At 39.5% G+C, this 143673-nt stretch overlaps 7 protein-coding genes across 9 annotated transcripts; 2 read left to right on the top strand and 5 right to left on the bottom strand.

Moving 5' to 3' along the window:
• The first annotated feature begins 30380 nt into the window (after positions 1–30380).
• adam28 (ADAM metallopeptidase domain 28) lies at positions 30381–42841 on the top strand. Its single transcript, XM_041041716.1, has 22 exons — positions 30381–30501; positions 33925–34013; positions 34120–34196; positions 34623–34701; positions 34945–35021; positions 35404–35587; positions 35745–35807; positions 35992–36063; positions 36271–36440; positions 37020–37101; positions 38013–38146; positions 38642–38819; positions 39957–40046; positions 40382–40577; positions 40718–40823; positions 41003–41159; positions 41280–41360; positions 41517–41610; positions 41761–41866; positions 41967–42060; positions 42143–42238; positions 42689–42841. The coding sequence occupies exons 1-22, from the start codon at positions 30444–30446 to the stop codon at positions 42719–42721; spliced, it is 2316 nt and encodes a 771-aa protein (XP_040897650.1). The 5' UTR covers positions 30381–30443; the 3' UTR covers positions 42722–42841.
• A 1387-nt stretch (positions 42842–44228) lies between these two features.
• ppp3cca (protein phosphatase 3, catalytic subunit, gamma isozyme, a) lies at positions 44229–70853 on the bottom strand. The gene is made up of 13 exons (XM_041041717.1): positions 70109–70853; positions 65326–65523; positions 63856–63980; positions 59143–59254; positions 57399–57544; positions 56970–57109; positions 55082–55159; positions 54903–54997; positions 54673–54798; positions 53777–53854; positions 52875–52959; positions 51793–51890; positions 44229–46967 (listed from the first exon to the last, which is right to left on the bottom strand). The coding sequence occupies exons 1-13, from the start codon at positions 70167–70169 to the stop codon at positions 46810–46812; spliced, it is 1500 nt and encodes a 499-aa protein (XP_040897651.1). The 5' UTR covers positions 70170–70853; the 3' UTR covers positions 44229–46809.
• Positions 70854–72246: 1393 nt separating this feature from the next.
• vps37ba (VPS37B subunit of ESCRT-I a) lies at positions 72247–86633 on the bottom strand. Its single transcript, XM_041042349.1, has 4 exons — positions 86477–86633; positions 80734–80905; positions 76258–76340; positions 72247–74951 (listed from the first exon to the last, which is right to left on the bottom strand). Exons 1-4 carry the CDS (start codon positions 86579–86581, stop codon positions 74460–74462), a joined length of 852 nt encoding a protein of 283 aa, XP_040898283.1. The 5' UTR covers positions 86582–86633; the 3' UTR covers positions 72247–74459.
• Positions 86634–87318: 685 nt separating this feature from the next.
• Positions 87319–93878, bottom strand: abcb9 (ATP-binding cassette, sub-family B (MDR/TAP), member 9). The gene is made up of 11 exons (XM_041043073.1): positions 92526–93878; positions 91647–91761; positions 91157–91287; positions 90838–91043; positions 90542–90739; positions 90313–90441; positions 90016–90204; positions 89711–89884; positions 89446–89605; positions 88739–88875; positions 87319–88554 (listed from the first exon to the last, which is right to left on the bottom strand). Exons 1-11 carry the CDS (start codon positions 93211–93213, stop codon positions 88240–88242), a joined length of 2442 nt encoding a protein of 813 aa, XP_040899007.1. The 5' UTR covers positions 93214–93878; the 3' UTR covers positions 87319–88239.
• A 1145-nt stretch (positions 93879–95023) lies between these two features.
• zgc:113436 (uncharacterized protein LOC503528 homolog) lies at positions 95024–100107 on the bottom strand. Its single transcript, XM_041043105.1, has 8 exons — positions 99774–100107; positions 98939–99132; positions 98704–98815; positions 98469–98607; positions 98180–98234; positions 97812–98069; positions 97618–97734; positions 95024–95630 (listed from the first exon to the last, which is right to left on the bottom strand). Exons 1-8 carry the CDS (start codon positions 99940–99942, stop codon positions 95373–95375), a joined length of 1302 nt encoding a protein of 433 aa, XP_040899039.1. The 5' UTR covers positions 99943–100107; the 3' UTR covers positions 95024–95372.
• A 1324-nt stretch (positions 100108–101431) lies between these two features.
• On the top strand, positions 101432–105293 carry ogfod2 (2-oxoglutarate and iron-dependent oxygenase domain containing 2). The gene is made up of 7 exons (XM_041041343.1): positions 101432–101653; positions 101753–101809; positions 102613–102723; positions 102815–102914; positions 103003–103127; positions 103511–103768; positions 103970–105293. The coding sequence occupies exons 1-7, from the start codon at positions 101519–101521 to the stop codon at positions 104234–104236; spliced, it is 1053 nt and encodes a 350-aa protein (XP_040897277.1). The 5' UTR covers positions 101432–101518; the 3' UTR covers positions 104237–105293.
• Positions 105294–106472: 1179 nt separating this feature from the next.
• slc4a5a (solute carrier family 4 member 5a) lies at positions 106473–131331 on the bottom strand. Of its 3 annotated transcripts, none has more exons than XM_041041600.1 (23): positions 131264–131331; positions 130169–130329; positions 128404–128562; positions 127800–127898; positions 126840–126895; positions 124501–124658; positions 124303–124390; positions 122076–122230; positions 121586–121714; positions 120709–120883; positions 118757–118890; positions 117698–117969; positions 115970–116004; positions 115385–115576; positions 113813–113926; positions 112971–113132; positions 112501–112679; positions 112222–112294; positions 111210–111278; positions 110438–110611; positions 109862–110035; positions 109707–109765; positions 106473–106666 (listed from the first exon to the last, which is right to left on the bottom strand). In XM_041041600.1, exons 1-23 carry the CDS (start codon positions 131314–131316, stop codon positions 106501–106503), a joined length of 3036 nt encoding a protein of 1011 aa, XP_040897534.1. In that variant the 5' UTR covers positions 131317–131331; the 3' UTR covers positions 106473–106500. The 3 variants fall into 3 exon arrangements, with proteins under 3 accessions (XP_040897534.1, XP_040897532.1, XP_040897533.1); XM_041041598.1 differs by having other exon boundaries at positions 127800–127910; positions 128410–128562; XM_041041599.1 differs by having other exon boundaries at positions 115970–115998; positions 127800–127889; positions 128410–128562.
• Positions 131332–143673: the final 12342 nt, after the last annotated feature.

Below are 143673 nucleotides of genomic sequence, written 5' to 3'. Positions count from 1 at the left end.
GTCATAAAAAACGTCATAGTATAGTATGCCGTCAAAATCGGCCAAGAAAAGTCAAAAATTTTTTGGGCCTCAAAATGTCATAAAAAACGTCATAGTATAGTATGCCGTCAAAATCGGCCAAGAAAAGTCAAAAATTTTTTGGGCCTCAAAATGTCATAAAAAACGTCATAGTATAGTATGGCGTTTTTTTCGGGCAAAAAAAGTCAACATTTTTTTGGGCCTCAAAATGTCATAAAAAACGTCATAGTATAGTATGCCGTTTTTTTCGGGCAAAAAAAGTCAACATTTTTTTGGGCCTCAAAATGTCATAAAAAACGTCATAGTATTGTATGCCGTCAAAATCGGCCAAGAAAAGTCAAAATTTTTTTGGGCCTCAAAATGTCATAAAAAACGTCATAGTATAGTATGCCGTTATTTTCGGGCAAAAAAAGTCAACATTTTTTTGGGCCTCAAAATGTCATAAAAAACATCATAGTATTGTATGCTGTCAAAATCGGCCAAAAAAAGTCAAAATTTTTTTGGGCCTCAAAATGTCATAAAAAACGTCATAGTATAGTATGCCGTTTTTTTTGGGCAAAAAGAGTCAAAATTTTTTTGGGCCTCAAAATGTCATAAAAAACGTCATAGTATAGTATGCCGTCAAAATCGGCCAAGAAAAGTCAAAATTTTTTTGGGCCTCAAAATGTCATAAAAAACGTCATAGTATAGTATGCCGTCAAAATCGGCCAAGAAAAGTCAAAAATTTTTTTGGGCCTCAAAATGTCATAAAAAACGTCATAGTATAGTATGGCTTTTTTTTCGGGCAAAAAAAGTCAACATTTTTTTGGGCCTCAAAATGTCATAAAAAACGTCATAGTATAGTATGCCGTCAAAATCGGCCAAGAAAAGTCAAAATTTTTTTGGGCCTCAAAATGTCATAAAAAACATCATAGTATAGTATGGCGTTTTTTCGGGCAAAAAAAGTCAACATTTTTTTGGGCCTCAAAATGTCATAAAAAACGTCATAGTATAGTATGCCGTTTTTTTCGGGCAAAAAAAGTCAACATTTTTTTGGGCCTCAAAATGTCATAAAAAACGTCATAGTATAGTATGGCTTTTTTTTCGGGCAAAAAAAGTCAAAATTTTTTTGGGCCTCAAAATGTCATAAAAAACGTCATAGTATAGTATGGCGTTTTTTTCGGGCAAAAAAAGTCAACATTTTTTTGGGCCTCAAAATGTCATAAAAAACGTCATAGTATTGTATGCCGTCAAAATCGGCCAAAAAAAGTCTAAATTTTTTTGGGCCTCAAAAGGTCATAAAAAACGTCATAGTATAGTATGCCGTTTTTTTTGGGCAAAAAGAGTCAAAATTTTTTTGGGCCTCAAAATGTCATAAAAAACGTCATAGTATAGTATGCCGTCAAAATCGGCCAAGAAAAGTCAAAATTTTTTTGGGCCTCAAAATGTCATAAAAAACGTCATAGTATAGTATGGCGTTTTTTTCGGGCAAAAAAGTCAAAATTTTTTTGGGCCTCAAAATGTCATAAAAAACGTCATAGTATAGTATGCCGTCAAAATCGGCCAAGAAAAGTCAAAATTTTTTTGGGCCTCAAAATGTCATAAAAAACGTCATAGTATAGTATGGCATTTTTTTCGGGCAAAATAAGTCAAAATTTTTTGGGCCTCAAAATGTCATAAAAAACGTCATAGTATAGTATGGCGTTTTTTTCGGGCAAAAAAGTCAACATTTTTTTGGGCCTCAAAATGTCATAAAAAACATCATAGTATTGTATGCCGTCAAAATCGGCCAAAAAAAGTCAAAATTTTTTTGGGCCTCAAAATGTCATAAAAAACGTCATAGTATAGTATGGCGTTTTTTTCGGGCAAAAAAAGTCAAAATTTTTTTGGGCCTCAAAATGTCATAAAAAACGTCATAGTATAGTATGGCGTTTTTTTCGGGCAAAAAAAGTCAACATTTTTTTGGGCCTCAAAATGTCATAAAAAACGTCATAGTATAGTATGGCGTTTTTTTCGGGCAAAAAAAGTCAACATTTTTTTGGGCCTCAAAATGTCATAAAAAACGTCATAGTATAGTATGCCGTCAAAATCGGCCAAGAAAAGTCAAAATTTTTTTGGGCCTCAAAATGTCATAAAAAACGTCATAGTATAGTATGGCGTTTTTTTCGGCCAAAAAAAGTCAACATTTTTTTGGGCCTCAAAATGTCATAAAAAACGTCATAGTATAGTATGCCGTCAAAATCGGCCAAGAAAAGTCAAAAATTTTTTGGGCCTCAAAATGTCATAAAAAACGTCATAGTATAGTATGCCGTCAAAATCGGCCAAGAAAAGTCAAAAATTTTTTGGGCCTCAAAATGTCATAAAAAACGTCATAGTATAGTATGCCGTTTTTTTCGGGCAAAAAAAGTCAACATTTTTTTGGGTCTCAAAATGTCATAAAAAACGTCATAGTATAGTATGGCGTTTTTTTCGGGCAAAAAAAGTCAACATTTTTTTGGGCCTCAAAATGTCATAAAAAACGTCATAGTATAGTATGGCTTTTTTTTCGGCCAAAAAAAGTCAAAATTTTTTTGGGCCTCAAAATGTCATAAAAAACGTCATAGTATAGTATGCCGTCAAAATCGGCCAAGAAAAGTCAAAAATTTTTTGGGCCTCAAAATGTCATAAAAAACGTCATAGTATAGTATGCCGTCAAAATCGGCCAAGAAAAGTCAAAAATTTTTTGGGCCTCAAAATGTCATAAAAAACGTCATAGTATAGTATGGCGTTTTTTTCGGGCAAAAAAAGTCAACATTTTTTTGGGCCTCAAAATGTCATAAAAAACGTCATAGTATAGTATGCCGTTTTTTTCGGGCAAAAAAAGTCAACATTTTTTTGGGCCTCAAAATGTCATAAAAAACGTCATAGTATTGTATGCCGTCAAAATCGGCCAAAAAAAGTCAAAATTTTTTTGGGCCTCAAAATGTCATAAAAAACGTCATAGTATAGTATGCCGTTATTTTCGGGCAAAAAAAGTCAACATTTTTTTGGGCCTCAAAATGTCATAAAAAACATCATAGTATTGTATGCTGTCAAAATCGGCCAAAAAAAGTCAAAATTTTTTTGGGCCTCAAAATGTCATAAAAAACGTCATAGTATAGTATGCCGTTTTTTTTGGGCAAAAAGAGTCAAAATTTTTTTGGGCCTCAAAATGTCATAAAAAACGTCATAGTATAGTATGCCGTCAAAATCGGCCAAGAAAAGTCAAAATTTTTTTGGGCCTCAAAATGTCATAAAAAACGTCATAGTATAGTATGCCGTCAAAATCGGCCAAGAAAAGTCAAAAATTTTTTTGGGCCTCAAAATGTCATAAAAAACGTCATAGTATAGTATGGCTTTTTTTTCGGGCAAAAAAAGTCAACATTTTTTTGGGCCTCAAAATGTCATAAAAAACGTCATAGTATAGTATGCCGTCAAAATCGGCCAAGAAAAGTCAAAATTTTTTTGGGCCTCAAAATGTCATAAAAAACATCATAGTATAGTATGGCGTTTTTTCGGGCAAAAAAAGTCAACATTTTTTTGGGCCTCAAAATGTCATAAAAAACGTCATAGTATAGTATGCCGTTTTTTTCGGGCAAAAAAAGTCAACATTTTTTTGGGCCTCAAAATGTCATAAAAAACGTCATAGTATAGTATGGCTTTTTTTTCGGGCAAAAAAAGTCAAAATTTTTTTGGGCCTCAAAATGTCATAAAAAACGTCATAGTATAGTATGGCGTTTTTTTCGGGCAAAAAAAGTCAACATTTTTTTGGGCCTCAAAATGTCATAAAAAACGTCATAGTATTGTATGCCGTCAAAATCGGCCAAAAAAAGTCTAAATTTTTTTGGGCCTCAAAATGTCATAAAAAACGTCATAGTATAGTATGCCGTTTTTTTTGGGCAAAAAGAGTCAAAATTTTTTTGGGCCTCAAAATGTCATAAAAAACGTCATAGTATAGTATGCCGTCAAAATCGGCCAAGAAAAGTCAAAATTTTTTTGGGCCTCAAAATGTCATAAAAAACGTCATAGTATAGTATGGCATTTTTTTCGGGCAAAATAAGTCAAAATTTTTTGGGCCTCAAAATGTCATAAAAAACGTCATAGTATAGTATGGCGTTTTTTTCGGGCAAAAAAAGTCAACATTTTTTTGGGCCTCAAAATGTCATAAAAAACGTCATAGTATAGTATGCCGTCAAAATCGGCCAAGAAAAGTCAAAATTTTTTTGGGCCTCAAAATGTCATAAAAAACGTCATAGTATAGTATGCCGTCAAAATCGGCCAAGAAAAGTCAAAATTTTTTTGGGCCTCAAAATGTCATAAAAAACGTCATAGTATAGTATGCCGTTTTTTTCGGGCAAAAAAAGTCAACATTTTTTTGGGCCTCAAAATGTCATAAAAAACGTCATAGTATAGTATGGCGTTTTTTTCGGGCAAAAAAAGTCAACATTTTTTTGGGCCTCAAAATGTCATAAAAACGTCATAGTATAGTATGGCGTTTTTTTTGGGCAAAAAGAGTCAAAATTTTTTTGGGCCTCAAAATGTCATAAAAAACGTCATAGTATAGTATGCCGTCAAAATCGGCCAAGAAAAGTCAAAATTTTTTTGGGCCTCAAAATGTCATAAAAAACGTCATAGTATAGTATGGCGTTTTTTTCGGGCAAAAAAGTCAACATTTTTTTGGGCCTCAAAATGTCATAAAAAACGTCATAGTATAGTATGCCGTCAAAATCGGCCAAGAAAAGTCAAAAATTTTTTGGGCCTCAAAATGTCATAAAAAACGTCATAGTATAGTATGGCATTTTTTTCGGGCAAAATAAGTCAAAATTTTTTGGGCCTCAAAATGTCATAAAAAACGTCATAGTATAGTATGGCGTTTTTTTCGGGCAAAAAAAGTCAACATTTTTTTGGGCCTCAAAATGTCATAAAAAACATCATAGTATTGTATGCTGTCAAAATCGGCCAAAAAAAGTCAAAATTTTTTTGGGCCTCAAAATGTCATAAAAAACGTCATAGTATAGTATGCCGTTTTTTTTGGGCAAAAAGAGTCAAAATTTTTTTGGGCCTCAAAATGTCATAAAAAACGTCATAGTATAGTATGCCGTCAAAATCGGCCAAGAAAAGTCAAAATTTTTTTGGGCCTCAAAATGTCATAAAAAACGTCATAGTATAGTATGCCGTCAAAATCGGCCAAGAAAAGTCAAAATTTTTTTGGGCCTCAAAATGTCATAAAAAACGTCATAGTATAGTATGCCGTCAAAATCGGCCAAGAAAAGTCAAAATTTTTTTGGGCCTCAAAATGTCATAAAAAACGTCATAGTATAGTATGGCGTTTTTTTCGGGCAAAAAAAGTCAACATTTTTTTGGGCCTCAAAATGTCATAAAAAACGTCATAGTATAGTATGGCGTTTTTTTCGGGCAAAAAAAGTCAAACTTTTTTTGGGCCTCAAAATGTCATAAAAAACGTCATAGTATAGTATGCCGTTTTTTTCGGGCAAAAAAAGTCAAAATTTTTTTGGGCCTCAAAATGTCATAAAAAACGTCATAGTATAGTATGCCGTCAAAATCGGCCAAGAAAAGTCAAAAATTTTTTGGGCCTCAAAATGTCATAAAAAACGTCATAGTATAGTATGCCGTCAAAATCGGCCAAGAAAAGTCAAAAATTTTTTGGGCCTCAAAATGTCATAAAAAACGTCATAGTATAGTATGGCGTTTTTTTCGGGCAAAAAAAGTCAACATTTTTTTGGGCCTCAAAATGTCATAAAAAACGTCATAGTATAGTATGCCGTTTTTTTCGGGCAAAAAAAGTCAACATTTTTTTGGGCCTCAAAATGTCATAAAAAACGTCATAGTATTGTATGCCGTCAAAATCGGCCAAAAAAAGTCAAAATTTTTTTGGGCCTCAAAATGTCATAAAAAACGTCATAGTATAGTATGGCTTTTTTTTCGGGCAAAAAAAGTCAACATTTTTTTGGGCCTCAAAATGTCATAAAAAACGTCATAGTATAGTATGGCTTTTTTTTCGGCCAAAAAAAGTCAAAATTTTTTTGGGCCTCAAAATGTCATAAAAAACGTCATAGTATAGTATGCCGTCAAAATCGGCCAAGAAAAGTCAAAAATTTTTTGGGCCTCAAAATGTCATAAAAAACGTCATAGTATAGTATGCCGTCAAAATCGGCCAAGAAAAGTCAAAAATTTTTTGGGCCTCAAAATGTCATAAAAAACGTCATAGTATAGTATGGCGTTTTTTTCGGGCAAAAAAAGTCAACATTTTTTTGGGCCTCAAAATGTCATAAAAAACGTCATAGTATAGTATGGCATTTTTTTCAGGCAAAATAAGTCAAATTTTTTGGGGCCTCAAAATGTCATAAAAAACGTCATAGTATAGTATGGCGTTTTTTTCGGGCAAAAAAAGTCAAAATTTTTTTGGGCCTCAAAATGTCATAAAAAACATCATAGTATTGTATGCTGTCAAAATCGGCCAAAAAAAGTCAAAATTTTTTTGGGCCTCAAAATGTCATAAAAAACGTCATAGTATAGTATGCTGTTTTTTTTGGGCAAAAAGAGTCAAAATTTTTTTGGGCCTCAAAATGTCATAAAAAACGTCATAGTATAGTATGCCGTCAAAATCGGCCAAGAAAAGTCAAAATTTTTTTGGGCCTCAAAATGTCATAAAAAACGTCATAGTATAGTATGGCGTTTTTTTCGGGCAAAAAAAGTCAACATTTTTTTGGGCCTCAAAATGTCATAAAAAACGTCATAGTATAGTATGGCGTTTTTTTCGGGCAAAAAAAGTCAACATTTTTTTGGGCCTCAAAATGTCATAAAAAACGTCATAGTATTGTATGCCGTCAAAATCGGCCAAAAAAAGTCTAAATTTTTTTGGGCCTCAAAATGTCATAAAAAACGTCATAGTATAGTATGCCGTTTTTTTGGGCAAAAAGAGTCAAAATTTTTTTGGGCCTCAAAATGTCATAAAAAACGTCATAGTATAGTATGGCATTTTTTTCGGGCAAAATAAGTCAAAATTTTTTGGGCCTCAAAATGTCATAAAAAACGTCATAGTATAGTATGGCGTTTTTTTCAGGCAAAAAAAGTCAACATTTTTTTGGGCCTCAAAATGTCATAAAAAACGTCATAGTATAGTATGCCGTCAAAATCGGCCAAGAAAAGTCAAAATTTTTTTGGGCCTCAAAATGTCATAAAAAACGTCATAGTATAGTATGGCGTTTTTTTCGGGCAAAAAAAGTCAACATTTTTTTGGGCCTCAAAATGTCATAAAAAACGTCATAGTATAGTATGGCGTTTTTTTCGGGCAAAAAAAGTCAAACTTTTTTTGGGCCTCAAAATGTCATAAAAAACGTCATAGTATAGTATGCCGTTTTTTTCGGGCAAAAAAAGTCAAAATTTTTTTGGGCCTCAAAATGTCATAAAAAACGTCATAGTATAGTATGCCGTCAAAATCGGCCAAGATAAGTCAAAATTTTTTTGGGCCTCAAAATGTCATAAAAAACGTCATAGTATAGTATGCCGTCAAAATCGGCCAAGAAAAGTCAAAAATTTTTTGGGCCTCAAAATGTCATAAAAAACGTCATAGTATAGTATGGCGTTTTTTTCGGGCAAAAAAAGTCAACATTTTTTTGGGCCTCAAAATGTCATAAAAAACGTCATAGTATAGTATGCCGTTTTTTTCGGGCAAAAAAAGTCAACATTTTTTTGGGCCTCAAAATGTCATAAAAAACGTCATAGTATTGTATGCCGTCAAAATCGGCCAAAAAAAGTCAAAATTTTTTTGGGCCTCAAAATGTCATAAAAAACGTCATAGTATAGTATGGCTTTTTTTTCGGGCAAAAAAAGTCAACATTTTTTTGGGCCTCAAAATGTCATAAAAAACGTCATAGTATAGTATGGCTTTTTTTTCGGCCAAAAAAAGTCAAAATTTTTTTGGGCCTCAAAATGTCATAAAAAACGTCATAGTATAGTATGCCGTCAAAATCGGCCAAGAAAAGTCAAAAATTTTTTGGGCCTCAAAATGTCATAAAAAACGTCATAGTATAGTATGCCGTCAAAATCGGCCAAGAAAAGTCAAAAATTTTTTGGGCCTCAAAATGTCATAAAAAACGTCATAGTATAGTATGGCGTTTTTTTCGGCCAAAAAAAGTCAACATTTTTTTGGTCCTCAAAATGTCATAAAAAACGTCATAGTATAGTATGCCGTCAAAATCGGCCAAGAAAAGTCAAAATTTTTTTGGGCCTCAAAATGTCATAAAAAACGTCATAGTATAGTATGGCATTTTTTTCGGGCAAAATAAGTCAAATTTTTTTGGGCCTCAAAATGTCATAAAAAACGTCATAGTATAGTATGGCGTTTTTTTCGGGCAAAAAAAGTCAACATTTTTTTGGGCCTCAAAATGTCATAAAAAACATCATAGTATTGTATGCTGTCAAAATCGGCCAAAAAAAGTCAAAATTTTTTTGGGCCTCAAAATGTCATAAAAAACGTCATAGTATAGTATGCTGTTTTTTTTGGGCAAAAAGAGTCAAAATTTTTTTGGGCCTCAAAATGTCATAAAAAACGTCATAGTATAGTATGCCGTCAAAATCGGCCAAGAAAAGTCAAAATTTTTTTGGGCCTCAAAATGTCATAAAAAACGTCATAGTATAGTATGCCGTCAAAATCGGCCAAGAAAAGTCAAAATTTTTTTGGGCCTCAAAATGTCATAAAAAACGTCATAGTATAGTATGGCGTTTTTTTCGGGCAAAAAAAGTCAACATTTTTTTGGGCCTCAAAATGTCATAAAAAACGTCATAGTATAGTATGGCGTTTTTTTCGGGCAAAAAAAGTCAAACTTTTTTTGGGCCTCAAAATGTCATAAAAAACGTCATAGTATAGTATGCCGTTTTTTTCGGGCAAAAAAAGTCAACATTTTTTTGGGCCTCAAAATGTCATAAAAAACGTCATAGTATAGTATGCCGTCAAAATCGGCCAAGAAAAGTCAAAAATTTTTTGGGCCTCAAAATGTCATAAAAAACGTCATAGTATAGTATGGCGTTTTTTTCGGGCAAAAAAAGTCAACATTTTTTTGGGCCTCAAAATGTCATAAAAAACGTCATAGTATAGTATGCCGTTTTTTTCGGGCAAAAAAAGTCAACATTTTTTTGGGCCTCAAAATGTCATAAAAAACGTCATAGTATTGTATGCCGTCAAAATCGGCCAAGAAAAGTCAAAAATTTTTTGGGCCTCAAAATGTCATAAAAAACGTCATAGTATAGTATGGCTTTTTTTTCGGGCAAAAAAAGTCAACATTTTTTTGGGCCTCAAAATGTCATAAAAAACGTCATAGTATAGTATGCCGTTTTTTTCGGGCAAAAAAAGTCAAAATTTTTTTGGGCCTCAAAATGTCATAAAAAACGTCATAGTATAGTATGCCGTCAAAATCGGCCAAGAAAAGTCAAAAATTTTTTGGGCCTCAAAATGTCATAAAAAACGTCATAGTATAGTATGCCGTCAAAATCGGCCAAGAAAAGTCAAAAATTTTTTGGGCCTCAAAATGTCATAAAAAACGTCATAGTATAGTATGGCGTTTTTTTCGGGCAAAAAAAGTCAACATTTTTTTGGGCCTCAAAATGTCATAAAAAACGTCATAGTATAGTATGCCGTTTTTTTCGGGCAAAAAAAGTCAACATTTTTTTGGGCCTCAAAATGTCATAAAAAACGTCATAGTATTGTATGCCGTCAAAATCGGCCAAAAAAAGTCAAAATTTTTTTGGGCCTCAAAATGTCATAAAAAACGTCATAGTATAGTATGGCTTTTTTTTCGGGCAAAAAAAGTCAACATTTTTTTGGGCCTCAAAATGTCATAAAAAACGTCATAGTATAGTATGGCTTTTTTTTCGGCCAAAAAAAGTCAAAATTTTTTTGGGCCTCAAAATGTCATAAAAAACGTCATAGTATAGTATGCCGTCAAAATCGGCCAAGAAAAGTCAAAAATTTTTTGGGCCTCAAAATGTCATAAAAAACGTCATAGTATAGTATGCCGTCAAAATCGGCCAAGAAAAGTCAAAAATTTTTTGGGCCTCAAAATGTCATAAAAAACGTCATAGTATAGTATGGCGTTTTTTTCGGGCAAAAAAAGTCAACATTTTTTTGGGCCTCAAAATGTCATAAAAAACGTCATAGTATAGTATGGCATTTTTTTCAGGCAAAATAAGTCAAATTTTTTGGGGCCTCAAAATGTCATAAAAAACGTCATAGTATAGTATGGCGTTTTTTTCGGGCAAAAAAAGTCAAAATTTTTTTGGGCCTCAAAATGTCATAAAAAACATCATAGTATTGTATGCTGTCAAAATCGGCCAAAAAAAGTCAAAATTTTTTTGGGCCTCAAAATGTCATAAAAAACGTCATAGTATAGTATGCTGTTTTTTTTGGGCAAAAAGAGTCAAAATTTTTTTGGGCCTCAAAATGTCATAAAAAACGTCATAGTATAGTATGGCATTTTTTTCGGGCAAAATAAGTCAACATTTTTTTGGGCCTCAAAATGTCATAAAAAACGTCATAGTATTGTATGCCGTCAAAATCGGCCAAAAAAAGTCAAAATTTTTTTGGGCCTCAAAATGTCATAAAAAACGTCATAGTATAGTATGGCTTTTTTTTCGGCCAAAAAAAGTCACAATTTTTTTGGGCCTCAAAATGTCATAAAAAAACGTCATAGTATAGTATGCCGTCAAAATCGGCCAAGAAAAGTCAAAAATTTTTTGGGCCTCAAAATGTCATAAAAAACGTCATAGTATAGTATGGCTTTTTTTTCGGGCAAAAAAAGTCAACATTTTTTTGGGCCTCAAAATGTCATAAAAAACGTCATAGTATAGTATGGCGTTTTTTTCGGGCAAAAAAAGTCAAACTTTTTTTGGGCCTCAAAATGTCATAAAAAACATCATAGTATAGTATGCCGTCAAAATCGGCCAAAAAAAGTCAAAATTTTTTGGGGCCTCAAAATGTCATAAAAAACGTCATAGTATAGTATGGCGTTTTTTTCGGGCAAAAAAAGTCAACATTTTTTGGGGCCTCAAAATGTCATAAAAAACGTCATAGTATAGTATGGCTTTTTTTTCAGGCCAAAAAAAGTCAAAATTTTTTTGGGCCTCAAAATGTCATAAAAAACGTCATAGTATAGTATGGCTTTTTTTTCAGGCCAAAAAAAGTCAAAATTTTTTTGGGCCTCAAAATGTCATAAAAAACGTCATAGTATAGTATGCCGTCAAAATCGGCAGAGAAAAGTCAAAAATTTTTTGGGCGTCAAAATGTCATAAAAAACGTCATAGTATAGTATGGCGTTTTTTTCGGGCAAAAAAAGTCAAAATTTTTTGGGGCCTCAAAATGTCATAAAAAACGTCATAGTATAGTATGCCGTTTTTTTCGGGCAAAAAAAGTCAACATTTTTTTGGGCCTCAAAATGTCATAAAAAACGTCATAGTATAGTATGCCGTCAAAATCGGCCAAGAAAAGTCAAAATTTTTTTGGGCCTCAAAATGTCATAAAAAACGTCATAGTATAGTATGGCGTTTTTTTCGGGCAAAAAAAGTCAAAATTTTTTTGGGCCTCAAAATGTCATAAAAAACGTCATAGTATAGTATGCCGTTTTTTTCGGGCAAAAAAAGTCAACATTTTTTTGGGCCTCAAAATGTCATAAAAAACGTCATAGTAAAGTATGCCGTTTTTTTCGGGCAAAAAAAGTCAACATTTTTTTGGGCCTCAAAATGTCATAAAAAACGTCATAGTATTGTATGCCGTCAAAATCGGCCAAAAAAAGTCAAAATTTTTTGGGGCCTCAAAATGTCATAAAAAACGTCATAGTATAGTATGGCGTTTTTTTCGGGCAAAAAAAGTCAACATTTTTTGGGGCCTCAAAATGTCATAAAAAACGTCATAGTATAGTATGGCTTTTTTTTCAGGCCAAAAAAAGTCAAAATTTTTTTGGGCCTCAAAATGTCATAAAAAACGTCATAGTATAGTATGCCGTCAAAATCGGCCAAGATAAGTCAAAATTTTTTTGGGCCTCAAAATGTCATAAAAAACGTCATAGTATAGTATGGCTTTTTTTTCGGGCAAAAAAAGTCAAAATTTTTTTGGGCCTCAAAATGTCATAAAAAACGTCATAGTATAGTATGCCGTTTTTTTCGGGCAAAAAAAGTCAACATTTTTTTGGGCCTCAAAATGTCATAAAAAACGTCATAGTATTGTATGCCATCAAAATCGGCCAAAAAAAGTCAAAATTTTTTGGGGCCTCAAAATGTCATAAAAAACGTCATAGTATAGTATGGCTTTTTTTTCGGGCAAAAAAAGTCAAAATTTTTTTGGGCCTCAAAATGTCATAAAAAACGTCATAGTATAGTATGCCGTCAAAATCGGCCAGGAAAAGTCAAAATTTTTTTGGGCCTCAAAATGTCATAAAAAACGTCATAGTATAGTATGCCGTCAAAATCGGCCAGGAAAAGTCAAAATTTTTTTGGGCCTCAAAATGTCATAAAAAACGTCATAGTATAGTATGCCGTTTTTTTTTGGGCAAAAAGAGTCAAAATTTTTTGGGCCTCAAAATGTCATAAAAAACGTCATAGTATAGTATGGCGTTTTTTTCGGGCAAAAAAAGTCAAAATTTTTTTGGGCCTCAAAATGTCATAAAAAACGTCATAGTATAGTATGGCTTTTTTTTCGGGCAAAAAAAGTCAACATTTTTTTGGGCCTCAAAATGTCATAAAAAACGTCATAGTATAGTATGGCGTTTTTTTTCGGGCAAAAAAAGTCAAACTTTTTTTGGGCCTCAAAATGTCATAAAAAACATCATAGTATAGTATGCCGTCAAAATCGGCCAAAAAAAGTCAAAATTTTTTGGGGCCTCAAAATGTCATAAAAAACGTCATAGTATAGTATGGCTTTTTTTTTCAGGCCAAAAAAAGTCAAAATTTTTTTGGGCCTCAAAATGTCATAAAAAACGTCATAGTATAGTATGCCGTCAAAATCGGCCAAGAAAAGTCAAAAATTTTTTGGGCCTCAAAATGTCATAAAAAACGTCATAGTACAGTATGGCGTTTTTTTCGGGCAAAAAAAGTCAACATTTTTTTGGGCCTCAAAATGTCATAAAAAACGTCATAGTATAGTATGCCGTCAAAATCGGCAGAGAAAAGTCAAAATTTTTTTGGGCCTCAAAATGTCATAAAAAACGTCATAGTATAGTATGGCGTTTTTTTCGGCCAAAAAAAGTCAAAATTTTTTTGGGCCTCAAAATGTCATAAAAAACGTCATAGTATAGTATGCCGTCAAAATCGGCCAAGAAAAGTCAAAATTTTTTTGGGCCTCAAAATGTCATAAAAAACGTCATAGTATAGTATGGCATTTTTTTCGGGCAAAATAAGTCAAATTTTTTTGGGCCTCAAAATGTCATAAAAAACGTCATAGTATAGTATGGCGTTTTTATCGGGCAAAAAAAGTCAACATTTTTTTGGGCCTCAAAATGTCATAAAAAACATCATAGTATTGTATGCTGTCAAAATCGGCCAAAAAAAGTCAAAATTTTTTTGGGCCTCAAAATGTCATAAAAAACGTCATAGTATAGTATGCTGTTTTTTTTGGGCAAAAAGAGTCAAAATTTTTTTGGGCCTCAAAATGTCATAAAAAACGTCATAGTATAGTATGCCGTCAAAATCGGCCAAGAAAAGTCAAAATTTTTTTGGGCCTCAAAATGTCATAAAAAACGTCATAGTATAGTATGCCGTCAAAATCGGCCAAGAAAAGTCAAAAATTTTTTGGGCCTCAAAATGTCATAAAAAACGTCATAGTACAGTATGGCGTTTTTTTCGGGCAAAAAAAGTCAACATTTTTTTGGGCCTCAAAATGTCATAAAAAACGTCATAGTATAGTATGCCGTCAAAATCGGCAGAGAAAAGTCAAAATTTTTTTGGGCCTCAAAATGTCATAAAAAACGTCATAGTATAGTATGGCGTTTTTTTCGGCCAAAAAAAGTCAAAATTTTTTTGGGCCTCAAAATGTCATAAAAAACGTCATAGTATAGTATGCCGTCAAAATCGGCCAAGAAAAGTCAAAATTTTTTTGGGCCTCAAAATGTCATAAAAAACGTCATAGTATAGTATGGCATTTTTTTCGGGCAAAATAAGTCAAATTTTTTTGGGCCTCAAAATGTCATAAAAAACGTCATAGTATAGTATGGCGTTTTTATCGGGCAAAAAAAGTCAACATTTTTTTGGGCCTCAAAATGTCATAAAAAACATCATAGTATTGTATGCTGTCAAAATCGGCCAAAAAAAGTCAAAATTTTTTTGGGCCTCAAAATGTCATAAAAAACGTCATAGTATAGTATGCTGTTTTTTTTGGGCAAAAAGAGTCAAAATTTTTTTGGGCCTCAAAATGTCATAAAAAACGTCATAGTATAGTATGCCGTCAAAATCGGCCAAGAAAAGTCAAAATTTTTTTGGGCCTCAAAATGTCATAAAAAACGTCATAGTATAGTATGGCTTTTTTTTCGGGCAAAAAAAGTCAACATTTTTTTGGGCCTCAAAATGTCATAAAAAACGTCATAGTATAGTATGGCGTTTTTTTTCGGGCAAAAAAAGTCAAACTTTTTTTGGGCCTCAAAATGTCATAAAAAACATCATAGTATAGTATGCCGTCAAAATCGGCCAAAAAAAGTCAAAATTTTTTGGGGCCTCAAAATGTCATAAAAAACGTCATAGTATAGTATGGCTTTTTTTTTCAGGCCAAAAAAAGTCAAAATTTTTTTGGGCCTCAAAATGTCATAAAAAACGTCATAGTATAGTATGCCGTCAAAATCGGCCAAGAAAAGTCAAAAATTTTTTGGGCCTCAAAATGTCATAAAAAACGTCATAGTACAGTATGGCGTTTTTTTCGGGCAAAAAAAGTCAACATTTTTTTGGGCCTCAAAATGTCATAAAAAACGTCATAGTATAGTATGCCGTCAAAATCGGCAGAGAAAAGTCAAAATTTTTTTGGGCCTCAAAATGTCATAAAAAACGTCATAGTATAGTATGGCGTTTTTTTCGGCCAAAAAAAGTCAAAATTTTTTTGGGCCTCAAAATGTCATAAAAAACGTCATAGTATAGTATGCCGTCAAAATCGGCCAAGAAAAGTCAAAATTTTTTTGGGCCTCAAAATGTCATAAAAAACGTCATAGTATAGTATGGCATTTTTTTCGGGCAAAATAAGTCAAATTTTTTTGGGCCTCAAAATGTCATAAAAAACGTCATAGTATAGTATGGCGTTTTTATCGGGCAAAAAAAGTCAACATTTTTTTGGGCCTCAAAATGTCATAAAAAACATCATAGTATTGTATGCTGTCAAAATCGGCCAAAAAAAGTCAAAATTTTTTTGGGCCTCAAAATGTCATAAAAAACGTCATAGTATAGTATGCTGTTTTTTTTGGGCAAAAAGAGTCAAAATTTTTTTGGGCCTCAAAATGTCATAAAAAACGTCATAGTATAGTATGCCGTCAAAATCGGCCAAGAAAAGTCAAAATTTTTTTGGGCCTCAAAATGTCATAAAAAACGTCATAGTATAGTATGCCGTCAAAATCGGCCAAGAAAAGTCAAAATTTTTTTGGGCCTCAAAATGTCATAAAAAACGTCATAGTATAGTATGGCGTTTTTTTCGGGCAAAAAAAGTCAACATTTTTTTGGGCCTCAAAATGTCATAAAAAACGTCATAGTATAGTATGGCGTTTTTTTCGGGCAAAAAAAGTCAAACTTTTTTTGGGCCTCAAAATGTCATAAAAAACGTCATAGTATAGTATGCCGTTTTTTTCGGGCAAAAAAAGTCAAAATTTTTTTGGGCCTCAAAATGTCATAAAAAACGTCATAGTATAGTATGCCGTCAAAATCGGCCAAGAAAAGTCAAAAATTTTTTGGGCCTCAAAATGTCATAAAAAACGTCATAGTATAGTATGCCGTCAAAATCGGCCAAGAAAAGTCAAAAATTTTTTGGGCCTCAAAATGTCATAAAAAACGTCATAGTATAGTATGGCGTTTTTTTCGGGCAAAAAAAGTCAACATTTTTTTGGGCCTCAAAATGTCATAAAAAACGTCATAGTATAGTATGCCGTTTTTTTCGGGCAAAAAAAGTCAACATTTTTTTGGGCCTCAAAATGTCATAAAAAACGTCATAGTATTGTATGCCGTCAAAATCGGCCAAAAAAAGTCAAAATTTTTTTGGGCCTCAAAATGTCATAAAAAACGTCATAGTATAGTATGGCTTTTTTTTCGGGCAAAAAAAGTCAACATTTTTTTGGGCCTCAAAATGTCATAAAAAACGTCATAGTATAGTATGGCTTTTTTTTCGGCCAAAAAAAGTCAAAATTTTTTTGGGCCTCAAAATGTCATAAAAAACGTCATAGTATAGTATGCCGTCAAAATCGGCCAAGAAAAGTCAAAAATTTTTTGGGCCTCAAAATGTCATAAAAAACGTCATAGTATAGTATGCCGTCAAAATCGGCCAAGAAAAGTCAAAAATTTTTTGGGCCTCAAAATGTCATAAAAAACGTCATAGTATAGTATGGCGTTTTTTTCGGGCAAAAAAAGTCAACATTTTTTTGGGCCTCAAAATGTCATAAAAAACGTCATAGTATAGTATGGCGTTTTTTTCGGGCAAAAAAAGTCAACATTTTTTTGGGCCTCAAAATGTCATAAAAAACGTCATAGTATAGTATGGCGTTTTTTTCGGGCAAAAAAAGTCAACATTTTTTTGGGCCTCAAAATGTCATAAAAAACGTCATAGTATAGTATGCCGTCAAAATCGGCCAAGATAAGTCAAAATTTTTTTGGGCCTCAAAATGTCATAAAAAACGTCATAGTATAGTATGGCATTTTTTTCGGGCAAAATAAGTCAAATTTTTTTGGGCCTCAAAATGTCATAAAAAACGTCATAGTATAGTATGGCGTTTTTTTCGGGCAAAAAAAGTCAACATTTTTTTGGGCCTCAAAATGTCATAAAAAACGTCATAGTATTGTATGCCGTCAAAATCGGCCAAAAAAAGTCAAAATTTTTTTGGGCCTCAAAATGTCATAAAAAACGTCATAGTATAGTATGGCTTTTTTTTCGGCCAAAAAAAGTCACAATTTTTTTGGGCCTCAAAATGTCATAAAAAACGTCATAGTATAGTATGCCGTCAAAATCGGCCAAGAAAAGTCAAAAATTTTTTGGGCCTCAAAATGTCATAAAAAACGTCATAGTATAGTATGGCTTTTTTTTCGGGCAAAAAAAGTCAACATTTTTTTGGGCCTCAAAATGTCATAAAAAACGTCATAGTATTGTATGCCGTCAAAATCGGCCAAAAAAAGTCAAAATTTTTTTGGGCCTCAAAATGTCATAAAAAACGTCATAGTATAGTATGGCTTTTTTTTCGGGCAAAAAAAGTCAACATTTTTTTGGGCCTCAAAATGTCATAAAAAACGTCATAGTATAGTATGGCTTTTTTTTCGGCCAAAAAAAGTCAAAATTTTTTTGGGCCTCAAAATGTCATAAAAAACGTCATAGTATAGTATGCCGTCAAAATCGGCCAAGAAAAGTCAAAAATTTTTTGGGCCTCAAAATGTCATAAAAAACGTCATAGTATAGTATGCCGTCAAAATCGGCCAAGAAAAGTCAAAATTTTTTTTGGCCTCAAAATGTCATAAAAAACGTCATAGTATAGTATGGCGTTTTTTTCGGGCAAAATAAGTCAAAATTTTTTGGGCCTCAAAATGTCATAAAAAACGTCATAGTATTGTATGCCATCAAAATCGGCCAAAAAAAGTCAAAATTTTTTGGGGCCTCAAAATGTCATAAAAAACGTCATAGTATAGTATGGCTTTTTTTTCGGGCAAAAAAAGTCAACATTTTTTTGGGCCTCAAAATGTCATAAAAAACGTCATAGTATAGTATGCCGTCAAAATCGGCCAGGAAAAGTCAAAATTTTTTTGGGCCTCAAAATGTCATAAAAAACGTCATAGTATAGTATGCCGTCAAAATCGGCCAGGAAAAGTCAAAATTTTTTTGGGCCTCAAAATGTCATAAAAAACGTCATAGTATAGTATGCCGTTTTTTTTGGGCAAAAAGAGTCAAAATTTTTTGGGCCTCAAAATGTCATAAAAAACGTCATAGTATAGTATGGCGTTTTTTTCGGGCAAAAAAAGTCAAAATTTTTTTGGGCCTCAAAATGTCATAAAAAACGTCATAGTATAGTATGGCTTTTTTTTCGGGCAAAAAAAGTCAACATTTTTTTGGGCCTCAAAATGTCATAAAAAACGTCATAGTATAGTATGGCGTTTTTTTTCGGGCAAAAAAAGTCAAACTTTTTTTGGGCCTCAAAATGTCATAAAAAACATCATAGTATAGTATGCCGTCAAAATCGGCCAAAAAAAGTCAAAATTTTTTGGGGCCTCAAAATGTCATAAAAAACGTCATAGTATAGTATGGCGTTTTTTTCGGGCAAAAAAAGTCAACATTTTTTGGGGCCTCAAAATGTCATAAAAAACGTCATAGTATAGTATGGCTTTTTTTTTCAGGCCAAAAAAAGTCAAAATTTTTTTGGGCCTCAAAATGTCATAAAAAACGTCATAGTATAGTATGCCGTCAAAATCGGCCAAGAAAAGTCAAAAATTTTTTGGGCCTCAAAATGTCATAAAAAACGTCATAGTACAGTATGGCGTTTTTTTCGGGCAAAAAAAGTCAACATTTTTTTGGGCCTCAAAATGTCATAAAAAACGTCATAGTATAGTATGCCGTCAAAATCGGCAGAGAAAAGTCAAAATTTTTTTGGGCCTCAAAATGTCATAAAAAACGTCATAGTATAGTATGGCGTTTTTTTCGGCCAAAAAAAGTCAAAATTTTTTTGGGCCTCAAAATGTCATAAAAAACGTCATAGTATAGTATGCCGTCAAAATCGGCCAAGAAAAGTCAAAATTTTTTTGGGCCTCAAAATGTCATAAAAAACGTCATAGTATAGTATGGCTTTTTTTTCGGGCAAAAAAAGTCAAAATTTTTTTGGGCCTCAAAATGTCATAAAAAACGTCATAGTATAGTATGGCTTTTTTTTCAGGCAAAAAAAGTCAAAATTTTTTTGGGCCTCAAAATGTCATAAAAAACGTCATAGTATAGTATGCCGTCAAAATCGGCGAAGAAAAGTCAAAATTTTTTTGGGCCTCAAAATGTCATAAAAAACGTCATAGTATAGTATGCCGTCAAAATCGGCCAAGAAAAGTCAAAAATTTTTTGGGCCTCAAAATGTCATAAAAAACGTCATAGTATAGTATGCCGTTTTTTTTCGGGCAAAAAAAGTCCAAATTTTTTTTGGCCTCAAAATGTCATAAAAAACGTCATAGTATAGTATGGCGTTTTTTTCGGGCAAAAAAAGTCAACATTTTTTTGGGCCTCAAAATGTCATAAAAAACGTCATCGTATAGTATACCGTCAAAATCGGCCAAGAAAAGTCAAAATTTTTTTGGGCCTCAAAATGTCATAAAAAACGTCATAGTATAGTATGGCTTTTTTTTCAGGCAAAAAAAGTCAAAATTTTTTTGGGCCTCAAAATGTCACAAAAACGTCATAGTATAGTATGCCGTCAAAATCGGCCAAAAAAAGTCAAAATTATTTTGGGCCTCAAAATGTCATAAAAAACGTCATAGTATAGTATGCCGTCAAAATCGGCCAAGAAAAGTCAAAATTTTTTTGGGCCTCAAAATGTCATAAAAAACGTCATAGTATACTATGGCATTTTTTTCGGCCAAAAAAAGTCAAAATTTTTTTGGGCCTCAAAATGTCATAAAAAACGTCATAGTATAGTATGGCTTTTTTTTCGGGCAAAAAAAGTCAAAATTTTTTTGGGCCTCAGTCATAAAAAACGTCATAGTATAGTATGCCGTCAAAATCGGCCAAAAAAAGTCAAAATTTTTTTGGGCCTCAAAAAGTCATAAAAAACATCATAGTATAGTATGGCGTCAAAATCGGCCAAAAAAACTCATACTTTAATATGTCCTCAAAAAGTCATAAAAAACATCATAATATAGTATGGCGTCAAAATCGGCCAAAAAAACTCATACTTTAGTATGGCCTCAAAATGTGACAAAATACGTCATAGTATAGTATGGAGTCAAAATCGGCCAAAAAAACTCATACTTTAATATGGCCTCAAAAAGTCATAAAATCATCATAGTATAGTACGGCGTCAAAATCGGCCAAAAAACGTCGTAGTATAGTATGGCGTCAAAATCGGCCAAAAAAACTCATACTTTAGTATGGCCTCAAAAAGTCATAAAAAACATCATAGTATAGTACGGCGTCAAAATCAGCCAAAAAAACTCATACTTTAGTATGTCCTCAAAAAGTCATAAAAAACGTCATAGTATATAGTATGGCGTCAAAATCGGCCAAAAAAACTCATACTTTAGTATGGCCTCAAAAAGTCATAAAAAACGTCATAGTATAGTATGGTGTCAAAATCAGCCAAAAAAACTCATACTTTAGTATGGCCTCAAAAAGTCATAAAAAACGTCATAGTATATAGTATGGCGTCAAAATCGGCCAAAAAAACTCATACTTTAGTATGGCCTCAAAATGTGCCAAAAAACGTCATAATATAGTATGGCGTCAAAATCGGCCAAAAAAACTCATACTTTAGTATGGCCTCAAAATGTGCCAAAAAACGTCATAGTATAGTATGGCGTCAAAATCGGCCAAAAAAATTCATACTTTAGTATGGCCTCAAAATGTGCCAAAAAACGTCATAGTATAGTATGGCGTCAAAATCGGCCAAAAAAACTCATACTTTAGTATGGCCTCAAAATGTGCCAAAAAACGTCATAATATAGTATGGCGTCAAAATCGGCCAAAAAAACTCATACTTTAGTATGGCCTCAAAATGTGCCAAAAAACGTCATAGTATAGTATGGCGTCAAAATCGGCCAAAAAAATTCATACTTTAGTATGGCCTCAAAATGTGCCAAAAAACGTCATAGTATAGTATGGCGTCAAAATCGGCCAAAAAAACTCATACTTTAGTATGGCCTCAAAAAGTCATAAAAAATGTCATAGCATAGTAAGGCTTCAAAATAGGCCAAAAAAAGTCATGCTTTAGTATGTCCTCAATATATGCCAAAGAACGTCATAGTATAGTAAGGCTTCAAAATCGGCCAAAAACACTCATACTTTAGTATGGCCTCAAAATGTGCCAAAAAACGTCATAGTATATAGTATGGCGTCAAAATCGGCCAAAAAAACTCATACTTTAGTATGGCCTCAAAATGTGCCAAAAAACGTCATAATATAGTATGGCGTCAAAATCGGCCAAAAAAACTCATACTTTAGTATGGCCTCAAAATGTGCCAAAAAACGTCATAGTATAGTATGGCGTCAAAATCGGCCAAAAAAATTCATACTTTAGTATGGCCTCAAAAAGTCATAAAAAACGTCATAGTATAGTATGGCGTCAAAATATCAGGAAAAACGTCATAGTATAGTAATGCTTCAAAATAGGCCAAAAAAAGTCATACTTTAGTATTACCTCAAAATATGCCAAAAAACATCATAGTATAGTAAGGCTTCAAAATAGGCCAAAAAAAGTCATGCTTTAGTATGTCCTCAATATATGCCAAAGAACGTCATAGTAAGGCTTCAAAATCGGCCAAAAACACTCATACTTTAGTATGGCCTCAAAATGTGCCAAAAAACGTCATAGTATATAGTATGGCGTCAAAATCGGCCAAAAAAACTCATACTTTAGTATGGCCTCAAAATGTGCCAAAAAACGTCATAATATAGTATGGCGTCAAAATCGGCCAAAAAAACTCATACTTTAGTATGGCCTCAAAATGTGCCAAAAAACGTCATAGTATAGTATGGCGTCAAAATCGGCCAAAAAAATTCATACTTTAGTATGGCCTCAAAATGTGCCAAAAAACGTCATAGTATAGTATGGCGTCAAAATCGGCCAAAAAAACTCATACTTTAGTATGGCCTCAAAAAGTCATAAAAAATGTCATAGTATAGTATGGCGTCAAAATCGGCCAAAAACACTCATACTTTAGTATGGCCTCAAAATGTGCCAAAAAACGTCATAGTATAGTATGGCGTCAAAATCGGCCAAAAAAGGTCATACTTTAATATGGCCTCAAAAAGTCATAAAAAACGTCATAGTATAGTATGGCTTCAAAATCGGCCAAAAAAACTCATACTTTAGTATGGCCTCAAAATGTGTCAAAAAACGTCATAATATAGTATGGCGTCAAAATCGGCCAAAAAAACTCATACTTTAATATGGCCTCAAAATGTGCCAAAAAACGTCATAGTATAGTATGGCGTCAAAATCGGCCAAAAAAACTCATACTTTAGTATGGCCTCAAAAAGTCATAAAAAACGTCATAGTATAGTATGGCGTCAAAATATCAGGAAAAACGTCATAGTATAGTAATGCTTCAAAATAGGCCAAAAAAACTCATACTTTAGTATGACCTCAAAATATGCCAAAAAACATCATAGTATAGTAAGGCTTCAAAATAGGCCAAAAAAAGTCATACTTTAGTATGACCTCAAAATATCATAAAAAATGTCATAGCATAGTAAGGCTTCAAAATAGGCCAAAAAAAGTCATGCTTTAGTATGTCCTCAATATATGCCAAAGAACGTCATAGTATAGTAAGGCTTCAAAATGGGCCAAAAACAGTCATACTCAATTATGACCTCAAAATATGATTAAAAAAAAAAGTCATACTTAGTGAGACCTCAAAATAGGCCAAAAAAAAGTCATACTTTAGTATGACCTCAAAATGTCATAGCATAGTAAGGCTTCAAAATAGGCCAAAAAAGTCATACTTTAGTATGACCTCAAAATGTCATAGCATAGTAAGGCTTCAAAATAGGCCAAAAAAGTCATACTTTAGTATGACCTCAAAATGTGCCAAAAAACGTCACAGTATAGTAAGGCTTCAAAATAGGCCAAAAAAAAATCATACTTTAGTATGACTTCAAAATATCATAATAAACATCATAGTATAGTATGGCGTCAAAATAGGCCAAAAAAAGTCATACTTTAGTATGACCTCAAAATATGCCAAAAAATGTCATAGTATAGTAAGGCTTCAAAATAGGCCAAAAAAAAGTCATACTTTAGTATGACTTCAAAATAGGCCAAAAAAAAGTCATACTTTAGTATGACTTCAAAATATGCCAAAAAACGTCATGGTGTAGTAAGGCTTTTTTTCTTCAATTTCCCGGGGAACAATTTTGGGCAAAGTTTGGTGACTTTTTGAGCACGTTCAGGGGGTCAAATTAGCCGACAAAGCAGCAGAAGAAAAATAAAAGGAGAATAATAATAATCCCTTCAGTTACAATAGGGCTTCACACGAATTTCGTGCTTGGGCCCTAATGAAGCTGGGATGTGGTCTGTATATGTACAGCGTGGTGGTGGTACCTATTCTCCTACCTACCTATTCAGCACTAATGCTCTTGCAATGAAGATCAAATTACTGTAAATGCCATTAGAGTAAAGTGAGAACAAGTTATGAGTCTCTGAAGCTGTTAAGTTTGAAAATGGATTTGAACTGGTTCCACAGCAGTGACGAGATATGGATCTTGGCCTGCAGGGATATTGGAAAATCTTGCATCCTGATTCATCATCAAAGTCAGACCAGCAGAGTGTCCCTGGAAGGACTCTATCAGCAACACAGTTTACATTGTCATACTTTCTCCATGTGCAATCAATAAAGTCGTTTTTTTCCACAGAGACCAAGGTCACGCAAGCTAGCTCTCCTCCCACCGCCCAGGCAGAGCAAATACTGTACACAAAACCCATCTCTGGTGGTCATATTGTCTACTTTTAAGATTTTGCAAAAAAAACCTGTCCAATATGGAGAGCACATAAACCGTCTGTAGTCACTCACCTACTGATACTGGTGGAGTGACTTTATGTAATTCAATATATTTAGACTGCTTCAACAAAATTGTTATTTCCAGTATGAAATTAATATTTTTTAACATGACTTTAACTCACTTCATCTGACCAGAGGACTCGCTGTGATGGACTTGATGTTTGTGCATCATATGAGAGCCCACTGCAGGCAGTCCAGGTTCACTGCAGCTGGGTGGTAGTGAAAGGAAGATATTGCTCTCTGGTGGCGATGTTGTAAAGTGCAAACCAGAGATCATGAAAAAAGAACAATGATTCATTTGTGGACACTGACTCTGAGTCAAGAGACCAGGTCATGACCCTAATCAAATACTTACTGTCAAGCTGAATTAAATCACAACCAGATTGTCAGATGAATAATCCCTCCATGATGCAATGTTACTGAAATGTGAGTGGGAAAGAAAATTACACAGGAAGATGCATTAGCTGAGATCTCACTTTCATTCATAATGTAATACACATTCTTATTATAGTCGATCTCTGTAGAAAGATGTTGGGTATATTTTTTTGATGGCTGCACCCACAGCTCCACCAGCACTTTAGAATTTTTTTAGAAAAAATCCTTTCCACTCACCCTCACTTTGACTCATTTAGGTTTACAGTTATAGACAGTGGTGGAAGAAGTACTCTTTCTTAAGTTGTATGTAGGATCATCACAGTGTAATATTCTGTTACAAGTAAAAGTTTCAACATTCAAAATTTTCCCAAAGTAAAAATACACTGAATATTAGCACCAAAATGTACTTAGTGTTGTGATCAGCCCCTAAAAGGGCTACTTTACAAACTCTGTTTTGGGTCTTTTGATTAAACTGTTAGGGAGTGAGTTCGGACTTGTCATGATGATCAGCTCAGGGTGAGTTTTGGGTTCTTTCTGGTTTTTGTTAAACTCTTTTTGGACTGTTTGTGGGCTCTCGTTTTTGAGTTTCTTCTTTAGGTTGGGTCTGTAACTCCTGGGTTAGAGTTTGTTTTTGGTTCTTGAGTTTGTTCTGTATTTCTGGTTTCAGTTGGATATCCTACTCTTGTGTACCTGTTCTTGGTTTTTGTGAGTACTTCCTGCTTTATTTTGAAACCCTGAACCTAGTGTATCTGTCATTGGTCAACTTCCTGTCTTTGTCCTGGCTCCCTCCTTAGTGATTGTCTGCCCCGCCCTGATTGGATTCACCTGTTGCCCATTACCCTGTGCATTAAAGTGTCATTGCTCCTCTTTTCCTTTGTCAGTTTGTCTGTATCTCTGCTTGTGTTTGCACCTGCACGTCTGTTCCTGCTGTTCTTATGCCCACGTCTGTATCTGTTCTTGTCTCATGTGCGTTTACCTGGTTGCTTCCTAGTTCCTGGTACTTCTGTGGACCCTGTGACTGCTCTTTGGCAACCAAGAGCCTTTTTATGTTGAGCTTTTCCTACAAGGGCATCTTCAGTTTTGTTTTTCAGAACTATAACATAAAGAACCAAAAGTAAAAATACTCATGATGCAGAATTCTTTTAGAATAATGTAAATTCATTATTAGATTATAACTAGTACCGCCCGGTTAGCTCAGTCAGTAGAGCACAAGACTCAGTCTCTCAGGGTTGTGGGTTTGAGCCCCACTCTGGGCGGCACTGCATCCCATGGGCCCACCACCTGTGGGAGGTGCCATAGGACTTTGGTGCATTGTGAACTGGCCGACAGTCGTCCCCGCGATCTGGCCCTGTACCCAGATAAGTGGCAGATGATGACATGACATGATAATAACTATGATTGCATTAGTGTTGGTTGTATTATGTATTAATAATGTTAATCTGCAAAGTAACTGAAATCAAATAAATACAGCTGCGCCTCTCTCCTCTCCAGCTTCCAGGCCCCACAGCCTCCTCACTTTTATCCTGGTGGACTGCACCTTCTCCAGAAATCAATATCAATTATCTCTTCCAGCACACTTACAATAATCACAATATCAAATAACATAGAAAACAGAAGTTCACTTACTGGTCATTTCACCACAAAAGACCACACTTGGTTTCTTCCTCTGTGAACCCCCCTATTTAACCAAATGGACCGCTCCAGCCCAGGTTTTGCTGTTCCTGCTCTGACAGAGGAATAAAGTTTAGAACAAGAATAAAGTTTATTTTGCCATTTGCACAGATACATTGCAGTACATGTACATTGGAACTCTTGTGCATCCCCACCGAGTCAAGCTTACTAAAAGTTTAAGGGATAAAATAAGGAAAAGGTGCAACAAAGGAGAAAGGTGAACACAATTTAAATTCAATAAATCAAATACACAATCACAATGTGTCTTCTCTCCTTCACCCCCATCTCCATATGTTTATACCACATACATCACCACCACCAGTTCACACCAGGATCAACATTCTGATAAAATCTACCTGAGAAAGAGTGTGTAGTGCATTTACCTTACTTCAGGGCACAGGGTCTCCCCATAACACAGAGGCTTCCTATTTGTCGCTCCCTTTGGATTATGCTTTGATGTATCTCAGTTTTTTAAAAGTTTTTTAAAAGCTTTTAAAAGTGATATGACTGCATGATTTTGTCCTTTTGGGTGCATTAACATTATTTATTGCTACTGATGACTCTCTTCATCATCATCATCATCATGGTAAACAAACAATAATGGTCAGTGATTAATTCATGGCTAACCTGGTTAAAATACCCTGTGTGCCAGTGGAGCTGGTGTGAGTTTGGTCCACTTAAAGGTGAAATGTTGGCTCAAAAACAGAACGGCTGTTTATTGGTGAAAACAGAATCAAAGGTAGGCGAAACATGATGGAGTAGTTGAAATGCTGACTGCTCAGCACATAGCACATCAGAAACTTTGCTGTTTAATTTTTAAAAAAATGTGCTAAGAGCAGGTGTATTGGCTGGGGGGGTACTCTTAGTGAGAGTTGAGAGTTATGAGGTCTGAGAGTTTAATGTTTTTACATCTGGATATTTCTGTTATTGAAGAATTCTGTCGTATGTGACATTTAGATTTGTTTTTTATACAAGGTTTGAAAAGGCTTAATTAGTAACCAACCTTCACAGAAAACAACAGAGTGAAATGAAAAGCATTTTACCCCTGTGAATGTTGACAATGTGAATGACACTAATTCACTTCCTTTTTCACAGCCTACATCACTCATTAATAAATGAACAGAGGTTAACTCAAAGGAGTAGGAGTAGAGGTAGAAAATGTAGCATGTTTCTGTTGTGGCCAAAGAGTCAAGCTAAATGCAGGTTATACACCCACCATCAAATGACGTAAGCAATTTCACACATGTTGCATACATGCACTTTTCACACGTCTTTCTGGACTTCTTAGTACTCTACCACACAGAAGGACCACAGATAAATAAAGACTATGGGAAATGAATTACGATTCTAAATAACAGGAAGCTGTGAAATTAAGTCCATGTATGGACTTAAATTCACATCTATGGTTATGGTTGGACTGTGACTGTGTTACTGTGGTTACTTATTCTCACCTCACTGTCTTGCCAGTGTTGCATACAGAGAACAAAATCACAGTTACTTTGGTCTGTAAAAAAAAAAAAAACGAATGAATAAATGTCCCTATCTGTTTACAAGCCAATGTGCAAAATTATGCTTCTATATGTTTTCAAAGATATGAATTTCAGCAGGAAGCAATGGACTTGGGTCTGAGTGCCACGACAGGGTAGGGAAGCTGAAAAACAGACTGACTATACTTCACTGTTGTTTTATATATGCAGAAATTATTTCAGCTTCTTGCAAATTTATAGTTAATATATTCAGCACCAAAGAAAGAACTCATTCCAACCGTGTCGATAATGTGTTTTGCTCTTACATCTATCTGATCCTGCTGCAGGAAGAGGACTCATGATTTACTTAAAAAAAATCTATTTTAGTTGTTGCAACAACAGACTGCAACCTTGAAGTTGAACTGAAGATTCATGCTTCCTTTACTCAGAGAGTTGCCTCACAGTATCAGAGCTGAACGTGACCCATTTACCACAGCAACATTTTTATATAAAGACGCTGATCTACTGTCAGCCAGTGTTTTCTCCATATGTTAATTTACTCATTATTTGGGAGAACTCAGACTGACACAGGCACTGTCTGTTATGATAGTGAAGAAGTTTCAAACATGCTTTAAGTCATAAAACTAGAGGGCTGGGAAACAGGATGTTCATTATGTGGCGGGTGACGAAGTTTCATCATGTGCAGAATGTGTCACGTACTGCAAAACAAATACCGAATAATAACTTAGATGGAAAAAGGTAGTGTAACATCTGATGCCTGAGCAGATGCTCATTCCTGATTCCTTGTACTTAAATCATGGCTTGTCCAAACAGTATCACTACATATTCTGCTACAATTGTTATCGCCACCACGGGTACACAGTAATTACTGCAGTAAGTATGACATAATGGTCCGTTCGTTAAACCAGAAATTACAGAAACAACCTTGCACCATTAAGTAATTTTGCAAACATCATCAGCTCATGACCTCAGCGATGTTTCAGTAGGACATGCTGCTCTGTGAGTACAGAGAGGCTCCAATTAAACACTACTCACATGTCCAAATGTACATTGAAAGTGTTACTGACTGCTGTAATCATGTCTCCTGCTCACACTAGGGGCAGAGACCACAACGCAACGCTAACACAGCTCCTGAGTCAGAGAGGAAAAGTCTTCAGTTGCTGTACTGTGCAAAAATACATTCTTCAGTTCAGCCAACACTAATATGAAGCTTCAGCAGTGTGTAGTTAGTGTGGTTCTATGGTATTGGTCTGTCAGACAGTCAGTTGGTTTCTCTGCCACTTTTAGTTCAGACTGAAATATTTTCATATCTATTGGATGGTTTGCCATGAATTTTGGTATGGACATTCATGCCTCGCTGATAATGTATTGTACTAACTTTAGTGATCCTCTGACTTTTCCTCTTGTGCCACCATGAGGTTCACATTAACAGTTTTGAGTGAAATGTCTGAAATTGCTATCAAATCTTATGCAGACATCTGTGTTCCCCACGGGAGCATTGTTTGGTCAAAAATGAACTTCTAACTAAAGAGCTAGGTAAAGCTAGGTCCGTAGCTGGAGGTGTGTGATGTAGTGCCTTAAAGCGTTATACACTTCTCACAGGAGATTGTACCTGCTCAACTCAAGTTACACAGTGTAAGCACAGGTGTTCACAGCAGAGTGGGAATGAAAGAAGCATCATTGCCTGTTTTACAAGCCTGAAGCATCTAAATTATTTTGAAACTGTCATCTTAAGGTAAAATAGTTAGTGTTAGTTATAGTGTTGCTTTAAGTGCATCCCATAATTCATTACAGTCTCCTGTGCCACCTCAGTGCAGTTGTTGTTGTTGTAGGCTGGTTTTAGGACAGACATGAGTCTGTGACATGCTGGATTCAGAGTGAATGTTATTATTCATGTCCAAACACTACAAAGTTATGTGATAAACTTCAGGAAATGCATCATACAAGCAGGTACTTGACTGCTCACACATACCACCAGAGTGGGGTGGACCCACTGAGAGAATGTTGTTACCATTACCATTTAGCTCAAAGCACAGCACTGTGCCTAAACACAGCCTCACAGATGCTTGTCTTGTCTTGTTCTCTGCTGCAGCTCAGTCTTTGTCCTTAGAATTTCTGTTGGTGTTGGTCTTTTCCTTGTCTTTTGACCACGCCGGGTTTCAGTGCTAACAATATTATTTTTATTAAAAAATTAAAACAAATTATATTACTGCTATGTTATATTAATAATAGCAAAGCAAAATTTACATCAAACTGTCAGACACAGTGTTACTTTAACTCCACTACTCTCCTCCTACTGAACCACACACACTGACCCCATGTCCTGAATTGTCCCTATCACCACAGAGAATGCACATTGGCCTCATTGTCTTCTGACACTTTGTCTCTGCTGTGACTTCAAGCATGTGTTCAGTGGGTGAGGGACAGACAGGCAGAGAAGGAGCTTCCACAGCACAGCAGAACGAGCTCAGCTTAGTGTCTATATTTGGAAAATATTGTGAAACTTTCTGCAGTAGACAAGTGATGTATGTGGAAATTACATTGTGGCTTAAGCACTGTTAGTGAGTCAGTCAGCCACAGCATACATTGAGTCAAGCTGCTGATTTATGGCTTTCGTGCTAATAAAGAAGTTTCATCTGCCAAAAAGGTAAGAGAAGTAAAACTACTGTCAGAAAATTTACCTCATGCATTTGTCTAAATTACAGCCTATAACATCCAAAGACTGTAAGACAATATATCATGAAACTTCAAGTGCGAGTTAAGCTTGAGCCACAACAGTCTGAGCAGTAGTTTTCCTGCATTCTTTAAGAGAAGCAGGGGTGTGCCCAGGCCGGTCGTGAGTTGTTGAGAGTGAGCTGTCCTGGAGGGCTGGCGAAGGTGTGGCCACGTGACAGCAACACAGCATGTAGATAGACAGCATAAAGCCTGATCAGAGCACCGATCTGCTCTGTTACAGCGACTGTCTGCACTTGGACAATGAAGCGAACTCTCCTATTGTGGATCCTCATGCTAAATGCCTCGCTCAAGCCCTCAGGTAAGTCACTGGATACTGTTACCTCCACTCAGCACAGTGGCTAATTAATAACTAAAGCATAGGTTTAAGGTGGTTTATCCTATCCTGTTTATCCAAAGCACTTTAACTTGTGTTTTTGGCATCATGTAAGCTTTTGTTCCTAAGTATAAAGTAAAAAGTGTAACTAAGTAGCTTCCTTCACTTTTAGGACAATAAATAGTATTTGTCTCTGCCTAAAAGTGTGGTTTATCAACCTTTATCTACATCAGTGATAAAGGAACGCTCTGCGATAAAAGGTGCTCTGTGCCTAATGCATTTCCTTGTGCAAGATATGATTAGAAAGGACAGGGACTGTGCCTTTACCATGCCTGTTGGAACACACTACAGTTGTTGCTGAATTGTTGTTGTTACGTTGTTGTCACACTCCATACCATCTTAAAATGCTTCATAAACCAAGCAAAAGGAGTGGGAATCACTTTAAACGCTTTTCTGATGTTGTGACACACTTGTCGGAGTCTGTTGGACTTCGGTTCACAACAAAACCTCCGCCCTATCAGGTGCTACTGCGTACATGGCTGTCAGGTACACATGAGTCAGAGTGAATTAGTCATTTCCTTTTAAGTAGGTTTCATTGACTGGAAAGTACTTCATTGGTCAAGCAGTTTCTTTATTTTGGTGAGTATCCGGTAAGGATGTCAAGAAAACGTGTTTGTTGACACAGTTGAAAAGTAGACACTGATGAAGCCCACAAAGAACACAAAAAAGAGGCAGGATTCATAGTTTGTCAAATGGAATAATATAATAATATATATGTACAATGTGTACGTGTGTGTATGTATATATATATATATATATATATATATATATATATATATATATATATATATATATATATATACATATATACATATATATAGCATATACATATAGCATCCGTCTTGGGAAATACACTACTCACAAAAAGTCAGGAATATTCAACTTTCTGGTGAAATTTATGGGAAATGTAAAAAGTGCATTCTACAGTGATATTATATCTTGAAAGTAGGGCATTTAAGTAGAAGTATGCAATAATAATTTCTTCATCTCAAACAATGTATTCAAACAAAAGCTAAAACCAGTGGTGGGTATACCACAACAAAAAATGTCAGTCTCAGACAACAACGTCTCATGCTGTTCACAAGTCAACTAATTGCCTGCTGAGGCATGAAGGGCTGCCCTCAGGTCATTGAGGTTCTGGGGTCCAGGGTTACGACCCTCTACAGGACGACTCAGATTCAGGTCTGGAAAAAGCACAGGCCACTCATTTTGAGGTACCCCAGCCTCCAGGAGCCGTTCCCTGATGATGCAGCTTCGATGAGCTAGGGCATTGTTGTTCATGAAGATGAAATCAGGCCTGTGCAGAGGCACAATGACTGGATTAATGATGTTATTCAGGTAGTTTTGGCTTGTCACAGTACCATTCACAAGGTGTGGGGCAGTTCTGTATTGACTAGACACACCTGCCCGGGCTGTAACACTACCACCTCCAAAGGCTCGTCTGGTAACAACAGTGGCTGATGCATAGCGTTTGCCTTGACGTCGCCAACAGCACTGGCGGCCATCATTTCTGCTCAGTGTGAACTGACTTTCATCAGAGAACAGCACTGAGGCCCACTGGTTCCTCATCCAATGCAAATGCTCCCTGGCCCATGCAAGACGAGTGCCTGGTGGTGTGGTCAGGTACCCTTGCAGGTCGTCTAGCGCGCAGACCATGCTGATGTAAGCGGTTTCGCACTCAGGTGCCTCTCGCCACCCTTAAACGTGCCTGGAGTCGAGTGGTATTCATCATCCTGTTCTGCAGGGCACTGTTCACAATGAAGCGGTCATCAGCAGGGGATGTGGCCAAAGGACGTCCACTTCTTTGCCTTTCTGTGACTCTTCCAGTCTCTCTGTGTCTCTGTTGCAACCCGCTGATGACACTCTGTAAAACGTTAAGCTCAATGGCAACTTCCCTCTGAGAACATCCTGTTTGAAGCCTCGCAGTGCCCAGGTACTGTTGATCAAATGTTAGGTGTCGTCTTGGTCTCATGATGCCAAAATGTGAACAGCATGAGGAAGAGGACTGTTTAAGTACAAATTACAAAACATTGAACAGTTGGACATGTCCATTCAAGAGTTTAGAGAAGGTCAAATTAAGTTCACCTATAAAGGTTATAGTGCATTTTAGGTGCATTCTGAAATTTCACCCGAAAGTTGAATATGCCTAACTTTTTGTGAGTAGTGTATCTGAAAGTGACTGAGCATCAGAGGAGGGGTAAGACCGTGAGTGAACACCTGCAAAGTTCCTCCACCCAAGTAAAACTCATGGCATTTTGTAAAGGACTGGCAACCACCGTTTCCCAACAACAAGTAGATAGACTTGTATTAGACTATACTGTAGAAGAGCTGCCTTGCAACCCTGACATATCAAGTGGTAAAGAAAATGGATGAATGGATGAAAAATTGAAGGGACTTTTTCAGTCTTGAATATTGTCTGCATGTATTCCTTTCAGGCTGCCAACTGACTTGCACAAGGTACGGCAGCTTGAAAGGCAAATTCCTCTGAGCATGCCTCAGTATCCCAGTATGAATATTGTAATCAACTTGAAAGTATAAAAGTGGACATTGAAATGAAAGCCTTGCCTGGTCAGCGTACAACCAAAACACAGTGTGTTTAACCTGACATGAACACATGCACTTGCTCCTGCTCACAAAACCCTTTGTGTTCCTCCAGAGAAGCTTAACAAGGGATCCCTTCACTGAAGACCACTGTGTCCATACTGTATACACTTCATATTAATGTGTCATGGCTTGTCATGCACGGGTTGATTGCCCAAGCTTTTGAGGCCAGAAACACCAGAGGGCTGCAGGCCGTTCAGCAACACCTCAGCATTAATCTGCACCGATCTGATTTCTAATCCACTGTGAACCGTGATATAAATTCATTATCCTACAACTGACTTTTTCTAAAGGATCCAGTCTGTAAAGTTGCTACAATTTTACTCACCTACAGCTCACAATGTATTAAAAAAAAAAAAGAAATTCTAAGTGGACCTCTGCTGTTTCGCTAATGCACTAACCCTGTGGGGTATTTGCATATGGAGCTCTGTGCTTTACTGCCTTATCTTATACTTACCTGCTGCTTTATCCAGCAAAAATGAAGATAGCATCAATTTCCTGGTATGAACCCGGATTTATGCTTCTCTGTGCTGAATGTAAATGCAAATGTACACGGGTGGCACTGGAACATATGAGCCCACTGAAAAGCAAAGCACAGAGTAAGGAAAGTGTACATGAAATCAAGAAACAGAAATCAGTTTCACCCTTGCCACAATGTAAACAAACACTGCAGCACTTATTTAGATATTAAAGTTTGTAACTGTGCTATAAATACTTTAACGTGTAACGTGTGTCGTATCTCCACAGAAAGTCATGGAAATGAGTTTGAGGAGGTGAAGGACTATGAAGTGGTTCGACCCGTCAGGCTTCACACAGTCAGAAAAAGACATGCAGAGGTACAGCATGAGTATCACAAAGACACCTGTGCATTGCTCTTACAAACATGATCAAGCTACGGTTGTGATGTTATTTAAGGGAAACTTGAATCTTTATTTTCCACAGAACCTCAGACCGGAGACCGTTAAGTATGCAATGACAGTGGGAGGAAAACACATTGAAATACAACTAGAAAAAAATGAGTAAGTTTTTCCTTCCCTTAAGACATGTCTCTGTAAACTATCAGGGACAAAACCAGAAGACTAATATTTATACATAGTCCAGAGTAAAACAGTTCCTATAACAATGATTAGTGCAACTTCCTGTTTTCACTTCATTTTCTTTTTTTTCCACAGTGTTTTTTTGTGTAAGTGTGTCATTGGAGACATTAAAAGTCACAAGCAGATGTTGAAGCCTCAGAATTAGATTTCCCATATTACACATAAATAATAAGTATAAAATATTATAAATAATAAATATTATTTTCAGTAAGACCATTTGGTGTGTTTTCCCAGGCCTCAAAAAGTGAGACCATCAGATCTGTCGTAAATTTGCTAGACTTCAAATACTGACGTGGCGTGTGAAAACGGCATGATGTGAATTTATTTTTTACATCTTTTCATCATCAGTGAATTACTCACCCAAGACTACACGGAGACTTACTACCAAGAAGACGGGACAGAAGTCACCACAAAACCGAATGACATTGTGAGTTTTTGCTTTTGTAGGCATGTTTCACTTCCCCTCATGTCCATTATGTGTCCATAATATGACTGTGAAATCACAGACAGCTGTATTTTCTAAACCATGTGTTTTAATGGTTAAAAAAAAGACCAGATTCAGTGAATATAAACAGATTAAATTTTATATTTTTGAATTTTTTAATCTGTTTATATTTATAGTGGATTTTCTTATGTGATAGCCCAGTCATCGTCCTCATGTCTTTATCAGGATCACTGCTACTATCATGGGAGGATTGTGAATGACAGCCAGTCGTCTGTTAGCATCAGCACTTGTGATGGACTCAGGTGAGCAAACCTTCTCTCTTTAACTTTTAAGTCTCATCAAAACCTCAAAAACATTCCACTCTCATATTGCAAGTATCCCATGATGACACCTGCTCACATTACAAACAAGTCATGGAGATGGCTTCAATATAACTTTACTGGTGGGATAAAACCTCCAAGCATGAAGCCAAAGGACTACTTTTTCAGTCTGTATTAGGATTAAATTAACAATGTGGAGACTAAAGTTCTTGACGTGAACTCAAACCTGCGTTTTTCAGCCTCTAAGGGCAGCAGCAGTCCAATATGTCCGTCTACTGAATGACAAAAGAGATTTTTAACCTGTTTAATTTAGCCTCAAAGCAATTTTCACTGAACTAAAAGGACTGTCCTGGTCTTGGTTTAGGGGTTACTTCAGAACATCTGCCCAGAGGTACCTGATTGAGCCGCTGTCTGGTGGCGATGAGGGGGATCATGCAGTGACCACATTAGATGAGAAGACCTTCACACCTGCAGTGTGTGGTGTAACCAACACCAGCTGGAGTGACGACTTTGAGCCCCCAACAAGTCGCAGCCGCTCCAGATCAGGGGTAACAACATTTCTGTCAAAACACACACACACACACCCTGAACTGTTTTAGGTTTTCAGTCCATCTGATCAGAGCTGCAGTTCTGACACATTCTAGTAATTACATGGTCTATAAAGACAAAACAGGCCTTTATCTACTTCACTCTTTTGCCCTCCAGGGTATAACTATTGTCCAACAGCAGAAGTACATCGAGCTCTTCCTTGTTGCTGATAACCGTGAGGTAAGCTATAATGTACACAGAGAAATGTAAAATGATATACTTTAAAATAACAGTGTGACGTGGTTCTGATGACATGTTATCAACGTCAGTGTATCATCATATATCATGTGGGTAATTGATCATGAATCAGCTGCTGAGAAATGAGGATGTGACTTTGCACTAACATGATGATGTGGTGTTTCAGTTTGAGAAGATGAATCGAGATCAGACAAAGCTGAGAAAGAGGATATTTGAAATTGTCAACTTTGTCAACATGGTGAGTCTGTTCTTTTTGGATTTCTCAGAAAGACGATGTCCAGACTCTAGGTCATATCTGTTCTGATACATCTCGGCTGATATTTCCAAGTCTTGTAAACCCATTTGCAGCCATAGGCCTAAAAATTTGGTCTTTTTTCTGTGTAAAATAAACTGTATAGTTGCTCCCTTTCTCATGGTGGTGATCTCCTGCTGGTGGTGTTCGCAGGCCTATAAGCCTCTGAGGACTTTCATTGCTCTGGTGGGGATAGAGATTTGGTCCAGCGGTGACTTGATCAGTGTGACCCCCCCAGCTGGGGCCAACCTGGATGCTTTCATGAACTGGAGGAACTCTGAGCTGGTCAATAGGAAAAAGCATGACAACGCACATCTCATCAGGTCTGAACAGCCTAAGTAGTACCAAACAGTATCAAATGGGAGAAACTGACTCTTATGTGTGGTGTGAAAAATGTGGTGTGTTGCACGGAGGAAGACTGTGTTGTGATGTCATTCTTTGTTTAACCACTTTGAATCATCAGATCTTAACGTACTGGAAGTTTTAGGTTTCCACACCATGCTTGTGTAACTTGCGTGAATGTGCACATCGAACCTTCACTGGCTTCACACTAGATTCGATGTCACAAACCACGTCCGTACATTTATGTTTCGAATTTGGATTTCAGGGTAGCACCGACGTCTCGATACGCTGAATTTACTAGCCAGCTTTTTTAAGCTGAGTAAACTCTATAGTGCCAGTTTACTTCACGTCGACCAAATCAGTCAGTGCTTTTGTGAAAATGGTAAAGTTCTTTTATTTCCATCAAATCAGGACAAACTGAACTGAAGGTTACCAAATAAAAGCCACAGAACTGGTGGCCACATTTCCTCTGAATGTAACAAAGTGTAGAAGCTGAACAGAGAACTAAATGGATGGATGAACAGCAAGTGTTTCTTACCTTGTCTTTCTTTGTCTTTCAGTGGTATTGACTTTGAAGGAGCAACTGTGGGGCTGGCTTTCATTGGGACTCTGTGCTCTGGTCACTCTGTTGGAGTAGTACAGGTGAAGACTTCTGTTATTTGGATGGTATCTTGTGTATCATACTCTTGTTTGGGTGCAATGTTAACAACAAAGGAGCTTTAGCAGCAAGGCTCTAGAAATGGCAGTGATGGTCAGTCAGTGCATCACTTTGGACCAGTACTAAAATATTTCAACAGCTGCTGGTTCCCAGAGGATCAACCCTAATGACGCTAACAGTCTTCTGAGTCTTCCTGTGATGGCACCATCAGCTCAGTGTTTTCAATTAGCAAAGGGAAATATTTCAATATCTCCTGACGGTTGCCCTTGCGTTAGTGGTTTTAAGTGAAATGGACTGACGTGACATTTGGTACAGACTTTCATGTTCCCCTCAGGTGTGAACGGTAATAACTTCCCTTACCCTTGACTTAACCCTTAACTTTTTATCCAGCACCATCGTCAGGTCAAATTGCCCAATACTTTGGTTTAGTACTAAATAACAAACGTCATGCAAACACACTACACTACTGTTATTTTTAGCATCGTCATTCCTGAGTCTAATAATTTCTTCAATAAGTGCAAATACTGAGGCAGATCTGTGTCGCTGAGGTCAGTATAGTATAGTTTTGTCAAAGGAGTTCCCCATTATCTTCATTAGTAAGAAAAATGTTAATCTTCTGGTATCTATTATTTTTTTGGAGACAGTTCAGCTGACAGTGGTGTTATGAAACTCTCCCACTGTGGTGCATCACACGTCTTTGAACACTCTGCCGTGGTTGATGAGGAACTCTGACAATAAATTCAAAAAGGCCTCGGCATTACTGTGGTCAGAAAGCCAGGAAACAAAGCAGACTGAGGAAACAGATATTTTCCATCACATGTTTGCTTTGAACAGATGTGAAATGCTGATAAAAGTAAAGGGTTCCACTCATGCAACTCATGCTCTGTTCTCTCAGGACCACAATGACCGGGCCATTGCAGTGGGAGCTACACTGGCTCATGAGATGGGCCACAACCTGGGCATGGACCATGACGACTCCAGTGCCTGTGCTTGTTCTGGGGATAGCTGCATCATGGCTGCTGCCCTCAGGTAAAGAAAATCATTTTTTTAAGTGAGTCTACCAGACCTCTGTAGTAGGCATCGTGTTTTGACGAGAAAGAAAAATGTGTGGAATAAAAAAAGATCACATTTCTGATTCTGTTGCATCAATTTTGATCCTTTTTTTTAAATTGTCCACTGTGAATGGATGCAATGCTAAGACATTTAAAAATATCTCAACATTAAAAGAGCGCATGTAAATAATAAAATGACAATAAAGAATTTAGCTGCTTTGGTTTCAGGGGCTTTGCATTGTGCATATTTAAAGATGGAGCCATTAATGCTGTTAATCTTATTACCTACAGCCGTGCATTTCCTGCTGTTAAAAATGTCTGCTGGCCCACAGAAAAAAAAACTGGGTCCAATCAAAAACATTTTCTGGGAGGATCAGATGAAGGGTTGAGGCAGCCAAGAAAACACTATGTTCAAAAATCTTTGTGTCTGACTGTTGTACAAATAGTGTGACGTCGTGTTGTTTTTCCTCAGCTGGAACGTTCCCCGGACTTTCAGTAGCTGCAGCAGCAGTAACTATGAAAAATACCTGACAAGCCGCAGCCCCAGCTGTCTGCTGGACATACCAGACTACGCGAGTTTGGTGTCTCCTTCAGTCTGCGGCAACGGGTTTCTGGAGAAAGGAGAGCAGTGTGACTGTGGCACTGTGGAGGTAAAGAAAACTAACAAGCACTCATTCAAGCATCACATGATTTTACAGTATCTGCCTCAACATCGTTTCTCGAGCGTAGGACTCAACACCTTGATTTATTTGTCTGATGGGAAGGAAGCTGCCTGACATGCACCAACACGTTTAAGAAAATTAGAGTCAAGAGGAAGAGTGACTGAGGGCAGATACATTAATGCAGGCGCAGGGTGAATGACCAGAGGGAAAGTACAGAGTGAAACTTAGTTGAATGAAGCGTGAATGAGTTTGTACATTAGCAGCTGTTTTCATTAAGCTAGTTATTCAGTTGATAAGCACTGACTGCTCACTGTGCACAGTTTTTTTTTATAGTGTACAGTGCTTAAATTATTACATCCTATGACTGTGTCAGTATGAGTTATATGTTTATAGCATAAACAGAAGTGTACAAATTACTCCTGAATTCTTGAAATGATACGATCAACAGGTACATTGAACTGAACTGATTTTGATTCTACAATGATAACCTACACTTTACAAACCCTGGTTTCAGAATTATTATTTGAAAGAATGTGTGAAAGATCGCTGATGCATTGTGTCTTTTCCGCTTTCAGCTGAGCATAACAGTAAGGTTGTAATAGTCTCTGAGAGGTGCATTCCAGCAGCCATGAATGAGTTCAGACCTGTTGTTGTACGTCTGCTGGTATTCAGCAGATGCACAGACGATAAAGAAGCTCTACATGTGCTTTGTCACGCCTCAGCATGACACGGAGTTTAAAGTTTAAATGACTTTTCAGCACAGCCTTTACCATATACCTGTTTTTCATGTAAGACATTATGGTGCAATACCACAAACAGTAACGTAGGAGTACCACAAGAACATTTCCAAGAATTGTAGGAAAATTAAAACAGGTAATACATACCAGAAACTGTCAACTTAGATCAAATATCCATAGTGTGTGCCAAGTGTGCACAGTGTACTATTACAGGCAGGTTATTGATGTCAGGGAAGGCCTGAAAAACAAAACAAGATCTGAACAAATATACACAAACACACAGAACTGAGTAAAGCTAAAAATACAGGAACATTACTGAGGAAGTTACACAGCATTGTAGGAGTGAGCATTAATATCAGCCTAAGCACTTTCCATGTTGTCCTTACAGGAGTGCACCAACCCTTGTTGCAATGCCACCACCTGCACCCTGAAGGAAGGCTCCCAGTGTGCTGAAGGCGAGTGCTGTGAGAACTGTAAGGTGAGTAAATGTGAATTAATAAATGCTGTTGTTCTTGCTGCCATGGCTGTTACTTTCCTTTGTACAATGTGGTGTTTGAGCCACCACAGCCCCCTGGTGGACATTTGAGATACTACAAGTAATTGTAATTAGTATTTTTTTTTTAGTAAAACTGTGCTGGTCCGTTGCCCTAACTAATGTTGTTTGGTGTCTCACACACACACACACACACACACACACACACACACACACACACACACACACACACACACACACACACACACACACACACACACACACACACACTTGTTGCAAAGCCCTCCATACTTAATTCTATGACTCCCACCTCCACTCAGATCGCGCCTCGCTCCAGGGAGTGCCGCAGGAAGCAGGATGAGTGTGACCTGGCAGAGTACTGTGATGGGACGAGGCCCACCTGTCCCGAGGATGTGTTTGCTGTGAATGGCCTCCCATGTGACGGAGGCCTGGGATACTGCTACAATGGCCAGTGTCCACAGAGGTCGAACCAGTGTGTCAAGATGTATGGATCAGGTGAGTGTAATTTTTTTTTTTTTTTTTTGTTACATGAAGTTCAGGCTACCGTAATATTTAAATACATTACCAATTTAAAAAAAACCTAATAAATAAATAAATTAGCTATGCTGCCATGTAAAATCTTTCCTTTTCATCAGGTGCTATAGTGGCCCGTGACTCCTGCTATGATCAGAACACCAGAGGACTATACTATGGCTTCTGCACACGTCCCTCAAACGACCAGTACATCCCCTGCCAGCGAGAGTAAGTCTCAGCAAAACATACAGTTTGATAGTAACAGCCCTAATTTATGATCTGGGTAGTTTAATATGCAGACTCATCAGGTATCTGTATTAGAATAGATTTAGGTTTATTATTTAGCAGAAGAGGTGGTGTCTCTTAAGTGAATCTAAACACACACTAACCCTCTCTGTCCTTTGCAGAGACAGGTTTTGTGGAAAGCTCTTCTGCCACAATGGTAATGAAAACCCAAACTACGGCCGCATGGTGAGGATCGGTGACTGCAAGGCAGCTTTCTTTGGAGACTACACTAAAGACTACGGCCAGGTGGACACTGGGACTAAATGTGACAATGGAAAGGTAATAGGCTGTGTTAGAGTCTGTACTGCTTTTTCTTTTTACTGTTGCTCATTCTTTAAATGTGTTTCCGATGTGGACGGAGCCTATTCAAAGTCAATGACTGTCTTTGTGTTTTTGAAGGTGTGCGTCCAGAATCAGTGCATGGATCTTCAGGTGGCTTACAGAAACACAAACTGCTCTGCAAAATGCCCAGGCCATGCTGTAAGTACACACCAGCACTGCTCCGAGTTTGGTTTACCTGAGTACAGTTTGGATGGTGTGTTTAATGGCACCGTGCGCTAACAAAGGTATTGCTGTTGCATGGTGTCATAAAACACTGATAACATAGGATAATCAACTTATGATGTTCTGTCTCAGGTGTGCAATCACAAAAGTGAGTGTCAGTGTGAGCCTGGCTGGATGCCTCCTCACTGCAGTTCGCAGGATGAAGCTTTCAATTCTCTTTCTACTGGTATGTACAGTTACATACATATTACACACATACATATATTTATATATATATTATATATATATATATATGTGTGTGTATAAAACTCATACTGAATATTGACTGATGCACTGCTGCATCCAAACCAAACTGAATTCAGTTTCATTCCTGCAGGAGCAGCTGTTGCCATCGCTGTGGCAGTCATACTGGTGGTTCTAGGTATCATTGCTGGTGTGTTTGGGTTCGTCTGGAAAAAACGACAAAGTCCCGTGTTGCCAACGTAAGTAATGGTCACCCTGTTGCAGGTCTTGCTGTGTTACTGTGAACTCCCCTTTGTGAGGGATGAGAACCAGCAGATTAAATCTTTCTCTTTACAACAGTGCACACGTACAGAGGAAGCAGCCAGCAGTGGACAGGTCCCCTCACTACATAAACAGAGCACCAGTTCCTAGTCAACCCGTACCAGTGCCACAGGTAATGTGTGGGAATATACTGCGTTGGGTTGGGATGACAAATAACTATTCACTGCATGTCCTAACAATACCTGAAATTTTAGATTGTAAGGCCAAAGCCCAGAGGAGCTCCACCTCCACCACCTCCAGCAGGGAACAGACCTAAACCTGGGAAAGAGAACTACTCAGCTGCACGTCAGGTAACTCACATGTCTTTGAAGAGGTTCAGTGCCACACTGCACACAGTTTACAGGCTTCTGATACGGTGTTGAACACAGCAGCTCTGACCATCAAACCGGCAGCAGCTTTTTCACATGTTGCCTTGAGGACGTCTCTCTGTGTTAGAAGCTTTTACTAAAACCACAGAAGAAGAGCACAGATAAGATCATCAGTTTTGTATTTCTCTTTGTTGCCAAAACGTCTAATCTGATTGGAGGATAAGACTGTCCGATAAACACACCACATGGCGATCTCAGTTATTCAAGCACAAACCTGTAGCAGGAAAATTCAATTTTTTCACTCAGTTTTGCTGAAGAGAAAATATAATTTGCACCTGTTGCTGCTCACAAACTGGCTATAAAGCATGGCTTTTCCTCTACGTTTACTCACTCAGTCTACATTTTGTAATACACTTTTTTTTTGTCCTGTAGGCTCTGAAGCCAGTTCCTCCACCAAAGGTCTGATGAGACAGTGTAATCTATGAGTGAACCTGGGGAGACTCACATTTGTGCGTTGTTCCCAACAAGAGGCAACTGGAAATCCGAAGAAATGGACAGATTTTAATTAAAGGCTTCCTGTCATGACTGTTTCCTTTGCAGTGTTGTCACTGCAGCGCTGCCTGAAGCACCAGTGATGTGCAGACCTCAGGAGGGACAAACTGGACTCTAAATTGTTACTTGCATGCTATGCACTGAGGCCTTTTATTACTAGCTTTTTGTTTTTAAGGCACTTTTTTTTAATATACTATAGGGTTTGGGTTAGTGCAGCTAGAAACAGCTCTGACCCTGAATGTGAGCCATTTCATTTTATACATGTTCTTATATTTTATAAAAGAAATGATGCAGAATATTGCACAAAACTGTATTTAGTTGCCAAACTGTTTCAGCAGCTGCAGTAGTTTAACATTTGATCATGTTTATTTAACTGTTAAAAATATCCTGAATTATTTTTGATAAACTTTGATGTGATGGTCTAAAAGTTCTAGTTCATTATTGTGCAATTTAATAGAAATACTAACTGAAAGATTAGGAAACACTGATTATTAGAACTATATTTATATATATTATATTAAACATATTTTGAGTAGTTTCTCTTCTGAATGTCCTCCGATCCTAATTAGGAGCTGATGTTAATGCTTTGTTTAAAGCATTAAATTAAATGTCATCATGACTTTTAGTTTACATTCTGAGGGTGTTTACACTGGGCACGCTGCTTTGTATTCAACCAAAATCTGTGACAGTGTAGGTTCTTGCTAATTCTTATTACTAATTTGGTTTATGTAAAGGTTTTTGCAGGGCACCTTTGTTAAACTGCTCCTTCTCTTAAATAAGTTCGCTATGTGAACATGTACATAATGTAAAAAAAATATATATATATTCAAGCTCAGTGCAAGGTTAAAAAAAATACAAGCAGCCAGATCTTGTATTGCTTTAAATGTTCCAATTAAACAAATACCTGATCAACAAAACAGTGTTCTTGTCCTGTGCTGTTAAAGGAGGCCAGAATCTGGGTGGTGGTAGTCTTCATGTTAGCAGGTGAAGGTTAGTGACTGAATGAATATGATTCTTCTCTGCTTTAACAGCCTTGAGCAAGGCATTAACGTCAGACTCTCTTTGTGAAAGAATGTCTTGGATGTGTCACTGAAAAAGCTTGTTCAATGAATGTAAATTAATATCATTTTACACATGCATACAAATGCACTGTAAGGAAAAAAAAGTTAATGCTACACTTGGAAAGATTTTCATGAAAAAGCACATTTATCTTTTTTGTTATGTTTTTCTTTCTTTTTTTTTTAATATACATATTAGCCTCTTGGGGGCAGCAGTACAAGCTTTAAACACAACCTTACCTCTGTAAGTTATCACCTCATAAACAAGTTAGCAAAATTCAGAGAACTCAAGTTTGGAGCCACTGAAAGAGTTCAGAATTTCCTGAGCCAGCTTTGAATAAAATCACAAGAACCCAAGGCGATTCAAATAAAACACTGTATTTGAATTTTATTATTTTCTTTCAAGTGCTACATCTACGTAAAAGATTTCATGGCCTCGCATGACAAGTACGGTACAGTTTTTTCCACCTTTTTTTTTTTACAGCTATTTTAAGATTTTTGATGAACAGTATTTTTTTTTTTTTTTTTTTACATTTTGCAAGATATGTATAGGACCTAACAGGAGGTCAGTGTACTGTATGGCTCACCCAATAAAGCCTTTCCTTTAATACAAATTTTAACATTACAGTTATGAATGTAAACCAAAATATTTAATCTTTAGGAAGCTTTCCCAGAAATCTACTGAACAAAACGGCAAACAACAACATTTTGGAAATTTTAAGGGTTTCAATATTAATATTACTGATGCTTAATGTTTAATAATGTGTGATTGAAAGTCTCCTTGAATTGACACCATCCACGTGCACACACACACATATGGATCTTGACATGTGTGGCCAAGGTGGCATGGCACATGAGCGCAAACGCCTAATTTTTAATAAAAAAAAAAAAAAAAAAGAAACAAACAAAAAGGAGTTAACTCGCAAGAGAATAACAAATCTTAAAGCTTATTTTCCCTCCTTTCTTGATTGACAAAAGACAACAGAGTTACAGTCAGGTGTGTCAAAGCACCAGTGGAGTTGGTCTTATGTCCTAGAAGAAGCAGGTCTTAAAGGGTTGGGAGTGTGAAGAGGAGTGAAGGTGCTCAGACCAGAGCAGAGCTGAATGCCTGAATACTCCAGAGCAGAAAAACATACACACCAGCAACCTCAGCAAGTGTTAATGGTCCCCGTCTTGGTGTGACCACGAGCTGTAAAAATATACTGTATATATGAGTCAGCCATGGTTGAGATGATTACAGTACTGTTAGGCCTTGACAGACAGCTGTTAGTGTGGTGGCGGTACCTTTTATAGTATCATCCCCGCTGAGGGGAATGACTCAGTCCATTGTGTCTGGGTACACAGCACCGTCATTTCACTGAATCTCAAATGTTTCCCTTATTTGATACGTACGGTTTTCACAATTCAAAAAACATCTGCATACTGTATAATCAACAGTAGATGGCGATACTAATACAGCTTTAGAAACAAAGGAAAGCCCCAAACGCACACCCCCTTTTCTTTTTTTTTTCTTTTTTTTTTTAGTGTCTCACAATAAAACATCAAATTAAACTGCCATAATTCTGTTAAATACACTGAAATTTCCTAAGCAATAATGAACATCAGACTATTTTGAGGACAGTATGGCCAGCAGCTCCTCTGCTTTGTAAGCAAATATGTCGTCTTTAGTCCAAATAGATGACTGGAGAGAAAATGTGTCTTTTTTTGTGTCAGTTGGTTTCTGGTGCTGTAACCTTCATGCGCAGTGCTACACCCCAGAGAGGTCAGCTTAACTTCAGTGCTTGAGAAGAAGAAGAAGAAGAAGAAGAAGTAGAAGAAGAAGAAGAAGAAGAAGAAGAAGTAGTGCTTCCAACCAGTATGTGGGAGTACTGACGGGTGTGGTTGTGGAGATAGAATAAGACATGCTGTACTATATATCCCTTTTTTTGGTTCAGCGGAGTGGGAACATCCTAGCTGCCATCAAGTGAATACAAGTCATACCAGCGCAGGACAGCTGGCAACGGCAAGTATCATTGCACACAAAGCATTAATCCTTCATTTCACCGTTTCATTCACAAATGGTAATACGAGAGAAGAGACTGTTGTTACTCTGGAAGTGAAAATACTGAACAAATCTCCATTCAGCATCTTTGGGGACTCATCAAAGTTCCGTGGAAAATTTATAAATATGACTAGAAGTCTTCATTAGATTTCTGAAAGTATAAAATATTAAATAGTAATTGTTCTTACATAATTCACTTCCCTTATTCTTTTTTCACCTTTCGATACATATATAATTTATCTGTCAACTGACACACAAATAAGCAAACACTGAACTGTATGTAGAACCTCAAGTACCTAAAATGTCTTGACAAGAAACTTGCAAGATCCAGACGAGGCTGTTGAGGCCACAGTATTTATACTTCGAACCTTCCCTTCACCAAACACATGGAGACCACAACAAAAATTAAAAAAAAAAAAAAAAAAGTAAAGTGACTAAACTCCTGGATAAAAGGGATTCGTCTAACTTTCCCAACTCAAATTTATAAAATTTACTTCTTTATACTTTTGACATGTATAAGTTAGGACTTCAGTGTACATTATACATTTGAACGACTGCAAAATGTCTTCATTCAATGATTGTTGCTATTACACAATATATCTAATATAATTCATCTTTAATAAATAAGATTAGATTTTTCCCCAGATAACATATCACGTTTGTCTTTTCCCAGCACTGTGGCCTCCTTTTGTTTCTATCTACTGATGTGTCTGCTTCCTTTCTCCGCCCGTCTACGGGCGAGCAGAAGATGGACATGCGGTATCAGTAGAGGCGACAGACAGAGAGAGAAAGAGAGAGAGAGAGAGAGAGAGAGAGAGAGAGAGAGAGAGAGAGAGAGAGAGAGTGGTTGGGGGATATGAGTCAGGGGGTGTGGGTTGTGTGAAGATTGGAGGGTGGCATTTTTATCCCGTGCCATTCTTGTTGGGGGTGTTGGTGTTGATCGTGGTACCGTCTGGCTGCTGGCCATCTTTGCGAGGCGGCATCCTCTCGTTTATCCTGTCCAGACCGCGAGCCTCCTCAAAGTTACGAATCTTCCTTGTAGGAGAGAAGCCTTGAATGGCTGTAGGGCAGAAGAGACACCAAAGATTTAAAAACATCACAGGCTGGAAACACTTGAGTAATTTCTCTACTCATGTCACTGCACATATCTGCTGTAAACCATATTCTTTAGCTTTTTCAACAGCATAAATCAAACTGGATTCTTTGTGGAATTCCACTTGATAAGCACAAAACACAGTATCAGCCTTGCATGGTACAGATGATCAGTGAATACAACACATGCACAGGTAAACAATGACTCCTAGTCTTCACACACCAGTGGGACAAGCTACGACAGCAACACCTCACACTTTGTAGACTTACGGTAACGTCCCGAAACAGCCAAGGAAACCAGACAGAAACGTGTGCAAATGAAAAGCAAACTTGTAAAGACTGTTCAGACAAACTCTTCAGGCATTTAAAACAACACTCTGATGTGAAGGTTCTACTGGAGGATTTATAACCATACCAACAAGGTTCTCAAGGGTACTCTTGCACAACCAGATATCTGTGATAATGAAGCACTTGTGCTCACTTGAATTAACAGTACTTTGAGTGAGTGATTCCCAGCTTAGGAGCACTTGTACCTCATAGGGTACTTCTACAGTTACAAAGGAACACGTTCTAAATGTTCTAGCTTGGGTGCAAATTAGCATGATACCTATGTTTAGTAAATGTACTGTCACAGAAACCAATAAGCTGCCAGGCAGGCTGACTGCACAGAGCATACCTCTCAGTGTCACTTGTAATACCCTAAAGCTCGATGTGGTGATCAGTTAGCAAGAGAACATAGATGTCTTACTATGATTTATATACCAAGATGGAAGCATTAATTCATAAACTGCTGAAATAGTTCATAATAATGAGAAAATATTTGAAATGATTAGCCAAAGATAATGGTTAAACAGCTGAAATAATTAAAAGTAAGCTAAAATTATTAGTTAAACAGTTGAAATTAGTAGTCACAAGTAATAGGGTAGAACTATCTTCATAACAATGTTATCAATAAATTGCTACAATGGTTAAGCTTCTTCTAGACAGAACCAACTGTTTGTTGAAACAATATCCTGTTTTATATAGTGTTACTTAACCTCCACGTTTAAAATAATAATATAAAGTGAAATAAAAACATTTGCAGCATGATGGGTGGGCTCTATGGAGGAATATTTGAACTACCCCTTGCTCAGTTTGTGCTGTTATACTGCACTGTTTCTTATTGTGCTCTGCCAAAAAGACTAAATATACTACATTTACAATGTTTGATTAAAAACCAAAATTCCCATGACTGATGCCTGTTGAACCACTAACTGCTACTACCAACCAGAAGGGGCAGACAGTGTAGCAACAGCCAAATGGTGTAACAGGATTAGCTTCTGAAAATATCCCAGGCAGGGATGTCCCTGGTCTTATCTTAGCCTGGTTTTAGAAGGCTTTTCTATGTGTGGGGAGCCACACTTGGCAAGAGAAGCATAAGTGACCACAGCCAGAAATGTCTTGTCAACAAGGGACAAGTCAGGTCCTAAACCTGATGTACACATGTCGCCCTTTTGTAGCATGTGCTTTATTGTTCTGATGTACGCCGACAGGCCTGATTCAATGAGGCCTGATGAGTAAAACAATCTGGGAAAATAATCTTGTTTAATTTTGTTCTTCAAGTGTTGTTTTCTTACACAAACGTCTTTTGCAATTCATATCAAGTTCATCTTTTCACATCTCACAGTATCTATAATTCGGGTTATTGACTGACTGTCAACCTGTAAACGAAAAGTGTTACACAAACTATTTTACAATGATGGAACCATAGTGATCCAACAGACACTGATAATGCAAGAGCAACCCACACTGAAGTAGTATACAATAATACAATAATCAGTGATATAAAAACAGTGAGGAGAGTAAAAGAACAATAAAACAATAAAACCAAGGAAAAAAAGGTTCATATTTTAAACTTGGGGCTGTGTTTAAAGGTGAACAACACACACAAAACACAGACACGAAGTTTGAACCACACAGCCATGCGTACCTTTTGCTTTAGCTGCCTCAATGGTAGCTATGTTAATAGGAGTTGAGGAAGGGGGGAAAAAAACGAGTCATCAAAGGCAGCCAGAAACAGCAAATACAACAGTAATATCAAACTGTAAAGAAGCCCAGTGCAATAAAGAGGGGAAACAGATGGCACAATATAGGCCAACACCCATGGCACAGTCATTATGGAAGCAAAATTCACAGCAGGTGTAAAAACGTCATCAAAACACACAAGTTAGTGAGTGGGTGGGTGGGAAGGTCAGGGAGAAGCCTGGTGGAGATTTAAGCTGGTGCTCGTGTTAAAGGGTCACAAGGACTTAGGTGTGGAGAGCTGAGGGGGGATTTGGATGAGCACTAAGAGTCTAAGACTGGGACGAGATGTGCAACATTGACCAGGCAGGACGACGCATTTGTACAGTGCAGCCTCACACGAAGGCAGAGCTGCTGTACACATGCAGTCAGATGTTCATTCAGACACACACACGCACGCACTTCGATCACACAAACAGCTTCGATCCACAATAGGAAAAAAGTATTCATAACCAAATAGAATTTAGGAACACCCTCTGAACTCGACGTGATTATTATTTCTCCTTTGAAGAGGATAATTTCAAACTCCTCATATCTGAATACACAAACTGACATGTTCATTTTATTATTGAATGTGCAGCTGTGTAGAATATTTGAATCTTTGAATCTCTAAATGAAGACAATCACCTGAGAGCATGAAAAATAATTTCTCAAAGAAATTATCAAGATGAATGAGAGCTGTGTTAGGATAGCAAACTACAGGTGCACAACTATTGCTCCAACTAGTTCTCCCCCTCAGAGCTGCATTGCATTATGAGGTGCTTTGTTATTGGTGACACCTGGGAAAACATTTGTGGTTGTTTGCGAGCCTGTGCTGAATCTTTTATGTCCTTCACTCATGGACTGGGTGTTTCCTCTTATTATATACTCTCAGAAGGAACCGAAGTTCACAAATCAATGAGTAGCACCCCCACCCCAAAATGTCAGCAGTAGTACAGTAGCTTAAAAACTACAGCTGGGGCTGGTAAAAACAAAGTGCACAAACAAGAAGGATGGGACAAAAATACACATTGCTTGCCCTCCCTTTGTTTGAGCCAGCCTTGCTGATCTGAAAGCTGTGGCTAGGGGAGCGGACACGGACAATGACATTCTCCAAAAGGTCACAACATGTGATTTTTCCTTCGATTGCTCCGCAGCCTCTGTAAGCCTCCAGCGTGGCAAAGCGTGACTCCCAGCATGTCCTCTGGCGGGTGAGGCCAGGCACTGACCTTTAGATCAGAGGGTCAGTAGCCACTTCCAGGTGACAGGCTGACCTCCCCAACCAGCCAACCCACAGCTCGGCCCGAAAACTTTCTGCTGCGTAGAGGGAGGGCTCGAGTCAAAGTCTAGCCAGTGCTTCCTGTGGTGGGCATGCCACCATTGATCTAGAGCCCTTCAAAGGGACTAGCAGGACAGGGAGGCTTGTCTCCCCAAACTGGATGTCAGGGCAGCTTTAGCTCCACCATCACCGATGGAGCTTTAGTGACCACTAAAGGGAGTTCACTGTGCTGTGTTTTTGTAACTGTAAAAATATGTAAGCAAAATACACTACTCCCATCAAGTAAGACAGACTGGAAAGTATGTCCTGTCCTACACTGGTCATACTTGACCTGTCCAACAGGGAGATGAATCAGGAACACTTGGAATACTGTCAGTGGAGAAACTGTGATCTCTGCCTCTTTTAGAATTGGAGCCATTTCTGTATTTTGAACACTGTATAGTTGTGAGTCACAGAAGGAGCCCCTGCTCACTGATTGGACAGTCATTACATCAATAGTGCGAGAGTTTCACTCACATTTGAGTGTAAAAATAGATGTGTGCAAACTGTAAAATTAAGACCATGTGTGAACAATAATAATAAATTCACACCAAGCAGCCTATTTTTAAAACAAACAAGCAAACAAAAAAAGGTTGATAACACAACAATAATAATAACGATGCTACTGCACTAAACCAATGTGGCCTGAACAATGTGACCAACCAATGTGAACTACTTTATTATAGAGGGGTTCATACCATTTATACCATTTAAAGCAGTTTAATGTATAAATAATTACATAATTAAATCAAAACAGTTTGCAGAAATAATTGAAAACCTAGAGTACTTTATGTATTCAAATTAAATCATTTTGCTTGTAAATGTCTCCTTGTGTCAAAAAATTAAAAATTTCTGTCCACTGCATTTTTGGTACCTTCTTTAATAAGCAGGAATAAGAAACGTGGTTTTCATGTGAATCATACAAACAAGATATAATGTGTTAGTGAGCTTTAGAGGAGATGGCTGCTGGATTTTGTTTCCTTTGGACAGAGCAGTTTAGCTGATTTCCACTGCTTCCAGTCTTTATGCTAAGCTAAGCGGGTTCTGGCTCCAGCTACATATTTACTGTACAAACCATGTTTACATCCAACTCTCAGCAAGAAAGTGAATATGCATGTTTTCAGCTCTATGGCTGTACACTGCCTTGCAAACCATGCATCCTTCTTTGGAGGAAAAAGTGTTATTGCTTTCCAATGACCTTGCATCTTGTATGTTTTTCTGCACTGATGTGCCTGTGGAGCTATAGATCATATAACACCACCACTTGCCATGAAGAAAAAATAGGTTTGCCCACAACAAATACTCTCAGTTTCAAGAAAAACACACACTTGGTGACAAGGGGCACAGAAATGTCCTAGGGGTGTAGGTGGTGTTAAAATGGGAGCTAGTGAGGAGGAATCAAAGAACAGAGTGACTGAGTATAAAACACACTTACCGGTCTGTAAGGTCTGTTTTCCCCCTGACAACACTCCCAGTGGAAGAGTTCCAGTTGGGGTCAGGCCTTTAAGTGTTAACACACTCTCGCTTTCCTCCCTAGTGCACAAACAAAACACAGGCATGGAGGGCACACACACATACACAGATTACATTTCAGAAGGCAGGCCGACAGACACCTGGTGGTTATGAGGCTGTTCTGTAACCAAGAGGCCTTAAGTTCAGTCATCACTCAATATTTAACCTGCGCCCACTCACTCTTTGCTTGATGCAGTGATAGACTGTCAGCTCTAAATGCCTCCAGTCAAACCGCTAACATTTGTCCTGGTTTTCTAAGTGGGTCGCTGATGACCTGTGTCAATTTTAGCAGCTGAAGCAATATTTTTAAGAATCGGTTACCAGTGTTAAGATTTGTGTCAACACACTTTTATATTAATTAATTAATTTTCATATTTTGTGTTTGTTTTCTTTTTTTTTGTCTCCTCTACTGAGTTAAAAGAAGAGGTTAACAATTAAAGTGACACTTTCCCACTGATTTGAAAATATATAAAATGCACATTATTACAAAATAATGTGTTCACCTTGAAAATTGACCAAACTGGAGTAAAGTCAAATCAGTGAAGAATTTATGAAAGCATGTGTCTGGCCTTCTCTTTATATGTATCTGTTTCTGAAACACCCTTTTAAACCACTGACCCACATGCAGTGGTGTGAAAGACAGGCTGCTCTACATCTTGCCCACTTGCAGCACTGTGACAAGCTAGCAGCCGCGGCATTAACCTGGAATAATGTCTAATGTCATTATACAATCTAGGTGCATCGTGACTCATCTCTTGCCAACTCATTAATCCTAGCAGGGCAACTTTGTGTTTTCATTGTGCTCTCAACTGACCCCATTCATTTCACTAACACTCTAGCCTCTTCCTGGCCCTGTGGTGACCTGAGTTTCAATTTGGTGATTCTGAGCCCCACCCCACTGAGCCTGTTGTGATCCATATAGACATGTTCAGAAGACTTTTCCAGTTAGACTGGTATCATGTGAAAGGAGGAGGAACATCAAAGGCATTATTGACAGGGTCAGACCTGAGGACTGAGAAGACGCGGGCCATTTTCCCCACAGCGCGAATCTTGTTTCGGATGACCTCCTTACGCATCGCTGAGGTGCCACCTGGAACAAGTCCAGAATGCAGGGTTAGTACACAGTATGTCACCCTGAGTATTCAATATGACTCTTTCCATCATTTGCTACTATGACTTTCTTAGCACTTACTTAAAATGGACAATACGTTGTATAAAAGACTTGTGGGGAGAGAACAAAGGATGAAGGGATGATACACTTGAGAGATGAACTGAGTGTTTAATATGTGTTTCAAAGCACAGCGGCTGTTCAGAACTCCCTCATCAACATCAGACATGTGGGACATAGGCTGCATTATGATGAAGTGCAGCGTATAAACCAAGTCCCAGCAGTCTATGTCAATTAAGTGTGTGCCAGGGCTCATTTACAATTCATCCAATTTAAAAAGTAAACTTAAAATGCAATTTGCAGAGTAAGAAAATCGAACCAGAAAGGATTTTGGAGACAATCTGTGCAGACTTACAATACTGATGTATTTTTAAACCTAAGTAACAAATATAGTCCATGCTGTGTGCTGATATACATCATGAAATTTCAAAATCTCTGTGAATATTGGTTAATATTAAATCTGGTATTCATCCAACTCAAGTTTTGTAGAATCAAATTAAAATGCCACATTAAACTTAAAGTTAAGAATTTCAATGAAACAACAGGCACAGTGCTCATCACTAAATGATACTATATCATACAGGCTGCATCATATTCAACGTGTCAGATTCTGAAGGTACTGGCCGGCCAATTTCCATTTTTGTAACATAAGATTAACACGGGTCCATAGTATTTATCAACATCAAGGTGAACTTTTGAGTTCATGGTTCTTCAACAACAATATTCTTACTCTCCTTACCTTCATATAGGTCATCTCCCTCTGACATGAGTTCATCGTCGGAGCAGATGTTCAGTACATTCACTAGCATCTCCGTCACTGTGGGAGAGAAGCCACTTTAAAACTTCAGACTGGTGCCAAACCCATGTTTGAGTGTTTGTATGACATTGACTGACTTCATAACTGCAGCTGAACACTTCCACCTGCTGAATTAACATTTTTATGATTACATCTTACTTTCCTCCCCAAATGTTAACTTTATTATTTCCTTAAGTTTAACAGGCAGATACAGAACCAAACGTTTTTCAAAGCATGAGCTTTTCACTGGAAATTCCTCCCAAATACAACCAAAGCAATACAGTCATGAATCACAACTGCTCTGTTTAATAATGTGAATTTCTCTCTTTCTGGTTTACAAATCATCTGGTAAACAACACTTTGGTTCTAATGGGCACATCGACACGCTTTTCAAATTTAGTAGATGGGCTAACGTGATTTAAACTAGAATAACCACCTCGTGGCTGTATGCCTCTGCCAACCAGTCAAGTTATAGCTGCAGAAATCCATGTCTGAGCAGACTCATAATGTATGTAGTAAAGACTTTGAAGGAATTTAATAAAACGTATTAAGTGTATTTTTTGATTTGTGATATTATGATATATAAATAAAACTATATATATTGTATTAAATGTTCATCTGCATTAGTCTTAAACTCTACAAGCTGTGTATGTTCTGAATAAGTTATAGCTACAGATTGAAAAATCCTTGATGAAAAGTGTTGACTTAATAGAGGAAAACAATCTCAGAGTTCCTGGGTCAGTCCAGGTGTGGATATTCCACAAAGTCAATGAATCATTGACAGCTCAACAAAGACTTTATTTCCATTCACCTTTTCCCTAATTAAACAACAAACATACCTTTCTCTCCAACAAAAGGCAAAGACCATGTGAAGACATCCATAAAGTTGGGCAACCAGTAAGGGTGGGGGGAGCAGTTGAACTGTCTGATGTTCATCACATTGTTCTCATATTTTAATACAGCAGCTAGGATTGACAGAGGGAAAGAGATGGGAGGAGAGATTCAAGGACTGAGGCCTGGTAAGTATGAGAAAAATACAAATACGAGAGTGAGACAAAAAGACAGAAACCTTTGTTGTTGTAGACATCTAGGTAATTTGGAGCTGAAAAGATTGTGATTAATGAAGGGAAGCCTGTGGTCTGGCTTTTTCTGTACATCCGATACCTGTCCAGCCACAAACAAAAAGACTCATCAAACATATTCTATATTATAATATGATGGAAATCAATGAAAGAACGTCCCACTTACCCTGCATCCTGTGCTTCATGGGCTCTTATTACTGACAGCAAGTTATTGTTTACCAAAAAGTCACAGACTGCTGAGTAACTGCAAAGAGAAGGAAAACCAGAGAGGGAGAGAGACCTGTTAAGACACTGAGTGGAGGTCAGAGCTTATTATAAACTTTGAGGAGTTTAAAGATGATGAACATCCAGAGCCAGGACTCTGGTATTTATGAGCTCTACTGGACCCTCCAGCCCAGCTGGGTGAGGGTACTTGAGGGTTTTTACTGCCTTTCTTTCTTTCTTTCACTGCTAATCTACAGGCAATGCTCAGAAAAACTGAGTGAGCAATCAACATTTCATTAGATCAATATCAGGCAAAGGTGGGTGGTTTCTTTACCACAACAGCAGAATTCAGTTCAGGGCAGGATTTGGTCGAACCAGCTCCATTAGGTTTCTTCCTAGGTTCTAACTACTAGCTAGTTCAAAGTAGAAATATTCTTTTATTCGAAGAAACACGTGTAGCATAGTCTGATCAGTTATAACCTTCTATCAACAGGAAGTCACTGTAGCATCACACCCTGTAACATAACTTTCAGGAAACCAGATGATATTTTAAACTCAAGGGCCAATACTTTGTAGGTGTAGGTACGACTTTATTTTAATCATACATGCAGACAGAGAGAAATGTGTGTTTTAGAATTAGTGGTATACACACAGGTTAGAGTGGAAAATGTCTGATTATGTCAAGTGACATTATCTGGACATTTAGTCTACGATAACAAAGGTATCTTGTGTTTTATTTGTGAGATAAAGTTTACATGAATTTTAATTCATGCATTTTAACGGAGTGTCAATCATAACCCAATACCTCTTTTACTCTTTTCTAAACAGCTAGCTAATACATCAGTAAGCTAATGGTACCTTTGTCAGTTCAGTTGTCAGCTATGCAGCAGTTACACTTGGAAATTACGTAAGAAGAAACTACAGCACACCAGGAGATCTGCTGGGCTGTTCTTATGCACTGCTGTGCTTTAAGCTAAATGCTAATGTTCTAGCACACTTACAAGGGCAATACAAGCGAGGCGTTCAGCAGGTATTACGTTTACCATGTTCATCATTTTAGTTATGATGTCATTTTGAAGGTGTTTGGTCATACTGAAGAAGTGAAATTTTGATCCTATAATGAAATCCTATCATTCGTCCACGCTGCACAACAGTGACACAGGAAATCATTCCTCACTGAACTTGCGATCAGCTGATGCAACCAGCTCCAGGAAATCTGATATAGTCAATCTCAGTCCAAGTCAAGTAGACTTCTAATATCTTGCCATATTAGGACTAGTGCAAGCCCAGGTATTAACATGTTATCATCCTTCCCTGTGCATGTTATTCTCTGTTCTTACACACACCTGCCTCACTGTTCTTTTCTATTCTGAATAAGTTGTTTGTATCGTTTGGCCTTTTTTAAAATGTTTTTTTTAATGCACTATTAAGTTATTTGTCTGCTCTTGATCATTTCAGAACCCATTTTCATTGAACATAGCGTGAACCAGCAGCTTGCATGTGTTAACCTATTTTCAACAAGCTGTTTTTATCTGTTAACCTGTTTTGAGAGGGCCATTTCTGAAAGTGCCTCAATGAGCTTTGTGACCTAAAAAAAAAAAAAGTGAAGCTACCTCCACTGGCATCACTGTGTGATGCAGCCTATTTACTAATAGACTATCATTTATCATTATGTTTGGATTTCTCTGAGACTGGTCAACATGAAATAGTCCACAGCTTGATAAAATTAACTGTTCATATTATAATAAAGTGCTGAATCTTATTTGTTTTGACAGTTTGGTACCATTGCCACCCAAAGAGTGAAGTGAAGATGCAGCAGGAGTGATGAACAGAGCAATTTTATCTAATACCTGAAAAAGTATGAGCAGCCTCTGACAGAGTTATGGTTGAAGTGTTCAGATGTTTTTTCACTGCCGTAGTCCTCACCAGGGTCAGCCCAAATCAGGTCACACATTGGCCCAAATGCTGGAGGCTCTTTAAACCTGTCTAACTGTTGAGCACAAAAAAAAACCCAAACACACACTGTGGTTTAGACACTTTATGGTTTTGACTTCTTACATGAAGGAAACCACTGTGATAAAAAGGTAAGGTAAAGGTAAATGGATTGCAATGACAATTTTAAACCACTTTAATTTATAGTACATTTGATTTCAGCCCACAAAACCTTTCAAATAAAAACAGAATCAAGCGAAGAGGAATTTACTCTCATAATTCTAAGATAGAATTTAGCTATTTCAGTCTTCTAGCACAGCCTCATGTGTTAGTGGTTGATCGCTTACTTTTCTTATGTCGTCTAGGCAGTTGATTTCCGGCGAGAGTCCACCATGTACACACAGGAACTGTTGATTTAGCAGGGCGGCTAGGGGCAGGCAGTCAAAGGCCTCCATACAGGCATCATACACCCGTTCAGAGTATTTAATTTTACCTGCAGCAAACACAAAGCAATAACACAAAGTATGGTTCATTTTTCTAGCTCATCACCCATTAGAATAATCTGTATTTTATATTTTTACAAAAAAAACAGTCTCAAATACCAACAATTCTGTTGTATCTGTTTATTCAGGTGATATCAACAAAGGCTTGTCAGAGGTGCTGTGAACAAGCAGCTCAGCTCCTCTGTCAGAGCAGGACTGATGATTGTTTCCACACAGTGTCTGAAGTGTCACTTGCACAACATGGCAAGTCAGATTAGGCCACAAGGAAGTCGACTCCTTATAGGGCAAGAGCAGCCAGGCCACAGACAGGGCAGTACAGTGTGGGAGGCAAAGACTGTAACAAGCGAGTGCTGCATTCAGGTCATACAGAAACGTCTGTAGATTCAAGCTACTTGAAATCAGAGCTGTTTTATCACTTAACAATGGAAAATTTTGAGTTATTGACGACCTTTTTTTCATTTTAAATTTCTTTATCCACACATCACCACAAACAAAATACGGTATCTGTGGTTGCATGTCTATGTTATTGGGGTGAGGTGGCACAAACTGAAATAACACAGTATCATGGCACAAAACGGTTTGCATTGATTAAGGCTCTTTGCATTCAGTCAGTGAGATTGTTAAACTCCTCTCTCCTCCCACTGAATGAGTTTGTGCTGCTGTATAATGAAACACAGACAGAGGAGAGTTGTCTGCAATTTAACCATTGGCCACCGATGTAGAAGCCCTCCAAACTATACAACAAAGAGCTTTGTGCATCAACTAGAATGTATTTCAGAGACGAATGTGTGTGTGTGTCTTTACTTTTCTATCTATCTATCTATCTATTTATTTATTTATTCAGCCTGTAAGTATTACACCATGCCCCCAACAACCACCACCTAAACCTCTAAAATGTGGTATGGTGTATAATGACACTGTGTGTGTGTGTGTGTGTGTGTGTGTGTGTGTGTGTGTGTGTGTGTGTGTGTGTGTGTGCAGATGAGGTGGCATGTGGGTGGGAGTGGAGTGGGGATGTATCGAGTGAAATCTATTTGCAGCTGGCAAGGTTGTCTTTACTGTCAGCCAAAGCGTCTTTGTTTCTGAGTTTGCATACTAATGCATCCACACCTGCTTCAAACACACGCGCACATACACACACAGATTCATACACTCAATTGTCACAGATTGGAATCTGTGTGTGTGTGTGTGTGTGTGTGTGTGTGTGTGTGTGTGTGTGTGTGTGTGTGTGTGTGTGTGTGTGACTGTCTGCATGCCTAGCTGTAAATACCACATCTTCTGATGGGACATCCTGATCTCACACGCACTTTCTGACAAACACACCCTGCTTGTGGGAATCTAATCATTTTATTAAGGCGAGTTACTCAGCTCGTAGTTACTACTCTTCTCTCAAAAGCTACAAGCTTTTTTTTAATGCCTCATTTGCACCTGTGGATGATCAATTAACCTGTCAGAGCAGCCTTGCACTTACTGTGAGTACACTCATACCCTGGCTTTGTCTGAAATCTGAAACACTCTGAAGTGGCACAGAAAGCACAGCAGCACATTAGACTGGCCTTCATATGACTGAGGGAGGCGCTGCACTTACATTCCTGTTTGAAGGTGAAGTACTCTGTGAGGTGTCGGCACTCGTGGTTCCCACGCAGGAGGAAGAGTGTGGTGGGGTGGTTGATCTTGAGCGACCAGAGGTAGAGAACACACTGGGAAGATGGACAGTGAGAGAGAAAATGTGGGAAGAGGGGAGGAGAAGGAAATGTCAGAGATGTGTACGGATGATTATGCACAGACCTTAAATATCTGAACTCGAAGAGTGCTTGTATAATTCATTTCCAGCATTCAGTGCGCTGTTGACAAGTTTCCCTGCTCTGAGTCCATTAATGCCACATCTCAGCATTATGAGGATTACAGAGGATGTGAGCATATCAGTTACCTCCTTGCATATACTATTATAATGCATTAGGGCTGCAAGCCATGATTATTTCATTACTGATTTTTCCACCGGTTATTTTCTTGATTACTTTAAAATAAAATGTCAGAAAATAGTGAAATATTATTATTTCATTACGCTTCCCAAAAGCCCAAGATGACCTCGATAAATGTCTTGTTTTGTCCAAATCTCAAAGATATTCAGTTGACAACAACATGAAAACAGAGAAAGGCAGTGATTTCTCTCACTGAAGATGCTGCAGCCAGAGGATGATTGGAGTTTTAGAGGGCAGCACTGTTTGCATCTTAGCAGAAGATTGTGAGTAACAGGCTTTCAATGACAGCAGTTACATGAACATTTTCAAAAAGAAAAAAAAAAAAAAAAAGGAAAAAATACTCCCACACACTTGTCTCTGTTTCATTTGTGTATGTTTCAATCAGACCGTGACCTTGAACAAGACAAGTTCATCTAACTGCCAGTTATGCTTCATACTGGTAACAGGCTGCAGGAGGTTTTAATAAAATGGAATGAAAATGGAATATAGAAATCCACTCACACTGTGCTGTCAGAGGCTCTGTACACAGGTTTGATAACTGTGGAGCTCCACAGAAACATCTGTTTTTCCTTCACAAACTAATCTCAATTGAGAAGCGTTAGTATGTTTTCCACTGGCCATATTAGAGGCTATAATTGAAAAATGTCATAGTGTGTTTTGTTTTTTAAACACACTATGAAAAGCAGACCAACATTTACAATCCAAATTCAGTTGCTTTCTCTTCAGTACTCAGACGATGTGGCAGCTCAATAGCTGCCACTTGCCACTCTCAGCCCACTCATTTAACATGCACCAACCACGGCCAGCTATTAAGTCGCTGGAACAAGATGCCAAGGTAACCACAGCCGGCAGGTGTGTATGCAAACTAAAAACAAAAAAAACACAAGGAGTCGGGGGAGCCTGGACTACCTAGTCTTGTGCACTTCAGCTGTTGGGAGGGATGATGAACTGTGCAGTGTAGGTAAAAGTGCAGAGGGGCTTGTCGGTGTGACTTGATCTTTCATGTGCGGAGGAGGAGAAAGGGACATGGCTTGGAGTGGCTGGAAGCTGACATGGGTTTTAATGAGTGCCCTCTGCTCTCTTTTAGCCAGCCACTCTGTGTTTCGAGCCTGAAGTGGGGGAGGCAGACAAAGGAAAAGGCACAAAGCTTTGTGTGACAGACATGAACACTGGCTAACTTCACCTTAAGCCCAGGTACACACATGCATACGTAGACAGATACACACACACTTCAGTCTGTGTCTGGTGTATATGGGGGGTGGGGGGGGGTAGGCAGGTGCTAGAAAGGTTCGTCCACAGACACGCTCTCTCGGATCAAAGAGACATTTCTAAGTAGATAAAGAAGAGCTCAGAGAATGAAATGGATTGCTCACATGCACTGAATTTAGACTTTGGAAAATTGCTGGCCTGCAAAGGTAATACACTACTTCAAGAGGCTACAGTGACTCTTTATGTTACCTAGGTAACCACATCCTGATATCCATTTTCCTATATCTGTCTTATGTGTTAGTGAAGCGAGCTCTGTGGGCCTCTATTAAAATGAAGAGCATTTTCAGCCCTGCTCGTGAGAGCAAATAGCTAAGAGTCTGGAGCTTTTTGTTTTGTGGCGACTTTCCGTCAGAAAACAGACAAAGCTGCTTCCTCTGACATGTAGAAAGAATGGACCATACATTTCAAACCAACAACTCCATGTTGTAGCTTTTTGACTATAATCATTACCTACACCAGAGCAGGAGCACCAATCTAGGGCTGCAACTATAAACTGTCTTCATTATTTATATTTGTCACTGATAAATATTTTCTCCTAGAAAATTTCAGAAAATACTAAAAAATGCCCAGTATCATTTCCCAGAACTCAAGGCGGCATCTACAACACAGACAGGCTAAATGACCCATCCCTCCAGGCTGCCTTGTTTTTAATTATATTTGAATGACTGCTTGACTGCATTTCATGTAAACATACAGTACGTGCTCTATTACTTTTAATTAGCTGCTCTATATTAGTTCTGACAGCAGGATGTAAATTCTAGGAAATCCACTGTGATCACACCGATGCTTCAGCTGCAGTGGGTGGAGGAGAACTAGAGCAACACTGATAAGAGCTGTGGCCCCAGACTAACAGAAGTCTTTTTCAAGTGGAGAAGAAGTCATCCACCTCTGTTGGGCCGGTAGCGTTTTAAGTGTCACTTTTCTATACAGGTACATGGGAAAATAAGCACTGTGCCAATTCTTAAGGTCTTCAGTGGACATAAAAACCCTAAACTGACATCAGCCTATCATTTCCTATGCTGTTTCAGTCTCCTCCTTTCATCCGTGACATTTCACCCACCTCAGTGTACTACCCAGGGTCCATCAAAAGCCCCCACAGGGTGGTCAAAATGTTAGCAAACTGCATAACTCTTACACACAGCCAGCACCACACCATCCTTATGAAATACCCTTTGTTTTCTGTTTCTCCTTTCTGAATATTACAGAAGACAAAAACATGTTGTAACTACCTTTTGCACAGTGCAATGGTGCAATTACACATGCAGTCAATGATAATGTCAAACTCACAATAGACAGAAAAACGGATCCAAATCTATGCAGCAAAATCAGAGATATCATCTTCTTTTTATTCCCCACATTCTTCTTTTGTGCCAAAAGCCAGTTCCTACATTACCCTCAACACAACCCAACCGTCAATAGTGTGGTCAGATATTTGGGTGTGTTATGCTAGCAGCGGCTAATCTAACCACTGGCTTGAGCCACTCAGCCATTCAGGTTACATCACTTGAGGCTTTATAAAGGATTTATCCCCTTTAAAATACCATTTATGTACTACACAGTAATGTACATGACAATGTTTCCTGCTACACAGTGAGTGCTAAAATCAGATCACATTCTTTGAAATATTTACAGGAAAATTTTGAGTTCGATGTGTGTTGAAGAATACTGATGTTGAGTCATAGCATAACCAACAAATGATACTGTACCTCACTGCGTGTCAGAATATATGACTGAGGGTTTTGAGGTTCACACTACTCCCACAACGTACCCTATCATTTTTACTAATCTAGACTATTTCATGTCATCTGGCACAATTTCTGGCATTTTTGTCACCATTCTGACAACGTACACTTTAGATGATTGCAGCTAATGTTTGACATTCACAGCAATATGCAAAAAAAGGTTTATAGCTGACCTACATCAACCACTGCAACAGTATGATCGTTAGGAATATATCAATCAGCAGAGTAGGTGAATATACATCAACAGTGTTTTCTCAGGATGTTTAGATACCGTTTTACCCATGAAACTGGGCCACCATTTTAACTGCCATGAATCCAAGCTTAGTATAGCTACCACCCTCTGGCCAGGGGTCTCAGTCAGAGCACTGCAGTTTCACTTTGTTCAGCCAAACTCCAGCTCTCTGTTCCAAACCTCTGTCTTATTTTTAACTGTTCCAATCAGCATGTATGAGCCGTGCCCTTTGGAGTTATCCCTGAAATAGTATCTCAAACAGCAAAATATGTTTGGTCAAGATAAGAAGCACTGAAGTTAGATCTTCAACGTAGCACAGCAGCAGGACTTCAGTGTTTGCAGCTATTGTGACCATCGGCCACCACATTAACCATGGTGGATGCACCACCATCAAGTTTATTGTCATTACATCATCTCCCTTCAACTTAGGTTGCAACCAATGGTCTTAATTCACATGCACTACACTAGGATACAAGCAGCAGAGTCAACAACACATGAGTACAGTTTAAACACGATGAGGTAAAATTAAAGATGGGTTATTAACCCAACACACAAATATTAATGGGTTGTAATAACACACTGAAACACATCACTTTGCTAAATGTGAAACACTGATAGTTTCATATCATATGTTACCATTGTGTCACAGTTCAGGGCAGTTGCAGTAAAGGAGTTTGCCTAACTTTTACTTTTCATTTCTTAAAACATTTAATTTTATAAAATGTTAAAAATAAAACTAAAATGTGAGTCAAGGGCTATAATAGACATAGACTGTTACGTTGACAAAGCTGAATGAAACAGTGAGTACTGTCTGTTGTTACATGTCCATAATATAGTTTGTCTAAGACTCTTAAGACAACAGAATACCACAATCATTCACACTTGAAGAAGACACCAAAAAGGGGGAAATCCCAACTTTTACATATTTTTTAAATCTGTGAACCAAACCTAAACACACAATATTTTTGTTATAGTGTGACATAAATGTAAACTTCACAACACATCCCAAATGTTTTTTTTATTTAACTGTAAAATAGATACTAATAAAATTGATCAAATCTGAGGAGACAACTTACCTCAATACTGAAGTATCCTCGATCGACATAGTCACCGAGGAAGAGATACCGTGTGTTACTGGGCGATCCCCCCACTTCAAACAACTTCATAAGGTCAAAGAATTGTCCGTGGACATCACCACATACTGCCGAAAGACAAACACACTGCTGTGAGCTTCACATGTCACAACAATAACAACAACAAGGCACACAGCTATTTTTAAAAATGTCAGTCTGGATATATAATATGTTGATCTATATCTATTCTAAATCCAGACATAGTAATAACGAACAAGAAGAAGCCTCTACATTTATTGAACTCGCAGATTCAAGATGTTCTGCACGTTAAACAGATTTCCATTTCATTCTAGACCTGATCTTACTTTTCTTGTCAAGATTTGATTCAGTAATGATCAAATGGCCAAAACTGTATATTCACTATACCCATCTCCTACAAGTTAAAACATAGACAACACAATTTTTTTCAACATTATTTTAAAATAGAAGACACAGAATAATGTTTGTTCTTTCAATTAATATTATGATAGAAAACCAAACACTGCAAATGTCAGACTGTTTTTATTCAAACTTGAACAACAGTTTTCAAGATTCAATTTAATTATCATTATGTAACAAAAGATCAAAATTACAGATGTAGTCCCTCTATTCAACACACAAAAACAACGGGAGCATTTGAGAAAAAGATTTATGCTTGTGTTAAATGTGCAACAGTATTGCATGTATTATTACATCTGAACAATAAATGTTTTTCAGTGTTAGGAAAGTTCATTCAAAACAATTAGTATTCACATATTATCTCTGTTAAATAGCAGCTGCTAGCTGTAAAGGGTTTTAACCCTACAAAAAACAGGAAATAAAGGCTGTGTTTCAAATGCCATCTCTCCTGTTGATGTTGACAGCACTACAGAGGCAGGTGACATTTTCTCTGAACACAGAACACTGTTCTCACTTGTCCAAAACAGAATGATAATATTCAAGTTTAAATCTGTGTAAATGGATTTTTAAGTTTCAGTTTGCTTCTTTAAGCTAAATGACAATATTATATTTTCCTGAAAAGTCGTTTCCGAGTTTTGATGAAGCATGTTTGATGAGGCCACGCAGCTGAGACGGAGCAGGGAGCAATATTTCTCAAGACCTGAGAAGACTGAGTTGACTCTGACAGCCTGCAAGGCCCTTGGATCAGGCACAGAAGCGGGCATATGCCAGCTGCTGGCATACAAAAATAGTGTTGCAATGGAATAATGCCTAAGTTGGAGCTGTGTTTACTCTGTGTTCAACACTTTCTATGCTGTCTTGGAATGATGAACTTATTCTGCATCCCACAGGTAGTCTTTCAATCTACTTATAAGGGTAGCAAAGGAGGAATCTCTACATCATGCATGGTCTCCCTGTTATGTTACCGTATAAACCCACATCTGAAAAATATGACAGGGTCCCTTCTCGGTTCTTAAAGGCCACCTGCCAGCCTACCTGTTATAGGGGCCTCCACTTCCAACATGCACTTCTCTTGGCGGAGGATGTTGGCCCCGTCATTGATGATCTTTAGAGCCACGTCCTCTTCAACCCTGCCCTCCTTGACAAGGTGGTTACGGAGTAGCTCAGCGTTGGGTTTGCCATCTTCAAAAAGCTCTTTCACAGTCAGCTTATGTTGTGGAGGGTATGGCACAGCTGAGAGAGAGAGGAGGGGGGGTCATCATGTTTTTAAGTTTCCTCCAGTATCAATCCAGAAACAGCTGTCTATACATCCATGGGTACAATGCAAACAGGAACTACTAATAGCTCAATCTGCATAGTTTTAATGGAGCTAATTTGCCAATAATTTAAACAAATATAGGCTAAAAGCTCAAGTTGAAAAAAACAAAAAACAGCATGATTAACTCCCCCAAATCAAAAAAGGAAAAGAATAATAATAGGAATAATAACAGAACGTCAACATATGTCTGATTTTCATGTTACACTAAACACTGCAGCAAGCTAATCAGTAAATTGTTCAAACTGAAAATGTCAACATATTCATAAGACAATTAGATGAAGTGCATCTCTACAAGGAGAGATTTAAATTTCATACCATACCATTATAAGAGGATTTGACCCCAGAATTAAAAAAAAAAAAAAAAAAACAGAACAGGAGAAATGTGCTGCATCTCAGAAGTGTATTTACTTAAGCTGTAATCATGACAGGTGACATTTACATTGACTGAGCCAAGATGAAGTTACTGGCACATGAGGAGGGACTCATACACCTACATGATAATGCCATGTGAGAGATGGGGAAGACAGACAGTAAGAAGCCCCGCATCTCACTTGACCCACCCTCCTTCGGTAATCTGCTCCACATCGCCTACACAATCCTTTTACCGTCATCACAAAAGGTCAGTGCTTTCGAGGTTGAGACCTGAGAGTTTCACGATCAAAACTCTGCCAAGCGAGCAACAAGTAAAACTGCAAAATTTATCACTGTCTAATAAAGGATCCAGCAGTGGAACAGAAGTGCTCTTAAGAGCTTTCTGTGAATACAGTAACTATAGACAGCTGTTCTTTATTCAAAAACAGACCACAGTACCTTTTAATATAAACACACCATACACAATTAAGAAAACATTCACCTAAATGGAGCATTAATGCAGTGAATGATAGGATATGTAAATGTATGTAAAGTTGCATAAATACCACTATTTAAAAAGCTAAAATTTAACTCTGCACCAAAGTGTCCGCTGTGCAGATCAGCACTGTAGCACTGGCTGCAGCTTCATCAGTTCATAAAACTCCAGCAGCAGACAGCTGCCGACTGAGCTGTGCTGGTTCAAAACAATAGCAGAGTGGGATCCAAGCCCTCTCACTTCCTGTGGGGCAAAAGGGATTACAAGTAGTCTGCCTAATAACAGGCCAGGCACACACCAAATGCATTATGGCACCAATTAAACATGGTGTAAAGCTAAAACATTACACAGAAAAGCACAAAAAAACCCAATGTGTTAAAAATGACGGCCTTTGTAAAAAAAAAAGCAAAGACCTGTACTGATATCATCCACATCCACTCACAGGTCAGTGCACAGGATACCCTGTGCCATCAGATGTGACATAAATACTTATATCAGCTAGAGGAGATCAGCAGTACATGTGCGATAAGAGATGACAGTGAACAAGAGAGATGCATGGCATTCTTTTTTTTTAAGATTTGTTTTTCCATTTCTCTTTATTTGATAGTGACAGCAGAATGAGACAGGTGATAGAGGAGGGATGACACGCAGCAAAGAGCGCGGACTAGATTCAAACCCAGGCCGCTGCTGTAAGCACTCAGACTTCATACAAAGTACGAGCCCTAACAGGTGAGCTACCAAGGCGCAGAGAGAGAGTGAGAGAGAGGCATTCTGGGAATGTTATCACACCCACACAGAGCAAATCAAAGTGCACTATGAAAAAAGCGTTAATGAGTTTTTAGTGTGGGTGCATTTGCTAATCAGTGAGGCAGTGCCTGAGTGTAGAGGCAGCCTGATGTATTTCTCACTTTAAGTCTGGATTCGAGGAACATATTAGAATTTAGAAGCAGGTCTCCTGATTTTTTAATAGCTTTTTAAAGAAATATTTCACACAGTTTTTTATTTGCAATAAAGCAAAGGCTGTGAAAATGGAAGTGCAGGTGGTGTTCGACTCAGTATGGGAGATGAAGGTAACTTATGTTAGTTAGGCCACAGACAATAGTCTGGCCTGCAGTGGAAAAGCCAGAGCACAGTTCCAACTTGGCTAGCCTGTGTTGAGAACAAGTTGTCATGCGTTGACCAGTGTGGTATAAATAAACAGTAAGTGCTCCCAGGCCTACAAGGCACGACTGCGAAGAGAGCTGTAAGGTGAGGTACGAGCCTTAAGAACAGATTAGGTAAAGCCTCTATTAGCAAAGGCTTCCAGACTCAGGGGCTGTTTACTTAAAAGCCCTGTCACATTGTAGGAAAGCTCCAGTACGAACAAAGCAGACTCCATGAAAACATGACGACACTGAGTAGACGCATCGTGGGTATGAAATCACCAGACCGTGAAACATTTCAGGAAAAAGGACAATAATAGTTGGTCTCTGCTAAAGAACCGAGCAGTCCATCAATCCATTCACCTCACCAGGAATGACACCACCCCCAACAGTAATAATAACAATAATAATAAATTCTGGGTCGGTTTGCCTGGACCAATCTGTTCAAACACAGATACAAATGAATGTGTGGGTGCCAGTAAACAGCATCACTCAATCCAAACAATCTACACTGTGTGGTGAAAGAAAACAACAGTACAGACAAAGTGAAGTGAGCCACTCATTTTTTCCGACAAACAACCCAACAGAGAAAAAAAATGTTTTGTTATAAATGATAAGCTGCCACAACCCTGAGACTGGCTTCTTATTAGAGACTGCCTGGCCTAATTAGCATTAATGTTTGATGAACTCTTCAAAACCACAGACACACAGTGGGCTCCTGCTGCACTGCATTAACACCCACACTGTCTGGCATGACAACAAACGACTCAAGAAACAAAGACACTACTATCCACCATCCTGCCTACCGAGGATAATGTTTTGGACAGTGATATGAGCCAGCGTCTAGAATATGTTCACTATTGTTTCAAAATCAGCACAATAGAGCAGGATTGAATTACAAAGATGCGGCTGGGTAGAGATGAATGGGGCAGACTGTGGCTGGATGAATCATGAAGTCCACTTCAGATTGCTCTAATTATCAGTGAATGCATTACCCTCGCAAGCTAAATAGCCAGGCCCCGGGTTTATTCGTCATCTCTGCCAGTCAATCATGCGGTGTGGTAGTACTAGCATACATTCCCCTCTGGCCTCTCTCTGATTTTGTTTCAGTCACAGAGGGTTAGCTTCAAAACGCAGCGACAATCCAGATAAATTGAGTGTATGTCAAAGCTGACATGAATCGTTGTTACAATGGTTTCAGGAAACAACGGTTTCAAAAACCAAATGTAGCCTGGCCAAGTCCTGTCTTCAGTAAGTACAGGTGGCACCTTACACCTGTTAGTCTGCGGCATAATCACACACAGCCCGGACAGAAAACATCAGGTCAGATGACCAAATGATTGAGCTAACAGGTCGACTGCAATACTCAGCAGTGAAAGAGCTTAACTGCTGACTTACACAAGCAGAGCAGCATTAGCCTTAGGTAGTCTACCAGTTAAGCCCTCTTACAGTCACCAGTTACACTGGAAACACCACTGCTGCTAACTGGCAGCATAGAGCCCACGTTTCTTAACCGACCCTATAGTGATATTTCACATGACCATTTATCAATTTCACAAATATGTTTTTTTTCGGGATCCCACACTGAAGCAGAGTTGTCTTTAACCCTGTCTACATTTCTTCTGGCTTCTTTCCTGTCACGTTCTTATTCTCTCTCCACCATGTGGCTGGCCATGTTGGGAACATCACTGGGGAGATTCTTTCCACAATTAACTCACCCTCTCCCTACTGGCTCACACTTCAGCATTCCAGTCCCCTGGCAGGACACTCTCCCAGTGCCCTTGCAGACAGACAGGGATGTGGGCTGCATGGGCATTAAGTAGTAGTGTTGGTGGTGGTGGTGGTGGTATGGGGTGGGGTTGGGTTCTCTCTCTCTCAGAAGTTACCTCAGACTTGGCTCTGCCTGTCCTGACTTGGGCAGAGACAACAAATGGTGTCCTGTATGTCCAATGAGCCACGACCTCAGTGTGAAGGAATCCATCTTGTCAAGCTCTGCTGGTAACCCGAGCAGAGTTTGGGTATTCCTGTGAGTGAGCAACTGCCTCATGAATTAAGATTTCATCCATCCTAAATGTCAAGGAGATTGGGCGCGCATATAAGACGACTTCTCGCCTTTGATTTCTGCTGTGTGGTGGTGTATTACATATGCCAGTGGACAACTATGAAGACTGTGCCTTTAATGAAGTTCACAAAACAAAGATACCCTGATTCAACCTCATCCACAGGTAACTGAGCATCTTCTGATAAAGGGGAATGGCTTAGAAGCCCCTATGGATCTGACTACTGCAGAAAAAACACACAGAAAAAAAGATAACTACGATATACACAACTTTTGTTATACATGTCTCTTGGCCTGATATACATTGCCAACACACCTCCTGGAGACGAAGAGGTTTAGACAAAGTTATTCTGAAAACGCTACAGGTGGCTCTCAATTCACGCGTTCGCAACCTGACAGAAAATGTAGGATGAGAGTAGAGTACGGACATAACACTGAAAGAAAACACTCACCTTTTATCAGCCGCTCTGTTGTGGACTGTTTCTCCTGTTTGTCTTTATCCTTTCCTGACATCTTTGCTTCGACTGGGGGCTAATTTCGAGGTTCAAATCTTGTACAGCTCTCTTGCCAGCTAGCCTGAGGACAAGCTAGCACCTCAGTCTGACCGTCAGCTCCGTCGTGACTTTCGGTTGGGGTCGGAGGCACTAGTTTAAGGTTTGCTCTTTCCAACAAACAGTGAAGATTAGGTAGCGAAGGAGCTCCAGCTCTTGTTGGGGTTTGACTAGCTAAGAACCTAGCTAGCTTGCAAACATCATTAATGCTAGCGAATAATTAAAGCACAAAGTAGTAATCTTGACACACTTGCAGAAATGAGATTAAAATAAAATAAAATAAAATAAACAGAGGCGACTGTTTGCTGTGTAACAGTTGCAAAGTGCAGCAAATAAAACCTGGATATTACCTATAGGGAGGCTGCCGCTAGCAGCTAATCCGATTTACTTGCTCTTTTTCAGCTAGTTAGCCAGCTAACATCTTAACGTATTGGCAAGTCGGTGGACAGGCAAAGACAACAACGGAAGACTGGCGTTTCATCTTCTATGTGCAGGCCGGGTACTGTAGACAAAACGACAGCAGCGCGTAGAGTCGCGTTTATTTAGTATGCATAAACACCGAGAGTCCTTCCAAGATGCAGACAGCGTCTTGACAGTGTATCCTCCTCCTCGGATTAAACTCTAATCTGACAGTGAGTGAGGAGCAGCAGTGGATTTCCTACAACATGGTGGAGCCGCCGATGTGACGAAACTATGGAAACGTAACACGTGGGTTAGGGGTGTGTTCAAAAACACAAACGTTCACACGGTGACCGGTGAGTCTGTGGTGCTGGTGCCCGCACACAAGGGAGCATTAAAGATGGAAAATATCTCTGAAATACTGACGCACTGGACAAAAAGCTTCTAAAGCAAGTGTTGAGTGAATGTTTCAATATATGTATTGTTAGATGTAATTTTTGTATTCATATTCCTGACTGTATTTGAACGCTTCATGAGTTTCCCGATTTAACCCAACACAGTTCATCTGAAAGTTTTAGTGAATAAGCACACTGTATGACATTCATGTTTAACTCAGTTCGATTTGATTCAACCAATCCAATCAAAAACTGAGGATGAAAATACGATGTTCTGCAAGGGGCTCTGCTCAAGCCTGTTTACTGGGTGCAAAACAGCGGCTGCAGGACACGCCCATTCTCAAACAATGCCCCGGCTGAGGTGGGTGTGCCTCTGACGAGTCTGCGCAGTCTTTACCTTATAGACGATGGTGATGATAACGGCTAATTTAGAAGATGAAAATTGTTGTTTATTTTAATTTGAAATATAATTCAGTGGATTTACGAGTGACATCAAGACTCAGGTGGACCACTGACAAGACAACATAGACCAATCTTCCGCCTTTTAAATGGGACGTGAATGCAACATTACAGGAGTGGGGTGCATTCAATACCACAACTTATTTCCACATTGTTAATGTAGTGAATTCACTACATTAATGTGGTGTATTAAAACTATGTAATATTCCAGTATATAACTATTCTGTAACATAGTAATAACTGTCATAATATCTATTATTATTTAAATCTAAATTATGCTTTCAAGGTGTGAGGTGTTACTTTCATAGTAACATCTCACACCAGGAGAGAAACTGTAGAAAATGATCAGGTGATGCATTCCTTTCCATTTGTGAAGTATTTGTGTAGTCTTGGAAATATTGCTATGGTCATAACTTGTCACTTGACAGTTTTTCTTAAGTAAGTATACCTTCCACCTTGTACCATTGACATCAGATGTATAGAGTACAGGTGTAATTATAGATGTACTTAAATGATGAGTTAAAGATGGCCACCAATCTTTCACAACACAGGACACTGTGAAATTATTTTCTGGTTTTTCTCACCAGCAGTAGTGAAACATTTAATTCATTTCCAACACAGGAACACTAGATGGCTGTATTGTTTCATTTTCAAAAACAAAATGTTGCTCAGTACTAAAACAACCAGTTGTCATGGGAAACAAGCCCACTGAAGACTTGTGAGAGATTAAGCGAGAAGTCAGATGTGTTCAGTGTGTAATAATAAAAGCAACTGGACACAAACAGATACAAAAAATTGAGATTTATTGAACTTGAAAATAGCATTAAATTCCACTTAAACATTCATTATAAGTAAATACCTACAACATTACACTGAAAATATCACCAACCACATAGAAAACCATGGATACAGTGGATCAGTTCAAATGTAGAAAGCAGCTCAACAGCTAAAAAAAAAAAAAAAAAAAAGTACTGAGGAGGAATCTTCAGACTGAACACAAAGAGAAAAGGCCATGCACAAAAGAATTATTTGTTGTTAGTTGTTAGAAATGCTGGTTCATCAAGACATTGATGCTTTAGCTTTCTCTCCTTCTGTAGTTTTGCCTCCTGATAAGTATGCTTTGCCCATTCTGTGGTCCACTTCTTTGTCTTGAAGTACTATCACCAAGATATGACACAAAACATTTCAGAGCCCTGTTATTTTCCCAATTATAAAAAAATAGCAACAACACATGCAGAAATCTCTGAATTCACCTCAGGCAAACCTCAGTACAATGGAGAAAGAACGGAAGAGAAGCACTAGCACCGCTAGGCACACAGCCTGAGGGTGTCTCTTGTCTCTCTGGCACATGTACAGTATCGCTCTATTCTGGCCTTCAGCAGCTAGTGAGAAAACACAACCTGACAGACCAGCAGTCACACTCTGCCTTTTTCTACCTTCTGTTGGAACGTGAAATCAGTAGCATGAGGCGAAGACCAAATGCTAAGTCAGTTTTTCATTTCAAGGGTTGGAGGGAGGTCCTAACTTCTACAGCTGAGCATAGAGAAACATGGAGTAGTCAGCAGGACGTGATTAACGTCACTTCAAGTGTAGGCACTCGTGGCTCTTCAACAGTGCACAGCGACAGCAGTCGGGAGGAAAAAGAAGTGATTTTTTTTAATCGCACCAGAAAAGAGTTTCCTCCCAAAGCAAGACTGACTTTACAAGTTCCTCTTGAAGAAATCTGGCTTGCATGGTTACAAAAAAAAAGTGTTTCAGCTCAACATCACAAACAGATATGTTGGGGACAATGGTAGAGTATCTCACTAAATGGTTCACTTACATATATATATTAAAAAAAAAAAAAGACAGTTGCGAAAGACTTTGAACACAGGGTGATGTGGGAAGTCTTTGGTGCTCAGTGTCTCAGAAGACTGAACAGAACCATATGTATGAGACCCAAGAAGCTGTTGGCGTAATTTCCAATTCCAACTGAGGGTGTTAAAGACAACGGACATCGTAAAGGAGTGTTGCATTACAACAGGAACCCACAGAAAACAACAAACATCTGAAGTGTACTGTATGGCTATACATAAATCCTTCATTTCAGGCAACACTCTAAAGGCTTAGTGATTTGTTACAATAGTTCAGCCACTAATCCTCTCCTTCAACTCCCCTTTGACTTCTGCCCTGAGATGGACCAAGTGCAAGAGACAGCCATCTTCAACCAGGCAGGTCTGGACCCACTTTAGACACATGCACATCAACCCAAGCCCTCCATGACACGTTAATCAGTCTATCCTGGCTATTATTAACATAACTCCATTAGTACTATATCATAAAAAGATGCTGAAATTCAAATATTTCTATGTACCTTTTGAATTTTTATATTGAAACAAAAAAAATAATCACAGCATAGATGCAGTTTTGCCTGAATATATTCTGGGAAATGATATTTTCATCAGAACTGCACAGTAATTAGGGTCTCTCTTTGCTTGCATATTCAATACCAGTATGCTGCAGATGGAAATGACAAATCGAACCCTTTTTTTGAATGACTTTAGTGTTCCGCAACAGCTTGAGGAACATGTTTGAAGGGAGGTGAGAGACTTAAAAACTAAAGGGCCAGTAGAGCTGAGGGCACTGCCTGGACACAGAAAGTGCTGATAAATGACAAGTCCCAGCTCTGTGGCCCATAGACTGACACTTGTTTCACTACAGCCTGCAGTGGGCCCTTCTGCTGAGGGGACTCAGGCTAGCAAGAGTCAAGGCCGATCTCGTCACGCCTTGTTAGTTGGGAGTGTTGATGGGAGTGAGAGGTGAGCACAAATCCACAGAGATTATTGGAGATCTGCTTCAGCTGAACGTGACCAGACCAGCCAGCGCGGGTCTGCCTTCCTGTGTTGTGATTGGTCATAATCCAAGAAGGCGGACGACATAGAAAAATAGTTCTCAGAGGAGTCCCAGTGGTGAAAAGTCCGCAACACACACCGAAACCTCTGAGTGGCAACTGCTTTTATTTACTGCATGATGAAGCCAGGCTGCGGGGCCATGCGAGGTGGGGGCCTCTGTGGCAAAGCAGGCGGGTACTGAGATAGGAAATGGCTGGGGTAGCCAGAGGAGACACTGGGGAAGGGTTGGCCTGTTCTGGGAGGAATTGGCGGATATGGAGATGCTGAGTGGAAGACAGGAGGCTGGGGGGCAGCGGTTTGAGATGGATTTGGATTTAGAATTGGGGCTGGCTGGGATGGGGGAGGTGGGGGTTTCCTCCTGGGTTGGGGGACAGGGGAGGAGCTGTTACTGGCCTCGGTGAGGAGGGAGGCCGCTGCTGACACATCCTGAGATCGGGAGGTAGGGACCGACGCCTGGGGGAGCCGCTGGCCCTTCAGCACCATCTCCTGCAGCTTCTCGATCTTCACCCTTCTCAAGTGGGCTAGCTTCCTCTTGCTCTGGTAAGCATCGATGAAGGAATCCAGGGTCATGTCGCCATCCAGGAACGAATCAGCCATGTTCTGTTGACAGAAGTCAATAGATATGATGAAGTTTAAGTAAAGAGACAGTTTTAGAGAGAGAGAACAGAGAGGATCCTTCTTTTTCCACACCACGTTGGGAGCCAACATGAGTCATGAGGATGGAAATAGCATCCAGGCAAAATCACAAAGAAACAGAGCCAGTCACTCAGATAAACTGCAGAGGGATGTAACATTTAAAAACCATCCATCTAATCATTATTTCTTTTCTCATTCATTCAGTAAAATGTCAAAAACAATGATAAAATGGCCAAACTTTAAAAAGCTTCAGAAATCTCATGTGCTCCACCTTCATTTACATTTCATGCACAGTCAGGCTCATGTACAGGATGCCTTAAATCCTTAATCACAGTATCGCCCAGGTACTGTGATCAAGGGACTTAAAGGTCCCAGTAGCTTTAAGTTACTTATTGTGGACAAAAGTAACAAGTAAAAAAGATAAAAATGAAAAACATAATGTGCCAGGATCAGGCCTGTGAGAAAGCTTCCCATCATACACCAGGGTAGGGCTGTAGAAAACCAAAGAAAATCATGGTCGACTGAAACTGTACGTGTTCTTCAACCAATCAACTGGGGAAAAATGAACTAAATCAGCCACAGTGCACTGTCATTAATAGATGCTCTGGCTCTCATATACAGCCTCGTGCTCAGTGAGATAGAGAAAGTGGATGAACTAGAGGTGTTAATAGCACGATTTCACTGTGAAAGAAATGATTCTGTTGTTAAAAATTGGAGATACATCTATTAATTTAGCTTGGTAAGCTATGGTTTAGAGTAAAGTTGATTTCTATGTCTGTAACTTCATCCATTCACCCACAATCATACTTGTTTCCCACAAGGGGTGTTTTGGGACTCATGGTCAGCAAAGGCTCTAAATACATGCAGATTCTAACAGTCTGTAAGAAAACGATGAATTTGATTCTATGCATAGAAATGAGCCTACGCACGGTTGATGTATGAGGTTTTTTTTAATGACAGTGTCCTCACCAAACACAGGTTGTGTCCTTGTAGTATATTCTACTTAAAAATGTTAGGAAAAAAACTTAATGGTTTAATAGCTCAAAAATGCTGAAAGGACAGGAAGCTGTTCCAGGGATCAAAACTGTGACCTCTACATTAGTCAGCCATTCTGCTGCCCGCATGCTCTCTGACCACAGTCTTAGATTTGAACAATGAAGCTTCTATAGGAGAGGACATAAACAAATGGAAAGGCAGGTATATGAATTACTGACTGGTGTCACTGAGGGACACATGAAGTCATCCATGGCGAGAGCAGTAGAAAGCTTACCTCTGTCTCCTCTTCTATTTTGGCTCCCTCCGCCTGCAGCAGGGCCAGCAAAGTGTCCAGGGTGGTGTTTCCTGACTTGTGGTCTGTTAAATTACAAGACAGAATAATAACACAGATGTGATTATTCTGTTAGACCTGGACTGAGCGAAGGCATGTCCAGTGATTTTACCGGTCAGATTTAACACTGTCTGACAGCAGGATTGGTAGGAGATCCAGAGGAACTGTTTACCCAGCCTTTTCATACCATCCACCATACATATAAACAGTGTTAGCATGCAATGTCACACACAATAACACACGAATGCTGGACAGATGTTACACTGATAATAATCCTTTTGACACTAAACTTCAGGACCCACATTACTCTTAATGCTCAGAAGCTTTGGATGGTGTTAAATTAAATAGCTAAAATGTGACAATACGTTGCTACACTCTGTTGTAATAAAGGTGTTGCGTGCTTTACTCTGTTTTGATAGCAGTGCAGTTTTTGTGACAAAGACCTTTCTGTCAGTGAACCAGGACTACAACAACATTTGATCCATTGTGACACTACAATTCCTCACCTCCTTTACACAATCTTTTCAACACGAGTCACAAGATTCCCGTACATTATTTATAAACCACTCAAAGCAGCGTAGATGCATTCCAGACTGAGTGTGATCCAGTCCTAAATTAACCAAGGAGCTCTTCTGCTAAAAAACAAAAAAGAGCAAATGAAATATTCCCCCAAACTCTTGAGCTGAAATGAACATGTTGCTGAACGGGTTTTAATGAGCCTGGCGCACAAAGCTGAAGCAGGATATGTGAAATCTGCCAGTCATCCAAACGGCCACGGCGCCTCTCTGTTTGCTGTGAACCTGCTAAGCCCCAGTGAGTCAACTGAAACCAACCTGGTGTCTAAGGAGGAAGCCTGCTTTGTTTGTATCCCTAAGCAGGACTGTAAGTCAACACCAACTGGAGCTGGGACTGCACACACGCACGCACACACGCACACGGCGGCAGCCTGGCAGTATCACCAGTGACACATCACTAGTTACTGATCTCCACTGTCAACTCACCTACATACCAACAAGCCCGGACTATAATGTAGTTCCGCTCATGTGGGACTCCAGTCTAACCTGATCTGCTATTCTGGGCTTCCTTCTGTATGTGTACTTCTGTTCTCAAACATCCACTACTGATGTTGAATATCTTAAGCTCCATCAGGCTTTTTGATTTAACACAAAATAATAACACAAATACAATTACTGGTCATGTTCAAGGAGAAACTGCAGGCATTGTACTGCACGAGCAGCATGAGTTTTAAATCATGTAGCCTCTTCTGTTAAAAAGCCATCACTGGTATACCTTTACACCAGGCCTGAATTTAACAGCCTCCCTGGTTAAAACTTGTGAGTGAGTGATGGTGATTAGGGGTGTGAAAGGCAAAAGAAAGAAAGAACAAACAACAAGGTGAGGCGTTGACAAAAGATATGGCCAAGCTATGCGGTCCTCCACAGCACTCAAGGCCTTTCCCAGCTGTCTGAACAGGTGCCCCCACCTGCCCAACAGCAACGAATGCTACTGATCACACTGATAAAGTATTCCACAGTTTAAGAGTTTCACACACCGTTATCACGTCGGTGTGTCACTTCCAGCTCGTTTGCTGGGGACTGGAAAAACATTAACTGTTAACTTTACATAAAAGCAGCAGCCCAGGAACATGCCCTGTTCAATGTGTCAGCAAAGTTGACATGAGAGGGACAAACATGAAAGGAAATGATTAAACTTTTTGTTGTATAATAAGCCCAGAAAATAGTTTTGAGGGATCCCTCAAACAACAATATGCCAGACTAAACTTTCTGTCAAATTGGACAATTTAATGGTAAACCAAAATGTTATCTCTGAACTGTTGCCACTGGATCCTAAACCTCATGTTGGTTTGCCAAATTTCACTGACGCAGAATAAACTGAAAAGAAAAAGCTTCAAAGACAGAGGCTTCATTCTTGACACAAAGCCCTTTTCCAGGGTGAACTCCCATTTCTTTCTCTCTCGCTCTCTTTCCACAACAAGGTGGACTCTCAGGCATATCAGCAGCACTTCTCCACACAAAGCTGTGATTCTCTGGCCGAGCAGAGAGCCTGCCGAGCGCACAACACACAGTCTGGGCCTGGAGATCATGAGACAGCCATTTAGTGAAATGAATCCACGTCAACCTCTGCTGTGAGTTTGAGGGGGGAGTTTTTGGCCTGCCTCACTGCCTTTCTCTCTCCCAGCCTCCCAACTTCCCTGCCTGTCGGTCCCATCATACACCACTCCCTCCCACCCACTGCGGCTGTTTTACACCAGCTTGCCTGCCAGCACAATGGCCCACTGTGGGCTGCCATTCTCAGAGGCAGTGGATGGTGGTGGTGGTGAAAGGCAGCTACCCTGCCATTTTGGCCTCCAGAGCCTAATGGACAGTGAAGGGTAATGCAGAGGCCACCAAAGGATGGGATTGCGGGGGGGGGGCAGCACAGCATAGCACAGAAAGCTACATTAAATCTTTCATCTGGGTCAAACGGCTACGTTACTCTCAGCTCTGAGCATCGCTGTCCTTCCCCAGCTGCTCTACAGCAAATCCACAACTAGGACGGCTAGTGCATAGAAGGCGGGGGGCGGGGGAACACCGGGTAACCTACATTTGATAAAAGCCACTGCTTGCAGACAACAAACAAAACCACAGACTGCTGCATCATCGCTCCTGTGGCGGAGAAACTGTCCACTAAGACAAAGGTTTACAATGTTAGAGCAGAGAACCTGCTTCAGAGTGTAAAGTTAAGATTACCATTACTGCCCTGAAGCCTTCAATGACAAGACAACAAGCAAAACATGTGTGCATGCATTACAATTACAACAACAAGCCCTCAGAGTCTGCATGCCTTGCAGAAAAGGAGGCAAAGTCAAACTTTTATCAGTGCAGCAGAGTAGTGAATGGCCGGCATGCTATTTTGAGATGGCTGCCTGGCAACCACTGCGTCAACAAGGTCACAAGTATCGTCAGTCCGTCTTCTTCACACACTAGGAAGTACTGTGAAGGTGTGTCAGCGAGGGATATTACAGCGCTGTGAGCCTTTGTATCCTGCAGCAGAGATCTAAATCAGATCTGGAGCTCGCTCGACCTGAACAGAGTTCAGCTGCAGCAACTCCTGCAGCAACATGACGACAGAGCTTCTGGTAACAGGGCTAATGAAGCCTCTGATGGAAAATGAGGGAACTGGTGAAACAGGTTTCTTCGGCACGTGTTCGCATTGAATAAGAACAAACAATATGGGGAAAAAAAACATTATGTAATACCTCAACTTCCTATGACTTTAACTGACAGAATGAAAAGGTTCCTGTGAAACTGAATCACCTGAATATGATTCAGAGTCAATTAAATTTACTAACTTGAAAATCTGTTACTGCTGCAGACACACTGTGTAGTCCCATGCATACTTAATTATAATATAATACACAACACATACAAACTACACATAGAGTTATTTTACTCCACTTGGATTTAAAAAATCAACAAAATTAAATTGCCAACTATTATTATTGATTAAAGATTTGCTGCTTTTCCCAGTTGCACATTGTAGTAAACGAACCAGGAGCGCTGTAACAAACAACTATTTTCAGTATCTTTTCTTCTTTAGAAAATGACTGAAATGATTAACTGATCATTTCGTTAAATCAGGTGCCAATTTTCTGTCGAACATGTTTCACTGTCAGCTGAGGTTTTTAAAGACTAGTTAATGGAGGAACTCATCCACAGACTGATAATGAACATCATTTTTAGCTACAGTCCTATTTTCATGGTACATCGTCAAAGTATCACATCATCAAAGTAAGTATTAGCTAAATGAGACATCCAGCAGGTCTGGGAGATCCAGGGTGTTGTGGTGGCCGAGTGGTTATGAGGGGTAGCAGGTAACGTCCCCAGTCCCGTTCTGGCTGAAAGCACATGTCAGCATGTCACAGGCCTCTTTCTCTGCCCCTGCTTCTGGTTCATATCTCAGCTGGTACCATCAAATTATCTAAATAATAATCTGATTTAGCTTCACTGACGTCTGTTCTGTTTTCTGATGACAATCTGAAATGATCTGCCTTAATTGAAAGTGCAACAGAACAGAAGCTAAATTATTCTTCCACTGTAATAACTTCACTCCATGTTAAAATAAAAAAGTAGATGTGTAATGGCATTGTTTGTTGTGTGTTTAAAATAATAGGCATTTGTATCACAGTGTGCTATAATAATAAAATCCACAAGAGAGTATAATTATAACCAAAAAAAAAAAAGGTTGTAATTGGTTCGACTTTGTGTGTATTGTGCCACATGCTCAGTTTGTTTATGTATCAATGACTTTAGGGATCAGAGTGTGGTTAAGATAAGTTCTTAAGAGCTGGGTAACATTAAAAATTTAAGACAATGAGATGAACCACTCCATAAAAAATATCTCTCAGACTTTCTGTACCTAGGGTAGACTTGCGAAGCTGATAGGACTCAAAGCTCTCCTGAAGACAGCTGTAGCGCTTGGTGAGCTGCTCCTTCTTGTGCTCCAGTCTGGGCTGCAGGGCGAGGTTTTGCTCAGCCAGGGTTCGATTGTTGGCCAGTGTCTTCTCCTTGCTCTGCTGGACTTCCTGCATCTACAAAAGAAAACAAAAAATGTCAGAAATGTCAGAAATGTCTTTTTAGCATTACCTGCATCATGACAGAGAAAAGACTTCTCTCTTCGGAGGGGTGGTTGATAAGTTCGTGGCCTAACACAGAAGGAGATTAGTTACACAGCTCCGGTGACACACATCCAGTTCCTCAGTTCCTCGGCTTGATTTGACCTGATCTGTCAGCCTCAGACTACTACCACTTCCCCAAGATGAATATGATCGCCATTTGGACAGTGATGATGATGATGTCATCTCTACTGTGGACCACTTCCTGGAGGTCTAAGACACAGACTTGTACTAAGAAGGGATCAGTGTGCTCCATGACTGCTGGACTAAGAGTCTAAATGTAGAAGGAGACTGTGCTGAAAAATAAATGTGCTCGGTTTCCTAAAACTGACTCCTTCTACCTTAGGCCATGAACTTATCAGTGAACCCTCGTTCATACTGGATGCACATTTAACAATGTCAAAGAAATCATTCTCTACAGTTAATTCTTTGTTGAGAGGCATCTAAAGAAATGAAAAGACGGAAAAAAGTTATTGTAGAGAATATTAACTATGAGTCATCACGCTTAAACTGCCAGTTTTCACACTCCCACAACCCTCTCCACGTATTTAAAAAGACACATCATGACCACAAATGATTCATAGAGCTGTTCAAAATCTTTTCTTTACAACAAGAGTTTGATAAACCTCATCTCTTTTATAACCCTTGGCCATTTCATATCAGTTGTTTGGATTTTGTTTTTTTTTCTAGCAAATTTAAAAAAGTAAAATAAAACTGATCAAAATAAAAATATGTTTAAAACTGCACAGGCTTTAAAATCCTTCCAGCAAGGACAATACTAAAAGGCAGCAATTTGTTATTTTGGTTAACCTTAAAAAAACATTTAGCACTTTTAAGCAGCGGGGGACAGACAAACGTACAGCGCCTCAGCACTGACATGTCCAGCTGTAATGTCTACTGTGTTACTAAACAACAGACCCTTTTAACAACAGATATTTGACATGTCATAGAGGAAAAACCATGGGTGGATCAAATAACATAAATCATAGCTGCATTTCATCCAGGTGTGCCAGGATCTGGGCCCTGCTATCGTGCGCGCTGACTCATTCCCTCATTCACTCACTCATTTTCTATATAAGAAACAACAGGTTCAGTGAACAGTTCATGTCACACAGATTTTGGACACTTATGTATTTCATTTTGCGCCATCACTCATAAGTGTTGTATAGTTTCAGAAGTGTTTTGTGTGGTACTGTGGTACATAAATTTCACACTTAAAAACTGGCTGGCAATAAATATAATACATTATATAGTAAATAAGCTACTCACAGCTACTTTAAAAAGTAGGTATACACAGTTTGTTTGTTTGGTTTCACTAAATTAAGATCCCCACACCTCCAGTACGTACTGCAAATTTTTAGAGATCGCCCTGATGACATCTTCACGTCCATTTTCACCCCGTCCTCCCTCATAACTTGTTTTTAAAGGCTGAGAAGTACTCTATGTGATGAATAAACTCAATCTCATGTAAAAATTGGTGGAGTGTCTCTTTAATGCAATTTTGAACTGAAACAATGAAGACAAGTGGGAGGAACAACATGCTACAGTGAGAACAGTAGAGGATAAAATAAAAAAAAGCTCCCCTGCTACATCGCAAATGACTCATTTCACACAACCGACCAACATGTTGTAAGTGCAAATATTACCAGGATTGGGCGAGAACGTGTAGGAAAAGTCTAAAAATACACGACAGCGTAGACGGTGATTATGGAACCTTTTCTAGTTCCCGTGACAGAGGCAGGTCTTGTTTGGTGGTCGGACTGAACGGGGGAAAACAACATTTTATGCAGGAGAAGCAGCTAAATTATGTCTATTACCGCTACACTTTGCGGCATCATATCCTGAGGTGACCGGCCTCCCTTTCACTCCTTCATCGTGGCCCGCTGAAGAAGCAAACCTTTAAATAGCATCCATAACTGCAGGCTTGTTCTGTCAAACCAAACACATAATTGTTTGCTGGCGGAAATGTTCTCCAGTACTCCATTCTCTCCATAAAGGGCTGGAATAATCACAGGAAATGTAGGTTAAGGGCTTGTCTGAATGGACTACAGACCTGAATTTTGGAGAGATGGTGTAACAGCCTACATTTAGATACAGGTCACTGTAATACGCCACTCACAAAAAGTGAGAAACCAAAGGGATGTGAAAGTCAACACTGGCTTGAGGACTCTGAGGCCGAAGGTGACATCCTGAGTCCCTGCTCGCAACCAAAACCATCAAATTTTCTTTGTGGAACTATTAGTGTACAGAAATACCAAACAAGGTAACTGAGGTAACTTAGAAACAGTACCACTCTTACAAAGTCTATGAACCAGAGATGAACTGTAAATGCCCTGCTTTGGATGTATCTTAGTAACAAATCTAAAGCTTGGGACAAACCTAAAGATTTGCTGAAACTTACAGAGACTGGAAACCACACCTAAAGGTTGACTCTTCAGTCTTTGACAATCAAGAAGGAGCATAAACCTTACAACTGAGTACATACACCAGACAACACGCTGAAAATTGGATTGCAATGACTGGAGTTCTGGCAGTAAATGGTCCCAAAAATCCTGCGAAACACCAACTGCTGCGTGTTCTTGTACCCAAAGAAACACGGATTTGCCTTTTTTGTGTTAAAAAGGCAAAAAAAAAAACAAAAAAAAAACACTTGGGTGAGTTTGGGTGAGCAATGTGGAACCTATAGCCTACAGAGGGAACAGGAGTGTGAACTGTGTAAAAGCCAACTTCAGCTAAAGCTGTTTATTTATGGGTGAATCATCTTTCACCTGTATGATTTTATCTGACTACACACACAAAACATATCCAGATTTGTCTTAATAGTCCTAATGTGTGTCCCTGATGTGCATCAAGAATGTTTGCTCATGTTATGTGTTTATGTAAAACATTGTGTTGGGTGATAAATTGGATTTTAAATTCCCACAAACATCAATATCAGTATCAGCCTCAAAAGTCCAGTATTCATTTGCATCATTGGACCATGTTTGAATCTAATGCAATTAACCAGCGCATGAGGCGTTTATGGACCTTGATCTTATAATAACTTTTCACTTATAAATGTATATAACTGACCTTGGAGCACAGCCTGTATGCTCTGTAAAACTCATTCCTGGATTAATAAAGACTTCAAAAAGATAAGGCGGCAAAGGTGAGAGACAGTGCTCAGCTTAATCTTCCCTCACTTCATCTTGTACAATAGAAAGCCTGAATGAGCCAAACATCACATGGTGACATTATAAAACTGGGTCACTTTCAAATCAAGATCATTGGGCTTTAGCTTAGAGGACACTCCAAAGGTAGCTGATCAAGACGTTGCTGAAAAGATCCTACATATTTCTTGACGCTTGAGCTTGCTTTAAATAACAAGCCACAAACAGACAGCTGTGACGCACATAGTCTCGTACACTCAAACATACATGTAGCATTTAGTGTATACTGTAACAGAACATGAATGGCACACAGTACACAAGTGCAACAAGTCTAAGGTCAATTCAAGGGAAAAGACAAAGGATGTACTGAATCTAAACAAATTCATGGCAGCGCTATTTGCATTATTCAAAAGGCACAACAAGCGCTGCCGTCAGTGTGTGATTTGCAAAATGAGAACATTATTGCCTGCAGCAGACCATGTGTATCTACATCTGAGGGAAGGGATTGTGTCCTCACACTACAGCTGTATACTCAGTACTGTATACTCAGTATTTCTCAGCACTCTCAAGTTTCACTCAATGCCTTGACACCCACTGCCTTTGTTTCCGTTCGGTGTATTATAAAGAAAGAATTCCCCAGACGGTTCCACCTTTGGCTCAGGCATGTCTTTACTTGGCTGATTCTCTTCAATAATCTTGTGACCAACTTAAGTCAACAACTGCTGTGTCATTGCCATAAACAAGTCCCTCCCTCTCTGTAACCTATGGGAAGAGGAAAATGAAACCATGGAGACAACCAGACAGGGTGTGGATGAAAAACAGAACTGACAACACAAAAGGCCAGCTCACAGCACAACATTCATCCAGATCGCTAATAATATACCATACTGTGTTCTTCTTGTTTTTGCGAGGTGAGATGAATCTGATGTGCTTAAGCTGACATATAGTACCTTACAGTTTCTCATGTGTGAGGGGACAGGCTTATTTTATCACATTTTAGGCAGCACGTCCTCACTCTTGCGCAGAACGAGCTTAAATTAGACTGTGAAAGCCACAACACCATGACAACAGACATGAAAAATTCCTGTGTCCAGACAATGAGTTTAATGTTTGTAACCACTGATCTAGTCCAAGCTGTAGGGTAAGACACAGAAGGACAAAGTGTTTCCTGAAGAGTTTGCACCTTGCTGTAAAAAAAAAAAAAAAAAAAGGAGAGGATCAGTATGGTGGGAAAATTCATCCAACTCCACAGATCGGGTGGCGCTGATTCAGCAGGACATTAGGGTAGATTAAAGCCCACACTGGAAATGACTGTTTTGGCAGCAGCATGGGAAATAATCAGAAGCACAAATCCTGTATAAAAATCCTTTTAATCTGTCAGCCCACTGTCTTGATATACCAAATTGATGTCTGTGGTAAAACCTTCCTACGGACTATGGCCTGTAATCACTTTCCTTATGGAAAAACTGAGGCTTATCAACTGCATATCATGACAAGGGCAGACCTATGATACACTGCAAAGCAGGTACATATTAACTGGAAACTGCTTAAGTCAGGTCACATAGTCATGTATGGACAGGTGACTCTGAAAATGTTATTTAATGTTACTTTGCAAACTGGCTCACAAACACGCCACATACATCTGAGTGTATAAGATTATGTGGTGAACCTCGACTAAATATAGCATTATTCCACAAAACAGCATTCGGAGCCAATAAAATGTCCTTTGTTATAATGGAGTAAGTACTCCTTCAGTTCGGAGTGTATATTGAACCAGTGTATTGCAGATAAGGGTTTATAAGTACTGTTAAGTACTGTTTTCCTCCGAATCGGTCTGTCTGTGCCGCAAGAAAACTCAGCCATGAATCGGTGGATTTGTGAGTGAAGTTTGGCACGACGACCTGCCCCTGACAGCATGTCGAAGCTAGGCTACTGCTTAAATCTTGTTTTTTTTTTTTTTTTTTAATGACTCAGCATTAGTATTTTTCTAAGTATTATTGAACACTGACCAGTTTCTGTACTCTGTTTAAAGTGTAGTTTACTGGGGCGCAAATGTCGCATACTGGGAATCCTCGTGTGTTAAAACTTGAGACAATGCTTTCCCCTGCCCCGACCCAAGGTTAACGATACATAACCTGCTTTGTGTTTCGGGACATTTCAGTTCGCCTGACAACACTTGTTTACTACCAAACCCTGAATGTGAGTCGAAGCAGCCATTTCCGTAACCTTTCCGAGCGTCTGTTGGCAAAGCACAACAAAGGACTGAGGGAAAAACAGTGACCGAGAAAAAGGAGTCAGTAGCTAACACCGGACTACAAAAGCCCACAGCCCAACGTACCTCATCCATCTCCTGGACCATTTTCGTGAGTTTGTCGTCGTCCTCCACTATTTCGTTGAGCTGTGTCATCGTGTAACCGCTAAACTTGTTTGAAAAACTAGACATTTTAGCTCTCGTGTGTCTCTTCGTCTGCGATCCCTCTTCTCGCCTCTCAGACTGTGACAGCTGACTGAGCTTCTCTTACAGGAACTACAGAGGATACAGGCCCCATGCTGCCTTCAGGTGCCATCGGAAATACCACAATGAACGTCAATTGAGCAACAATCAAAGTGTAAAAAAAAAAAGAAAACATACAGAATTTTACTTTAGACCCAAATAAGAACTGTGGTTTTTTTTTCTATATGCAATCAGCTGAAGGACTGAAATAAGTCAAACTAAAGTTGTCACAAAAAGCCTCTTTTTGAAAAACACTCTGCTTGCACTGCACAGTCATGACAAAAACAGAAGATGGCAGTGCTGAGCATAGCAAAGGTGGGGGGCTAAGCATGAAGACTGCTTCCATCTAGTTAGTAGTAGTTGCAGGTATGGCTCTATCAGAAACCTTATTTATTTATTTTTTAAATTATCACTGAAGCACTTGAGCTATAAAATGTCACAGAATCCTAAAGGCCAAGGTTTGGTGTTCAAATTTGTTTTGTCCTACATTCCAAAACATTAACCAATTTACCATCGCATAAAACAGAGGAAAGCAGCTAATCCTCATATTTGCGAAGCTAGAACCAGATAATATTTGGCATTTTTGCTATAAAATTATCTTTTGCCATAGATCAATTATCAGAAGAGTAACAGATTTTTTTTTTCTCAATTGATGAATTAATCAGCAATTTTGTTTTAGCTTTAGTTGCAGGCAAATGATTTTACACCAACGTGATAAATTTGATACATATGATTAAAAGGAAAGTCGCAGTATTATACTAGACAAAACACCCCCAAATACAACTCATGTTTCATGATCCATCACAGTATGCCTATTACTACGCAAGTCACAAGTATGCCCGTGTTTCCACTGACTGAAAACAGAAAGGGGAGTTAACCAGGAGACAGTGAATGTAGCATATGGCATTTATCCAGCATGTGTGTAACCATAAAGGACTACATGTAGTATATTTTTACAGTATTCATTATATATAGTGTTCATTTACATTATGTATGTGTAATGCCATTAATTATTTTATCTTAATCCCTGACAATCATAGCTCTCTACAGTGCATTAAGTTCCACAGCCAAAAGCACCTGACTCTTCTGTGTGATCATTACACAACTTACTTGTGGAATTACAAATACATTTAGTTTAACCACCCTGAAAAGAAACACCACGAGCTGAGTAAAACAACAAGTTCTCAATCTGGAGTGTGATGATGAGGTACTCAAAAGTACAAACACACACAGTCTTATACAGTCAGCAGCAACATATTGCCTCATCTTAAAGCTAATGTACCAGTTAGTGATCATGCTGGTCACCCATTCAAGTTTTATGTCCAGTGACAATGTGGACCCTCTTTGATATGTTTTGATACATTCGACTGTATATTTATAACTTAACAATGCTTCTCAGTTTGTCTGTATGTGGATTTTCACCTAAACCAAGTCTAACATGATAATTGATCAAGTTCCTCATTAAAATAGATCAAGGTTCTAAATTTCCCTGGAGCGCCTATATTCTGTTTAAGCTACAGATTATCTGCACAAAATGTCATATAGTCCTACAGTACATATGGTTTAAGCAGCAGTCCAATCCCATTTCCACACACTGCAGTTCATTCTCAGTAGCGAACATTGCACTCAGACTCGCTGGTGCTGCTGCTTTGTCTGCTCAGCTGACGCGCTGTATCAGGCTTCCAGCTGTGGTTTTCGGATGGGTTTAGGACCTCAGCTCCTGTCTCTATGCCCAGGACCTGCCTCTGCACCAGCTTGCAGTAGAGCCCCCCGCTGGCCATTAGCTTACTGTGAGGGCCCTGTTCAGCCACACGGCCCTTGTCGATCACTATGATGTTGTCCGCCTTCTCCACTGTGCTGAGCCGGTGGGCGATCACCAGCACTGTGTGCTCCTGCATGATGTTGTTCAGAGCCTGCTGCACCTGCAGTGGATAGTCAATCAGATAAATCAACACCTCTCTGACAAATGATATCCCTCACTAATGCATTTATTAAAGGGCTATATTGCAGGATTGCATTACATCTAACAGGTGCTGTGTTTCTTTTGTCCATCTGCTGTTTGCCAGGTGTAATTTGACTTAGGTAAATGAAGCAGTCTATACTTACAATGTGCTCACTTTCTGCATCCAGAGCGCTGGTCGCCTCGTCCAGAATAAGAACGTGTGGGTTGCGGATGAGAGCTCTTGCGATGGCCACTCTTTGTTTCTGCCCTCCTGACAGCTGGGTGCCCTTCTCTCCAACACCTGGAAAAAAGGTGTGACTTTGTAAAGAATCTACTTACCCGTTAGGCCGTTTTATATTTTAGGCACAATTTGTATTTATTTAGATGGTGAACAGTGGAGAGGGGACAGGAAATAGGCATAGTAAGAGTAGGAATTGAATGCAACAATGGACAGACTCTACTGTACTTGAATGTACACCAGAATTAGTAGGATGTAACTGATAATAACTCATTTTCTTGGATTAAAACTGCTTTTTTGTCTCAATAATAAATATCTATACCTACTAAATTTACATTTAGACAAGATCCCACTGAGCCTGAAGTAACTGTGAGATCAGGGAAGCCAGTATGAAGTCAATACATACTGGCTTCAGATTGTATTAGGCTGACTGAGGTAAGTCATGCAAGGGTAGATATGTTATATGAGAAAAACATGCATTAACACATTCCTAGAAATAATACTGACATTTGTCTCTTAGTGGTTGTTTCTCTTATGCTAATCACTGACTGGAGGTCCTGAATAATGTACCTTTTCCATTACTATTACAGTATATCAGTGGCTGACTTACAGAGAAACAGATCTAATAATTACTTGTCTGATAGCCTTTGGGGAGGTTGCTGATAAAGTCATGAGCGTTAGCCTTTGTGGCAGCCTGCACCACAGCCTCCATGGGGACGTCACTCAGGCCGTAGGTGATGTTTTCCTCAACAGTGCGGGCAAACAGGACAGGCTCTTGGCCCACAAGAGCGACCTGCAGAGATAAAATAACAAATGGATGGATTTATGTGTGAAAGACCTCGACAATAAGAAGAGCATCCATCCTAAAACTATTTCTATTACACTGATGTATACAGACCTTGGAGTGGAGGTAGTCATGCTTGAAGGTGTGAACAGGTTTTCCATCCAGCAACACTTGGCCTTGTTGAGGAAGGTAGAAGTTTTCCAGCAGACTCACACAGGAGCTCTTCCCACTGCCTGAGGGTCCCACGAGGGCCGTGACCTCTCCGGGCCGCAGGGTGAAAGACACTCCCTACAAGAGGATCCAGTTCAGGGAGTGATTTTCTTCAAATTTAAAAAGTCAGATTGAACAGCTGTGAATAGTGTATTAGTTATACGGGGGTTCATCAACACAGAGTGGGAGCAAGATCCCTCAGAACAAACCTTGAGAATATCAACCTCAGCACGTGTTGGGTAGGCAAACGTGATGTCTTTAAATTCAACCACACCGGTACATGTGTCTGGAGCCTCTGTGCCATCAGCTGGGTGTTTGGGTTTCCTGTCCAGGTACTCAAAAACCTTCTCAGCAGCTCCCACTCCCTGCATGAGGCCCGTGTACACAGACGCAATGCTCTTTATGAAGGAGAACACAAGGCATTGGTTAAGAGGATTTGCGTCATCTAATTGTGTATGTACACACTTGTTTTTTTATAAGGGAAATAAACAAAACAGATGGGGTACCTCTAGACATTCTCCCAGCTCGAGCATGTATATGAAGAAAGATATCAAGGCACCACTAGTCATCTGACCAGTAACCACAAGGTGCCCACCATAGTAGAGGACAGCGACCTCTAAAGCCAGTTCTGAAATCTGAAAAACACACACAAGTACTGTAACATACAGCTGTCGATAAAAAAGAAAGAATTATTGCTTTACATATTTATTTGAAGAGGCAGCTGCTGATACCTACACAACTGGACCACATGTAGCAAGCATAGGCCAAGGCCTGCTTTTTGTTGAGCTGGAACATGACTAAGAGCTTGGTGTAGTAGGAGTCGGCCTCCCCGCATTCGTTGGCAAAGCTCCGCACTGTCCTCATGGCTGAAATGGTTTCTTCTGCAACTTTATTGGCCTCTGCAAGAGTTGTTTGCACTTCTTTGGTCAGTTTCTGTGAAAACAAACAAGAACAAGACGTTACTTTGGTTTTACCTGTAAAGTTAAAAAAAAAAAAAATCAGCAACACGGACACAAAACTACTTTCTTTACCTTATAGTATTCTCCATAAACTTTAGAGACCACGGCAATGAAAGGGAATCCCATGACGGTCACCAGCGTGAGCTTCCAGGACATCTTAAACATAAAGATGAAGAAGCCAGCGCCCTTGATGGTGCTCCTCAGGAAAATGTTGACATTCTGGGAGATGAGATCACTCACTTGGGTGGTGTCCGCTGACAGGCGTGAAATGATGTCACCTACAGGTGATATAGACATGTAATACCTTTAGGTCTGCTATACTGTCAAAGAGGACTTAAATAGAGCAAGGAATCAAAGATGTATTTGTGCATTGATAGTATTTTGACATTACCTGTGTGGTTTTCATCAAAAAAGGCAATTTCCTGCCTCATCAGAGTTCTGAAGAGAAGGTTCCTGAGCCGAAGGTTTAATCGAGCAAATGTCAGGGTGAAGACTCCTCCACGCGCTCCCACTGCAAGTGAACTGAGAAGAAAGAACAGGTCGTCAAACTACATTAAAATCTGCCATTACTCTGGTTTGTGGACAGGACACGTGACGATCTGCTTCAAATCTAGTCGAGTGGCTTTGTCATATGTCATTATATCAGCAAACTCTATTTTCTGATTAATAATACAATAACTCTGTGTGGTCAGTGATACCAAAATAAAATGATAATTGCCAGTAGAACAAATAACACATTAGGATTCACACTTTCATATGAACAAATACCCATGTCACTTTACATCGTGCTGTAAGTATAATGTCTCACGCCAGATGTTTTATTTTGAAAGTGCACACAGGATCACAGTGATGGCATCTACCTGTGTACTGTATATACTCACCTGGCTAAGGCCAGCACTGCCAGTGTAATGACCGGTTTAGCAAAGTACTCCATGCTCTTGTGAACTACAATGCTGTCTATGGCCATCCCATAGTAATACGGTATGAAGGCTTCACCTGATGGTAAACAGAGAGACCATGAATTATCCTAAATGTCATCAGTTCACTGAGAACTCTTGAACAACAATGAGAAATTTGTTTTCAAATTATCTTCAGAAATATAATAAAGTTAGGTTATGTAGTAGAGCTGAAATGACTGGCTCTCAGGTGTGAGAATCTGCTGCTTTTCTTTGTCTTATGTGATAGTAAATTAAATTTCTTTGCTTTTTGGATGGTCAAGCCATTTTTAAAGATTCACATTAGGCTCTGGCATATTTTGCTAGACATTTTTCTCTCATTTGTGACATTTCATAAACCAAATCATTGAGAAAATAATCAGCAGACTAAGCTATAATAAAAATAATCATTGACTGGGGCCCTCGATCAAAGGGCTTTCATTTACACTGTTACACATTTTGAAGATAAGGTAGTTTTGGCATAAAGTTCACACTGAATCTTATGACAGGGGTTAACATGTAATATGACATGAAAAACACTGAATCCACTCCATCTTCAGTAAGGTACTCTAATGTGCATCATCTACCTCGGTCCATCTCTAAACCCTTGTACTTATTAGTGTTGACACTGAAATTTAATGACCTTTGCACTTCATTGTTTTTTATGAGAGCAAAGGCTAAAAGTGTTGTGGAATGAGTAATACAGTGAAGTGCCACAGAAAGGCTCTGTTGAGATATTGCACATTACTGTTGCAATCCTTTGTAATAGACAGGAGTAAACACTGTGACTAGACAGGTTTGTATTACTTTGTCAAGGCCACTCACACACAGCAGAGATGAAGAGGAAGAGGACAGCTACAGACAGCAGCCACGCATCCTTCCTGCAGATGGCTATCAAACGTCCCAGTGTAGCCCCAGAGCTGCTCTTCTCTTTCTCCTCGTTTCCCTCCTCCTTTCGCTTCTTCCTCTCACAACTCGCATCCTGCTCCTCCTCATCAGCTGACCCCACCAGTTTCTCAGTGTCCTCACAGCCTCCTCCTCCTCCTCCTCTACTGCTGCTGCTGCTGCTGTTGTGACTGCTCACCGAGCCAGGCTTCTTCCCCAGCGACCTCCAGAGCAGCATCACACCCAGAGAGGAGGCACAAGTCCAGCATATCAGGCTCAGGAGCCAGGGCTGGTGTGTCAGAGGCTCCAGCTCAGACAGCATCAGCAGCTTGGCCAGGGCATAAGTGATGACGATCAGGCAGATGAGGAGAATGAGGTTGTTGAGGGTAGTGACCCTCGGTGGGCCATCCTCGTTGTTCCATGACACACCTATGGAAGCTCCCAGCAGAAGGGAGGCTCGGAGCAGCACAGTCCCCCAAAGATCCAATGCTGACTGGAGGATGTTAAAGTCCAGGACTTCCTCTCTGAATATAGTTAAGTGTGCCCCGTGTGTGTATAGGACAGTGGTGATGACAATATCCAGTAAGATGAATAACACAGTGCAACTCACACCTAGTCTGAGGCCCATGCTGCTTATCAGGGAAGAGGTATACTGAGTTATGACAAGCACCACCAAATGTTAAACTTTGGCAGGCAATAACAAAAACTGGCTTTTCAAAATACAACTCTGAGTGATTAGCAAGAAATCGAGTCAAAACGTAAATAACGCCTTACATTCAGAAACACACCATATATACTACCAGAATCCTTCTAGGGCATTTTATGATCACCCAGAATTAAGCAGATATGACTCCATCAAATAGGAAATTTTAAATTATTTCTTCACACTTTTATTTTGAAAAACTACCTCCAGTTTCCTGCAGCTCGTAGCTAAAGGCACACATATATGGAAGTATAGTATGATTAGCTTGATTTAAGCTGTAACTAAGCTGTAAATGATTGTCCAGTATGGTTGTAACATCTTACATTCAGTCTAACACGTTTTCCACTACACTATTAGCTAGCTATCTAAGTTAGCCTTTAGCAGGCGGTGAGTTGTGTTGCGTCAGGTTACAAATAGGTCCATGTTATTAAATCCCTTAATGTCCTGGCTGGTGTCCACGGGAACCTTAAATCATTTACTGAAGTCTTTTTTAGTCTATATTCATAATAAAATACACTGCAGCGGATATAGTGTACTTGCGAAGAGATAATCATCCACGTAGGTTTAAGAGACATGACCGACAGCGAAGTGCACACCGCTATCAAAGATCGTCTATACCACAGAGTATCCACACTTTGCGTGTAATATAATGTGGCATAAACAAACACACATGCTGCTGTGACAGCTTCGTGAAATCTAAAATTTGACTTTGTAGTGATGTTAATCAGTGAAGTGATGGTTAACTGAGTCTGAGCCTGCCAACAACCAGACAGCACATCAAAGCAAAAAATAAACCTGATAAATAAATCTGATGTAATTGAATCTGATGAAATGACCAGTAAAGCAGCTCGGAACTTCTCGTCTTCATTATCCTGTCACAGTTTAGGAGTCACTGAGAATTACCCAGGTATTATAATGTAAACACAAATTTGTACTTGACATCAGTGAGGTCTGTTCGGTGGCTGTTTATAAAGATCTTTATCTACAGTCGTTAAGTCTGTCGTGTTAAAGAAACTCCTCATATCCAAGCCTTTCAAATGATCAAAAGCTAACTAAGTGACTTCATATGTCAAAAGTAAACTCCACGTTGTCTACTTCTCACACACGAACTTGGAATTTCGTGTGTCCACCCGAGGAGTGGACAGGTGAAACATGAACTGTCGTCAAAGTAAAGTGTAAATGAGACTGTTAAAGTATCTAGTCAATGAGTGAATTACAAGTCAGCGGCGAACACGTTCGAACCGTCAAACATACCTTTTCGAAATATCAGAAATACAGACGCACTCCGCAGTGGTTTCTATGCACGGAACAGGAGGCAGAGTGATACCTCTTTGTTTTTAACCTATCTGACGCACAGCGGCTGTTGCGGAAGTGAACGTTGCGTGGCCCCTCTGTCCTCAGCCTCCTTCAGCGCGTTAAAAACACAGACTGTATTACTAAAAAAAAAAAAGCAGTAAAAAAAAGCACTAATTACATGCAGTGAGGAGGTGTGTCCAGATTTTTGACTGGTACTGTATATTTTTACACGTTTATTCTAAAAACTTTTTAAGGTTATAAAATAAAAATCTATTTGTTCTCAAGTGACCAACAAAATATCAATGAATGCAAGTTTAATATGAAATGAATGCGTCATCTGTTTTTAACTGCAAAACTGTTTTCTGCAATGTTGCTGCAGAGCCAAGAGACACTAACAAATGCTCATTTCCCTTTCACGTAATGACTAAAACACCAAGGCTTCAGAAATGAAACAATGCCTGTATTTCAAAGCATTACAGCGTAAAAACATAGTACAACAAATGTTCAATAAGTTAACATTTTCATGGGAAACAACACTTTTTTGTAGGGAAATGGGGAAAATAGTTCAACAGTTCATGTGGTTCAGTGTTTGCTGCTGTTTCTTTGGCCGGTGGATTCTAAGTGTGAGACTTCTACAGCTCGCAGTGTGTTCAACTGACTGAGCATCAGCAGCTCTAATAATCACACACACATCTGGATTTCTGTCTCCTGACTTCTGGTAGCTCATGGCGACCTGTAGTAGTCGTGCTCCGCTGGTGTGTCTTCTCTCCAGTCTTTCCAGACTGTCCTCAGTGGACATCAGACTCAGCCAAGTGATACGCTAACTCAGTCTTTATGTCTTCTGAGCTGCTTTGCTCGGTGGCCAGCACCGTCTCAACAGGAAAAGACAAATATAAACTGTCTTTCAGTTTTTTTGGCGAGGGTGAGTCTCCTGCCCCGAACAGAGGATCTGCGATTTTAAAGGTCATTGAGGGCATGTTATGTGTCCTGCGTTTAGTGTTCTTTTTCTTCTCTTGTTTGTAGGCAGCGTTCATATTGGCTATCACCTGGAAGTGGAGCACACACATTCAGACACAAAACAGAAGGGATTTAAAATTAAAAAAAAAATCTCCACATCTATATCTCTCAGTTATATTTACAAATTAAAGCACACAAATGTGTGTTTGTGAATATTTCTGTTAAGCTTGACAATGGAAAAATGAGTATGTGTAATGTGAAAAGTGTCATGGACTCAATAAAGTTTTACCAAACACTGCTGACCGTCAGTTCCATGGAGCTTTTTTTCTTCTTTTAGCTCAATGTTTTGTTTTCTGACCCACAAACTCTCATCAACTCAACTACTGTTTTCAGCAAGAACAGCAAACAGCAGACAAAGTTAGCAACAAACTGGCGGATGTCTTAAAAAAATACTGACCCCTCTCATATGTACACTGAAAGAGCTTTAATTATTCCTCTTGTCCATACTGGGTGTAAAAACATCAGGTCCTAACATTGTTTCAGTGTAAGTGATGGGGGACAGAGTCCACAGCCTCACGTTAGCTTCAGCTGAACTGAAGAACACATTTTTACACAGAACCAGGACTGTGGAATATAATCATCCATCTCTTGCACTGAAACTGCTTTCTCTGCTGTCAGTATGGTCAGGAGGAACGATTACGGACACCTACAACTCCTTCTATATTCAGTTGTACTCATAAGTTTATACCCTGGCAGAATTTGTAAAATGTGTACCATTCTTTAATGACAACATGAGTGATCAGGTAAAACTAATTTCTCTTATTTTAAATGGGACTGACGTTTGACATCTCCCCAAAGTGGCTCAGTGATACTGAGGTCAGGAGGCTGTGATGGCCGCTCCAGAACCTTCACTTTTTTCTGCTGTAGCCAAAGACAGGTCGACTTGGCCTTTTGTTTTGGATCACTGTCATGTTGGAAAGTCCAAGTGTGTCCCGTGTGCAGCTTCTGGGCTGATGAGTGCAAATTGTCCTCCAGTATTTTCTGATAACATGTTTCATTTCATTTCATTCATCTTGCCATCAATTTTCACCAAATTCCCTGAGCTGCTGTGGCTCACACCCCCAAAACATCCAGAGATCCACCTCCATGCTTCACAGTAGGAATGGTAAACTTTTCATATAGGCACTGTTGACTCGTCTCCAAACAAAACGTTTATGGTTGTGACCATAAAGTTCAATCTTAGTCTCATTACTCCAAATGATTTTGTCCCAGAAGTTTTGAGGCCTGTCCAGGTGTTTAGCATATTGTAAACGGACCTTCTTCATCAGGGTTTGAACACTGCTGATTGGCGTTCTCAAATGTTTGGATATCTTTTTATATCCTTTTCCTGCTTTATAAAGTTCAGCTACCTTCTCTCACAGGTCCTTTGACAGTTTGCTTTCCCCATGGCTCAGAATCCAGCAAAGTCAGTGCAGCACTATATGAAATGTGCAGGGGTTTGTCAGGAGCCCAGAGACTCACTGACTTTGACTACACAGACACTAATTACATGCAAACAGGTGACAGGTGTGGACAGTTACCCTTAAAAGAGTAACAGCCATAGACTGTACGGTAACAGCTACCAAACGGGTCAACTTCAAGGGTATGTGTACTTTGATCAGGGCTGTTTGGGTGGTTCAACTTGTCACTATGATTTAAGAAGAGCTAATATAATTATGTGATAATAAATAACTTCACCTGACCACTAACCCCTGAATGAAAGAAAGGTTTCTGCATGATCAAACATTTTTTCTGAAAAATGGATAATATTTCACAAACTTTGCCAGGATATGTGAACTTATGAGCACAACTGTATATATAAGGCCATGTGAGCTCTGTTTCTCTGTTTTAAGACAGACCTGAATGAATGTGGAACAGTCATTTAAGAAAGTAGTAACACCTTTCCAGGGCAGTGAGAATCATCACTCCTGAACTTTGCAAACATGTTAAGCTGCATATATGTGACAATCAGACAAAAAACTAAGTCCATTACCAGCATCCATTTTCATTCATGGAAGATAAAATAATGTGAATTACCAGCTCCTTGACAGAGTTTTGTTGCTCCTGCATTACTGTCATATATGTAGAGGCCTTCTCCTTTATGGAATACATATCTTGCTCTGGTTCATCATAATTCAGCAGGCTCAGTGTAGTCTACAGGAAAGGACATGACATGTAACAAGCAGACACCAAAACACACAGTTAGAAATGGCTGACTGCTATAGTCTTACCTCACTGGGTAAATTAGCTTTCCTGTTGAACATGAGGGAGTAAGGGCTGAACTTAGTCGTAGGGTTTGTGGACGTCCTGAATAAAAACAGCACAGGGTCGAGAAAGTCATCCCATTCGGTCTGCTTCTCTGTTACCATCTGCACAACGGCTTCCTTCAGTAAAGGACTCGTGCAGTCGTGGAGCGGGTTGAGCTGAGGTTGTATCTGAGGAGAAACTTTCTGCGCGATGCTCCATCTGTCGCACAGCAGCTTTGTCACCTGGAAAACATTCATATCTGTGCTGACAAAACTAACCCACAACAGCACTACGGTCTCTCATCACTTCACTCTTCTGTTTATTTGAATGAACTTTGTCACTCACATCTCACCTCATCACAGAAGTCAGCATTCTGTGTGCACACTATTGTTTTAGGGGCACCAAACCTAATTCAACAGAGAACAGAATTAGATGGGTTAGACTAAATGTAGTGACCTTTTATTAAAGACTCAAATCAAAAACATATTCATTGGTTTTTGGGAGACATAGTGTACAACGTGTTGTAAATGTAAAATAACACATACTACCAATTTAAATTTGACTATATCAGCAGATTACTCTGTTATCAGACCGTTGTTTCAACCTCAGTAACTATTCAAGGTCTTGCAGGGTGTATTTACCTGTATATACATTTGGAGATGCATCTTGCAACAGAGAAAGCATCTGTCTTTTGCACTGGAAATGCTTCTGGCCATTTACTAAGGTAATCAATGAGGACTATAACATAAGTGTTGCCTTGCTGGGTCTCTGGGAAAGGTCCTGGTAAGAAAAGAGACAAACACAACAGGTGTCAAACTGTGAAAAGAAATTTAAGAGCAGGAAAAGTTTATTTGTTGATTTCATTGAGGCAAAAACCTATGATGTCAATCCCAACAATATCCCAAGGTGCGTCCACTTTTATAGGCCGGACAGTCCTTGCCAGGTTTTTATTCCTCTCTGTGTGCTGACAGGTCTCACACACTTTAATCTGAAACAGCCAGAAAATAGTTGCTGGAAAGGTTAGAATCAAAAACACATACTAAATTACCAGAGCAGTACCCTGTGATATGAAATGAGCGTTTGACACATAAAGACTTAAGCATTTAAGTACCCAATCCACTACATCCTTGATGATCCCAAGCCAGTAGTACTTGCTCTGGATCCTGTGGACGGTCTTTTTTTGGCCCAGGTGATGGCCGATGTCATTGAAGTGGCAGTCGAGAAAGATCTGCCTCTTCCTCTCAGCCTCAATCACCACCTCCCTCTTCTCGTCTTTCTTGGGCCCCACATAGTACAGCTTGCCCTCTTGAATGAAGGGGACATATGAAACACTTGACAGTTAATGACAGTGTAAGCAAGGTTCTTAATTACTGCCAAACAAAGACTACTACAGAAAGCAGACAAATTACAATAACAAATAATTCTGGTGTACGGAAAGAACATACACCATACTGCATTCAAAAATGATTTTATTTAATGTTGTCTTGCTCATCTGGAAAGTTTGATATTAGATTGCACATAACGTTGGACTTGATCCAAACAGTTGAGGTCCATTCTTCTATGTGGCATAAACCCGATTTACAAAACACCAAGTATCTCCTGAAAAAACTTCTCTGAATGTTATTCCCATAATTCTCTTCCTCCAAAGCACGACAACTTAGCAATTACAAAGAGCCACTTTTAGAGGTTGAGAGGTCCCTGATATACAGTAATAGTTATAGTGAACTATGAAGCAAGTGAGCCGGATTTTCTAAAGACTGCTATAGATCCATAAAACGTCTTACATTATGTTCTGTAAGGTCCTCACCTCTCGACAATCTAGTCCATTTTAATCTGGCAGGTTTTTTGAATGGAAGTTCGTGATGTCCACAAACATCTGAGGCACAGGCAAAAGTATACTCATTTTTGCGAACAATGAACAATTAATGCTTTAAAATAACACTTACCGTCAATGATAAATTTCTGAGCGTATCTTTTGAGATTCTTCTTTCGTAAAGGATTCATCGTCTGAGGGAAACTGCCTTTAGCCACAAAAGTGTAAATGTCACCGAGTTTATTGGAGCTGGATTCAACCACCTCCTCCTCAGCAACTTGCAACGACTCCACGCTTAACATTTCAGCTCAGACTTTACAGCTTAGTGCAGAGGAAAGTGATTATACACCTCGATAGACACAAATATGCTGAATCCCAATCGGCATATTTTAGCCGCGGTGCTAGCTGTAGCTAACGAAGACAGAAAACCAACAACAAAATCACAACAGGATGAAGACACAGCGTGTCTGCCTCTTCCTCTCTCTCTTCTTCTTCTCTCTAATTTAGCCGGTACAGTTGTTGCGTTAGCGCCCCTCCCTGACAAAGACGTGTACCTACCTCCTGTCAAACCGCCTTTCGAAAATGAAAAGACAGTTTATACTACTGTATTTAACTTTGGCTGCTGCTGTGGATCATGATACATCCACGGTCACTGTGAGTAACTACAGCCGGGCACTCTCCACTGGCAATTATACAATAATAATAATGATAATATATATATTTTTAAATAATGTCCAAACTTTAAGTAATAAAATACAACAGCTGTAAACACCAGATTTTTCCTTCATACACGAAACTCTACAGAAAATGGTCACAAGATGTGACTGTACATTCACAGTACATTTATATTACGACGTTTCCTCTATAAGTCATGATACGTATAACTACAGCTACTCGTTTGACACTAATGTATTCATGCTCAGTACATTGTTGGTATAAGTGCACACTTTCCATGTATTTTTGTAAATAGAGAACACGCAGCTGGAAAGCAGGAGACCTATAGTTATAAATATAGTCAAGACAGCTGCTGCCTTCACAAGCACCAAGGCACACAAAACAGGATGTAGTAACAAATCTAAAGAGTTCTTATCCTTAATCATCAACAGGTAGCATCTGTGTTACTGGGGTAATGGCTGTGCTATTAGAAACAGACAGAGGTTGTATTCACTCAGTAACAACCACCGTATCATCTCGAAGGCAAGGCAAACACAATAACACGCTAATACTACCGGCACTCTTCAAAATAAAACCTTAAAAACAGACGTGCATTATACATTATTTGTATTGTTGTTGTATTACTTGGTGTGGCCACTGGGAGGCAACAAACCACAAGTAAGTCGACCAGACCAAGTAAAACACAACTGAATGTTTACTTTTCCCGTGTGTTTCTTCAAAATAAAGGTTTACAAACATACGATAATGCCATGACCACTGGACACTCATGAAAACACTTCCAGCTCTTAGCATATGTAACACTAGAGCAATGTCAGCTTTATTTTCTTGTCATTTAAAAACAGGATTGAGCACAAGGGCTTGCCTGCAATTCTGGACTCGGTGTCCAGTTTGCTTCTTCTTCTTGGTGATTATCATATAGCTTTTAGGTTCTATGTTTGACAACAGTTTGATGTATAGTTGGGAGCCAGTGGCTATCTCTATTTTCTTTTCTTTTTTTTTTTTTCTTAATCTGAAAAAAAATTCGCACCTAGTCAATTTTAGTGTTTTGGAAATTACGCTTTTATTTTGAGAACTTGAACAGGAAGTGCTGTGTTTGTTGTTGTTGACAGTGTTAGCCGTTTAGCTTGTCAAGTGACGGTCTTGCCGGAGTTATTATGTTTTCCTGTGTGTTATATCGGGGTAATTACTTTTAAACGAGCAGTGATGAAAAACGATGAAGAAGGAAAGCATCAGTTTTACATCTGTAACTGTTTCACGACTGATAATATTTTCCTGGAGGACTACAAACTCCATGTTCGCTTTGTATCGGAGCAGCAGTTCAGACTGGACTATGAGGCAGTGAGTGGACATTACTTACACTGTCATTACAAACATAGTGTCTGGAGGAAGTGTTCATTTATAAACTGCGTATATCTTGTGTTAATTGTTGCTGCGCAGCTGCTGAGGACGCTTGGTTGCGTTACGGACCAGCAGTTTGAGGATGTGCTCAACAAGGTAAGAAAGCGTGTGAGTGAGTGTGTGAGTGAGTGAGTGAGCGAGTGACCAACAAAACCAAGAACAATTCAAGCTTTACACGCCCCTCCCTGACATGGGTTATGTTTGGTCTGTGATTAGGTTGAACTGAATCATCTCACTGATGATGATACTAGAGTCATCCACTCATACATTTGAGATCAAATGGAGCTGAATCACTCTGATGAATAATTTTCTATAGTTCCTCAACAGAAAAATACCTTTGGGTCTTGGACAGGTGGTCAGACAAAGCATCTGAAGTAGAGCTGGACAGATAAATCAGCCATTCCCATACATCAGCTGATATTAGCTTATTGCAGATATACTGGTGAATATAAAGACTGATAAGAAACAAGGAATTTGTTTGTTGAATCAGGAATTCCACCTTTAGTTAGGAACAGAGGCATCATTACATAGTTTGTCATCCACAGAGCACTGACAGGTTTGAGCTTTACACTGAAATGACAGGGGTGTGACAGTGGGACATGAATTGTGAATTGTAGTCACAATGAGAACTTCTAAGGGGTCCATATCAAGACAACTTGTTCAGGTAATAAACAAACAATTTTGATATGTATTTGTAAAATGATAATGTGTTTATATTAAAATTACTATCAGCCCATACAATCTCTTAAATATCTATATCTATATAAATGTCTGTATTGGCCATAAAGACACTGATGATGAATGAAAACATTTTATCTTCTTGTTGGGATCATGAGGTAATTCACCTTTTCCTTTTGCAGTTTTCTCTGTTTCTCTTCAGCTGTATCTGTTGTGTTTAGATTTCACAGGAAGTGGACAGGCGAAGGCGTCTCAGTGTGACGTCTGCCGAGAGAGCTGCTGTTATCAAAGACATGTACCAGCCGCTCCATCCTCACGTCTACCATCTGCAGGTGTTCACTGCGTCAATCTCTGCTAATAGTCTCATTTGTAATGTGTCATTAACACCTTGCTGAGACGCATTTGCACTCCGCCTCTCCTCAGGAGTCTTACCTCACTCCAAAGTTCAAGCAGATCGTCGAGTACTGTCGAAGCAGCGATGCCAGTGAACGAGGTGTCTTAGACTTGTTGGAGGAAGAGGCAGGTGAGCTGGAAGGTGCTTTTTCTTCCTCTCAGTGGCTAAGGCTCCTTACATGGAGTATGTTTGATTCATTCCTATCTTTCTATTTTAGCTCCAAGGGTTTATCGCCTGCCTGTGTTTAAGAAAAGCTTCTGTGAGGATCTGCTGGAGGAGCTGGAGCACTTTGAGCAGTCTTCAGCCCCTAAAGGAAGACCCAACACCATGAACCATTATGGGGTAATGTATCCGCTTTCTACTGGCTGAAAACCCTTAAAGCACCATTTAATCACTGCTCAGTCATTTATGTTTCATCTTTATTGTGACTTGACATTTGGATCCTTGGCCAACCGTGGTCACATTGATCGTGAAATATGTGGAATCTGTATCTGTATTCAAGGCAGGAACATAAAGTGACTTTGATGGATTTCCTAGGAAAGTCGGGTAATGGTTTTTTAGCCAGGATGGAGCCCTTCAGCAAAAATCTAAAATTAGGACTGTATAAAATGTTAAAGTAATGGAGGAGCTCTGACTTAAATATGAATCATCGTAAGAATGTCAGGGAATGAAACGTGAGGGATACGTCATCTCAGAGTCGTGTTATTCATGACTTCATTCTTCAGATCCTCCTGAATGAACTGGGCTTTGACGAGAGTTTCTTCACACCTCTCTGTGAGCAGTACCTACATCCGCTCTCCTCCCTGCTGTACCCAGACTGTGGAGGTCACTGTCTGGACAGCTACAAGGCCTTCGTGGTCAAATATGACATGAATGAAGACCTGGACCTGAGCTACCACTACGACAACGCAGAGGTCACCCTCAATGTTTCCCTGGGCAAGGACTTCACTGATGGAAACCTTTATTTTGGTGATATGAGACAGGTGACTATGTGGTTACAGTGCTGTACTTTTAGCACTGTTACTATTATCACTATTACGACCACATTCACAACCACATCCACTTCTACCACAACCAACAGTATTAACGAACATAAAAAATATTTATCACATATTTACATAGGAAATTCTGCTAATAAAACTAAAGCTGGTGGTTAGTGGCTAGTGGTTTGTTGCCCCCTGCAGGTTCCTATAAGTGAGACCGAGTGTTCAGAGGTTGAGCACAGGGTGACCGAGGGCCTCCTCCACCGGGGCCAACACATGCACGGGGCCCTGCCCATCTCCTCCGGTCAGCGCTGGAACCTCATCATTTGGATGAGAGCTTCGCAGGAACGCAACAAACTGTGCCCCATGTGCAACAGGAAGCCGACACTGGTGGAAGGAGAGGGCTTCGCTGACGGGTTCACCAAACACTCTGATGCCCCGCTGAACGTTTCCTGTGTGCTGACGTAATGTATACGTCTGCTGTCGGCCTTTTATTAAAAACGCTGTGAGTAGGATTTGAAATTTTTGGCTTTGGCGTCCCCCAGGTGGTGGTTTCAGAGATTACAGTGAGGCAGACAGCAGTGTGTGCTGCTACCTCCCACACACGCGGTCGGAAAAATCATTTTGGTTCATCTGTCCGTTGATACAGTTGAATAGATAGATATAGATATAGATGTAGAGGTGATTGTAATCCAAATTGGAATGATTAATATTTATTGTTTGAACTGTTAGGAAATCATGATGGTACTATAATTCTGGGCCTCAGACATTCAGTTTAGTGTCCTATTTTGTGTTGTGTATATTAATGAGTTTATTGTCTCAGATAATAGTCCAATAATAACAAAAAACATACTGGTCAAGCCACTGTATTTATGTACAATATTACTGTATTTTGTGCCAAAGATTATTTATAGAGAATGTGTATTTTAAAATTAGGACTTTAGTGATCTTATGTTTTCCTTCCTAGTACTGAAAGTCAGGGGTCTGATTCTGCTCTCTTTTCCCAGATCTAAAATCAGTAAACTGCTTTTTGTAAAACTGATCCTTTTTGTATGAGGTAACAAGAGGTCAGCGTTGCAGTGGCACTCAGTTCTGATGAATGTAGCTGGAATACGTGACCGGTTTTCAGCTTTGCAAATTTTGATTTATGAGAAAGGAAATTTACTCAACACATTTGTTGGACCTCAGAGATACACACAGTGTGTTTTGGCGGAAAATAAACATAACGTTTGTAAGAAAACTGATGTCAAGTGATGTCACTTGAGACAATGTTGGCTGAGGCTGAAGACTACAAGTCTGAAAATGAAGAAAATCTGAGGGTGTGAAGTTAGAAAGAAGTGAAGTTACTAGACCTCTGTATCCTGATCCTCATCTCAGACTGAGGCTGACGGCCCGAGGCTAAACACTGCTACTAACAAAACAGACCCAGTTCTGTGACAGACCGGTTGGTGGTCGAGTTGCCTTGTGGGTAATGTAGGTGCAAGTTTTTGACAAGAAGAATGTATGAAATAAAAAAGATGATATTTCTGGTTCTGCTGCATCTGTCTTTTGTTTTTTTTTTCTTAACTGTCCATCACTGGTCTGACTGTGTTATAGGAGGGCGATTTGGTGGAGCACTCTTCTAATAAGCTCAGCATCAGCACCAATAACAATTTAGCAAATCAATATTAGAAAAACGTCCATCACAATGGGAATGAACACACATTTATGATGATCTGTATTTACTTTCAGTTATATAATGGAGAAAATTCAACATGTTCAATTTAAGACAACACACAGTTTGGAATGATAGATTTTTAATTACTTACATTATATCTATTAATTCATGAATATCCATGCTGAGTGCGTTTCTTTTTTTATTGTCATGCACTTAGTGTTGTGCTGGAAGTTAATCCTGTTCTCATACAGAGTCGTGGAAAGTGAACACACGGACGTGAACGTGTACGCTACATCTTGCATAATAAACTGATCCTGTTCAGCAACATCAGAACATCAGGACTTTTTGGTTGTTTCTTTTTGTTCCAGGTAAATGTGCCACTGTGGAGAGTTGAACTGGAGGGAAACAGGGAAAAAGGAGAGCTGGTTCTCTGGGATCAGAGGCACACTACAGCATATTCAAACACACACCAAAACACAAATATGCAAAGGCTAACATACAGTAAAAGGCATGGCTTTGGTGGAAAATGCTGACCATAAACAGCTTCATGTTAAATACTTCTCTTACTAAAATGGTGCTTGTTTTCACATTTCCTGCCTCAAAACCAATCTCTGTACACACAGGTCGATGTGAAGTTATTGTACAGTAAGTTTTGGCATCGTACTGATTTCAAGATTAGCTCACATTTGGAGTAATTACAATAACAGCACAATATGAATATATAGCTAGTATTAATAATACATGTTTTCACATCAAATATATTTTTCTATACAGATAAATATTTCCTCTGTGATTAGGGCCATTTACATCATCCAAGTAAATAAAAACAGTTTTTAATACACTAGTTAGAGTGAAACCTGTCAGAAATGTACCAGTTTAAATGCAGATGCATCTAAAACTTCTCCAACTGCACTGACAGTATCAGTCCCATTTCAGCCAGTCTGTTCAGGTGTCAGTGTCCACACTGTCGGTCTGTGCCACCTGGTACTGTCTGTGGGTCGGCGCTGACTGCACTCAGCAGTCTGCCCACATAATGTTGTGTGTTGTTCTGTCAACAAGACATCACGTCTCGGCTTTACAACGTGGTCTCACTGCTCATGTCGCGGGGCCGATGGCGGTCGATGTCTGAGTCGTAGTCCGACTCCATCTCGATCTTGACCTGGGGCACGGGACAGGCCATCCCTTGGCCCATAGGCATGGCCGGAGACGACGGGCAGGAGATCTTCAGGTGGAGGGTGATGCTGAGGAAGGGCAAGCTCCAGTTACCATACGCACCCACAGCCAAATACAGAGGGGCTACTGGGGAGGGCGGAGGGACTCAGCCATGAGGCATCATGACTCCTGCCAAACGCTACAGCAGCTCATGTCAGTGATAAACAAGAGAAGATGAACGAATGAGTTAAATGAGCTGCTGTGGTGGTTCTCTGTAGCCACAATGCCTTATGGTGCCTTATGGACTGGGACTGGTGACAGGGACAGGTAACTTCGAGGCTAGGACAGATTTTGTACCGTGAACATGGGAATCAGTTTGTTGTGGCCCTTTACATGCGAGTCATTTTTAACATTTCAATGGAGAACTCACTCCAAATAAACTTTGTGTATTTTTCACAGCTGTACAGGAAGAGACTGATGTAGCTGTGACGCCAAAACTGAGTAAAAGACATTTATATAATCAATAAAATGAGATGCAGCTACTGAAACAGTAAATCTTGACTTTATATTAAGACCACATTTTTCTAAAGGAACAAATTGAGTTTGGAGGGTTTGGTGACACAAATGTTCTCTAGGTATGCATAAATCTTTCAGTAAGATACAGTCAAACTGTAATTTTCCTCCATCTATCCTTCATATTAATCAGTTACACTGTCCATTCCAAACCATGCCTCTTTCAAAGCAATGCAGACATGATGGGAAAGTTTGAAAATTTTTTTAAAAAAGTCAACATATGTATGCTTAAATGTTTAGCAAAATGAAGCAAAGGCTGCACTTTTGATGCAAAACACTTCCATTGAAACTGCTGTGGTTCCAGGTGAGGGCAGCTCAGAGAGCAGGAAGCTAGGGTCAGGCTACAATTCACATGCAGGTGTGGTTGATTCACTAAAGAGATTCAGCACATGAAGGAAAAAGAAACAACCAAAACAATGATGCTTGTTGCTCATGGATGATCATACAGTCGTATACAAACCAGCCTACAATAGGTTTATTAATAAATATGCGCTAGATATACAACACACGACTTAATATACCAGACATTATTTTTGTTCATCTATTTAAATTCCACGTTAATCTACACAAAGAACCTTGATCAGTGACTCTGAGACACTGAGCAAACTGTACAGCATGCATTTCAATTCATCGACCCTCCACCTCTCAGTCACTGCCTTCTGAAATTTTTCACTATGGACATGAATGAAGAATTACAGTTGGCTGAGTTGTGCGTACAAAGGGCAGCGCAGTGCACAGACTGTTAGACATTTAGCACATGACACAGGAAGAGCAGCAGCTGGATTATACAGTTAATAATAACACAGTGATCTGCATTGCCTTAAAGTGCATGGAGAGGAAACTGAGCCCAGACATGACATTAAGAGGAAACTGGACTGTGGGCACAATATTACATGTAAATAATCTGTCTGAAGGGGAACATCCTTGTGTAATGAAATAAAATAATTTAGAGGTAATCAATACAGTCCACAACACAATGGAGCTAATCAGCATAAGATAATACACCATAACAGAGTAAGGGGCTTTAAGGGCTATTTTAATGCTACTGTATCTACCCTGGTACAGGACAGGTGTCAGATTGTAGTAACAGGCTAAAATTTGCTGTGATCATTCAACTGTTTGAAGCTATTGAAAAGCTATTCAATTCAAATGTGTTGTTTTGTCCATATTTTTAAAGGTTTGAATGTTTTGTAAAGGTTTTATTTGCCAATGTTTTTGAGATTTCTGTCTCGTAGTTTTCTGCTGCCACCACATTACAATGCAGGCGAATGGAATTTAGGTTGCGGTGCTCCCAGCACAGAATAATGGCATTTTAAAAAAAATTCCACACCAATGTGTCTTTCCAAAAACAGTGTACTGGTTACTCTGAAGACCTTACTGGGAACAGTTCACACTGGAACCACTTGACACGATCAGCCCCCAAGGAAGTTGTTGCCCATTACCCCTGTGCATATATGCCTCATTGTTCCCCCGTCCCCTTGTCAGTTTGTCTGTGTCCGTACCCATGTTTGCACCTGCCGTCTTGCCCTTGCCTGTGTTACCTCCTTGGATTTGTCTTCTGTTTCCCTGTGGTTTTCCCCGTGTTACTCTGTTCCACTCATAGGTAAGTAGTTTTGGATTTGAGTTTCTGTTTCTGTTTTACTCCACCTTGGATGATTTTTACTTGTTTTAGCTTGTTTCCTGGCCATGGGCTCTGCCAGCTATTTTGAGTTTAATAAAGGACATTGTCTGTATCCATCTGTCTTGGGTGTCTGTGTTTGGGTCCACTCCCTTATGTTCCTGGCACATAGCATGTGTTCTGTGGATTATGTAGGGAGGAATGCTGTGTCTGGAAGGAGCTGCTGCTCTTTAATGTAAAATGTATTTTTCCATTGCTGAGAGCGACACAATCAAAATTCAATCACCTCCGCTGTATTTGGGTGGAGGCAGAAATCTCAAACACCTGAAAACCTGGGCTAATATAGTGAAGTGTGCATGTTAGTGCAGTCAACTCCAGGCTCTGCTACACTGGCACAATATTCACACTGTGGCATATATCCAAAGCATCCTTTTAATCAAGACTCTGTACTAAACACGCTCCTGTTTTTACCACTATGCCTGCTGACATACCGCTCAGCATCCAGCTGCAGGAAGTGAACCTACAGGGTGGGAGCGTATGATTGCTGTTATAGTAATAGAGTCAGAACCTAGATGCTACAGTCATATAATTATTTATTCCACATATGTTACTGGACTGAGATAAAACTACTATACTGACAGAAAGTTACAACAAGATGTGACGGAGAAAATGTTTTCTTGTTATTTTTGTCAATTGGCCCTTTAACTTATCCACATTTATGATGCATGACTGAACATTCACGTGCATACAGGACCACACTAGGTGTCTAACTGAGTCTGTGTAATAGGGACCTTGTGGCTTCTGTGTGTTTGTGTATATTTGTGTGTTAAAGAGCACTGCGTGTGGCAGCAGGCCGGCAGTGCGCTCCCCACTGAGACTCTGCAACATCGGGATATACGAGATCTTTGTAGGGGATGTGCAGTTTTAGGACACAGTACCTGCGATCCAAGTCTGACTCTGAGCTGGGTGAGTGGTTGGAGTAGGGGTGGTACTTGTCCTGTGTGGAAGCACACACAGAAAGACACCTATCATCAGAAACGTGTGTCATGACACATTATTCCTATAGGGGGCAGTAGAAGCTCGAGTTTCTCACCTCTTCCTCACTGTCGTCTGGTTTGGGCTTCTTTTTCTCCTTCTCCTTCCTCTTCTTCTTGTCGTCATCCTTCTTCTTCTTCTCTTTCTCAGGCAGGAGGTCGTCCAGCCAGGCCAGGTCGTGCTGGGAGAAGACCATGTCCAGCATCTTTCGGACCACCATCAGACCCAAGATCTAAAGGTTTGGCACAGAGATACACAGACACACAGGCCTTGGTTTAACTCCTGTAAACATTCATCTCATAGCCCAGTTATGGTCTGAATATGATTTAGCTGGATGGTATTTGTAGATGACATGAACATGAATCACTGGTATGCACAGTGAAATCAAATCACTTCCTCTCTAAATGTCTTTAAAATTTACATTAAGCCTCTTTGCATTCACTAACATTCTAACAACTAATTTCCATATGGATAGCTCATCTGAAAATGCTGCTTAGATCCCTACAAGACAGATTATTTCTCTTTCTGAATGAGAAAAATTAGTTGAAAGATCAGCTGCTCGTCCTCTTCCACCCACAGTAACAACAACACAGGATCCCTCAAAACCAAAATGAAAGTCTGTCTTATCACATACCATAACAGGGAAGATGATGGCCAAGAAGGTGGATTTGAGGATCCAGAGCACAGCCAGACAGGTGATCTGGATCAGCGTGAACAGGTGTACTCTCCTCAGAGGGACATGACGGAGGTAAGAGAAGTCTGGCTGGTGCTTGGATGGCATCATGTACAACTTAATTCGGTCCCAGAACTGTGGAGGACGATGAGACAAGGGGCAGGTTGAAGAGAAGAGCATAAAGTCTGAGCGGCACAGGTTAACTACATGCAGACCTATGATATGAATGATTCATTCCAGATTATTTAGGGGAGATCTGTGTGCGTCACAGCTCCGCTTGATTGTGCAATGAGTCGGAGGAAAGTTACTGAGGAGCACCTGCTCCAGCACAGACTCTCCAAGCCCTGAGCTATAGGTTTCTGAACTCATCTAAATGCATTGTGTAAAATTATTACTTAAGGTATTGGTTATTGTAATGACACACCTGGTCATCAGAACATTAGACACAGTCAGTACAGGTGCAGTTTATGTTTATATATCCACCTCAGAGGCTTATAACAAAGTCTCCTGAGATTTTTTTTTTTCTTTTTTTTGGGGGGGGTCATGTGATTCTGCTGTCTCTGTGGCCTGTGTGGACACTACGGATCATGTCTGCCTGCTGCTTATTTGTTTGCTTGGCAGCTCTGAACAAGCTGCTTCCCGCCTGCTGTCAGAAATGCAATAAGTAAGATGTCCAACCACAATAACTCAATTTATTATGATAAATAACATCAGCAGCTGACTCACAGCATACCTGGATCCCACTGAGTGAGGCTACACCCATGTAGAGGAAGACACCGTACAGCACAGGCATGGGGATGAACTACAGGCAACAGGAAGGACAGATAGCATGTAAGATATTTACACAGTTAGCAATGTTTAAGTTTCTAGTCTGCCAACACTACAGGTGGTAATGTGTGGAGCCCCAGGGTGCTCAATATTAAACAAATAAAGGAGTGATTATCGAATAAATGGTCCAACAAACAAATTGTAAAACAGAAAAAAACAAACTCTGAAATTATTTAATAAATATTTAGAACTCAATTCACAAGAGAAATGTTATTTAACTGTCCTTATTTTCACAATCACAGTTTTAGTAGATTAACCTCATGTTTATATTCATCATATACAGAAGGATCCAGAAGTCTGAGACCACTTTCTCATTCCGGTGTCACACTGTCACATTTATTTTACATGTATTTTCCAAAGCATAATTTTATTTTCATTTACTTTTTTTTAAATCACACTTTCATTTTGAGTTACATTTTAATTCATAACGTCATTCAGCCAATCACGTGGTCCCTGAAGAAGAAGAGCCAGTGTTAGTAGTTTTAGTCATCTTCTGTTGGTCAGTGTGACCACAGATAAAGAACATGCTGTTGTAGCTTTAACTAATTATCCAGCTAGCTGCTGCCGTTAACACTGGCTCTTTACGTTGATGCTGAGTAATAATCCAGTTTTTCATAACAGCTTAGCTAATTAGTCGGCTAGACAGCAGGTAGCATGTGCAGCTCTGGCAAGTTTAATTATAATAGCTAGGTTACTGTGACTTTGCAGAGGATCAGCTCTGACTACTAGCTGAAGATGATATGAAAAATGATCAGATATATTTTCAGCAGAGGTTTGTACAGGTTTTAAACCTGTCAGTCTTAAGCAGTGAAAAATCTGAGCCCTCCTGATTACAAGCAATAGAAAACAGCACAGGGAATAAAACCAAAACAACAACAACAACAAAAAACAGAACAAACACACCATGTACTTCATACCTTAAGTACTGGAGCGAGGAAGATGGAGACTCCAGTTAGAACAAACACCAAAATGCCTGTCACTCTCTGTTCTCTGTATATTGGACATTGATGAAATATACACAAGAGACTGTCAAGTCAATTTCACAAGGCTTTGCTCTATTTCAACAACAAAGGACTTACCAAAGGATTTCTCTCATACTGTGATATTGCCAACGACAGCCTGAAGGGATTATTTCCCAAGTTATGGTTTTCTGTTTATTTTTGTGTTTGGTAGATTTTATTTTACTGTGGACCAACCTGACACCGAGGAACTGAGGCTGCTCTCCAGGAGCACTCGACGCGCTCTCCATCTTCAGAGAGTCGATGTGGGCGATGGAGATGACGGTGGCAGCGACGTACCAGGGCAGGCCCAAGAAAGAGCAGGTAGCCATCAGGACACCAACCCAGAACAGGTCCAGGTGGTAGCCGCAGCCTTTCTGCCGGGGAAACCAGCCACAGATCATTTTAGTAAAAACAATAACACCTTATGAGCTCGGGCTGACAGACTTCTTTTAAATATTACTCTGGCTGTCATGTTTTTTTTTCTGTAAGTAATACATTTTATTGCTCAGTTCATTAAACCAAGCGCTAATATCACTTTATAACAATAATAAATGTTCAGTATCCATTAATTTACAAATTTAAGGTCTAATTCTGAGTTGATATGAGTTTTTGATGATGGATTGATTTTGTATTTCTTCAGCAATATACAGCAGTGGCAGACCTACCTTAAGTTTGTTCTCCTTGCGGTTAACAATGACAGCACTGATCTGCTGGTCCATGAAGATGAGGATGGTAACAAGGAGGGCAGGGACAAAGCTGGCCAGATACACCCACCATGGGTTCTTTCCAAATGGCATCACCACCCAGCCGCGGTCAGGTCGAGTTGGCTAATGGGAGAGGAGAGCCCATGTCATGTCCACAACAGCTGAGCAATTCATTTCCACAGTAGAACATGAACAAGTTTTACAGAATAAGATCGTTACAAGACATTTTAATCAGAGCAATCTCCAATCTCTGTTTAGCCTAACAGCTAAACTGGCTCTGTTCTGAGGAACAAAATCCACCTGTCACCACCTCCAAAGATCATCAGTTAACATGTTACATCTCATTTGTCTAATTTGCACAAAACAGCAACAAGCCTGCAGACAATCAGAGCTCTGGACTAAGAAACTAACTGCCCAGCACATAAGCCTGGTAGAACCTCAAGCTTGAGCTTTAGAAATGCTGGTTGGAAGATTAATTTTTTTTTTTTTAACCTTAAGACAGAGCCAGACTAGACTGTTTCCTCCTGTTTTCTGTCTTAAGCCAAGCTAATCACCACCTGGGTGCAGTTTCATTTTGAGCAGACAAATATTAAAGTAGTATAAATCGTCTCATCTAACTCTCAGTAACAAAGGGAATAAGAATATTTCCAAAACATGGTGAATAATGCCTTTAAAGCACATACGCTGTATAATCCATTCTGGGAAAGAATTTTTTGTCAACCAAGAAAATACTAACAGCTAATGTTTCGGAGTTGTTATCTTACTTCTGAATGAGATTGTAATTTGAAAATGATTTGCTATACCTTAAACTCTGTTGGGACAATTAGTTTGGGAGTTTTGAGTCCCATCAACATATCAAGCCCCACAAACGTCATTATGGACATGAAGATAGAGAAGTCACTGATGAGTTTCCTCAGCTGGTGCCACGGACAGAGAGAAACAAACAAAAAAAAACAGTTTGAATGAGAAACAAAAGCATTTCTTTGCAGAACTGAAAGGAGAGACCACGTCTGATAGGAGGCAACTCATAAATATTGAAGAGGCTGAGCTATGTCTGGCTTCACTTGAGTTAAAAATAATCCTTACGTCTGGAAAAAGAAGTGATCAACTTTTTTCTGTCTGTTTGACTAACCACTTCCTGTGAGATCAGACACAGGACAGATGTGAGCAGCAGTGCTGTGTTGGGCCTGAGGGGATTGTACTAAAATGGCTATAAAATCAACATGAAGCCAATGTGCTACATTAAAGTTGATATATGTACATTTTTGATATTGCTACATTGCCAGCCTTAGCATTAACAGCTGTTCACTGACCAGTGTAGAGCAAATGCTGAGAGTTCAATCCTTTAAAACACTTAAACACACTTTTAGAGACTTTTAATTTCTGGTACATATTACACTGTTGTTTTAATTATTATGTATATTTGCCCTTTGGCATGTCAGTCCTCATTATGCGTTCTCTATATGCAGTTAAATTCAAATTCAAGGTACCCTGTGGAGGTTTTGACCACTAGTAGTGCTATGGAGCAACGTTTTAACAGTCATGCACCACTACAAGGACATGAGCAACATCCCTGCCATTCCAGTGATCATCAGTTGGCGGCAGTAACAGCAAAGAAGCGTATTTACTGATAAATTTTACAATTCTTTTTCTTTTTGGATTTTACTGGTGTTTTAGGAAGCTGTCTCAAGGTTTCATACAGGTTTCTTTACAGGGGAACATCCTCTGTTCCAACACCCGACAGAATATTCACATCACCTCTCATCTATGGACCTCTCTGCTTTAGCAACATGTTTTAAGGAAGCTAACTTTGTGTCAGACTATTCATTCTTTGTTTCTGGCACTGTACAGAACTGTTCTGATGACATGTCTTTAGTGGTAGTAATACTTTCTAATTGTTTTGGTTTCTCTAACATGACTATTGACACTGCTAAATTTGTTATGTTGGTGTCTGCTAACTTCTGATAGCAAAGCATGAACTACCGTGGCTTCTCTTTTTCCTCCTGGGTAGATTTATAAATAAAACTTTGCCAACAAATGGATTAAAGCCGGACACTTTGTATACCAATTTGGGGTATTGATTATGCTAATGATAAAACATGTGGATTTCATCAGATTGAAACACGTGAGACATGAAGAATTTGAGGCGTTACAGGGCTTTAGTTTGTCCAACTTGGTAAGAGCAAAGCTCACAGAAAAAGTAAGATTTAGGATAAGAATCCATTGCATGTTGCCTAATACGTTTCAGTGAGAGACACTAAATATAACTTTTGTGCTTTAACAATAAAGTTTCACAGGGTTCCTGTCATTTCTCCAGTAATTGCTTTGGATCTTACTAAAAAGACACATCATAGATGAACAAATAGTTTTGTCACCTTGGTGGGGAAGTAGCGGCTGAACTTGAACTTCTTGAGAGAGACGGTCATGGAGTAGGTGCCAAAGAAGAGGATGAAGGACATGAGGGCCAGATCGGGGACATACTTGCAGGACTTTCCCACCAGAGAGCCTCCGTACTTCAGACACTCCTTCTTGCTGAGCTGGCTCCAGTCCAGAGCTGTCACATTCAACTGGGATGGTGGGTGGCAGTGGTGGGGATACAGGAGAGGATGAAGAAGAGTGAAGTGTTTTGACAAAGACAGAGGAAATTGTAAACACAGACAGAGTGAAAATTGTCGGTGCGGATGTGAAGTTATAATCCACGGAGGAGAGTGAGACGTTGACGGGATAGATGGTGAGAAACAAACAAAAGTCAGACAGAGTGCAGAGTACATACCAGAGTTAGCTGTAAACAAATTATTTTAATCTTTTCTAACAATGTTGTCATTTAGACTTCAAAACACCCCCTGAAATTATTTCTACAAAAGCTGACGTGTTATCAACTCTTTAAACAGCCAGTTTGAAATACAATGCACCAAAAACGAGACAAAAAAATGAAAAATCGAATGAAAACAAGCACTTACCCCAGAGACACTAGAGCTGTTATCTGGCACTGGAACTAAACCATTGAAGATCATTGCAGCCACTGTTTATGAATGGAAGAGAGACGGGAGGTAATGAGACAGAAAATGAATAGGTGGTGAGGAGGAAAACAAAAGGGAAAGAAAAAGAAATGCAAAAACATAATGAGAATCCAGCTGCTGGACATTGCAGAGAGCACGCCAAGGCCCATGCAAACAAACAAAGAGGTACTCACTTGCAAGAGACGGCAGCCAAATTGTTTGTGCATGGCAAAAACAAACAAGAGACAAATCAGTTACAGAAATCAGTGTCCATTACTGCAAATCACTGCCATTTTTCAAAAATAGTAAACAGATTAGTGGGTATCTTGGAATTTGTACAATAAAGGAATCTAAAGTTTGAATTACACTAAGCCCCACGAACAATAGTTTAAATGAGTAATCAACATCCTGGTAATCATCATAGACAGCAGCAACAGCCCAAGTGATACAGATATCTGACATATTCGAGAAGGACTTTCATTTGGCCTCAGCGAAGTTCTCAAAAGAAAAAACTCAAGAAGGGAAAGCAGCACTCGGGTATTATCTGGGTATATCGTCAGTGGAAATAAACATTTTGAGGAACTCCTGAACTTGTCCCCGGAGGAGGAGGAGGCAGACTTTGCAGCCTCCTATCTCTGGCAGAAGACACTGTGAGGTAGTCCTCAGCAGCAAGGCACCAGATGTGGATGAGATCTGCCCTGAGATGCTGCAGACCAGTGTAATGGTTCTCATATTTAAAAAGAAGGACTAGAAGGTGGTGCTACGATTATGGGGGTGTTGTTATACCCCCCATAAATTAACAGTGTGCTGTTCAGCTTTGCTGGGAAAACATATGCCAGGGTGCTGGAAAGGAGGCTGATTGTCGAACCTCAAATCCATAAAGAACAATGTAGATTCCAATCTGCGTGGAAGCGTGGGTGAGAGTCAGCACCTCCAAGTGTGTGGATATGGTTCTCTGCCAGAAAACGGTAGGTTGCTCCCTTCAGGTCGGGAGTGAGTTGCTGCCTCTAATGAAGGAGTTTAAGTATCTCAGGGTCTTGTTCACAACTGAGGGTTAATGGAGTGTGAGACTGATAGGTGGATTGGTACAGCACTAGCCATAGTGCAGGCATTGTATCAGATCATTGTGGTGAAGAGGGAGCTGAGCTGGAAGACAAAGCTCTCAATTTAAGAGTCAGTCTAAGTTCCAACCCTCACCTATGGTCATAAGCTTTGGGAAGTGATTGAAAGAATGAGATCACGCGGCTGCCACCGTGACCAGACTCAAAGAAAGCAAATGGATGGAAAACTTATGGATGGATGGATGGAAGAATGATACTACACTTCACTAATACGACTGGGATCCTCCTCTTTGTTCCAGCACTATATTTTTTACTTAGGCTGATAAGATAATTGTTCTTTAAGATAAAATCACTGCTTAGCACAGCTTTAAAAAAAAAAACAAAAAAACACACCTTCTAATGTAAATTCCTGAAATAGCAGACACTCTATGACTCTATGACTATGCTTTTATATCATGAAGAGTGGGAGAAAATTTCTCTGCAATAAAGGGTTGTGAAAAATGAATAGAGGTGGGTGATTTTACTCTCCTCTACAGCCTGCCCGTGATGTCTACTGAGCCCAACAAGAGCCACTTGTAGCCACACCTCCTCCTTGTGGATATGTCCCTGAGTCAAGGGGTGAACTCACTCGGGTCTGGGGCCAGGCACTCGCACTTGTAAGTGGTGACGTAGTCCGGCTTGAAGTCAGTGTTGATGGGGTAGTATTTGAAGGAGCCCACCATCTTCTTGATGGCGTCAGAGATGAAGATGAAGGAGATGAGGCTGGAGAAGCCCTCCTCAGTGAAGCGCGTCATGTACTTGATGATGTAACTGGCATCAGTGGCTACCAGGATAAAACACTGCAGGCAGGAGTGGATGCCGATCCACAGACGCAGCTCCATGTAATCTATGCCGTTATTCCTTTGGGAGTGAGAAGCAAGAGAATGTGACTTAGATTACCTGCATTTAGAAAGTGAACATATTGATAAGGTAAAAAGATTTCACAAATGTAGTAACTTGATAGAAAGAGAACATTAGAACAGTAATTTGTTGTGAATTAGTCACCAAGCTGGAAGTATGTATGCTATGCGTTTCATTTTTTTTATATAGACAGACTTTTGGACCCCACTGTATGTCAGCATACATGTATGTCAGATTTTATCTGCTGAAGATCTGAAGACCAAAATGTCGTAAATAAAGTGTGAGCACAAGTAATTAACAGTGTGGTTCTCATTACAGCAGAGGGTAAAAATTTTATTTGACAAGTAGTTTGACTCATCGTTGCTGGTGGGAATGTCTTTATTTAACCATCTTTAAACTTCAAAGTTATAGCCTTGAGGTGAAAAAAATCAGAACCCAATTAGACCTTCTCCTGTTTTCATCTGGATAACATGGCCAACAAATAAGAGAAGTGAATGTGTTTTAAATTCAAGCCTGAAATGAAATAAACACTTGAAAAACTGATTAGCACAGTTTGAGAGAAACGTAGCATTTCAAAGGTAAACTCTTCACTCTGAATAGAAGTGAACGCAAATCATCAACATAATGAAGAGGGGTCATAGACTACAGAGAAAAATGTTCAGATGTTTTTCTCCGTAATGAGGTTATCCAACAATATTCTAGTTGACATTAAAGAGGGTGTCCTTTAGTATTCTCATTATATAGGTCTGCTGCAGGATCAGGATCACTTGGTTCTAAAGAAGCTCACTTGCTAAATTCAAACAGGAGCTTTTCAAAGATGAGGATGGGTCCAGTGGAGCTGAGGATGATGAGGGGCTGGCCGCTGAAAAGACAGAAGACAGAGCCAGCCAGAGCTGTACCCAGGAAACTCTCCATCACACCCTGTTGAAAGAGTGGGGTGTGGAGTCACAGAAAGGTTAGTCTACACAGGCATGGAGAGAGGAACAAGGGGCAGTTGTGGAAAGAGATTCCCCAACCAGGCTGCTGCAAAATGAAAATGCAGCTGAAAGTAGCTGGTGCATGGTGGGAGTGGTGCATGTGTGTGTGTGTGTGTTGGTGGGTGTAAGGTGGGAGTGGTTGCTGTGTGTGAGTGCATTTAACATCAGACCGAGGGTCAAGATGTTGTATTTCAAAGTGACGGGGGAGCAGTCAAAGCACTTATCTGAATTGACTCCTGTGTTTCTGCATGTATGTGTGTTTAAAGGTTTGTGTAGGTGCAAAGGTACCAATGAATAAAAAAAAACAGAAACCTGATCTGGTGTAAATCCACAATGCACTAAACCTCACAGGGCAGTGGCCCCTGAGACTTATTTATGAAGCCAAGAAGTTCACATTAGAGAATGAATGGCAAATAAAGGAAATTGACATCCTGAAGTAGATTATTTGATTCAAGACAAACTAAGTTAAACAGAAAAAAAACAGTGACAAACATGCTGCGTATGGTTAAAGACTGACAATATATCTTAGCTAACCTGATAAATATGACACACAAATTACACTTGCACTTCCTGGGCTCACACCAGCTGATTTTAATCTAGAGCTGCTACTTGCCTGTGTTTATATTTGGTTCACTGTCAAAGACTTTCCAGTCATGTTAAATGTGAATGTGACTCAGCCTCAGTAGATAATCTAGGCATGTTTTGCCCCTGGATTCATCTGTGTGCGACATGCACACCCATCTTACATAAAAGAAATATGAATGCACTGTTCTGTAACTTTCAGGTGCAATAATATCACAGTTGTGTCATCTGAAATTATTTCTGTTGTAACTGCATTTCCCTGTTTTTAGGCAATGTTAAAGCAATAGTTCCGCATTTTAGGAAAAATACTTGTTTGCTTTCTTGCCAAGAGCTAGATGAGAACATCGATCTCAGTCTATAAGAGTGCAGGCAGCAGCTGGTTAGCTTAGCTCAGCACAAAGACTGGGAAGCAGGGGGAAACAGCTTGCTGCGCTTTATCCAAAGGTCACAATATCCACCTACTGGCACCTCTAGCGCTCACTCATTAAGATGTTATATTTCTTTCTTTAGTCTATAAAAATCAAAAGAACAGTAAAAAAAAAAAAGTTGCAGGTTATGGGTGTTAATGTTCTGGATTATATCTTGGCCATAAGTGGTCAAAAATCTCTGCATCTTGATGGGCAACCTCATGGTGTCAACAAGACTCCAGGAAGTAGTTCCACACATGAACTCCGATAAACTTCTGTTTTTTGTATGTATTAAACATACATACATAAACAACAACATGTTAATCAGTAAGCTTTGGAGGTGCAGGTTGGCTCTTTATACAAAGCTAAGCTAATCAGCTGCTAACAGACTAACTTGACTTCAAAAGAACAATTTCTTCTATTATAATTTGCTTTCTATGAAGTGCAGTTTTATATATTAAAAAATGATCCTGAACAAAATCAGTCACAACGTGAGAAATAACAAATCCAAATCCAGAATCAAGTGATTGTCATGGTTTTTGCATCTTTTGGAAAAAGTTCTGTTAATCTACTTTATTATCACACCATCATATCAAGATTCTTGAAAATGCTATGAAACGTTCTGCGATGTTGTAAAGCTGGAGAGACACAGCGCTACAGCATTTATGGAACCCTCTCTGTTAAATGTGTGTGTTTTTAAATAAATCAGGTTACCTAAATTTACTAAAATAAACTGACTTGTTCTCTTGCATGAGTTTGCCACTCTGTTCTACCTGGTAATTGTCTGTAGCGTCTCCCAGCAGGCCACCGAAGGTGATGGCATTGGTGATGCAGCCCAAGTAGATGAAGAGAACAGCAGAGATGGACTGAATGTGGAAACCCTCGTAGAAATCACTAGGCAGCCACGGCAATTTCCGTTTTATGTCCAGGTACAGCCCCCCACAGAAGCTATTAGACATTCACAAACACAGTGGTTAGGATGCTTCACACAATCCACTTCTCTGCATGACACATATCACTTTCTCTAAAGCAGGAGAGTGGAGAGTATCTCAGCCCTACATTCCCCATGAGTGGATGGGATACTTGTAACAGTGATTTACAGAGATATTTAGACAAGCACGTAGGCAGAAAAGGTCAGTGTTTTCACATTGTAAGACTTTTGGCAACTTTAAAAAAGTACCCCTTTATTGTATTTTCACTTTGACAATATGAAACAGACATTGCTCAGGAACGAAACCTTCACTTTCAAGATTGATTTTTTAAAATTTCCACAATTATCAAGCTGGAAAAGAATGTATTCGATCGAGGTAAAGGTAAATTTTAAATCTCATTTTATTGTACATTTCCTGCTGTAAATCAAAACAAGGGGGTGGAATATTTGGTTTTGTTGATTTTGTTGTTTTAGGCACAGCTGAAACTGGCAATTTGAAACTGCCAACTTGACCACAGATTAATCTTTGTATCCCCAGTTAAAAAGTTCTCATTAGGGAGCTTCTGCATCTTTTGGGGAGTTGACTTTGTACCCAGACAATTTATCCACTTTGCCAAATTTGGATTCATTCATATTCAAATTTCCTTTCCATATGCCACAGTCAGGTTAAACTGGATCCAAACCTCTCAGCAGTTTGCCATGCGGCTTGGACTACCTACCGTCCAGTGAATGCCAGCTCCTCTCCGAGTTCGTGTTGCGCTGGCATCTCCTCATCCTCAGCCAGGCCTCCTCCTCCCCCAGCTGTGCCATTCATCTGTCCCAGTTCATTCAAGGAAAACACTGACTTCCTGCAGAAGAGATACATACTGTGTGATGGAACCAAATACTGGATGCATCTATTCATTTTGTGTTTATTGAAGGGGTACCCCATGATGTTGTAACTGCTGTTTCAGGGGCTTTTCAACCCTGCAAGCTTTGGCTGATGGTTGCAACATAGGAGCTTTATTCCAACCTGCATTAATCTCTAATCTGTGGGTTTCATTCAGGAAACAATTTATTTTGCTACAAGTCTAAACCTTTGATAAAACAAGTTGATTTTGGTAAAGGTTTAACCTCACACAATTGTTGTGGGCACATTACTCTTTGTGTCACAGATAGAGAACCTGAGAGATTTATGTGCATTACTGAGGTGGATGGTAAAACTTCAACCTTTTGTCAGCTGAGGGGACTTTCTTCGGCGGCTCAATACGGATTTTGGGATCCCATTCTCCAGGTGGAAGCACAATTACTTCATCCAAAAACTCATCTATGCCTGCGATGAGGTCCTCCCGATCTCTGGCCTTGTAGGCTACATCACTGAAGAGCTGGGAGGGAGAGAGATAAAGGGAGAGAATTTTACCATTTCATTTGGCTTATATCATGGTGATAGTGATCAGTATGTACTGCTCTAATAACTGGGATCTGGGACTCTTTCCCATCCTCCCTGGTGGCCTCTGGAGACTTGTTAAACATAAACTGTGGAAGCTACATTGACATTTTGACCCCAGTTGGATTGCACTCAAAAACAACTGTCAGTCACTAACTAATCATGCCCTGGAAACACTGAGTAAAGTGCACAGGAGCATAATAAAGAAAAAAAAAAATCAAAGATTCTAATTGGCAATGACTTGGGCTTTGGTCCAGTTCTAGTTTTGTAACTGGTCAATATATGCTGCACAGACCTTAGGTCACTGGGAATGTAGACCAAAATAAAAGCACGAACTAAAGATCAGAGTGAAACATTTTCAAATTAAAAGCAGCAGGTGTTTGCAGCCTGGGGAAGACAGAAGCATTTTTCCTAAGGGTGGTGGGAGGGACCTTCATTGATTTTCTCTCTCCCACACAAACAGTCTAACTTGATTTTTGTCTGTAGAACAATCACTGAATGTACTGGAGCCTTATACTCTAAACTGCCAAGTTTCTAGATTGACTCAAATCTAGTTAATAACTGCAAGTGGATTTTATAGGTTGTCTCAGCCTCCTGTATGTTATATAATATAGTAAACACAAAAACTTAAACCAATTAATAAGACAAATAGTTTACGATTAAAGTCAGTGTTACAGTCTTTGGCTCCCTGCGTCTTTGCAGTCACATACAGACAGAGTGAACACTCAAATAAACCCAGCAAGCATGTTGTCATTGAACAGATGAGGAAATATTTGCATGGGGCCCGACTAAAACAACAAACAAGAGTCTACAGCCATGCTAGCAGCTCTGTTAGGCTGTGCTCGAGCTAAATGCTAATGTCAGAGCACAATGATAATGTTTACATGCTTAAATTCTGCAGATATTATATTTGCCATGTTCACCAACTTAACATTTTACACACTGAACACAAAGTAGAGCTGAGTCTGAGGGGAATGTCATCACTTGACATAAACACCAAAATACTGGGCAAATAATGTTTGTCAGCTGATGATGGTGCTGTGTAGATAGTTAAGGTATCACCAAAGTTAGTACTACAGTTTCCACAGTTCATTCTGAAGAGGACATGAAGGCCTGCACCAGATTTCTCGTCAATTTATTTGGTAGTTGTGAAGATGTTTTGCTCAAAACCACAACTGTCAAACTCATGGTGGTGCTGGAGGAGAGGTGAGAGGAACAGCAGAGTTATTAGGAGACATTCTCTGGGTACCCTGAATGTCAGTAACATGGCAAGAGTTATTGAGATAAGTGGTGGGCCCACCAATCAACCAGCTGACATGGACATCCACAGAGCCTTGCCAGTGTGAACTGACCAAATCTTTGCAATGTTTTTTAAAAACAGAATGAAAAACTGTACTTCAGCATCACATTATGAAAATGTTCTGCTCTTGACTTACACTCTGGAGTGTAACAGGAAAGATTTAACTCCTATTAAGATGCCAGATTATAATTGAGGTCAACTTCAAATTACCAACCACAACCTTACTGTCAGTGTTTCATTGTGGCTGGTGAACATACTACAGTTGTTCCTAAACTTAAGCAAGTTCCGTTTGAAATAACAGCCTCTTTATTCACTGCTTCCTCTGCTTCTAAATCTGCACATTAGTGTTTAGTGATGTAGGGAGCAGTAACAGCTATAACTGCAGTCAGCAGCCAGTACATCTCTCCCATTAGCAAACCATGGGTGTCTCATCATCCTGACAGAAACCCTGCTCCTAACTGATGCTCATCAATCACAATCATTTCCAGATGTAATTAAAACACAACAGTGGGCGTCCCAGTGGATGGGCAGGCTGACGCACTAACCACACACGCTGCATACATTTCAACTTCAACTGCAGCTCACTGCCTTTACAGGACATTACACTTTGTCCTTCTACAGGTTTACTGAGACATTATCAGTGTCAGCGTGTGCTGTCTAACAAAGAAGGCATGTCATGTGAACATTTTTCAAACACCAGAGATACTTACGTCATCCACCATGAGGGTCGCTATAGCTCGGCCTATCTCATTATACGACTTGGCCTTTCCCTGGGGTCCCAGCAGAATAAACAGGAATCTGTACAGTGATGAGACAAATGTGAGGTATGTGCAGGGATGGCAGGGGTCTGTGAAAAGGACTTTGTTGATTCAAGGTGAAGAAGAAACAGACATTGCTGATCATTTTACCTGGTGGGAACAGGGACCTCAGTTAGACCTCCTAGTGTTGTGGCTTGGGCCAGGCGGACAAAGGCTACAAAGGGTTTGTTGAGGAAATCCACTTCACCCACCAAGACGTTGGATGCCTCTGCATCTCTGGGGATCTTCTTCATGAATTTATTTTTCAGCTACAGAAAATGGAGGGACAAAGAGAGAACATGGTGAGACTTCATCTTATGGTCGTAGAGTTTGTGCTAATCCTGTATGATATTTCACAGCTTTTGGTATATTCATGTTTCATATTCTCTCCTCTTGTCCTTTGCAGCCTACTCTTTTCTCTTGTATTTATTACTTTTGCGTCATGTGTTCTAATTTATGTGCTTTTAGAGACCATTAGACAGAAAATTAATTGCAAACTAATTAGATAATCAATTAATCATTTCAGTGTGAGGACTTGTAGCTTTTCTTTGTCATATGACTTGGTAAAGTGAATATACTACAGCAATAAAACAAAACAAGCTGTCACAGTCTGCTTCTCAGTCCTCCTCAGCCTCCCGTCTCCTTCCCTTACTCACTTCTCACTTCATGTTCTCCCCCTCATCTCAGATTTGCTGTTCTCCATCTGTCTACCTGGTAACCACAATTCCACTTGCTCACCTGTTCCACATTTGCAATCACCTGAGTTTCCCTTCCCCACTCACACACCTGATCCCTGTTCCTTCATCCCCCAAGCCTGTATTTAAACTTGCCCTTTTCACCAGTTCCTTGTCGATTCATCTGTTTATGTTCCCTCATGTTTCTTTGCATACTTGCTACCTGTATGTGGAACTCACCTGTCTGTTAATCCACCTGTCTGCCTCTAGACCTGTTTACTTTCATTAAAGCTCCTTCACTGCATCAGCCTGTCTGTGTCTGGGACCTCCCAGCCTGTGCTCTTTAATTATCACCATAGGCTCACAGAAGTTATGGGCAATTTTTGCTATTTTCAGACATTTTAAAGAAAAAAAAGATTAATCAGTCAATCAAGGAAACAATTAGGCAGTTGACTTATCGTGAAAATAACTGTTAGTTGTGGCTCTACATGTGTGTATTCTTTTGTATCTACAAGTTTCATCTTATTTTTTACCGACAGTCTCTCAAAACATGTTAGAAAAGTCTGGAAGAGCATCATTAGATCAGCAGACATCTGCAAAATAACAATCGAGTGTTGTCCCATGATTATTTTAAACCTCCAGAAGAACCAATCAGAGAGGCAAAACAGACACAGCTGTGTCAGAGAAAGAGGGGATGGCAAGCTAACCTGACCTGTCTGATTGCATGTAAAGGTGTGGCAGGAAATTGGACGGCAGCACAATAACACTCAATAATGGAGAGCCTTGCCAATAACCCACAGCCCGAATCTGTGGCTACATGTGAGGGCCAAGCACGCGGACTCCACAATGAGATCCATGTTTTTCCTGGTGCCAGCTCGATATTGACACAGACACACATGCACACATACACGCACACACACACACACACACACACACACACACACACACACACACACACACACACACACACACACACACACACACACACACAGTAACAAACTGTCACTTGTCCGTGGTCACATGTGACCTACTGTAGGCCTGTAAATACAATTTGAACATCCAGCCAACCACTCATAACTGGGGTACTTGGAACTGGACAACCAGTACTTGTCCTCATAGTTGCACTAACAAATAAAGTTCATAGTCCACATCCCTCACTGCTAAACAAATTCTCATTCATTTATTTTTATATGTTGGTCATTGCTTTGAATGACACTTAATCCTGACCTGTCTGTTTAAAAGCCCAGTAGCCTAATCCGGGCAACAACAGCACGCCCTTGCAACTGTTCTAGCATGCGTCACCGGGTTTAAGCCATATTATTGTATCGGCCACAATAATGAGTGAGTTATGTGTTTGCACGCTTCCTCCATCACTAGCTGTCACCTTCACTGGCAAATGCAATGAAAGATGGATGACACTTAGGACAGAGCAAGCTCTCACCACTCCAGTGAGACATCAATTCAACACAATACAATGCCTTACTGAGACATGAGATAGGTAATCGTGCCAATAATGGAAAGCAGCAAAGTGGAAAATGAGTATATACTCCAGATATAGCTTTCATGCAGATAAACAGACATTTTGCTATTAAAAAAAAGACAGGAACATAAATCTGGCCATCTGAAATACTCTGGTATATAATACTAAAGCTGCACTAATAGAAAAAAATGTCAATATTTCATGTTTATGTTTGTTTGTTTGTTTTTTTACTTTTTCAACATCAGTATCTAATGTTTATATATGTAAAGGATGTGCTAGTCACAGTAATGACTCACCTGGTCTGTGCTGGGAGTATCTGCAATATCATTCATACTCCTACTCTGAGCATGACCTGGAAGGCAAAACAGCAACATCTTAATTATGTGCCACATGCTTTAGCTCATTTAAGCTCTGTCAGTGTTACCTACAGCATATACTCAGTGGTCACTTTATTTTGTACGCCTGTCTAATTCAATCCAATACAACTGTTACAGTGATGTGTTGATTAAATTACATGCATTGTATGACTTAGCAGACAGGGAATAATGCTTTCAGTTCAAAACTTTGAACAAAAAAAGCGAAAAGAGTGAAATTGTTCCTTCTGATCCAAAACACAAGTTTCTGCACAAATCACTTGCTTGGTTTTAAGATGGTAGTTGAAGATAAGAAAGCTCTAGGAAAACTCAAAGATAACAGTTTTATCACACTTATTTGCTGAGATTGATATCTTGTCTTGCTCCATGCATATCCACTGAATCATGATTTGTTGCTTCTAATAGGTTGTTTCATCACAAAAGACAGTGACACTGAGTTTTGAGGACCTGAGCAGCCATAACGCTTAGAAACTGAGGTCAGTTAAAAAGCATCTTGTGTGGTGGAGAACAGGTGGTGAAGTGGTTAGTCATCCTCACTGAGACCAGCATTCCAAGTATAGAGGGGTCACTTTAACAAAGAAATCTGGCTGATACTGGTTTTTGAGTAAAAAAGTAAGGAGGCGCCAGTAACAGTGTGATTTAAGAGTCACTGTGTAGAAGTCCATAGCCTGGGTGTCATTAGGAGTCTTAGGGGTCTGCAATGGTTGAAGTGCTGTTTCAGAGGATTTTCCATCGAACAAGACTCTTCAAGAGATTCTTGAAGATAGAGAGGGACGGGATTAATATGCATGAATAATGTATGTGTAAATGAAGGAGAGAGAGAGCGAGAGTTATGCATGTGAGCTGAAACCCGAGACCAAGAAGCCACAGACAGTCACTCACGCAGGCGGCCATAGCTGGCAGACTGCTGTTTCATTCGGAGGTCTTCTGTGGATCGGTTAAAGTTGGACACTGGCCCTGGTCCTGGTCCACCTCGGGGCCCTACATTACGATCTGGCAAGGGAAGGGAAGCAGAAAAAGACACAAACAGCAACGGAGTGGTTCGCGGTGATGCTTTATGATTTATCTATGAGATGGGATGAGGAAATGCCACAGTGGTAATTAACTCATCAAACATTCATACAGTCCCTGTGGAGCATATGAGCCTTGTTGACTTCAGCAGTGAATTCATTCGTTTACCAAGTGAGTCAAATATATGCATAATGAACAATCATATGTGGAACCAGAATGGACCAATCACTGATAAAGAAAAGAAATTGCTTTGTCTCCAGGATGCACACTCTTATTTCATGTAATGACATGTCATAATTCATGTTGTCTAACCTTGTATGTAGTCTTATTATTCATGGAAATAAGATACGTCAGAGCGCCATTCACCACTACAACCTCCTCTTCAATGAACTATCAAACTCAAGGGAATATTGGTCCCATCGTGTAGTTTTTGGATAAAACTAGGTGACAATTTCCGATAGCTACAGACAGAGACACTCACTGGTCGAGGAGCTGGACTTGCCGATGTCAGCTAGCGAGCGGTGGATTGGCTTCTTGGTCTGGTGTCGATGTTTCCTCAGCAGGACAAAACTGATCTTGTCTCTCAGATCAGGGGACAGCATGCCCTCCTCTATCTGTCTCTCAATGATGTCATCTTGAAAAGGATGTTACATGAGAAAATATGAAAAACCACAATATTGTAGTTTTTTGCCATGTGATACATTATAGTATACAGATATATAAAGTCCATATAGTGTATAGTAGTTCATAACTTTACATGCATTGTATTGGCCTGAAAGTACTCCACTTGTCCAGGGAATGGAAAATTGAGTTATAAGGTCACTGTAACTGTTGCCATTGATTCTTTTTCTAATGATTGTCTAAATGATTTATTGACCACTCCATACTAATGCATCTGTGGCTTCCGTTTTTACATAGCGCAAGTAGTGCGGGGAAAGTGCTGAAAGCATGAGTCGGCATACTCTTTGTAAATGTTTCAGAATTTAACAACAGGGACAGTCAAAAGAGGCTGTTAAAGCACAGGGATATCCATAAAGTAGTAATAAATGACCTCATACAGTTTAGCTTTATAAATGCAGGTTAGCCTTCTGTAGTAGTAGCAGTAGCTGTAGCTAACAATTTCCCTTAGGGGATCAATAAAGTATATCTATCTATCTATCTATCTAAACACTGCCTTACTAAAAACAGCTCTGCTGGTTAGTGAACTAGTTACTGTAGCAAGTGAGCAAAGGAACCATGAAGGTGTGTCCTCGTTTGGTCCCTAGTTTAGTTGGTAGTCAATTGAATTTTGAGCAGATAAATAAACGCTGGGATTTGTGATAAGTCAGAAATATACACCATGATACCAATGGCCATAATGACACAACAGCATCATTTTTGTTAAGTTTGGTTACAGGCTAAAATTAAACAGAAATAACACAACTGTTCAAACTGTCTAACATGTAAAACTGTGACAGTACTTATTTTTGTTGTTTTTGTATAGGAAAGAATCACAGCAGGGAAAACACAGCTGCACCCAATAACAATAACTGAGTTTATGTGTGTCATTTACAAAGCACACCCAGGCTAAATCACTCACAACTCATGATTATTCTGAGGAAGTACAGGTGTGTAACGACTCACTAAAAATGGTACAAGGTTTGTTGATGTCACTTCCAGTCTGTGCACGGGAGCACAGAACAAAGACGTTCACATCAATTTCCTGTATTGCACTTTTGGTTTTTTTTTATCAGAAAATTGAAAATTCAGCTTTGGGATAACCTAAGAACAGCTTCCTATGCAGTTCACCACTAAAGAGGGAACAGTTTGGTTTCCTATTGTGAATGTATATAGACCTGGATACAGTGCTGCCACTCAGTCTTGCTACCAATTTCCCCCAGTGGCCATGGGAAGTATTGCAACAGAAAAATCCCCTGCTTTCTTTATGAAAGAGTAAAACTGTACAACTGTTGACAAGGTACTTAGAATTGCAAACAAGGTAGTTTTTTTACGCATTGCATTATGACCTGCTAGCAGAGAAAACACTAATGTCCATTTGCAAGAGGAGCACTATGTGTAAGCAAACCTGGAAGCCGGAAAACTCCTTTGGCATATGTGCCAGGTGTGCAACTTTCATTCAAATGAGCCTAGTATCCAGTTCCTACAATACTACTACTACTACTACTACTACTACTACTACTACTACTAATAATAATATATGGCTACACATATATTGCAACAGAAAGTCCTTCAAATCTTACCAATTATTTGCGGCAGTGAGTAGCCGTCCAGGTCCAGCAGCACTGTTCCCGTCTGGAGACATGTCCTGAGCTCAAAAAGACTGTGCAGGGACAATGTGGACACGTGGGGTTTACTCCACCTCTCTCCTCCCTCCTCCACCTTCTCTTCGAACTTCACCCACCTGAGGGCAGAAAAACACGCAGAGAGAAAGACAAACAGGTAAGGAATACATAACTGTCCAGATGTCTTTGAGCTCTGATCTTCACCTCTGCTGGTGCTGCCCACTGCTTAGTAGAAACCTGTGGTTCGAGTTGGCAGCTCCCAGGCATGACATTGTATGACTGTGACGCAGGGTGTTTATAGAAAGTATCACAAACATTGGTTCACTGTGAACACTGTGCTGCCCATCAGCTGCCTTTGTACTGAAGCATGTTAAATAAACACTTTAATGAGTTTTTCCAGCACAAAAACTGTCTAACTCTTCTGTCCTTGTTTTGAACTCAGTTTGATCTTTTTTAGCTCCTTGGTCTGAGTTGCTCTTGTTCTTTACATGACATCCAGTTGTTAATCTGAAAAAAAAAAAAAACCCAAACATGACAGTTCCCCTGGAAACATCAAATTTCTGTCCCAGAAAATCAGTTCCTGAATAAATTTGGGATGAGACATTATTCAAGCAGTTGCAAAACAATGCTTCATTTTATAGTGGCATAAAGCCTTTTTCAGAGTCGACATTTTGACTTGTCAAAGCAGTAGAAGTACAGGTGGAACCAGTAATGTTAATCACGGCTCTATCACATTTAATTGCCTCAGTCAACACAACACTGTGACTCTGGACACTGAACACTGAAATGGAATGGACCACCATAATTATTGTGTTCACTTGTGTTTGCCAAATAAAAATGTCTGTGAAAACAGTCTATGCCTTATATTTAAACTTGTTTCTGAGTTCCATCTACTGACATGTATTTGACAAGGCTGAAGTTTGTTGACTGCATATGTTCCAGATTTAAATCTTAAAGCAAAACAGCATCAAACCAGTTCCAGCTTATTTTTGAGAGTTTGTCAGAAGCGTGACTGTGCCTGAATGTGTGTGTTTGATGAGTGCAGCCATTCACCTGGCAGACTCCTTCCACTCCAGCTCATCTCCTTCTCTCTGTAGAGTGTCCATCTCAGTGAAGAGCGTTGGCGTGGGCATGTCATCATCTTCATTCAGGATGTAACGTAACCGCTCTGCTGCTGGAGACACTTGATGGAATGAAAGAATGTTTTTTACAATTTGTAATATCAAGTAATAGAGTTTTAACAGGCTTCAAGGTCACGAGGATTAAAAAGTTGCCTAAAACATAACATTAACAGGAAAAAGTTGTAATTTCATGGCTGTTATCTGGTTGTTGTGGTAGCCCACCTACATGTCCTGAAACTTTTGACTGGTAGTGTAAACAGCCTCACTTAGAAAGTGATCTCCAATATGAAACTTTACACAAGGAATTTTGAACTATAAATCTTTTCACTTACACCTCGTTTATAATCAGCTGTAGGCTGTTGTATATCATTCAATGATATAGTGTACCATAGTAATGACTGTAGTACTGAAGCCTACATCCAGATCCCGCATTACTACTTAATTATAGGTATTCAATCATGAGCCCGCTGTACTTACAATCCATCTCATTGTTGTATTATTTGTATGGAGGTTAAATTGGACCCTTGTTCATGAATGATGCTGCAGGGTAATCACTTGTCAGCTGACCACAGTGTTGCTAACCTATGGACAGAGCTGTATAAGTAATTACTGTACATGGTATGAGTCTTTTAATCAAAGATATTGAAAGACTTTATTGACAGTAACTGACAGTGAATTTCACTTATATGTTGTTTACTGAATGGGCAAGCACTGATGAAATCAATCATATAAAACCACAGAAAAAAACGTGACTGACAAAATGCAACACTCGTGACCATTTACATCTTTCAGTTCACCAGCTCCTTCTACCTCACTGAGGACTCATTAGCTGCTTTAGCTGGTAAGATAGATACGCCTTTAATGTCCCAAGGGTTCACAGCTTGTACACAGAAACATACAGATGAACAACGTAGACACTCGACATTCATGTCCCAGCCTACATGCCCATATATGCACACACAGATGGGTCTGGATCTGTACAACAGTATTAACCATGCATTTAGGGCTGCTGTGGCAGAAGAGACAAAACCCCTGGCAAAGAATGGTCTCTTTTACAGCCCTGCATCTGCAGCCATACAGCATTTCTGTGGAGTGTGTGTTTGTTTTTGTTGGATATAGTTAACACGGTGAGGAAATGGAGGGAATGGCACAACAGGATGGGTTGAAATATGCAAGAGAAAGTGCTCTGTGTTTGCTTATGATGTGGCCTCTCTGCTGCTAAACAGACAAGCCCAACTAACTTCATTCTCACTATCAGAGTGAGGATAATCAGAATCCATTTTCCTTCCTATGCTCTCAAATTTGTTTACACTCACTGGACTCCATTATTTCTCATAGTAGTCCTGCACATCTTTACTGTTCCTGCTATAATCCTGTTAATTCTAATGACACCATATGCATTATTAAAATTCATGTACTGAGGCCCATACACTCCAATGTGTGTGTGTGTGCATGCGGTCCAGAAAGAGTAAGCACCTCTGCTCCCTGGCCACTGATTGCACCACACTGATTTAGCCAGGTGGACAATCTTCCCAGCCAAACTCTGTGAAAATCAAAGTAGCAGTGTTCTGCCAGATTACTCACTACGCCAATCTGAAACACAAGCAACACACTTGAAAAGTGAAATCAAATCAAAAACACAAGGCAGAAGAGTGTGAAATGACACAGCCCCATTCATGCCTGTGCCAATCCTGTGGAAAGCTTGTTTGTTTTTTTTGTTTTTTTTAAGAGAGCCACCCTGCAGAGGAAATGTCTTCAGAGCTATTTCTAAAGGAGTGCAGCCTTACTTTACCGTATTCACAGCTCACTAATTAGAACAAGAGATGATGTATTAGAGGCTATTCATAGTTTTCTCTTAATAACTGAGTGCAGTGACGCAGACTGAGAGAAAGGCTTTTTTTTTTTTTTAAATTGATACTAAACATTCTTTATTATCTTCATCATTATTTATTTTCTAACTGTAACAATAAGACGTATTTTCTGAGACTTGTTTGTTTAGTGTAGTCACAAAATTGCCTTTGATCGAACACCAGAACAAACCTTCAAACTGTTTAACAACACAGTTACCATAAATGTGGGGGATTTGCAAGAGACAGATTTTAAAAAGACCAAAAAACCAATACAGCAGAGGCTGAGAGATTCTGACTTTGTTCCTAGTATGGGTCAAGCTCCAAAAACTGAATAGTGACTTTCGTTTGACTTTCTCTTCCTGCTAAACAGCCATGTCTTTAAACTCCATATGCCCTAGATGTTATATTAAAATGTGTAGCCTAAAGCCCGAGCTAAGGTGACATTGATGAATAGCACTATCCAAGACAAAGTACCTTTGACATGAAAAAATTGGTGTGTTGTCCCTTTAACACAAGTGTTAAAAGCCTGTTGAGCTTGTGTGTTCTAAAAAGCTTGGAGTTAAATAGCCTTATGTGTTTAGTCTTTCCAAAACACCCTGAGAGACTTGAGGTCAGACCTCGAGTCATACTGATTTGAGGTCTGACCCTGTGTGACTACTGTTCACTGTTTCAGGATTTTCTGCGTTGTTATGGATCTCTGGCTACTGACTTACTTGTGCGGTTGATGTCTTGGAGGCTCTGCTCGTTTGAATCCATGAGTCCTTCCTCAATGTCTATGTCTTGATACCGGTCATGTTCGTGGTGTCTGTGGTGGCTATAGCGTCTGTCCCTGTCCATGTCAGCGGCCTCACGGCTAGAGCGCCTTCGTCTGCGTTTGCGTCGATATCCTCGAGGCACTGGGACGCCAATGTAGATGGACTGATGGTCTGGGGGCAAACATGGACTTTTCCTGAATGGTTACATGAATATGGACTACAAAATGGTTGCACTCATTTAAACACAAAACTGAAGAGCTAATATGGAAATTTAGTTTAAGAACAAGCTATAATAAGAGTGCAAGTGACTTTAATCAAAGTTTGATGAAAGGCCCCAAAATAGTTGAGTGACAGCCAGTAACACTGGCAGACTGTCTAATGAAATCTTTCATTAATCCCTCATACTCAGAGGAGTGTTTTCATGAATGTTAAACCACTTTTAACAAAATCAGAATGAATTATGTTCCATAGCTCGTGTCTGCTTATTAACAGCAGCAGCAGTCTCTGTTGGCACTGTCAGAAACAAAAGCAAATCAAGTCTATGGAGAATCACTCAGTCCTTAGCTTTCCTGTGCTTTTGCATTTGCCTTTATAATCCCTGTTTTGCAACAAAAACCTGGATGATGTGAGTTTGATCATCTGCTGGCAATTAAGGTGTCGCTGTAAAACTAATTGCACACAAACCTCCGTGTGGAATAACTAAACAACAGGGAAATGCACACCAATATTGGATGTTTGGAAAAAGAACAGAAGCTGTGAACCTGCTGCTTAGTGTGTAAAAAAAAACAAAACAAAAAAATCTTACAAACATTCGTATCCAACTCCCCAACCCACTGAAATACACATTCACAGATACACATAAATACACAGGCAATCAGGCAGTCAGTCTTCACTCCTCATTTGCAGCCCATTAACAACATTCACCCACACAAACTCTCAGAACAAATTAAAAACAAAGGGACAAATTAGAAATTCGGAAAGTCATGTGTAATGACTTAATTTCCCGTTTCTATTAGCAGAGCGCCAGTCTATAATAGACCTAACACAGATATGAACCACACACACTCACCCTCCTCCTCCTCATAGCGAAGGTGAGAGACGCCCATCCCTCGGTCTCCATGGTCCATCCTGATAAAGAAGCAGTGGAGAGGACTTTTATTTTTTCATATGGTCATTGTGGGATGGGGTATGCGCTTTTTGGGGTTATTTGTACATATATGTGCATGTTTATCCATGCACCCCTGTAATCCTTTCTTTTGTGATTGTGCATGTATATTAGAGTTGTCATTTTTGTACACGTTTGGATGTGTGTTTCAGTGATACTGGTATGTGTGCATCACTGCATTTCTAGAATATGAGCCACCAGCAGCAGCAGCTCTTGCTCACTGACCTGCATGTTGGGTTACAGTGCAGATCAATGGAAAAATAATTAAAAGCGAGGCCAAGTCGATGGAAATGTGCATGATTAAAACAAATGTGAGGGTAACTGAACGCACGTGGCATCAATTCACACACTGAACACCACCAGCAAAGTTTAAGGCCACCATGTTCCTGCTGTAGAGGGGTCAGATGTGTTCACAGTATTATTTACAGTACTTTAGTTGCAGACTAGATGCAGAATAGACAGGCAGTATAGTGAACCATCCCCTGTCACAATCTTAGAACTAGCAAATTTATATGTCAGTGAATAAACTTGTTACAACTCGAAAACAGTTTGATATAATTGCAACTGTATGTTTCAGAAGTGGACGAAAGACAAATTGGAAAATAGAAAAATATTCAATTTCAGTCTCAACACTTGGTTAAAGAGACGTGTTTGGTAGGTTGGTCTTGAATTAGCGGTGTTAGCTTAAAATATTAATGCATATCAATTTTGTCCCGCTTGGGAACTTCAAAACAAGCTAACAGACACACAGCCCCGATGTATTATTGCTGTATAAAGTTACCATAGCTAACGTGCTAGCACTCATTAGCATTCATTTGGATCATGCACCCACTTTCTTGCTGAAGTCAGCTGCGTGCTGGGAACAGGATTGGTAAGAACGGTGAGACTGTGAGAAACACTGACCCTCTTTCACATTGCACATAATAATCTCAATAAGTATTTATAAAAATAAATAAAAAAGCAATTACGGATGGAGCTCTACACCATTAAGCAAGAAGTGTGATTTTATTCGCCTAACTACAGATCCTTTTCACCACTGACTTTTTTGTCTTGTTACACCAGGAAAAGCACAGGGGTAGGTAACATTAATGGCGGCTCACCTCCAGATCACTAACATTTACAACACCCAACACGCCCTGGAAATGGTTCACCTGAATGGAACAGTCTGCTCTGTATGTTGGCGATTCAAGTGCTTCAGTCTGTGCTAACTGCATAGCTAATGTAGTTGAAGACTACATTTAGACTAAAATATGAGTAAATGCTGGACTTCTGTATAGTATTACGACTTCATTAAATGGCTGAAAACATATGAGCCTAAATGAAAGTTAATGTTCCTCTGTGTCTGCTGAATCTGTAAACAGGCAGCTGTTTGATAAAATGTAGGTTGTGTTAGCTTTGTAAGATGATAATATTTTAATGTGTTGTCAAAAAAACATTAATGCAGGGTTAAATGAAAGTAATGAAAACTGTAAAATGCTGTAAAGATACTTGGTGTAACCCCCAGTCCTGCAAAACTAATCCTTGGATTTAGATTCAAATGGAGATTTAACCTTTATGGTTAGTTTATTAGTTTAATATTATATGTTAAAAATAATAACTATCCAGTGTTAGAAGTAACACCACAAAACTGTATTGATTGGGTATTTGCTTCTACTGATGTTTCATTTGTTTTGAACTTCCACTGGAAATTCATTTGTACTAAATTATTTAAATACTGCTTTAGATCTGGCATCTTGCAAAGTTGATAATGGACTTTACCAGCTGCAAAAGGCTTTTACCCACAATTTTTTTATTCCTGTTTTCCCACAGAGTTTGCCCAGTTATTTCCAAGCATATCGTGTCTCTACATCCCTTAAGTCAAAAGTGTTTCTTTTGACTTGTCTCTTTGTGTATAATATCTCATTTTGGCATAACACTCTTGAAATGTAATCCACCCCAGAGGGATGAGAGGTGTAAAGTGGCTGGTGGAGGATGGGTTTAGCCCAGCAGAGCCCAGTTGAGCTGCTGTTGTGAATGTTTGTAGTGCTGGCTTCCTGCCTCGGTAATTAGTGCTGTCACATCATGTGTCCTTCACACCCAGTGGGCAGCTGGAGCGAGAGCTGCAGGCAGCCCCCCTCACGGACTTATCGATGGCCTCACCCTGCCTCCAAACCCCCCACACCGCTTGATAGAGACATGAACACACAAAGCAACACACACACACACACACATAAATATGCACACGTGCTCAAGGGATAATGTGTTTGTGTGCTCTGCGGCTGTGCATGCAAATGTTCTGTGGCAAACACCTACAGGCAAAATGTACATATGGTACCTTGAAAAAAAAAACATTCTGTTTAGCGAGTTAGTCTTTAATACTGAAAACATCTGCCAGTGAGGTGAGATAATTAACCTGATCTGACATATGAATCAACCTGTTAGAGGCATTTTGTTCATCTGAGTAAAAATTTCAGCCTCATTTGAAGTAAAATTACACAAGAAACTACTATTTATTATTTCACAACAATAACCCTTTTAGGGAAAGACAGGCAATATGATTCAATTATGAACAGTGTTTTCCAGAGTACAAATCATGCACAGACTCACACACACTAAACAAGCATTAACAGGCATACTCATCGAATACGATTGAACTCATGTGCTACATAATGTATATGCACATCCACATGCACACACACATGCACGTGCACACACGCACACACACAGACACCAATTTGAGCTAGTGCAAACATTAAGAGAATTTTCTGATATATGTGCAGATATTAATGTGTTTGTGCATTTGTGTGTATCTGTGTGTGGAGATAAAATGAAAGAGAAATTAGAGTTATTAGGATAAGTTGAGCTCATTAGTGCTTCAGTAGGTTTAAAGAAACATCTCACTGACTTCTCAGAAAGTTTTTAAAAGCCTCTTTAGTAAACTATTTTCTACCAGAAGTGGTTGGTGTCACATGAAGACTGTTTGCTTCACTGACTTTTACAGAAATAAAGCAAGAAAACATTGTTACATTATGAATATTTTAAGCAGTGGAATCAAACCTCCAAACTCTGACAGGGTTGCTGCTTTTCACATAATCCACAAACTTCCATAATCCAAACAAACTATCACACCCTCACTGTTATAAAAAATAAGACGCATGCACTGCTCAATACTGCCGTTACTGAAAATATTAAACATTTATCGATGAAGACTGACACTTTCAACTTGACACAAAGCCAAATGTGACAGTTTTATTCACAGTAAATCAGTGGTGGTTGTCATAGACAAATGTACAATGGTGGAATATCAGTCTTCTATTGATATTCAAGACCCCACAATCCTCTAAAATTCCTACATGTCTATATTAGTAATTTCCCCACACATCACTGAGTGTGTTACTGTCATTTGCATATGCTAGGCCTGCAGCTAAGGAAAGAAAAATTGAGAAACTAAATGCCATTTCTGACTCAACAAGTTTAATGGCACTGTTTAGAGTTCAGACAGCAGAGCTCAGAAAGACAGCCAAAGGATTCAGTGGTGCAGAGAAAGGAAAACATAAAACAGGATCAGGCAGTAAGACAAAGGGATGAGACAACCTACCTGGATTAGTTGTCAGCTGGAATGAGTGAAAGGAGAAAAGGCCTTTGCTGCTTGTAGGGTTGCATCAATGAAAACATGCCAGTGGAGCTCCAACAAACTACTGAATGCTACAAACTCAGCAAAGAGAAAAGCTCCTTTCTATTTGTCTCTGTCTGTCCGTCTGTCTGTCTGTCTGTCTGTCAGACTGGCTCTCGCTCTGTCTGTCTCTCTCTCTCATGACTGGTTCAATAGTGGGCAAATTAGGACTCAGCAGAGAGCTCCAGGCAGGAAGTTGTTTCATAATATGGTTGACACCAACCACCGATAGAAAATCCCTCAATATACGGCACCCACAGGTCAATACACAGTATAGCGTTGTGGAAAAAGTGATAAAGGACAGAAAGTTACAGAATGCTGAGGGTTAAGAATGGATTTGGAGGTGGAGAGAGAAATGGCTACAGACCTTGTGTGATCAGCAAAGATAGTTTATACATCACTTTGATATCCTGTCAGCAGTTTTCATTAGGCTTTTTAAAATGTTTTGAAGACATTTGTAGCCTATGAGACATTTGTAGTTTCAGGCTAGGCTACCTAGAAATTATGTCATTTTATTGAAAAAAACAAACAAAAAAGAAAAAAACACATTGGTGCTTTGAGCTAAATGCTAAAGTCAGCATGGCAAAATGACAATGAGCGCTGATGGCTAGCAAGTATAATGTTTAGGCTACTATGTTTAGTGTGTTAAGATGCTAACTTTTGCTAATTAGCTCTAAACACAAAGTAGCTTAGTTAGCTAAGTCAAACTATTAAACCAATTACTACTAGACACCAGAGGAAAAGTTAAAGGATTGCCAGTGTTGTTGCAATTCATCATGAAGGTGACATGAATGTCTAAACTAAATTTCACAGCAATCCATCCAGTAGTTGTTGTGACATTTCATTCAAAACACAAATGTCAGACTTATTGTGATGCTAGAGAAAAAGGTCAGGGGATTACCAAAGTCATCAGTGTTCATCTTTTTGGGGACCATGAAAGTCTGTACCACAATTTTGTGTGAATCTGTCTTGTAGATGTTTCGATGTTTCGATACTCACAAACTCTGACTTGCTGATAGCTCTTAGAGAAAGATCAGGGGATCACCAAAGTCAGCATTCTTCTTCCTCCTCCGGCAATAGAGGTGATTTCATTAGGATTCCCACATTGATGTGTGTGTATGAAGACAGCCAAAAGGCTTTCAGCCAACCATGTTTGATGCAAGCTCTAAGCCTCTGTTTTTGCTCATCTTTCATTCCCTTTATTTCTAGGTTTAAAGTATGTGAGGGCCTCTCTCTCTATATATATATTTTCTGGGATAAATGGATTTCCACAGGAACGAACATGTAGGTGGATCAATAATGGTACAGTAGAATTCTTCAAGGAGCCCCTGAGTCTGGTGATTACTGCTCATAATGATCATAATGGCTGTGGAATATGGACATTTTAGTAAAGTCTTTCATTGCCTCCCATGTCACCCTCCATCAGTCAGTGAACTCAAGTGAAAGACTTGCTCTAAAACAGGTCCACTACCCAGTGCATACGGACAACAACATATTTCTCAGGATAAATTAAATGTTCTAAAGGCAACCAGCAGATGTTCTCCTTCTTGTTTAGATGTTCACAGGTCTTAAGATTTCAGCAGATAAATCCAAAACCTCTTGCATGGTTAGATAAAACCACGGGTAAGTGGGGAAAATGTTTTTTTTTTTTTGGTAATTTGGATAAACTGACCCTTTAAACTATGAACCAACCATCATCATCGATCTTCCTCACTGCTGAACAGACTGAAGGCCACATGGGGACGTTCTGCACTTAGGCAACAAACACATCACAGCTGGACTCAGGAGTTTGGCTGCAAAATGAGACAACTGTCACTGACAAACAGTAATGTCTGCTTACAAAACAACACAATGCAAAAATGCCGGTATTTTTGTAATGATCACAAGCACTAGGCTCCTGTTCATCCTCAGTTCTCAACAGATTAGAAAAACCTCCATGTTTTATAGCTTTTAGGTAAAAATATTCAGAAAATGTAAGGCGTTGTGGAAATGAGCTTTTTAGTTCTATTGTTAAATGATTTCTCCAGGGAGAATTTAAACTGTCACTCCTAACTCATCCACACGGTGTCCTTAATGGCTGTTAAATGTGTTGCCATTCATCAACCCTGAAGTTACAGGGACACAAAGCATGTACGGAAAAATCACTTCTTTTTATATAAATCATTTAAAGTGGTGTTTCTGCATATTTCTGCATTTACAGTAGCCGGTGCTTCACTGCCTTGCTCATGGGTACTTAGGCAATCATGGTTTACATTAAAGAGGAAAATAAACCTCTCCAGTTAGTGGGCTAGTGATTTGTAATCAAGGTGGATGACACCCTTATTTTTACAATCCACCCCTGGAATCCATCATAGTAAGACAACAGATGATGATGATGATGTGTTTTGACCAAGGTTTCACAATTACAGTATAAACATGCTAATAGGTTTAGATATATTTACATGGTGATACACTCATTTTTCACTGAGAGCAACGATTGACACTCTTTGAGCTGTCAAAAGGGGCTTCTGGGAGAAAATCAGCAAACGTAATGGAGGTAGACAGGGCACACTGAGGGAAAATAGCTGCATCCAGGAAGTAAATTGCAGCACTTCATCACAAAATAACTCGTGAAATCTACCAAACATCGAAGACAGATGACTTCTGACATAGTGTGTGGAGGAGGCAGCTAAGTTTTCAAAATGACAAATGACATTGACACTTTTTGTTCCTAAAAAAACTCACAGCTCCTAAGAATAAGTCAACTGAAGCTTGTTCAGTTGATTGTGTCGATGATAATCCCCCTGCCTCTCCTCGTATTGTACAAACTCATAGAGCGGAGAAGACGAGAGAGAGGCTATTAAAGGTAGTCTGTTAAGACCTAATGGAGTAGGACTGCAGATCTGAAGATCCATAAAGAAGGTAAGTAGGAGGATGAGACACAGAAGCTACATGTGACACAGAGCCCCTGTGTAACCATCCAATACAAGAAATATGTAGCCCTGATACCCTGAGGGAGAAGCCTCTGGTGAAAGTATGAAATCTGTCTTTTTACTTCCACAGCACACAGAGCATTTAGTGTGAAATTGACTGCAGATTGCTTGCTCAAGCTCTCCCTGTAACTGAAGCCAGATACGTAGGTAATTCAATCAAGGGTGCACACAGGCATGGACACTTGTCTGTCCTGCTAATGTTAAGAGGGAGTCAGAGTTACCTCATACACATCAGAGACTGGTGTTAGTAACAATATGTTCTTTATAGAAACAAAAATAATAATAGGAATAACTACTGCTGCACATAACCTTTTTGCAGAATCCTGCTTTAACATGAACTGAAATATTACAGATAAAAATTACAGAGATCCTAGAACAGGGCCCATTCTGCATGAGTACTTTTGACACATATAAGCATATTTTAATGACAACACGTGCACTTTCACTTGAGTAAAATTTTGAATGCAAGTCTTGTGCATGTAAGTAGATCCAAAAGGCAAAAGTTCATCCATTGCATGTTTTCCCAGTTCAGGATACTCCTTTTCACCATCACACCAGAACTCTGTGAATGACTTTTCAGCTTGTGCCATCACACATGAGTATGAAGCTGTAGCTGCTCAGGCTCTGACTAACTGTCATGACAAAGATTTTGAAGCAGCCTGTGACTGTGCACTGGTCTGGACTGAATGAAATTAATCACCTTAACTGCATCATCCAAAACAGCACTTCACTCAGGGCATCTACTTTAGCCCAGGGAGTCTCTCGTTGCCACTGTGCCATCTGTAGAAATGTGACTGCAGGATTTCCACTCCAGATAGCTGCTGGCTCTGAAAAAAAGCTGTCTATAACCTGAACAACGACCTCGTCATTTGTCTTTCCTGTTAAGCTTCTTAAAAAACAAAAAAAAATGTTCATTTATGTCTGACAGAGCACACTAAAGGCCAGGAGCTGAGCATGCACACTAACATCTGTCATTTCACCCAGCTGTGAAGTGAACTGACCTGCTTGTTTCATTTTATCCTCCGCTTGCTAAACAACATTAACTGACATATCATTGATCTGACAGGACACAGTGTTGTTTGATTATGGAGATGTCTTGGGAGCGTCAGCTGTTTTCTCGTCAATCAGGTAGTGACAGCATGAGGCACCTCCTGTGCTTTGCTTGACACACTCACCACTTTCTTCAGTAGGGTCTGACTTGACTTGAATTCTGACAGTTTTCGATCAAAAAAGTTTTCAGTTTTACCAAGACTTCCTGAGTGTTTGGTGCTCTGGTGCCGCTGTAGATGGACTGGCTTCACTGAATTATTTGTCAGAACAAAGAAAACACTGTGGCTGAGGTGGATCTACGGACAGACAAGTAAATCCTTACAAAACATGTTTTTCACTGAACTGCTGGTGTTTGGGCTTGGCCTTTTTTTTGGGGGTTGTTCATCTGTCCTTCTGTACCGTTCTTGCAAACTCAATATCTCAGGATCGATGGAGGGGATTTCTTCAAATTTAACACAAACTTTCACTTGAACCCGAGGATGAACTGATGAGATTTTGGTGGCCAAAGGTACAAGGTCAAGCTCACAATTTCACACAAATCTCCAATACAATAAACTGATGAAGTGATGACTTCTCCAAAATGTCAGCTTATCTATAAAAGACTTATCTGGCCATTATTCATCGCCATAACTCAGGAAGTGAAGGGGAGATTGCCACCATATTTTCTGAAACCTGATGGAGACATACATGCACCGTGCTGTAATTCTAGTTTCCTTTTGTCTCTGGGTTTCCCACATAGTTGGTTTGCACGCACGTCTGACATGTGTGAATATGACCTCTGCACAGAGTAGTGTTACTCTGACACCTGCCACGGGTGGGGGGGGGGGGGGGGGGGGGGGGTGACTAGTTCCAGTTTGCTACATGCAGTTTGCACGCATGTAGCAATGAGCCAGTGAAA

The sequence above is a fragment of the Toxotes jaculatrix genome, chromosome 7, assembly GCF_017976425.1.
Source record: "Toxotes jaculatrix isolate fToxJac2 chromosome 7, fToxJac2.pri, whole genome shotgun sequence".
NCBI classification, from domain to species: Eukaryota; Metazoa; Chordata; class Actinopteri; family Toxotidae; genus Toxotes; species Toxotes jaculatrix.
Note: the sequence above shows the minus strand (reverse complement) of the source record. Positions and strands in the feature narration are given on the sequence as shown.

Bases quoted from the DNA above. Each gene is read 5' to 3' on its own strand.
- adam28 (XM_041041716.1), top strand. From the start codon at position 30,444: ATGAAGCGAACTCTCCTATTGTGGATCCTCATGCTAAATGCCTCGCTC. The intron at 38,820-39,956 runs GTAAAGAAAACT...TTGTCCTTACAG, and splicing joins GTGACTGTGGCACTGTGGAG to GAGTGCACCAACCCTTGTTG. The intron at 41,867-41,966 runs GTAAGTAATGGT...TCTTTACAACAG, and splicing joins CAAAGTCCCGTGTTGCCAAC to TGCACACGTACAGAGGAAGC.
- ppp3cca (XM_041041717.1), bottom strand. From the start codon at position 70,169: ATGTCAGGAAAGGATAAAGACAAACAGGAGAAACAGTCCACAACAGAG. The intron at 52,960-53,776 runs GTAAGGAGAGTA...GACTTGTTCCAG, and splicing joins GGGAGATGACCTATATGAAG to GTGGCACCTCAGCGATGCGT. The intron at 51,891-52,874 runs GTCTGACCCTGT...TTTGTGCACTAG, and splicing joins CGCGTCTTCTCAGTCCTCAG to GGAGGAAAGCGAGAGTGTGT.
- vps37ba (XM_041042349.1), bottom strand. From the start codon at position 86,581: ATGTCTAGTTTTTCAAACAAGTTTAGCGGTTACACGATGACACAGCTC. The intron at 80,906-86,476 runs GTACGTTGGGCT...TTTCTTTTGTAG, and splicing joins TGGTCCAGGAGATGGATGAG to ATGCAGGAAGTCCAGCAGAG. The intron at 76,341-80,733 runs GTACAGAAAGTC...GTAATTTAACAG, and splicing joins GCTTCGCAAGTCTACCCTAG to ACCACAAGTCAGGAAACACC.
- abcb9 (XM_041043073.1), bottom strand. From the start codon at position 93,213: ATGGGCCTCAGACTAGGTGTGAGTTGCACTGTGTTATTCATCTTACTG. The intron at 90,740-90,837 runs GTAAAGAAAGTA...TTGTTTTCACAG, and splicing joins TTTATGGAGAATACTATAAG to AAACTGACCAAAGAAGTGCA. The intron at 88,876-89,445 runs GTAATTATTAGA...CCTTTTTTCCAG, and splicing joins CCCCAAAGGCTATCAGACAA to GTGTTGGAGAGAAGGGCACC.
- zgc:113436 (XM_041043105.1), bottom strand. From the start codon at position 99,942: ATGTTAAGCGTGGAGTCGTTGCAAGTTGCTGAGGAGGAGGTGGTTGAA. The intron at 98,235-98,468 runs GTAAATACACCC...CTGTTGAATTAG, and splicing joins ATCTCCAAATGTATATACAG to GTTTGGTGCCCCTAAAACAA. The intron at 95,631-97,617 runs GTAATTCACATT...CTCCACTTCCAG, and splicing joins AAAACTCTGTCAAGGAGCTG to GTGATAGCCAATATGAACGC.
- ogfod2 (XM_041041343.1), top strand. From the start codon at position 101,519: ATGAAAAACGATGAAGAAGGAAAGCATCAGTTTTACATCTGTAACTGT. The intron at 102,915-103,002 runs GTGAGCTGGAAG...TTTCTATTTTAG, and splicing joins CTTGTTGGAGGAAGAGGCAG to CTCCAAGGGTTTATCGCCTG. The intron at 103,769-103,969 runs GTGACTATGTGG...TGCCCCCTGCAG, and splicing joins ATTTTGGTGATATGAGACAG to GTTCCTATAAGTGAGACCGA.
- slc4a5a (XM_041041598.1), bottom strand. From the start codon at position 131,316: ATGGACACTCTACAGAGAGAAGGAGATGAGCTGGAGTGGAAGGAGTCT. The intron at 115,577-115,969 runs GTAAGTGCTTGT...CCACCATCCCAG, and splicing joins ACAGCTCTAGTGTCTCTGGG to TTGAATGTGACAGCTCTGGA. The intron at 109,766-109,861 runs GTGAGAAACTCG...GCTTCCACACAG, and splicing joins CAGACGACAGTGAGGAAGAG to GACAAGTACCACCCCTACTC.